At 35.0% G+C, this 126,225-nt stretch overlaps 15 protein-coding genes and 1 pseudogene across 19 annotated transcripts; 8 read left to right on the top strand and 8 right to left on the bottom strand.

The window, feature by feature from the left end:
• Positions 1-6: 6 nt before the first annotated feature.
• Positions 7-1,004, top strand: LOC125217045 (sodium/calcium exchanger NCL-like). Its single transcript, XM_048118872.1, has 3 exons — positions 7-130; positions 216-518; positions 593-1,004. Exons 1-3 carry the CDS (start codon positions 68-70, stop codon positions 833-835), a joined length of 609 nt encoding a protein of 202 aa, XP_047974829.1. The 5' UTR covers positions 7-67; the 3' UTR covers positions 836-1,004.
• A 25-nt stretch (positions 1,005-1,029) lies between these two features.
• LOC125217044 (nudix hydrolase 11-like) lies at positions 1,030-2,873 on the bottom strand. 3 transcript variants are annotated; one of them, XM_048118870.1, is made up of 4 exons: positions 2,542-2,873; positions 2,298-2,440; positions 1,511-1,630; positions 1,030-1,442 (listed from the first exon to the last, which is right to left on the bottom strand). In XM_048118870.1, the coding sequence occupies exons 1-4, from the start codon at positions 2,789-2,791 to the stop codon at positions 1,320-1,322; spliced, it is 636 nt and encodes a 211-aa protein (XP_047974827.1). In that variant the 5' UTR covers positions 2,792-2,873; the 3' UTR covers positions 1,030-1,319. The 3 variants fall into 3 exon arrangements, with proteins under 3 accessions (XP_047974827.1, XP_047974828.1, XP_047974826.1); XM_048118871.1 differs by having other exon boundaries at positions 1,030-1,433; positions 2,542-2,872; XM_048118869.1 differs by having other exon boundaries at positions 1,030-1,413; positions 2,542-2,869.
• Positions 2,874-21,779: 18,906 nt separating this feature from the next.
• On the bottom strand, positions 21,780-23,416 carry LOC125215990 (CBL-interacting serine/threonine-protein kinase 20-like). The gene has a single exon (XM_048117582.1). It carries the CDS (start codon positions 23,289-23,291, stop codon positions 21,972-21,974), a length of 1,320 nt encoding a protein of 439 aa, XP_047973539.1. The 5' UTR covers positions 23,292-23,416; the 3' UTR covers positions 21,780-21,971.
• Positions 23,417-24,341: 925 nt separating this feature from the next.
• Positions 24,342-33,168, bottom strand: LOC125209505 (annotated as a pseudogene).
• A 9,523-nt stretch (positions 33,169-42,691) lies between these two features.
• Positions 42,692-43,666, bottom strand: LOC125215926 (protein DOG1-like 1). The gene has a single exon (XM_048117509.1). The coding sequence runs from the start codon at positions 43,509-43,511 to the stop codon at positions 42,771-42,773; it is 741 nt and encodes a 246-aa protein (XP_047973466.1). The 5' UTR covers positions 43,512-43,666; the 3' UTR covers positions 42,692-42,770.
• An 8,093-nt stretch (positions 43,667-51,759) lies between these two features.
• LOC125208910 (protein DOG1-like 4) lies at positions 51,760-52,483 on the top strand. Its single transcript, XM_048108437.1, has one exon. The coding sequence runs from the start codon at positions 51,783-51,785 to the stop codon at positions 52,425-52,427; it is 645 nt and encodes a 214-aa protein (XP_047964394.1). The 5' UTR covers positions 51,760-51,782; the 3' UTR covers positions 52,428-52,483.
• Positions 52,484-55,419: 2,936 nt separating this feature from the next.
• On the bottom strand, positions 55,420-59,603 carry LOC125215953 (protein MALE DISCOVERER 2-like). The gene is made up of 15 exons (XM_048117541.1): positions 59,545-59,603; positions 59,176-59,269; positions 58,723-58,885; positions 58,489-58,621; positions 58,310-58,381; positions 57,899-58,042; positions 57,713-57,814; positions 57,529-57,624; positions 57,387-57,439; positions 56,908-57,309; positions 56,645-56,838; positions 56,430-56,562; positions 56,184-56,338; positions 55,913-56,104; positions 55,420-55,797 (listed from the first exon to the last, which is right to left on the bottom strand). The coding sequence occupies exons 3-15, from the start codon at positions 58,835-58,837 to the stop codon at positions 55,537-55,539; spliced, it is 2,052 nt and encodes a 683-aa protein (XP_047973498.1). The 5' UTR covers positions 58,838-58,885; positions 59,176-59,269; positions 59,545-59,603; the 3' UTR covers positions 55,420-55,536.
• A 2,570-nt stretch (positions 59,604-62,173) lies between these two features.
• LOC125212688 (abscisic acid receptor PYL12-like) lies at positions 62,174-62,996 on the bottom strand. The gene is made up of 2 exons (XM_048112919.1): positions 62,408-62,996; positions 62,174-62,287 (listed from the first exon to the last, which is right to left on the bottom strand). Exons 1-2 carry the CDS (start codon positions 62,979-62,981, stop codon positions 62,229-62,231), a joined length of 633 nt encoding a protein of 210 aa, XP_047968876.1. The 5' UTR covers positions 62,982-62,996; the 3' UTR covers positions 62,174-62,228.
• Positions 62,997-85,934: 22,938 nt separating this feature from the next.
• Positions 85,935-86,733, top strand: LOC125216938 (dof zinc finger protein DOF1.5-like). Its single transcript, XM_048118729.1, has one exon. It carries the CDS (start codon positions 86,009-86,011, stop codon positions 86,492-86,494), a length of 486 nt encoding a protein of 161 aa, XP_047974686.1. The 5' UTR covers positions 85,935-86,008; the 3' UTR covers positions 86,495-86,733.
• Positions 86,734-92,046: 5,313 nt separating this feature from the next.
• Positions 92,047-93,021, bottom strand: LOC125210697 (major pollen allergen Pla l 1-like). Its single transcript, XM_048110268.1, has 2 exons — positions 92,846-93,021; positions 92,047-92,566 (listed from the first exon to the last, which is right to left on the bottom strand). Exons 1-2 carry the CDS (start codon positions 93,006-93,008, stop codon positions 92,217-92,219), a joined length of 513 nt encoding a protein of 170 aa, XP_047966225.1. The 5' UTR covers positions 93,009-93,021; the 3' UTR covers positions 92,047-92,216.
• Positions 93,022-94,533: 1,512 nt separating this feature from the next.
• On the top strand, positions 94,534-94,944 carry LOC125209503. The gene has a single exon (XM_048109103.1). The coding sequence runs from the start codon at positions 94,534-94,536 to the stop codon at positions 94,942-94,944; it is 411 nt and encodes a 136-aa protein (XP_047965060.1).
• Positions 94,945-96,673: 1,729 nt separating this feature from the next.
• On the top strand, positions 96,674-99,316 carry LOC125216414. 2 transcript variants are annotated; one of them, XM_048118116.1, is made up of 4 exons: positions 96,674-96,856; positions 97,882-98,166; positions 98,242-98,355; positions 98,779-99,316. In XM_048118116.1, the coding sequence occupies exons 2-4, from the start codon at positions 98,164-98,166 to the stop codon at positions 99,160-99,162; spliced, it is 501 nt and encodes a 166-aa protein (XP_047974073.1). In that variant the 5' UTR covers positions 96,674-96,856; positions 97,882-98,163; the 3' UTR covers positions 99,163-99,316. The 2 variants fall into 2 exon arrangements, with proteins under 2 accessions (XP_047974073.1, XP_047974074.1); XM_048118117.1 differs by lacking the exons at positions 96,674-96,856; positions 97,882-98,166 and having other exon boundaries at positions 98,316-98,404.
• Positions 99,317-101,086: 1,770 nt separating this feature from the next.
• On the top strand, positions 101,087-102,505 carry LOC125216240 (senescence-specific cysteine protease SAG39-like). Its single transcript, XM_048117898.1, has 2 exons — positions 101,087-101,525; positions 101,916-102,505. Exons 1-2 carry the CDS (start codon positions 101,087-101,089, stop codon positions 102,503-102,505), a joined length of 1,029 nt encoding a protein of 342 aa, XP_047973855.1.
• A 3,425-nt stretch (positions 102,506-105,930) lies between these two features.
• Positions 105,931-108,413, top strand: LOC125212104 (transcription factor bHLH30-like). Of its 2 annotated transcripts, none has more exons than XM_048112159.1 (2): positions 105,931-106,835; positions 107,755-108,413. In XM_048112159.1, exons 1-2 carry the CDS (start codon positions 106,527-106,529, stop codon positions 108,211-108,213), a joined length of 768 nt encoding a protein of 255 aa, XP_047968116.1. In that variant the 5' UTR covers positions 105,931-106,526; the 3' UTR covers positions 108,214-108,413. The 2 variants fall into 2 exon arrangements, with proteins under 2 accessions (XP_047968116.1, XP_047968117.1); XM_048112160.1 differs by having other exon boundaries at positions 107,758-108,357.
• A 4,889-nt stretch (positions 108,414-113,302) lies between these two features.
• Positions 113,303-115,232, top strand: LOC125216939 (protein trichome birefringence-like 37). Its single transcript, XM_048118730.1, has 4 exons — positions 113,303-113,583; positions 113,707-113,878; positions 114,276-114,613; positions 114,713-115,232. Exons 1-4 carry the CDS (start codon positions 113,303-113,305, stop codon positions 114,969-114,971), a joined length of 1,050 nt encoding a protein of 349 aa, XP_047974687.1. The 3' UTR covers positions 114,972-115,232.
• Positions 115,233-116,152: 920 nt separating this feature from the next.
• Positions 116,153-119,136, bottom strand: LOC125211985 (protein CHUP1, chloroplastic-like). The gene is made up of 6 exons (XM_048111969.1): positions 117,822-119,136; positions 117,379-117,510; positions 117,122-117,303; positions 116,926-117,037; positions 116,429-116,563; positions 116,153-116,351 (listed from the first exon to the last, which is right to left on the bottom strand). The coding sequence occupies exons 1-6, from the start codon at positions 118,950-118,952 to the stop codon at positions 116,238-116,240; spliced, it is 1,806 nt and encodes a 601-aa protein (XP_047967926.1). The 5' UTR covers positions 118,953-119,136; the 3' UTR covers positions 116,153-116,237.
• Between the last annotated feature and the right edge of the window lie 7,089 nt (positions 119,137-126,225).

Below are 126,225 nucleotides of genomic sequence, written 5' to 3'. Positions count from 1 at the left end.
GGAAATCGAAACATATTTTGACACCACCGGTGATGGAGGTATCAGCCAAGAAGAGTTCGTAACGGGCATGACCAAATTGGCTCTAACCCTTTTAGATCAGACTCCGTCACAAATAGCAACATCCGGACAGGTACCCGGATCATCCGAAAGCATGTCGAGGCATCGAAATCTATACATATATATTCATGCAATTATATTGAATTCAAAATTTGCAGATAACCAGTCCAGAGCAGGAAGCGCTGTTAGGTAGAATCACGAGCACGAGCCGAGCAGCCAGCACTTCTTGGTCGATTTACATCAGAGCAACTTTATCCTTGGCATTTGGAATCGCAATCGCGTGCACCCTTTCACAGCCATTGTCGAAGTCAATCTCGGATTTCGCCACAGCAGCAAACGTGTCATCCTTCTGGGTTTCGTATTTGGTTCTTCCTCTCGCTCTGAACTATGGCACTATCCTCCAAACAATTACTTCGGCCTCACAGAAGTCGCAGAGGACCAACTCTTTGATGCTGTCTTCGGTACATATATACATTCTTCTTCTATTGTGCAGCTTTAACGCTAGACGACTGAGATCTCTCTTTTCTTTGAACAGCTATATTCTGGTGTGTTCATGGGAAATATTATCGGTTTGCTTCCATTCCTCGTGCCGGTATACTTCCGCGACTTGTCATCAGATGTCACGGCAGAGCTTCACCTGGTTCTGTTGATATGCCTCATCATGGGCGGATTCACTAGCTTCAACACCACGTTTCCACGCTGGACGGGCTATGTAGCACTAATTCTATACCCGATATCTCTAGGGACTGTCTACGTTATCACCTCTGTTCAGTCTTAAAATCCCAATATGTTATCACTCTATAGCAATTCATTTGATGTGTATTTTCAAGAAAGTATAAGCAATCATCAATCTATAGCAATTCATTTGGTATGTATTTTCAAGAAAGTGTAAGCAATCATCTCTGTAATTTCTTTTGTTTAATAGTACACTATAATCTAAATATTCACTATAGTAAGCACCTATTCTAAGCATTTTGTGGGAGAAGACACTAAATCCTTTCATATAATCCAATAATCCAATACATGAAAGAAAATTGAAGTTAACATAGGTCTTCAATATAGGATATTTATGAGCTGGATAGTCTAGAAATCATAGAGTCACAAATGCTACAAGATACAATACACGATATATAGACACGTACACCATTACCTTCATCGGTTGGGTATACTCCAGAATGGAGGCCGGCACTCTTCAAAAGATGGTGGCCGTTGGTAAACAACAGATGCAACCTTGATTAAAATTCCAGCAGTCAGAGCCCATATTACATACGTCTCATTCTCGATTCGATGATCAAAGAAATGACGCAAATATTTGTGACCCTTCCAGTCTTGCTCCTCTTGTCTCCGGTTCTCATCCTGCAGCATGCCATCAAGCACTTCAATTGCTTCAATTCACAGTTCAAACATGAGTCATGACCGAAAAACACAACCGAGACAAGCTAAACGAGCCAACCTTGAGAAACATTTCCAGCGGAGCATCGAATACAGACTCCACTTCAGCTGCATTCAGGATAGGTTCGAAGGCCCTCTTGTCCCAAATCACCCCTATCACTGGAACTACAGCAATATTTATCTGCAACCAAGAATATTACATCCTCAGGGTATAAATCAAGACCTAATTTTTAGTTCCTAAAAATACTAGAGCTGGTTAATACAGAATACAGAGAAATTCATACAGATATACACCAAACAAACAAGGGTAGTGATAAAATGCAAGCAGCATATTTCCTACAAACTCCAAACTATGATCTGGACTATTTGAATTCAAGATTTGATGTTAACAGATGATAAATAACGTCATCAGGAAATGTCAATACTTGACAATGTTGACGTTGTGTTGTCATTTTCTGTTGATATATTTGTCATGTGATGACATCAAATCTTGAAATCTAACAGTTCAGATCATAGTTTGGAACTTGTACAATATATAGATTTTGTATTCGATTACATCCCAAACAAACAGTTTGTATCAATAGATATATACTCACTCCGTCCTTGAAATTTTGCCACTTATTTGTCACCTTTCACTTTTAACATTTTTGGCAGTGGACCCCACAATCTCCAGACTCATTCTCACTCACATTTTATTACTATAAAATTAATAAATCAAAATAGGACTCACATGCCATTCACTTTTTCAGTTCACTTTTTATTTTTATTTCTTAAAACTCATGTCTAGTCAAATGGTGACAATTTATTAAGGACGAAGGAGTATAAACATTGAGAAAATAAGAAATTACCCTAGTGTGAAAAGGCTCAAGAACAGCTACAATTTCGACCATAGAAGGATCCAATCCAATTTCCTCTTGAGCCTCCCTCAAAGCCGTAGCAACATCATCGCTATCATTTTCATCCCTTTTCCCTCCGGGCAAAGCAACTTCACCTAAACAATAGAATTCCCCCAAAAATTATTATTATTATAAAAAAAAATCATATTTACCGAATTAGTAAATCCCCAATCTACAACAAATGCATCGTCTTTACCGGAATGGGATGATAATTTTGAAGATCTCCTGGTGAGTATCACGCGAAGATCAGAATTTTCATCTTCAAACAAGCAAATCAAAACTGCAGCTCTATTGCGCTGGATCGGTTCAGCTGCAGATTGAGATTCATGAGCTCTTGAATTACTGAGAGTGACGTTGGCATCAGGATTTTGATTGCGATTTTCGTGGCGGATGCGTTTAGCTAAATCGAGAAGCTTTTGTGATCTTCCCGAACCGTCAAGCGGCATCGTAGGAGTCGGTTTGGAAAACGAGAACGGAGATCTAGTGCCACCGGCAAGATATTGAAGAGGAAGAATAGATGAAATAGATAAATTAATTTAGTAGTTAAGTAAGCATTTTTAATTTACGCTAAATTGCGTCATGTCTATAATTTCAATTAAACAAAATTGTTAAATACTTCCTCCGTCTCATAGAAATTACTCCTTCCTTTTCGCCATAGTTGAGGCGAAACTTTTCGGCATAGAGTTTTAGAAAGGAATATTGATGGTGTTAAATAAATAGATAAAAAAGTAGAGATAATAAAGTATAAAGTGAATAAAGTAGAGAGAATAAAGTAAGAGAGTAAAGTAAGAAAGAGAAAAATGTTACCATATATAGAAATGACTCAACTATGAAGAAACTTCTCAAAATAGAAAAATGATTCAACTATAAAGAAACGGAGAGAGTATTACTCATTTCAATCATTGTTCTCCTTCTTTTATTTTATTAATTACCTACTAAAATTTATGTCATCTCCAATAAAAATTATTACTTATTTCAACTTTATGTCATCTCCAATAAAAATTATTATTTATTTCAACCATTTTTCTCCATCTTTTATTTCATTAATTACCTACTAAAATTTATGTCATCTCCGATGAATTTATTTCTATAGGATTGAAGGAGTAATTATTCGTAGTAGTAGTATTATTTGGTTACCGATCAACTTCAGGGCTCTTTAGCTGATAGACTATTCTTGAAATATCAGAAAATTATTGAAAAATCAGAAAATTCAAAACGTTTATTAGTACTCTTTAGTATCAAAACTAATGAAAAAAAAAAAAAAACAAAAGATATTGGTATAAAAATTACTTCCCCGTCTCACTCAAGATATCCATATTCTCAAATAATACGAGATTTTAAAAAAGTTGTTAGGTGGAGGGAGTTGAGAAAAAAAGAAAGTTGAATATTTTTAATGAGTTATAAGAATTTATGAATATAGAAAGTGGACATCATGAGTGAGACAAACTAAAAATGAAAGACGGACATCTTAAGTGGGTAATGAGTATAATAAAAGTAAATAAATCAATTATAAGTCAATTAGATGAAAACCTTGTTTTCATATTGTTGTATTATCCTCAAATATAAAACGACTCACTTCTATCACATAGAAGCACTCTAAACCATTAGCGTCAATGTACTAAACAAGATTCTAATACTCCCTTCATCCGATAAGAATAATGACTATTTCATTTTTAGTCCCTCCCACAAGAATATGCACTTTCTAAATTTGAAAAGTCTTTTCTCTCTAATGAGGTAGAACTCATTCTCCACTAACAATACAAATTAGGAGTACTTTTTTCTCTCTACCGCTCTCTTAGTTTACCAATTTTAAATTAAAATCCGTGTTGAACCCAAAATGCATATTCTTTAGGGACGGAGGGAGTAATTTCTATCGAAAAGCCAAAGACCTTGGCCAGCGAGAGGCCACAAGCCAAGCCATCAATTGCAAAAATTTAAATTAATTTGACAATGAGTTTTGACTTTTGATTTTGAACTCTTAAGGACTCACCCTGTCCCGTAAAAATAGAAATATTTGAAACGATGATACTTTCGGATTTTGCATTATTTTAAGGCCATTATTTGGTTCATTTTTAATGTCAAAGTCACTGTACATGTCCAATAATTGCATATTTTATACATTTTGGTATTTTTACGTGTTTTGTGAGATATGTGCATATTTGAACCAAAAAAAAGGGAGTCAAAACGCAAACTCTGGAAATATGGAGTTCAGACGACGACCGGCGACCGCCGGCGCCCGGCGGTCAGATATCTGTAGCGGCCCGCCTCGGAAATTTACGTCTGGAAACGAGTCTCGCCCGGCGACCGCCGGCGGTCATGCGGTAGTCCGCCGCCGAAGGTACCGAGACTCTGGACTGCAACGCGGCGACCGCCGGTCAAGGTGCAGCGGCCCGCCGGAGAAAGGCGGCGAATCCGAGAGCCCTAGATTCTGCACCAAGATTTACCATATTTTGAAGATCTTTTCCTTCTACAAGGATGAATGACTTTACCCTATAAATAGGACCTCAAGCTTCATCAAAAGAGAGCTTCTTTATGCAACATAAATTCCCAGAGATTAAAAGCTAGAATACGTCATTGTGCAAGGAGTTGAAAAAGGATTTCAAGAACATCAAGAACGACAATGATTCAACCTACGGGTTTTATTTTGTTTAGTTTTATGTTCAAATTGTCTTCCCTTCAATTATGTATTTAACTTATTTCACTATGTATAACTAAACTCATAGGATTCTAGGGATGTGTTTGTAAAGACTTTGGTTATACAATTCCAGTTTTCTATTTAATATCCGTTTTGTTTTTACTTTGTTTCTTCTCTAAGTAATTTTGATGCTACATGGTTGAGTGACACAATTATGTATGATTTAATACAACTTGCTTCATAACTGTGAGAGAATTCTAGCGAGTTAGGTCCACTAAGTAGACGCTACAGTTAGCTTCCCTTAAAACAGCACTGTTAATTGAGCATGAGGACTTTTCAAAGGTCTTAGGAGTTTTTTGGAGTTACGTATTAGGATTGACAACCCTAATATTGTAATCAATGTTTGTATCGTTTGGGCATAAGCTAGGTGACTCGTCCTATCAAAGTAATAACTGTGATAGAGTATTGTAGTTTGGAATTTGTATAACTATAACAATGAACGCACATCCCTGGAATTGCCCTTATCTCTATATTTTATCTTCGTGATTTATTTGCAATCACTTGTTAATTGCTTTCTATTGCTTTCAGTTTTTAAAAGTTTTCAAAATCTTTCGGTTTTCCAAATAGTAATTGAGTTTTAATAGAGGATATAAACTTTGTGTTCATCTTTCCCGTGTTCGATATCCGGTACTGACCTTTTGGCTATACTATTTCTATTCTCTATACTTGCATGTATTAATAGTGCTAAAAAATAGTGCATCAAACGACACGAGTTTTTAAGGCAAAATTAGTAAAGTAAGAGAGATATAAAGAGAAAAATGTGTTAGAGAAAATGAGTCTCACCTCATTAGAGAGAAATAAATTTTCTAAAATGAAAGTTTCTATTTTTAGGGGGATAAAAAAAAAAGAAAGAATTTCTATTTTTAGGGGATGGAGAGAGTATTTGATTCCATTTCCAATTTTTTCTCTTAAAATCTTTCAAGAAAATGTTAGAGATTGGCTCAAAACATGTTGGTGGTTAGTTGGTGTAACTGCTCCTACAACAAAGTACTTCCTCTGTCCGCTACTAGAAGTCTCATTTGTTAGCGGTACGAATTTTAAAAAATGTTAAGTAAAGTGGGTGGAAAAAAAATTAGTGAAATAAGGGTCCCACTTGTATATATTAGTTTTAAATGAAATGTGAATTAAATGAGTTAGTGAAAGATGAGATCCTATTTCCATTTATGGTAAAAGTGAATCGAGACTCCTATTCACGACGAACTAAAATGGGAAAACGAGACTCATATTCGCGGACGGAGGGAGTATCTTATTATGGCAGCTGGGAGTATATGTATACTCTCTCCATCCGCCATTATTTGAGTTTGACACGGGTTTTAAAAAATATGAAGTGAAGTTGGTGGAAAAAGGTTATAGAATGCAGGACAATTATATTAGTTTTATAATAAAATATTAGTAGAATGAGTTAGTAGAATGTGGAATCTACCTATCATTTATAGTTAAAATGAATCAGAATTCCTAATAGCGGACAAACTAAAATAGTATAATAGGTTTCCTAATGACGAACAGAGACAGTATATATATACACTCCATCTGTCCCAAACTACTAGCTATTGTACATATTTCATTTCATTATCACAACTACATTTTTCATTTCTCTTTTAGTAAAACTTTTATCTTCTCTCGTCCTTTATTATTTCTTTCTCTTTAGATTACTCTTTTTTCTTTTACTTTAAACATCAAATTCTTAAATCACATGGTAATTTATTTCTATAGTATTTTTTTATTTATTCTTATGAAATATATTTCCTAGTGTTATTATAATTAGGGCTCTCTATTTTATTTATAAATAGAGGTGCTCACTCATTGTAGAAATCATCATCAAAATTATATAGTGAAATTTCTGGCTTAACATCGCTCCCACACATAAATATATATTGTATCGAATTGGCTAAACAATTTTTTGTATTCATCTCTTTTATATTTGTGATTGTCTATATTTACTTCACAACATTATTATTTAAGACCGTTCTATATTTAAAATCAAGAATCGAAACTTAACTTTTGGAAGGATAGTACCACTCAAAAGACGATACAAACATGTACATGTTGTAATTTTCCCAAAATCTAAAGCATACTGAAAATTGCAACCCCTTTCCCCAAAAAGAATCACTTTATGAATGATCGATCTCTCTCTCAAAATAAAGTAATGTATGTGGAAGCAAACATTTGTACTTGGGAAGAGATGATTAAGATGAGAAAGAGCAGATGTGCAGGAAAGTGAAATATGTGAATTCCCCACCAAAAAAGTCCCCACATTTTCTTCTTCTTTTATTATATCCATACACTCATCTTCACACATTGTCTCTTAACAAACATCATTTACCTCTATGTACTATGTTACTATGTAGTCCATCTTTCTCTCTCAACATGCACTCCTCATTTTAAACTAGTAAATCTCACATTTTAATGTTCTTTTTCGTCTTTGCTTATTTTTTCTCATTATACACATCCAACATATAGAAATGTTTGATTTATACATATCCAACTAGGTCAAACATTCATAAACAAAAAGAGGTTCGATTGTTAGGGGGCTTGTGTTGGCAATTGGTTATGATCAATGTATCTTGCATTCCAAGATTGTATGAGAGTTTAGTTTGCATCTTGTTGTACCTAACAATTTATCAATAGCATTCCATGATGATTACTATTACAAGTTACAACAATGCTTGGTAGTGGTGTTTTCTCAATTCTTGGACCTAGAATGATGGTGTAGATCCTCACCTTGATGTGTCTCTTTCTAATTATACCAATGATTTAGCTATGCTTGCTACTTGTCGCTCGATAATTAGAGTTGTTTGGTTGAGGAATTAAAAGTCTATATTAGTTATTTTCTTTATAATTTTCTTTATAAACTCAAACAATTGTTTTAAACATCAAAACAAGTTTTTTATTTACGGACCGACGGAGGAAGTATTATCCATGAACGTCACTTTTAAATAGAGAGGACGATTTTTGATGCGACACGATAATCCGACATGAATCTGCATGAAATTATTGGGTTTGGGTCAAGTCATATTGGATTCGTGTCCTTATCAGGTCGGCCCGTTAAGAACTCGATAATTTCGGGTTGGGTTCGGGTTGGATACAGGTAACCCAATAACAAATATTATTATTAATATTACTCCCTCCGTCCCATAAAAATATGTGCACTTTCCATTTTTGGAAAGTAATATTAATTTAATAATATAGGTCCCACTATCCACTAACAATACTTTAATTATCATTCCCTCCACTCTCTTACTTTTACCATACAATTCTCCTCATCTCTCTTACTTTACCAATTTTGTCTTAATTCTCGTGCCATCTCATCTGCCCATATTTTGATGGGACGGAGGGAGTACTATTTCTGTTATTTTTAAAAATACTCCTCCGTCTCTACTAAGTTGAGTTACTTCTTTTTGCACTCGTTTTTAAAAAATCGTAATAAATAGTTAAAGTAGATATATAGTAAAGTAAAATGGAGAATAATGTAGATTAGTTGGGACAAAGGGAGTATATGTTTTACTTTAATTTATTAATTTCTTGTAAATCAACTTTGAATAGTATAAAATGGATTTTTATCGTGTAAATTAGGTTGAAAAATGAGGTTTAATCATGTAATATCAGGTTCAGTTCATTATTGTGTTGTGTCAACTCATTTATATCATGTCGTTAACGAGTTCATATCATGTTCAGGTTTGAAGGTAGCAAACTGGGGTTCGTATTCGGATTTACAGCTTCCTTAATAAGCCATGTTCGGATTAAGTCTTATTGGATTGGGTCATTATTAGACGATCCAATCCGCCCCTATTTTAAACACTTATCAATGCACCACGCTATAAAATGTAGAGGCATGATTACACAAACGTACAGATTTAGTGTAAGAAGTATGAATATACAGATATGCATGTTCGGAATTGGAAGCTTTATCGGTTTGTGAGCTCACTTTTCCATCCCCAAAACGACACTAAAATGAAACCAAGCACCTAAAAGCCACACCCCAAAACTCACCACACCATAACCAAAAACAGAAACAAGAAAAAATGTATGCTCCAATCAACCAAATCCAATCACAGGACGATGAAGTAGACGAAGATCACCGACAACCACCATCATTCCTCAATTACTACTCATACAACCACAGTTTCCCATCCTTTGACGGCGCCCCAACGGCACCGTCAAATCCGCCGTCGCCGCCTCGGAAAAGAAAATCCGAGGCGACTGACGGCGCAGGAGGCCGCGTCGTGCGGGCGACGGGCAGGAAAGACCGCCACAGCAAAGTCCGCACGGCGCGGGGGCCGAGGGATCGCCGCGTCCGGCTCTCTCCGGCGACGGCGATCCAGTTCTACGACGTGCAGGACCGCCTCGGCTACGACCGGCCGAGCAAGGCCATCGACTGGCTCATCAAGGAGGCCAAAGCAGCCATCGACGCCCTCGGATGCGACCAGAATTTGACCGAGAGCGGCGGATTTTCTTTTTCCGGTGATTGTGATTTGCAAAAGATGATTAGTGAGAGCTTTTGTTGCAACTCAATGCAGCCGAATTTATTTAGGGAACCCCTTCAGTCCAGCAACGTTTATGATGATTTTGGAGGATTTCATTTTGCTAGTGAATTGTCGAAAATCGCAGCTTCTTCTGCCACCAACAAACAAGATGAGAATTTGAAGGAGCTCATTTGAAGACGCCAATTCATTGTTGGTTTCTTTTCATTGGGTTAGTTGTTATCTATGTTTTGTGATTTTAGAACTCCAGCATATCATGTAATGCTTGATTTTATCTATTATTGTCCAATTTTCTTGTGCTATCATTTACAAGCATTATAATAGTAATAACTTTCTATTGATAGCCTCGAACGGATAAGTTCATGCTTGACCTACAATGGGTTCAATTTGGAGTTTGAAAATTTTCGACGCGACACAAGAATTCATCGTAAAAGAAATTAATGGGGTTGGTCATGTCTTATTGGGTCTTGTTAGGAGCTCGATAATTTTGGACCAGAGTACAGGTTTGGTTGGATTGGGATGGATTTAGGCAGTGTTTTAAAAATCGGTCCGGTTCACCCTTAAAAACCACTAGCATGTCAAACTGTCGTTAACCGGTGATTGGCCGGTCAGACCGGTCCAACCGTGAACCAGAAATCGATTTTTGAATTTTTTAACTTTTCAAAATATTTTTTCAAAATTTGTTGTTGCTAAGATTTGAACACGTGATCTGATCTCATTTCTAAATACCAACTCCTTCACCACTCCACCACATGGTCATTTCAAAGTATTATGAATATTAATTATTGTTATACGTTAAATTTGAATTTTTATTCCACCAAACTATTATTTCATTTTAATTTTATATTTTTTTATATTTTAATTATGCTTTTACATTCACTAATATTTTACAATATAGGAATTTATAATTATACATATAGGTTAATTGATTTTAATATTGTGTAACTAATCATTTATATTGCATTTTATTTATCTACAACAAATAGATGAAATTTTATTATTTATGAAATTTTAATATTTTTACTTACAACTAATTATATATAATTATATATAAGGTTAATGTTTTTTGATATAAAATTAATTGAATGTAAATTTAATATATTTTCTATATTTTATAGTATTTAATTATATGTATTTAAAATAATAAAACGATTCGACCAGTAATTAAACCGGTTGGACCTGTTGAACCGTGAACCAGTAGCTTCTTCGGTTCGTTTACCGATCCGGTTTTTAAAACATTGGGTTTAGGTGACTTAGTAAAATTATTCTATTTGTCCCAACTAAATTGAGTCAGATTCTTTTCTGTGATGTCCAATTGAATTGAGTCATTTCAATTTTTTTAAAAGACCAATATATATAATCATTATTACTTTATTCATTCTACTACTTAATTCTCTCTTGTCTCTCATACTTTATATTTTTTTCTATTTCTTTTATCATCATTTAACCCGTTTAATACAATTTATATATATATATATATAGGGGTGCGTTAGGCTCCTTTGCACCCTAAGTGTCCTATTTCCTTCTTAATCTCAGCCCTTGGATCCTTGAATTGGATGGTTGTGATCAATGCATTATTAGCCGTTGTGCATTATTAAAATGAAAATGTGCATTATTAGTCTATAATGTTGCATTATTAGCCGCTGTGCATTATTATAATGAAAATGTGCATTATTAAATGACACGTGGCATTAATCTAACCGTCAGATGACAAAATCGTGGGGCTAGGATTAAGAAGGAAAAAGGACAAAAGATATGAAAAGGATTTGAATACATCCATATATATATATATATATATATATATATATATGGGTTGTGTTAGTGTGCTAACTAATTAACAGTAATAACTAATAACTTTCAATATTGTGTATTAAAATTATCAACACAAAGATATAATTATATCAATACAACATGTAAATTTAAAATGTCAAGACAAAGACATAAGTTTATCAACACAAGAAAATTAATAAATTTATGTCTTTGTGTTGATGTTTTTAACATAAAAAATTGATATTAGTTATTAGTTATTACCGTAATAGTAGCCTTTTTGATATTTTTCCAAATTAAATCTCGCCTCACCGTTGTATATATTAAAACGCATCATCCGGACCTCCCCTTCCACATCAAAGACCTCTTCATTGGGCTCCAAATCGGCGATGTCGAATCGACATAAGGCATAAAGTTTCTCTTAATTCTTCTTTTTTCTCCAGATCTAATTCTCTTTCAACATTTTGCGTAACCCAACAGTTCCATTTTCATGATTTTTTTCTCCAAATTGAAATTCGACAGCACATCTCAACTTTTGATTTCTTGCTTCTCCTTCAGAAATCACAAAATTGCAGAGCGAGCAATGTAAAACCCCTCCCTCTCTCTTTATTCTCCTAAAAATTTTAGAAAATTGCAAAGTGTGAGACGCAAATGTCACAACAAATTTCTTATTTTCACTAACCCCTTCTTAGTTTTTGCTATGCTCCACCAAAGCTTGAAATCAATCAAAAAATTTTGATGCGGTTGTGATAAAATCCACAGGGATGAAGTTTGGAGAGAAATTTTGGGAGTATTGCATGCTAACAAGGAACAAATTTGACAAGGAAGAACGAAAGATTGAGACGAAGAGAGAAGACCCAGTAAAAAAATCTCCATTTAAAGTGGTCGGCACAACTGGAAAAATAAAGTTTTCCGGCGAATATTGAACAATAATTCCGGCTAGATACAATTAATGATGCAATGGGTACTTGGTAGTAGGTACTTGGTAGAGATGAAGTGCTTCTGCGGTTCTGCCTTCTAGTAGAGAGAGAATATTAAGGATAATTAATTACTAAAAAAATTAATAGAAAATTTTATTATTCCACTGCCACGTAGTGGTCGCCTATCTATCTATCGCTCACATATGGGCGCTCAGGAGATCAAATCTCTCTCTCTCTCTATATATATATATAGAGAGAGAGAGTCTTGTTAGGTTGAGATTTATCAACCTAATTGAGAATTGAGATGCAATCTCAGCCACTCATCCAGAATATTTGTGAAATGTCAACAGCATGTAGTTTATGTCAACAGATGGGCATAATTGTAATTTTATTAATTTTATTTATTTTTTTTTTAAATTTTTTTTAAATTTTTTTTAATTTTTTTAATTTATTTTTTAAATTTTTTTTAAATTTTTTTTAAAATTTTTTTTATTTTTTAAAAAAAAATTTAAATTTTTTTTTTCAACTACATATACAATTCATGTCAACTACACATCAAATGTCAACAACTTTATTCAATAAATACTATTTGACATGAATTGTACATGTAGTTGACATTATATTGTGTAGTTAACATGAATTGTATATGTAGTTGACATGAATTGTACACATAGTTGACATTATATGTGTGTAGTTGACATGAATTGTGTGTGTGGTTGACATGGATTGTACACATAGTTGACATTATATGTGTGTAGTTGACATGAATTGTATATGTAGTTGAAAAATAAAAATTAAAAAAATTTTAAAAAAATAAAAAAATTTTAAAAAAATTAAAAAAAAATTAAATTTTTTTAAAAATAATTAATAAAATATTAATAAAAAAATTAATAAAAAATTAAAATTAAAAATAAAAAAAATATTTATTGAATAAAATTTACCATGATATTACCATTCTGCCCTTTCATAATTAATTAATCTAAAGATATTTTCCATGTGGAAAAATCTGGACCACTCATTTAATAAAAATGAGTGGCTGATATTGCATCTCATTTCTCAATTAGCATAAAAAAATCTCAATTGATCACAATCCTATATATATATATATATATATATATTATTATTATTATTATTATTATTATTATTATTATTATTATCTAAGTTTGTGTAAATAAGGCTTTTACCGTATAAATTAGCGTTAAAAATTACTCCCTCCATTCGCGAATAGGAGTCGCATTTCGTTGTAGCACAGGTCTTAAGAAATATTAAGAAAAATGGGAGGAAAAAAGTTAGTTGTATATGAGTTTCACTTGTATATTAGTATTAGTTTTAAATGAAATGTGAGAGGAATGAGTTAGTGAAATGTGAGACTTATTACCATTTATAGTAAAAGTGAAATGGGACATCTAACCCGCGGACGAGCCCGAATGAATAAACGGGACTCCTCTTCGCTAACAGAGGGAGTAGGTTTTTTCGTATAATATCAAGTTTTAATCGCGTTAACTAGATTTTTATCATGTAAATCAGGTTCAGGTGTTATCATGTTATGTGAACCCATATTATATCGTATCATTAACATGTTCGTGTTATGTATGGGTTGGGTTCAGGTTTGAAGATTACAGATCGATTTGTGTTCGGGTTGAGAATTTCATTAACAAATCTAGTTTTAGCTATGCCTTTCTCCGTTGGACCATTATTTATATCCCTAATTCTTTTTGTAGATTGTATACTCATATTCCCTCAGTTACATTCAAAACTATTACTTTTTGACATATTCCTTCCATTTCACATGAGTATTCACTATTTCACTTTTAGTCTCACAAGAGTATGCATTTTTTTCTAATTTTGAAAACCTTTTTTCTCTCTAATAAGATGAGACCCATTCTCCTCAAACAATACTATAATTATTTTTCTTTCCATCACTCCCTTACTAAACCATGTTGTGCATTAAAAACTTCGTGCCCAACCAAAAGTGCATAATCTTATTTGACGGACTACGAAGGGAGTACGATTTTAGTGAAGTGTTTTTAGGGTATAACTAGGGGTGGTTCGGTACGGTATACCGTACTTTGAGTGTCATACCGTATACCGTACCGAAAGTTACGGTATGACAAAACACCATACCGATACCATACCGAATTTTTTGGTATACCGGAGTTCGGTATACCGGAAATTCGGTATGGTAGTTTTTGATACCGTTACCATACCGTATTTTCGGTATACTGTACTTTTGCGGTATACCGAACTTCAGTACGACATACCATTATACTTGTTATACCGAAAAAACAATGCTATACCTAAAATATTAAAAAACACAATTCTATTGTTTAACTACTTCAAAGTATAAAACAATTAAACTCGATACAATCATTCTAATATTCAAATTTATAAAACTTTGACAACCAAATCAAAAACAAATTATAAAATCATGAGCAACATTATCTTCATTTCTTAAAATCTTGTTGATGAATTTGACAAAAAACATTACTTGTAGATGGAACTGAAAATGGAGGATCCAACCTGCTATATAAGGGTTTTATATATATAATAATAATCCTATAAATATTATATATATAGGCAAATATATATTTATATATTTAATAATCAACGATATACCGAAGTGTCGGTATATACCGAAGATTCGGTATACCGCGGTATAGGAAATCTAATACCGTTACCGTACCGAATCTTTCGGTACGGTATCATACCGTACCGAAAACTACGGTATATTGAAAAATTGGTATTTTCGGTATTTTTTCGGTACGGTAAGTCCGGTATTCCGGTATTTCGGTATAATTCCCCACCCCTAGGTATAACTACTAATAAATATAAGTATAAAAGGGAATAAAATAAATAAAGTAATGTTTCCATTTTCATAAATATATCACTATGAGTGAATATAAAAATATCAAGCAAATCCCCTATCTTTAAAAATATCCATAGACGGGTCTAACGTTCGATATAATACCATTCGAAGTCATTTTTCACTATTCCATAACTTTTTTTTGTCATTTTGGTCTTGTAATACCTAATGGGCATTTTTGTACTTTTGCAATTGTGAGAACAATAAAATTAGTCGCTAAACCATGCAATAATATCAAACATGGCCGATATTCTTTAAAAATATCACCAGACGTCCTTGAAAATTAATATAATACCACCAGGCTATAAGGGTTATTTATGTCTTTTTTCATGAGAGCGAACCGTTACTTTAGTTCATTTATTTCCCCTCAAATATGTGCTATGACGAATAATCATTTGCCACATACTTTGACGATTTATCCTAATGAATACAACATATATAAATGAATGAACCAAGTGTAGTACTACCATTAGTTTCCTCTCATGAAAATGACAAAAATATATACTCTCTCTGTCCACGATTAGGAGTCATGTTTTTTCATTTCAATTCGTCCGTGATAGGAGTCCTGTTTCGCTGTTATTATAAATGGCAATAGGCCCCACTTATACTAACTGATTTTATTCACATTTTATTTAAAATTAATCATATTACATACAAGTGGTACAATATTCCACTAACTTTTTTCCACACATTTTCCTCAATATATCTAAAATCTGTCGTCAAGAAGTGAGACTCCTGTTGGTGAACAGTGAGGATATTTTGGTCTAAAAAAAATTAAAAAATGCAAAAGTTTAATGATAGTACGAAGCGGGAGGAGAAGTGGAGAGAGAATGTATCATATCAATAATTGTGTTTGAAGATAAGAGGAGAGAGCACAGTGATAGCAAAAGTAAGAAATGCCATTTGCGAAAAAATATCCAGAAAGACAAAATGGTCACGAAATAGTGTGAAAATCTTTCCAGCGATACCACATTGAATGTCAGAGCTCTGTGGAGATATACTTACGAATGAGGACCGCGTTTGTTATTACCGTAGGTCATGAATTAAATTTGTAGTGCTCTAAATTGCAAGAGTACAAAAATATCCATTGGATTAAAAAATTACTAAAAGGACAAAAAATTCACAAAACAAAATAACTCCAACAATATTATATTAAAAGTTAGAGCCGTCTAACGATGCTATAAAAAAATAAAATAAAGACTTTCTCTAGTAGGAATGTAATCAAATGCAATATCTAAATATTGTACAAACTCTAAATTATGATTTTGATTGTTAAAAAATATCAACAGGTTGACAAAATTATCACAACCCTCCTCTAATAACCCTGTATAACTCAGAGATTAAATTTGTAGTTCTCTCATAAATGTCAACAGATGACAAAATAGCAACACAGTGTCAACGGGTGATGCTGTGTTCATATTGTGTTGACATTTTCTGTTGCTACTATTTTGTAATCTGTTGATATTTTTTAACCGTCCAGATCATAGTTTGGAGTTTGTACAATATATGAGTTTGCATTTTATCACAACCCTCGTCTAATAACACTGTATAACTCAGAGATTAAATTTGTAGTTCTCTCATAAATTTTACTTTTGAGTGATAGTACTCCTCCGTTCCAAGATATTAGAGCCTTATTCCTTTTTGTGGTGTCCAAACATATTTGAGTCATTTATATTTATGGTAAAAATTTAATTTACTACCAACTTCACTTACAACACTAAACAACATCTCCTAAATTCGTATGCCCAAAAGAAAGAGCTCTAATATCTTGGTACGGAGGGAGTATAAAATATTTTCTGAAGCATATTCTTGAAAAGTGCTCATATCCGTCCATGAAAAATTCTCATTTTATCATTTTGGATGTCCATTAAAAATAGTCTCATTTCTAAAAATCGAAATTTCTCTCTCATATTTTACCTACTTTTTCTCTCATCTCTCTTACTTTTTGACCAACCTTTCTCATTCTCTCTTTTGCTTTACCATTTTTTTTTATTAAAATCTGTGTCATCCATGAATGAGAATGTTTTTTTGGATGGGGGAAGTACCTTTTTCCATATAGTATGGAAATGTTAGCACATGAAACGTAGAAAATGATTAGGGTTTTCCATATTGGGGATCAAGCCATAGAAGAAAATAAAAAATAATTGAAATGTTGGGTGCTCTGATTTGCGCTACATTTCATCAAATCTAGTAAAATGGCAATTGAGCAGCAGAAACTAGGTTTGTATTCATAGTCCAAATTGTCTTTGATAAGAAAATGACAAGTCATTACATCTTCATCACATTGTACAACACATTGTTTGGATGCCATTGTGAACCAAAAAGCTGCTAAGGGTGAAATTAAGTTGATTACTCGATGTTCGAGTTCAAACTCAATTATATTCTACGGTATGGGGACCAGTTGAAATAATCATACGACATTCAGAAAAATAAAAAACACCTTTTAAAAAAGTTGCAAATCTGGGATGGAACAATTTTTAGAGTTTAGAAATATGAGACACTGCCGGAATCCTACACGAATTTTGCCTGTGTATTTAAAATTATAATAGTCCTATATTTTATGGTCTTGACTTTTAGTTAATCCAGTTCCAAAAGCAACCATGCCTCTTATAAATATGGCAAATGATAAAAGTTTTAGTTTCGCAATATAAGTTAGATCTTTCATTTTAAAACGGATATTTTGGTATAAATTTCTATCTTCAAGCTCTAACCTTGCCTACCAACTTTAAAATTGATGTAAAATTGATAAAGTAAGAGAGAGTAGAAAAATAAATAGATAAAGTTAGATAAATGAGTAGAAAAAGTAATAGAATTAGTGTCAGTAGATTGTAGGTTCATTTCTTAAAATAGAGAGTTTTTATTTTTAAATAACAGATAAAAAAAATTCTATTTTTTAGGACACAAAAGGAGTATAATACAATAAGATGTTGTTTCGCTACTTAATACTCCCTCCATCCCAAGGAAGATGACCGCTTTCTTGGGCGGCACGAGATTTTATGTAAATTTATTTTGTATGTTGAGAGCAGAGAGTAAAATAAGAGAGAGGAAATAAAGTAGAGATAAAGGTGTTGTCATTTTAAGTAATGTGTCATTTTAATTGGAACAAACTAAAAAGGAAAATATATCATATTCAATGAGACGAATGGATTACTTAACATAGTTTTAGTTGACATTGGATAGTGCAACTAAGTAAACCATCATGCAAGCTTTATATTAGCATTAATTTTTCGAATGTTGCGAAACAACAAGATCTAATAGTTTAATTATAAAATAAGAACAAATTAATAGTTTAATAATTTATATGCCGAACTTAAAGTTGATATGCAAAATAAAAATTTTAAATGTTCTGGAATTTATTGGCAAATTATCTTTTAAAAAGATACTTCATTTTAAATAATAAACAAGTTCACTTGCAAGCTCAATACATAGACCACCTCCAATCTCATTTTGGGTTTTGAGTAAAATATATTCACTTTTGCGTTTATATTAAAACAAATTCAAACCACTTTGTGAGAGCGTTTATATTAAAACAAATTCAAACCACTTTGTGAACAGAAAAAAATAAGTGAATAGAGAATATTCTTTAAGTGTAAATTTAGTAAAATATATAATTGAGTGAAATCATTTTTTAATGTAACGTTAATATCAAAATAAGTTTAAATTTAGTGAAATTTAGTGAAAATAGTTGTAAATGTTGGATGACAACTTTTACCAGTGAATAAGAATTGAATACACTGTGTGTGATGTTTTCGTACTTCATCCATATCCTAAATAAAGTGTCCTAATTCAAAATAAAATGTATGGTAAAATAAGTACTCCCTTCGTTTTAAGGAAGATGACCCCTTCCTTGGATGACATGAGATTTTATGCAGTTTTATCTTGTGTGTTAATTAAAGAAAATAAAATAAGAGAGATGAAATAAAATAGAGATAAATGAGTTTTTATTTTTAGTAATGATTTATCTTGACGGGACAAACTAATAATGAAATTAAGTCATCCTCGATGGGACATAGGGATTACTGCTTCTCATTTAATCTGCGCCACCAATACAAACTCATATTTCTACACTTGATAATGAGTTAGAAATGTAAAATTGCTCACATTTCTTGGTACGCATTTTTTGTTTCAAGTTACAAAGACATTTTTTTCATAACAATGATTAGGGGTGGGAATACGGATATCGGGTATTAGGTTTACCCGTATCCGATCCGATATCCGCCGGATATTGGATATCCAATATCCAATTTTATGGGATTGGGTATGAGATTGGGTGTTGAAATTTAACATAAACCGGGTATTGGGTAACTCGAATGGGTATTGGATATTACCCGAATATCCAATGTATTATTTAAAGTATTTTTTTAATTAGGTTTAGCCATTTTAAGCTTTAAGAGCTGGACTAATTTATTTACTAATTACAACTTACTAGTCTAACTTTCTCTAGACTTATTTAAATAAGTCAATTTCTCTTACTCTAGGTCATGGGTTCTCCAAACTCTCAAATTTTACGTATTGCATAATCAACTCATGTGATTTTTATATTTTAGTTATTATTTGAACTTTTGAATTATATTATTGGTTGCTTCTACAATTTAATTATATGCGTAACTTTTATTATTTTACTTTCATATTGCATAACCAATCCCTGTAAATATAATTATAAACTTTAAAATAAAACTGACCTATTTTTTTAATAGTTTTATACTACAAAATAAATGCAACATTAAAGATATTAGTCAATTTAAATATTTCTATATTTATAGTAATATATAATTTGAATTTTTTTATTAGTTATTAACACATGTAAAGTGTCGGGTATTTGGGTACCCGATACGTCGGATATGGATACCCATGGCGGGTATTGGAGTACCCAAAAATATATCGGGGCGGATTTTGGATAGATATTTAGATGATTTTCGAGTTTGGATACCCGGTTTTTTCGGATCGGTATCCCCGGATACCCGTATTCCCACCCCTAACAATGATAGTAGTTTATTACAAAAGTAAGAAGTTAATTAGTTGGCATATCCCATATGTGCAGGCCTACAGATGTGATGATTTTGAGTTGTTTTTAAGTTCATTCCCAAATCTTGATGATGCTGTTCATTTCTGCAACACATCATTACCTAAACTGCTTAAAGCCAGTCAAAAGGATGCAGTTTGACATTAATTTTTGTTCATCTTTTTAAACTTATCAATGATTAAATACTGTAAGGTAAGCTTTTTATGCATGTGGCACTTTTAAAGTGAAAAAAGTGGACAGGAAAAAGAAAGCAGCCAAAGAATAACAAATTACAACATTGGCTTTACAAATGATTTATGATTATGTTTTAAATATTATGAATGTGTATTAAAACATCAAGAGGATGAGAGGATTAATTCCACTGACAGCCATATGCCAAGATTCAGACTAGAATGTTTTTATAGGCCTTTATCTTCATGTGTTGTCAGTTGTCACGATGTTTTTCTTATAAAGGTGAGTTAGATAATTAGGGATTTCTATTTATTCTTCAATTTCAAAATTTTTACATAACAACAATATTTAGATTTGAAGTTGAAATCCAATTTCTAATCATTTCATTTTCATAATTTGAATTGATACGGTTGCATCAATTGACTTCGAAAACGCGAATTGTGATAGAATGACTCGAAATGCAAAACAGGTTAACATAGTTTAAGCTCGCATTAAGGAGTTTTTCGATTCTTCATTGAAAGTTTATTAGGCCTGTTTCAAAGAGCTTAATTAGACAGTTTTTGCTCATGTCGAGAAGCTAAATCAGACAATTTTAACTCAATTCAAAGAGGTCTTTCAATTCAAGTATTTTTGTTTGGAACTGCAGTAATGATAAGTTCTCAAGAATTGGGGACTTAGAATGAAACCCAATTCATATATAATTCTCGTAGGCTGAGTTTAATTCACACCCAAATCAAATATATTATGGGCCATTTACAGCCCATAACATGAATTCAAAAGAGTGCCTTTCATTTCAGTTCTCTCCCTTTTAAGCCCAATAACAATAGTCTAACTTAAATTGAATTGCAGAAATCTATCCATCCATCGTGATTAATACTCCCTCCGTTTCGCCATAGTTGAGGCGAAACTTTTCGGCACAAAGTTTTAGAAATGAATATTGGGTGTGTTAAATAAATAGATAAAAAAGTAAGGGAGGGGAAAAGGTAGAGAAAATAAAGTATAAATTGAATAAAGTAAAGAGAATAAAGTAAGAAAGAGAAAAAAGTTACCATATAAGGAAATGACTCAACTATGAAGAAACTTCCCGAAATGGTAAAATGACTCAACTATAGTGAAACGGAGGGAGTATTTAATATTCCCCCTGCTCCATAGTAATGGGTCATTTTACCATTTTGGTACATTCAATAATAATGAAGTCATTTTCCTAGTACAAGTTAATACATTTCTTTTTACTTACTTTACTCTCTCTTACTTTATTCTTAAATTGCGTAGCGAAAGAAAACGTTTCAACCACTATAGAACGGAGGGACGAGGGAGTATGAAACACTTTTATTTTCGGCAAGAGATTTTATGCAAAGTTGTTCTGGGAATTAAAGAAGAGAGAATAAAGTAATGAGGAAAAAAGTTAGAGATGGTGTTGTTTCCATTTTAGGAGACGTTTCATTTCTAATGGAACGGAGAGTAAATAGCAGTAATACTTAAATTAAAGAATGCTGATGAAGTTGACGACTAGAATGTGCTAAATTGCTTCATTTTTTACACTGGTTATTCAAGGAAGGCATTTTGTCTAGATTGATTATGCATAAACTCTAGCATCTAATAAGAAAAGTTGCTAGTTTATACTCTTTGGTAGCTTTGCCATCTTCCAACAAAGCAAAAGTAATGAAGATCCAATCAATCAAATATGTACAAACTAAATATATTGACTAAGAAGGGTTGTTCCCCTCCCAACTCCACACTATATCCTTAAGCGAAGGCTTCAATTCTTGATCACAAAACTTGACATACTCAAGCGTGTCACCGGAGGACTTCTTCACCTCCACCATATGGAACGACGGCGCCACCTCGAAAATCTCCGCATCGATCCCCAGCTGCCCCTTCCTCCCCCCCTTCTTCCCCTGCATCTTCACCACCCCATCCTTCTTCCTAATCCTGAAGCTCTCCGTCGTCGCCAGCTCCTCCAGCCTCGACACCACCGTCTCCGGCGTCTCCCTCGTCGTGAACCACTCATGGTCCCTCCCCTGGCTCCCTCCCCTCTCCCCCTCGAACAATCCCGACAGATCAAACCCCGGCGTCATCGATATCAAGTCGAACGCGTTCATGTTATGCACCCCTGCCCCCTCCCCTGTTTCGCATGATTCCGAATCCGAATCCACACCCTCTTGAATCGGATCGGAATCCGAAATATCGTCCATGATCGGCGATTCGACATGCTTGAACCCTTTAATGAACCAAGAATTTTCCATGATTTTGGTAATAGTGATCCTCGACCCTGGGTTAGGGTCGAGGATCCTGGCGAGGAGCTTCCTCACCTCCGGGGGGAACCAGTGCGGGCACCGGAAATCCCCCCGGCTTATCTTCCTGTACATCTCCATCAAATTGGAGTCATGGAAGGGAAGATATCCGGCTAAGAGGACAAAAAGGATTACCCCACAAGACCAGATGTCGGCTTTTACGCCGTCGTATCCGCGCTTGTTGATGACCTCTGGCGCCACGTACGCCGGGGTCCCACACGTGGTGTGGAGGAGGCCGTCGTGGCGCTTGGAGTCTATGAGGGCGGAGAGGCCGAAGTCGGTGATCTTGAGGCTCCCTTGCTCGTCGAGCAGGAGATTCTCGGGCTTCAGGTCGCGGTGGTAGACCCCGCGGCTGTGGCAGAAGTCCATGGCCGCGACGAGCTGCTGGAAGTAGCGGCGGCCGGCGTCCTCCTTGAGCCGGCCCTTGGCGACCATGTTGAAGAGCTCGCCGCCTCGGACGTACTCCATGATGAAGTAGATCTTGGACTTGCTGGCTAGGACCTCGTAGAGGTGGACGACGTTCGGGTGTTTCACGAGTCGCATCACGGAGATCTCGCGCGTGATCTGGTCGATGAGGCCGACCTTCATGATTTTTTCCTTGTCGATGATCTTGATCGCCACGCTCAAGCCTGTCTTCAGGGATCGAGCGTGGTGGACCTTCGCGAAGGCTCCTTGCCCTAAAACCTTTCCCATCTCGTACTTGCACATTAGAATGTTGCCTTTCTTCTCCATTTCTTGAGCTCTTTTAGGGATTTTATCATCCCATTAAGAAGAAGAAAATGGAAAAATTAATGGGGTGAAAGGCAAGCAAGGTTGGAGGGATTTTGTCTTGGCAAGAAAAATGAATGAAATGGGATAAAAATGGGGATTGGTAGGTTTGTTTATGGGATTATTAGGAAAGGGTAATCCGAGAATAGGGTTGAGTAATTATAGTAAGAATATCAATTTTGGAGTTAGAGTTGGAGTTGGAGTTGGTATAAGTGATGTAGAATGAATGAATGAGATTGATTTAATGTTGTTGTGGATGAGCCTACTTAGGAAGGGCCTAACAAAGAATGTTGCTAGTTATATGCATATATATGTGGATGTGGTGTTGTTTACATTTGTTGCCACTAATCTTGTCAATTATCTCCAACAAAAGGGGGAGATTCGAATTATTTCCGATTTAGTTTGAGACTTTTATTTACATTGTACATGTGTTAATATTGGTGATATGTTAGTGCAAACATTGATATTTGAAACATTGTAGGGAAGCCAAATTACTATCATTACACATATTTTTTTATTCCCATTTGAATACTAGTCAAAGTACTTTTTTCCACGAGTATATATATGTATACTAATGAAATAGGGCTACCTTTCTTCATGTAATAAGCAACATAACGTATACATTATTTTTTCACTTACAATTATCATCTTTTACAATAAAATTACAACTTTTTCAATATTACTACAAAAAGTTGAAGTGGTGACAAAATTTAGCTAAGGAGTATGAAATTGAATTCAAACAAAAAAAATATGTGAAAAAGAAAAGTGGTATCATAGAGTGACGTGTTAATCTTAATTATGTTACTCTCTCTTACATAAATCTGGAACATGATTCTTGGATTGAAAATACACAAATCAATCCAAGTAACCTGCAATCTCTTTATTTAAGGAAGAACATTCACAGTTTATAATCAAGTCTTCACTCCCTTGATCTTAAAAGGTCGAGCTTCTGTAGGACTACATCCTCCACCAATATCGGCACAACTAGAATCGTTAGAGGAAAGGCTTTCTCGATCAGAAGCCTTGGAATTGTTCGCCCTTTAGAGCAGAGTAGCTTCTCCTCACTTTAGCCTTCTCATCGCAATAAGCTTCTTCTTTCAGGATAGCTGTGCAGGTTTTGTTCTTCAGAGACAGATAAAAGATATGAGGATGCCTCTCAAAGGCCCTGTGAACCAAACAAAAGAATGACTTTCTTTCAGCAGCATGTTCGACAAACAAACACAACAGCTCATGTAGCACTCCCACAACCCGTTTCTCTGATGTGTCGCTGTTGGGGTCCAAATGCGAGTAGTCAGCATATGGAGAGACGTACGGGAGTTTTTGAAATTCATTAGACCAATCTTTTATCTTCTGCTTTAACCGCAACCCTTTCGAGGGGAACAATGGAAATGCAATTGCCTCATCAGCACCACCACTGTATATTCCTTTCCTCATTGCAGTCAGCTGCATCATTGACAAGGTTTTGTCACTTTTTCGGTCACCATACTCATCAAGAACAACCAACCCCTTCAATCCGTCTTCTATACTCCATAGGATCCCTGAAAGAGTCATCAGGCAAACCTAGATACCACCGCAAGCCCTTAATAACCCTTAAAGGAAGCATCTGTCGACTGCTGCTCATCAACATAAACTTTTTCAAATTCCCCACAATATCATCTCTAAATTCTTCATATACTAGTCTTTCCTCTTTATCGAGCTCAATGGCTTTATCAGTCAGTCTAAACCAAGGTAAGTTATAGCAAGGACCTTTAAATTCCTCAAAGAAAGACGGGTGGTTCCTCAAGAACCTTATAACTTTGATACTTATATCAAATTCTGAGCCTCTTTTGGAGACAGCTGAGATGGGAATAGAATATTTGTCCTGTGGCGAAGAAGATGCTGAGATAAAGAAATTTTTTACAGCGATTATGGGCTTCAGTTCAAGGGACTTGTGAATTGAATCGATCGAGTCAAAGTAGGGGTCTTTTTTCCATTTCATATACCCCTGCACATAAGTTTGTACCTGAGTGTAGGAGTAAGGAGGCGACGGAGTTCTTGTTATACGAAAAGAGGACTTTCTCAACAAGGGTTGGCCTCATCAGTTCAAAGATTACTACAAAGTGATGGTGACAGCAACAATGGATCCTCAGAAACTTGATATCCTCTTTAAAATCATGTAATCTGGTTACAAATACATACTAGAAAGCTGAAATTATTGTAGTCAATGCATCAAAACTAAGTGCTTGCATACAGTTACAGTTCATATAATATTATTGAACACATCATTAGGTTTCTCATAGAGCAGACAGTAAATAAACTTAAAGAATCAGTCTTAAATAATATCTAGATTTTTATCTATAAAACAAAAATCTAGATATTTCTTATAATTCTTTTAATATCCCAACACTCTCCCAGGCTGAGGCCGCAGCGCTCACCCTCAGAAGTCTTAACGATAACGAACTTCTTCAGTTCATTAAACGCTATTGAATTAGATCATGGTGTGAATGGGAAGTCGAGAACTTGAGGGGGAAACTCCTTTCCATGACCCGCCGGCAAAGTGTTTCTGAGTTTTTATTCCCGGCGTGGTCATGGGTTACGCTTCAGGCTGGACCATGGTGATTGGTCGAATAGGAAGAAAGTGCGATTAACATTTATCCGACCGATCCAGCAAAACAGCGGAGCTTATGGTCCAGGGTGGAGAAGTTGCACCGAGGCATATCGCTGCCATTCGGCACAGGGCTGAATGGCTGTATGCGGAGGCCCTTACATACCCTGATGAGGCACTGGTGATAGAGAGAGATAGAGAATTACCATTTTTACATGGGGTGGATAAAACAGAAGTTACTGGATAAACGTTTCTCATTTTACTTGTATTGTTCTTTCATTTATTCACCACACCACAGTGCACTACATTTTCTATATGCTTGTCTGTTATGATTTCTTCATTATTATAATAAGTACTCCTAAAAGATTACTTTCATTTTTTCACTAATGGAGTACTATATCTTTAACATATACTACTAATATATTAAAATTTGAAACACAAAAAATACAACTGCAAATGTCATTAATACCAAATAATTGATTTATTATATGCATCTTCTCCTAGACAAAATGTTCTGATTAAATTGAAATTTCCCCATCCAATCATCTGTTTTATACTACCAGTGAACATTTTCGTCCTAGCCCACGAAAAATGTTCAAGCCCGAGAGGAACTATACTGGTTTCCTGCCATTTTGGTAGGAAATGTAACAATCCTTATTCAATTAAAGAGTTAATTGAACAAGTAATGTCACTTCAAAACATTTTCTTATTTTAAAAGATAAGATAAGAGCATTTTTATTCAAATTTACCAACATACAATAAAAACACTAGTTAAAAGTATTAATACTTAGATACCCTACCTCATAACGTCCAAAAGCCTTGATTTGCCATTTCCTTCAATCATGCACCATTTTCCTTTCTTCAACTACCATCTCTATATTATCACACACAAATTCCATATCAATTTTATCAACAAAACGGGGTACTACGATAAGTAAAATTCTTTAGAACGTCTAAGGTGTTTATCTTGACTTACAGATATATGTAAATTAGAACATGCCTTTATTTCTAATTTCAACTTTTGGAACTTTTAAAATTCACCACATTACGCTATTTTTAAATAATTGCTCGGAATAACATAGGATTCGAGCCCTATAACACAAGAAACCTCTTGAAGTCTAGTTTAATTTACAAAAAGATAATCTCAAAAACTCCAGGGGTTTAAGGAGGTATGGCCGTTTTATTACAGCTTGCCAATTTGTGACAGATTCTGGCAACTATTTCGCAGGAATATGCACAAGCTTCATATTTATTAATATCCTATAACTTAATAAGTTATAACTTGAGTACATATTTAGTCATATTTTTTACTTCACCACATAATTTTGTAGAATAGTATGCATCAAAATTTGGTGTTCATAATTTTAACTAAACAAATATGTTATTGAGTATGTCTTTGTGCATGTTCAAGTTTTTTTTTTATCTTCGTTACATTTTAATTATTTTTTAATAGTTAAGTTACTATAAAAGACTATATAAATATGTCTACTGGAATTTATTTTCTTATAATTGATGTTGCATCGTTAACATAATCCCATTAATTGTATAAAAATAAGACTGTTATCCTTATATTTGAATCAGTAATTTTAATTTCTTAAAATTGATGTTAAAATATGTAATGATTAAAAAAACGTTGTATAGTTATTCATATAGTTAAATTATTGTGTTCAAAGCTACCAAAATTTTATTAATGTATATATCATGAAAAAAGAAAAAAACAATCCCATCAAATAAATAAATTTAATTTATGTTTATATAAATCAATATAAAATAAAAGCAGTCTCAAAAAAATGGTGGTGGAATATTATAACCATTATTTAGATAAATTAGTGTTCACGATGTATATATATATATATATATGAGAAGTCTATATACATGCCCAAAAATTTGGGATAGTTTCCATAATACAGGAGATTGTCTTTTTCTTTCTAAATTCTTTATGATTCCACCTAGATATAGGGCTCGTGTATATATTTCCACTTGGCATGGTAAGACATACCAAATCATATGACATATGATATACTTGAATCACTGAATTTTTTCTCCTCTTGGGCCCCTCACCCAATCGACTTTTTTCCTATGTATAATATATGTATAAAAGAATTAACAATTGAATTAGTAGCTGAGTTGGTTTGAATTCCTCTTGGGCCCCTCACCCAATCGACTTTTTTCCTATGTATAATATATGTATAAAAGAATTAACAATTGAATTAGTAGCTGAGTTGGTTTGAATTCCGGGTGTTGAAGTGCACCATTTCAATTGTTCCTGGTTTGAATCCCTTTTCTAGCATTTTCACTGTATTAGTTTTTATGCATTTTTGGTAATTTCTCTAGTAATTGTATGCTACTATAATCTTATAGCTAATAATTTTAGTTCGTACTATAAAGAATTTTTCATGTTAATTTTCTCTAGTAATTTTTAATTTTATACGTAGCTATTAATTTTGTATACTTTTTTTGTTAATTAGAATTAAATGATTTTCATTATTTAACCATATAAATTACTCTTTATCTCTTTAATTCTATGAATATATAAATATTTCACATAATATTATTTAAAAATCAATTTTAATCATATCATTTTTATTTTAAAAATCTAGAATAAAAGAAAATTATTCATTAATTCCATAAATACATAGATATATTATTAGTAATATCAATTTGAATAGCACTCTTTATTATAAAAATCTATTCTTTAAATTTTATTTTTTCCGATGTTGTTACTAATTTACTATATTTCTAAATTTTATTACTCGTTATCTAATTCTTTATCTCATTATCCATTTTTCGTACATACTACTCCCTCCGTCCCACAAAGATTGTCCCATTTTTCCATTTCGGTCCGTCCTACAAAGTTTGTCTCATTTCATTTTTTACCATTTCTTACATTTATGGGACGGAGAGAGTATTATTTATGCCGGAGCTATTTCTACGTCGTTAACACAGAAAATACTTAATAAATTTTAGCAGTAATTTGGGACCCCTAGGATTAGAATCCTGGCTCCGCCACTGTACTGATGAACAGTGCGGGCTTTAGGCCATAACTTGGGCTTGGCAGAAATAATTCACGTAAACTGAACAGATGTTTTTGCATAGAATTTACCCCAAAACATAGTATAACTAGGAAGGTGAATGGCTCCTAATTAAAAACAAGGATACTATAAAGGTCCGGGTCCAAGCATGCGTATGTAGAACAATCATTCAAACTAAGTCGTAATTTTTATTTAAATAAATAATAGTAGTAGTATATTTATATATTACTACAACCGGTGGAGCTGATTAATGGCTAACTAATTAGCGATTCAAAACTAAGATCAATTTTTAATCATTAGATTGAGAGATCTAATGATTGATATAATGTCAATCATTATTCGCAACTCTCTTAAATTTTAAATTTAAATAATTATTAAATAAAATTAAAGGTTATTAATGTCAATAATCTCTTATTAAAATTATCCTAAAACTTTAAATTTACGTAACTCTCTCAATTTAAATTTTTTTTTCGCAAAAAATATATCAAATTAAAGATAATTTTATAAGGATTCTAACGAGATGTCAATTGCATATGTTCCGACGATGTTCGGATGATGAAGTTTGATGATTTTTATTTCAGTTTTCGTATATGTTGATAATTTGACGAAATCTCAATATAATGTATATAAAATCTCTGTATAATGAATGTAAAATCTCAATATAATGCATGTGAAATCTCAATAAAATTGGGATGATATTTTCGTGTAATTGTGTTGAAATACTCATGTCATTGTGTTCATATTTGTAATACATTATGTTAATATATAAAAAAAACACGAAAATTATGATAGGATGATGAAATTTGATGATTTTTATTTCAGTTTTCGTATATGTTGATGATTTGACGAAATCTCAATATAATGCATATAAAATCTCAATATAATGCTTGTGAAATCTTAATAAAACTGAGTTGATATTTTCGTGTACTTGTGTTGATATTTGTAATGCACTATGTTAATATAAAAAAAAACACGAAAATTACAATATGATAACAAAATAACGATCTTACCCTTTTGTTGATATATTGTTTACTATTTATTGAGATTCGTAAGATTTAATCTCATTCACTCACTTTAAAATTTAAGGGCGGAGATTTGGTCTTGATTTTGATTATGATGCAAAATTAAAACAATTTTTGTTTAGTAAAACAATGAATTTAATTCAAGAAACAGAGAAACTTTTTATCCATAAATTCTAGTACTCCCTCCGTCCCGCTTAAAATGACACATTTCTTTTTTTGGTAACTTTCTCTCTCCAATTAATACACTCAACCACTTTTTCTCACTCATATTAAAATATTCATCTTTCTTTATCTCTCTACTTTAATACTTATACCCACGTTCTCTCTCTCCAATTAAACATTTTAACCAATAACTCCTAAAATCCCGTGCCGGCTAAGCAATGTATCATCTTAGCCGAGACTAAGGGAGTAGCATTTACTTTTATTCGAGACATAGACTAAGATATACGATACTCTACCTATTAACTACTTCCTAAAGCCGGTGTGAGGGCCCTGAGAACTGGGTTCGTCCTCTTTTATCAAAAATAACAATAACTTTTATTCCACAAGAAAAATAACATTAATTAAACGGCTTCCTAGAGCCGGGGTGTGAGGGCCTTGGAGACCAGGGCTCGTCATATGACTAAAACTGTTACTTTTATTTTAACAATAACTTTTATTTCACAAGAACAGTAACATTAATTAGAGTGAACTATAATTTGGGTACCTAAATTTTATTAAAATAATAAATATGGTCCTATTTTTTAAAAATATAACCACATATCTCTGAATTTTTATATAATATCACTGAAAGCACTTTTATACGCATTCCTACCTTTTTAATCATTTAGTACCATTTTTTACTCAAAAGATATTTTTATAGTTTTATAATTACTATTCTCTCCTCTAATATCTCACCTCATCTTACAATATATAATCATTAAACTAATATTTTCTCTCACTTCCCATTTTCTCTCTTCCTTTTGCAACAATAACTCTCTAATAGTGAAAGATAAATAAAATTTTATAATATAAAATACTCTCACGTGCCTTACATTTTGTCATGTTTTGATTGGGGATAAATTTTTAAAATTATATTCCTATGTTCACTAATAGTTGAAGCGAAACTTTTCAGCATGAAATTTAAGAAATAGGTATGTAGTGTGTTAAGTAACGGAATGGATCACCTACCACAATTCCTCCTCCATCTCCTAATAAAGTAAGAGAAGGAAAAATAGATAGAAAATGTATCCCTAACATAGATAGATAGAAAAAAGTAAGAGAAAGAAAAAAGTAGAAAAAATAGTGTAAAAAGTAAATAAAGTGAGATAATAAAGTAAGAGTGAGAAAATGTGTTAATTATAACTATATATGAATGTGATCAGGGGCGGACGCAGAAAAAATTAGTTGTAAAGGCTGAACTCCACTATATATTTTTTCGCAGTCAAATATAATATATACATGTATATAATTATATAATATAAAAACCGTAATCACAAAATTGTAAAAATGCATATATATTTAATACGAAGTAGTCCAAAATATATTTAATAAAAAAAACATGTCATAATTGTGGTTTTACATCTAAAGCGGTGACAACTGAATTCTACGTGTTCTCATCGATTGAAAGCGTTGCAAGATTTGTTCGTTACCAATCGTTGAAAACAAGTGCTTCTCAATATATACAATTAAACTATCATTCATCCATTTATCTCCCATTCGATTTCGCAAGTCAGTCTTGATAGTCCTCATTGCAAAAAATGCTCTCTCAACAGAAGCAGTAGCAACGGGTAAAACCAATGCAAACACAATAATCCAATAAACCAACGGAAAAGCCAAATGCTTACCACTTTTGACCATTTCTATAGAAACGTCTCCTAAATTGCTTAAGGCAACAAATCGAGGATCACATCGTACATTACCAATAAAATTACTAAGTTGAAGTGGAAGACGTAAACATTCATTTGCAGAGAAGTCCTCGTGAGATAAAGTAGCAAGACGGATTACATGAGCATCATTGAATCGAGAGAAAGAATCTCTTGGATCAAGACATGATATGCATTCGTCGGTGTTAGCTTCAGAAAATCGATTATCCATCTCTTGTATAGTTAAATCAACAACATTGACATTGCAACCACAATAACATAAATTATGATAAAAAAATATATATGTATAGAAGACATAAATAGAAATATTATAGTACCTGATAAAATATCTCTACACGATAATAATGCAAATTCGTGATCAACTCTGCTCCATGCTTCTTATAACCACGGCGTGGTATAATTTCATCCATATCAACTTTGTTGCTTGATCATGCATGTCTTCTCATCCATTCTCTCTAAAATTTTGCAACTGAAGTTTCACACTTCGGATCAATGATATGTCTTGAATAATATTTCATTGATTATTCCCAATAAATGTTTCATCAAATGCAAAGTGAAAACAAACTCATAACTATCCATCCTTTCAATCAATCCTTCAGTGGTACTTCTGTTATCACGGAGAGTAGTATCATCACGTACAACTTCCAACACTTTCTCAACAGAAGACCACATAGAGCATAAACGAAGCAATGTAAAGAAATGTGAACCCCAACGAGTGTCTCCAGGCCTTACCAAACTAGTTTCTTGATTTTGACCTCTTCCATTTATCACTTCTCCATTATTAAGTTGTTCAACTAATCTTTCATGTTGCAACTGTCTAAGTTGGTCTTTTCTCTTACAAAATGCCCCGACCATATTCACAATCATGGAGACATAGCTAAAAACATCCTTCACAACTCTAATACCCTTGGCAGCCGCAATAATAATTAATTGAAGTTGATGAGAGAAACAATGAATATACATGACATATGGATTTTCTTGCAATATTAAGGATTTCAATCCATTAAACTCACCCCGCATATTAGAAGCTCCACCGTATCCTTGTTCTCTAACTTTAGATAGAGATAAATTATGCTTCACCAATAACTCATCAATAGTGCATTTCAATGTATGAGAGGAAGTGTCAGTTACATGCACGATCCCAATAAATCGCTCAATCTCATATCCTTCGTTATTCACATATCTTAAAACAACTTCCATCAACTCCTTCAATGAAACGTCTCGATCCTCATCAACCAAAAGAGTGAAAACTTTATCTCCAATATCATCAACTATGGCAAGTGTGACCTCTGAAGCACAAGCATTTGCTAATTCCTTTTGAATTCGTGGCGAATTCATTTGATTGTTAGCAGGAGCATTTGTAAACAAAAATTTGGATACATCATCGTTAAGTTCACTAAACCATAGAAGCAACTCAAGAAAATTATCTCGATTTGATGAACTACTTGACTCATCATGTCCACGAAAAGATAATCCTTACTTTAAGAGAAACCGAGTTACATTCAATGAGACAGTCAACCGAATACGATATGCAACTTCCATCTCACGGGTATTTGACCGTAATGTACTTGCCACATTGTTCCTTTGATCTTGAAAAGCTTCGAACTGAATTCTAGCATTATTATGACAACTATTCACGCCTCCAACATGATAATTGAATCTTTCTAATGCATTTTTCCAATTGCTATAACCTGTCTTTGTAAAAGCATCATCTGATTGTCGACCTCCTTTATCTGATTTCTTGAAAAGGTAGCACCAAAAGCAAAAAGTTGCCTCCTTTGATACACTATACTCTAACCATGTATACCTTTTAAACCAAATATCTTGAAAAATTCTTTCTTGAATGCCGTATTTCTTTTTTTTCATACTTATGTCCAATTGGTTGACAAGGGCCCTTATTCAAATACTCTCTTCGTACTCTATCACGAATTGAAACATTGAACTCTTCAATTGGCTTACGTTTTCCCAGATCACTAACAATATCATTCAAGTTCAACTCGACTTCTCTCCGGGGCTGATTTTCCATTGCTTCAACAATGGGTTCACTTGGGGAAGAAAATTCATCCCGACGTTTTTTTAAAGAAACGTTCCATCTTCTACAGTCAACCTAAACAATAATTATTGAACTACAATATTAGTTTATATCCATGACTCCACAAGACACTATCAACACTCACTAACAAAATTGTATTCTACGCGACAATCACAAATATTAGCTTGCAACTAACCAATCACCATTGTTATAACTTTTTTAGCTTGCAACTATTCTATCAAAATTTTACAAAAATAAGAGATAGAATATAAAATCAGAATCTGAATATTAATTTCACTAAAGTTTCAAAGACTCAAACCTTTGCACAATTGCAGCACGCCGTTTCTGTATTTTCGTGCCGCTGTGCTCCAAACTTGTAAACCCTTCTGCTTCTGTCTCTCTTTCTTTAGCTTTTAAAAATCCCAAAAACGCGTACTCCTACTTTAAATTTTAAAATCATTTTTAATAACAAGCCAAAATAACGTGTGCCACTTTTTAAAAGTGATAGCACTTTTATTAATTTGAAGAATAAAAAGAGTCAAAGATATTAACTGGGGTCAGGTCAGTTTGAACATAACTTTTATATTAATTAATTCATTGAAATTACTCATCTTCTTCCTTCTTCTTTCTTATTCTCCAACGCCATTGTTCCTTCTGCAAATTCTTACTTTCTCTGTCTATAATTTCAGCCCCTAGAACTATTAATCTCAAGATAATTTGTTCTTCAGTAGCATTATTTGGTAAGGGCTAAACATGATTTTTCAAAATTTTGAAAAATTTGAAAGTAGAAAAAAAAAAAAAAAATTGGGTAAGGGCTTCAGCCTTACCCTCTCTCCATGTGTGTCCGCCCCTGAATGTGATATGTAATGTAGTTAGTGTCAAAGTTGTGCGTTGATTAGTTAGGATTGTGTGTTAGTGTTTTGCTTTATATATTTTTAGATATGGACTGGTTTAAGGAAATAAAGGCAAGATTCCCTTAGTAAAAGTGATTGAAGAGAGGATGCATGTTGATTTGTGAGATTCCCTCCTTTAATAAACCAAAATCTGTTTGGATGACGTAAGGACTATAGAAATGCACTAATCTAATCCCTCTGCAAAGCCCTCTAAAATGTGAGTTAGAAGCCAGAGTAGAACATTTTCTACTGAAATAAAAAAATTAAGAGAGGCTGCCATTGATGCTCAGGGGGAAATGACATAAGCTATTGAGGACTAAAGACATTAGGATAACCAATTGAGCTTAATTCTTTCGAACCAGATAAACCTGCCTCATTGTAAGAGCACCCCTTAGTAACACACTTTGAGCCTGACTTGTAATTATCCATTCTGTTGGAAACCTTTCCCCTTCATGTCATGTGAACAAGGGATAGGTTGGGGTAACTCACCAGTCAGAAGAGGAAATAAGCCGTGAAACAGGGGGGGTACAAAACAGAAAGTTAGGAAGAAAACGGGCAGGAAACATTGTAACCTGACCCAGAAAAAAAAGGAAAGAGAAAACTAAAAAAATGAGTCAGAAAATGGGCAAGAAGAATGTATAACCTGACCCACAAAAGAAAAAGTAATTGAAAATAGGAGGGCATAAAATGATGTAACCTGTCCCTGTGAAAAGGTTAGATAAATAAGGCCAAAATGACCATGGGTATCTTCAAGGTTTGGGAAGTCTCAAATTGCACATAGAGAGGTTGTTCTAGTTTTGTCCCTGAGTTCACATGTCCTTCACACTTCTATATAGCTATGAACTTAGAACCAATAGGACCCTCACATTTATACATTGCAACCTTGCCTCATTACAACCTAAATAAAAGACATTAAGGAGTTAGCTTCTGTCAATAGAACTCTAGCATCAATGATATGGCAAAATGATTGAGAGAATGGTCCTAACAATTCTGGTGAGGATTGAGTGACTGAGTGAATCCAACAGTCGGAAAGACATAAGCTATCTTGACAAACGGACAATCATTAAGAGGTAGAAGAGGGGAAGGAAAGGAATATGAGACTGTAGACAATTGAATTGACCTTAAGCTTGTAGGGACGACTGCCAAATAACATAAACTAGTTCTGTCTTTTCTTTACATGGCAATGTGTTTCTTTACTTATGTGTTTTTCTTTTCCACGCTTAGTTCTGTTTATAATGTTTTGAATAAGAACCATGCTTTGAAATTTGCCTCTTTTCTTTTTCTTTTCTTTCATACTTGAGGACAAGTATGGGTTAAGTGTGAGCAGTTTGATGAGGCTCGTTTCACGCATGTGTTCTACCATAAAACTGCATCAAATTCTGTGACTTAACGTCTAATTTTGAGTCAGGTGTGCGTGAAAATAGCCATATTCAGAAAAGGAACAGAACATAATCAAATGACTGCGGCAGTGAGTTGATCAAGTCATAATCAAATGGAGCTAGCAGGAGTTTCCGCATGGGAGATAGAGCTGAAGACCCCACCACAAAGTGAAGGGCGAGAAAGACATTTTGGAGAGGATGGTACTCTAGGGATCAGAGCCCTACTCCTCTCTATATAAAGAAAGCTCAGCACGAGTAGAGGGGGGTCACACATACATTCTTAGAACATCTTTAGGAATTCAGCTCTCTTCGAGGGCTGAAATCGGAGCTCATTTTACTTCACCTTCCTGATTTCCGTTGCACACACACTTGTTCCTATTTTAGTTTAGTTTAGTGGTGTTTGGTGTTGGTTTTTGTCTTCATATTCTTTAGGTTATGATATTCCGCTTCGAGAGGAGGCGATGAAACAATTTCTGTTTTAGTTTGCTTGTTTTCAATTTACTTTTGATGTCATCGAATCTTGATACTTTTGATTTAGTAAAATTGGAGATATGATTTCGATGTTTGTTGCAATGTTTGTATGATGTCTCTGTTCTACCTTTGATTTCTTGTCTTATGAAGCAGATCTTAGCTAAAATTGTTTCGTTGTGTTTTGATTTGGTCAGATCTGAGTTTTACATCTATGTTATGTCCAGTTGCGAAGGAAATCATAGATGAGTTACCTTAGGATGTCTAGATTTGATAGATGTGTTTCCTTTTGCATGATTATAGGTCAGTTTCTTGTTCACGTAGTTGTAGTTTAGCTCTTAGGAGCATGTTTAATTTTTACTAGTTTGTATGATGCTTTATTGTTCAGATCCATTTTTACTCTGTTTTTCATGTTGATTTGGTAAAGAAGATGAAGTTTGTTAGAAAAGTTTTACTTTATCGTACGTTTGCAGGGGATTGACTGGCGCTACCTTATTCTGTTTGTCTATTTCAGGAAAATTTTAGTTTAAGTTGATCAAGTTGATTTTATTATATTTAGCAAGTTGATCAGTTTAGTTCTTAAGTCAATGTAGTTAACTTAACCCACCATAGTGAAGTGCGGCAACAACCATTCCCCATCGTGTCTCGCAAACAATGTTAAACGCATCATCTTTGTGGGATCGATCCTTACTTCCCTATACTAGTTAATAGTATTGTGGGTTAAGGTCACTTCTGAACTCTTCTATTCAGCTCACTCAAGTCGAATCTAAGTCAAGTTGATCAGTCTGAGCTTTCACTTGATCCACTAACCAGTAATTTTGCAGGTAGAAGGCACACATATGCCAGCTGGATCAATTCGACAATCCAACTTTAGTAGTTCACAACGACAATCCTAAAGAAAAGAATGAGAAGAACTCAGCGAAGACTTTTCAAGGCAGCAGGAGCCCCCGTATAGAAGATTGAGCATAACTTAAAGACCCCAAAAAGCCAAGGGCAGGAAGGACTTTTCTAGAGGATGGTACCCTAGCGATCAGAGCCCTACGCCTATCTATAAATAAGAAGCCAAGCGCGAGTAGGGGGAGAGATACACACTTAGAGATTCAACTCTCTTCTAGGGCTGAAATGGAAGCTCACTATACTCTACATTCTTGGTTTCCGTCACACACACTTTGGTTCTAGGTTTTAGTTGTGGTTTTGAGGTATTTTTACTGATAGTTTCCTGTTATGTAGCACCGTCCTTAGAAGAGGGCGAAGAAACAATCTTTTAAATTGTTGTCTGCTACATTTTCGCTTAAGTTTCCCTATTGTTTGAACTACCTTGTGGCAAGAAGCTCATTTCAAATCTGTGTTTATGATTTATTTGCAATGCTAAGTTTGTTGGTAAACGTTTATGATGTTTTTATGTTGCTGACTATTGAGTATTTAGGAAGAGTTTATGCTATTTAGATCTGAGTTGTTGATTTTGTATTACTGTTTGATTCGGAAGACTTTTGGAATGAAAGATGTTAGGAGGCTTAGATATAATTTAATGAAGTTGTTCTAAGTGTATTGTGAAGAGTAATGGCATGTTTGAGTTCAATTAAGTTTCTCAGTTGTAGATCTGGTATGTTGTTTCTTTTGAATTTCTGCATGATTATGGCTTAGTCGGTACACCCACGTAGTCATAGTCGATTTTAGCATAGATCTGAAGTTACAAGTTCTTTATATTAAGTATGTTCTGTCACAAATGGCTCATTAGCATAGAAATGTTTAGGATCTGGTTATACTTTGTGTTGCGTATCGATTTTATGAAGAAGATGAGTTTGTTGGTAAAGTGCACTTTATCGTACGTTTTGCAAATCTCTGACATTCGTTCACTTTTACTTTTCTGTCTTTTTTAGGAAACGACATTATGAATTCTCCAGTCCAAACAAGTTGATCAATTCAAGTTTTAGTTTAGCTTAGCAAGCGGATCAGTTTAGTTAGTTTAAGTCCCTCAATTTAGTCAGTCAAATAGATTTAACTTAACCCACCTTAATGCGTGGCAGTAGTCATCCCCAACTTGTTTTCAACAAATGTAGAACACATCGTCTCTGTGGGATTCGACCCTTACTTTCCATTACTAAATCATAGTAAAGTGGGTTAAGGTTTTGAAAGCCCTAAGTTCCTCCATCTGCGCATATTAAATGGACACGAGTAGGTCAGAACATGCTCAAATTGATCAATTAGAATTATCACTGGATCAATTTACAGGTACTTTAGGTAGAAAGAGACATCATCCACCTTGATCAATTTGGTATTTTGAGCTGATCAGTTCAAAACAAGAAACGACAGGAACGAACTTATGAAAAACAAGACTTTCAAGAAGAAAGTATTATATTGTCATTAACCAACAACATGACTACTAGAAAATTGGTGTAATATGACACTCAAAAATGTCGACAGAAAAATAATGTCATGCATTTTATCTATAATGGCATTCCATACAAGTGCAGCTGAGAGCCACTGTAATGATAGGTGAAATGCAATAATATAACTATCATAACTACACCAAAAAATTGCCACAAAATAGTATGTTTGTTGACATTTGAAAGTGACAGCAAATGTAATATGTGATTACATTGATTAATACAAATGAAAATTACAAGGGACCACCTATAGATTTTTAAAATTACATTTTTCTTTTGCAAATTTCATAATTTAGATTTTTCATTTGTAAATAGCATAATTTATAGGTTGCTCCTACAAATATATAAAAATTATTTTATTACTATAATTTAATTTTTCTAAATTTGAATATTATACAATTACATTTCCATTTCCCAACGTACTATCAGTTCCACTTTTACATTCACTTTAAATACAAAACATACTTTCATATAAAAAACTTATATAATAATTTCCATGAAATCAAAGTATACAATATCAAAATGAAAATACAAAAAAGGTTCTATATATCACTACACATTATCTAACGCTTAAGGTTTTTCTTAGAAGCTCCTTATCACATGTATCCTCATCCGCATTAGAATACTTAGCTAACTTCATCTTCGCAACAACATCATGTGTTCATGTTAATGTATTAAAAACGTAAAATATTAATCAACATAAACAATACTCCAACAAAATAATAAAAATTGATGATAAAGAGAAATATTAAGCTATCAACACTTAACTTTATTGATGCCTATTTTATGCTAATCAAAAAGTTGCCACATTCCATGATTTGACAATATAAGGTCAAGAAAAAAACTAAGGTAATAAGGTATTAACTGTTCTTGGGGACAAAGAAAACGTATCACACAAAGCTCAAATTATTAACGAATTTACCAACACTCTTTTACTTGTCTGTTCCCCATCAAATTTTCAATCATCAATGCAAGAAGAAACAAACCTTAAAATTATTTATCCATATGCACATATAGAACTTGCATATTGGCTTCAATACCCTTCTTATTCTCCCCCACTCCATAAAGTATTGCACAATATATAAAAAAGATCAAGCTAACAAACGTTAGTACCTACTGCATTTCTCACATAAAGGTTATATATTTAATACCTTTTATTCTTTGAACATCAGATACAGAACATATACTATATCAAAATGCATGACAATATGCAATCTCACTAACTCTTAGAAGAAAATGTAAAGAAACTATTATAAGCACGTGAAATTCAGACTAGGTACATAGCTACTGAGAGTTACCAAGACAATGCATTATCAACTTACAAGCTTAGAATGACTGAAGCAATGCAATGTTGAGTCTCTAAATTTGTGAATGGGATAACAATTTTATAGTCATAGACTTATTATTATTATATAGCTCCAAATATTAATAAACTTATTATTCACATAAACTTATTATTCAAAAATTCACCCATAATCAAGTCTACAAATCAATAAAGTTATAAAACGTAAATGATAATGTGTTATATAATTCCATACTATGACCAAAGCAAAAGAATTAATCTAATAAATGAGTGAAACTTATAAAGTCATGTGTAAACTGGCAATAAGGTGCAATGGTGATTCTCCATATGGCTAATTATATTAATCAACTAATGAATCGACAACCATTAGCATTCAAAACTCTAATTTCCCCAACTTATCCATGTTAACTCCACTTCACAAGAGGAACAAACCATATGCTTCATTTTTGACAGAAGAATCAAAAAATGAAATTCTTATATATCTACTTTATCCACTATTTTACCCAAATCGTTAACCAAATCATAAGCTAGACAATTATCACAAACTATTTCCTACATAAAAACCTAGAATTGAAAAAATTAGGATTCACAAACAAACAACATTTTAAACTATGGAAAAAAACCTCACGTGGAGTAACAAGGGCAGCGACTATTAGCGTGGGCAACGCCGCCGCCGGGGAAGGGTTTTCGGAGGTGAGCAGTGGCGCCGGTCGGTGACTAGTCGCATGGGCAGCAGAGACATGTTTGGGCAGTGGCGCGCTTATGGAGAGTTTTGATGACTTTTTAATATGTTATGTTTAATTGTTGGTTTTAAATTTTCTATATTTTCTGAATGTCACAGTTAAATATTTCTTAATTTAAGTAATTAATATGTCAATTATCCATTTGCTTCGTAAAATATTAGGTGATGAGTTTGCATTTGTGAAAATTTAAATTTTTTATTTTTATTACAATATTAAGAATTATTTTTACTTTGAAACTGTAAGACACTTAAAAGTGCCATTAATGAGTTCCAATTGCGGCATTTGTTTTGAGATGCAGTAATAGTATATGTTGTACGTGCAGTGAAAAGCTAGTGTAGTGACTGAAAATCTGTACTGGCACCTTTTACAAAGTGTGATAAAAAGAAAATGTAGTGAGAAGCTAATTTTCTAGTAGTACAAATACTGTAGGTAGAAAGAGACATCATCCAACTTGATCAATTTGGTATTTCGAGTTAGATCAGTCCAAAACAAGAAACAACAGGAACGAACTTATGAAAAACGAGGCTTTCAAGAAGAAAGTATTATATTGTTATTAGCCAACAACTTGGAGTATATATCAATACTATCATAACACCGGATGACATTAGAATTTTATTGGAGGACATAGAGGTGAACTAAATGGCGAGATTTATGATAGTAACAAACAAAATGATTTCAGAATTAGATTCATTTCTTATCGATTAAGTTTTGTGACGGCGGCGTATTTTTGAAAAATATCATACTTTGGTTTTTACTCGTGTCATATAATGTACTCTATAAAAGATATAAATATGCACAATCTACCCTGACCATTAGCTTAATACAACATAAAAATAATGTTTTTAAAACAGCTCAAGTGTACTTTTTCCGACACTAAATATAGAGCGAGAATTAATTTGTTATTTTGGTGGAGTACTTGAGGTTTATTTGACATATTTTCAAATTGATGACATTTGCAGTTTTGTATTTTCCAGACGCAAATAAAATATATATTCCTGAATCTTTCAATCACATTGGACCAAACATAAGATCTGATCTTCTACTTTAATTTTCTTATAGGGAAGCCAATAACTTGCTATCTCTGTTGATTAAAATTTATTCCACTTTAACTCAGCACAAAAATTTATCAACTTTGACTCAGCATAAATTTTAAAAAATATAATATAAAATAAGTTGAAAAATTAATGAAATATAATATAAAATGAGTTGAAAAATTAATAAATTATAAGTCATACTTTTATAAATTAATTTTATAATATAATATGAGTAAGAATGAGTGAGTATAAATTAATTTTATAATAAAATATGAATAAGAATGAGTTAGTAAAAATATAAGATTTATTAAAAAAATAATAAAAAAAATAAAATAGAACAAATTTTGGGAACAGACTGAAATGAATAAATGGGACAAATTTTCAGAAATGAAGGTATAAATGTTGAATTTTTAAGAATATGATTTATTTGTGTTATTGACTTCCCTTTTAATTTTTTTAGTAAATAGTATTCACAAGTGGAAACTACATTTCATTAATTTTTTTTTTTATAGAGGTACAAATTACGAGTATTACGTTATCGGATAACACATTAATCGGCTTGTTTTCTTTCGATTAAATTCTTTATGAGTTTTAATTTGAAGTAGTGCAATTAAAAAGAAGATAAGCAAAATTAATATGCAGTAGAAGAAGTAGACGAAATATACATAACATAATAATAATAAAGAAAAAGAATGTGATAATTAATTAATAAGTCTACCATGATCAAGGTCTCTCTTCTTCCCCCATTCCCTCATGCAGAGGCGCAGCTTCTTCCCCGCCGCCAGAAACTCCACCGCCTGCCTCGGCGTCAGTATCCTCACAATCTCCTTCACCGTCCCCACTCTCAGCCGATCCGCCTCCTCCATCACCCCCGCCATCTCCCTCCCATGCTTATCCAGCGCCCTCTCCACATCCCCTTCCTCCCCGCCCACAACCATCGCCGCGATCGGATTGTCCAGCAGATCCTCCTGCAGCGTGGCCAGCTTCGTCGACAGGCTCCGCTCCTCGCGGATGGTCCGCTGGTGGAGCCCGTCCACGGAGACTAGCTGGCGCGGCGAGAGCTGCCCCAGGCTGCTCTCGCCGCCCCGGACGCCGGTGAGGAAGTCGGAGAGGTGGGACTCGAGGTCGAGGCCGCAGAGGGCGTAGATGAGGCGGATGTAGGAGGAGGGGCGGCACCCGCCGATCCAGAGGACGGACCGCTCTAGGGAGGTGCACCACGTGGGGGCGTAGTAGGGCGACACGTCGGCCAGGGCCATGACGTGGCGCTGACGCGTGTACTCCTCGAAGTGGCGGATTATTTTCTCGATCAGGCGGCTCAGCTCGGCGTCGTTTGTGGCGCGCGCCGCGGCTGCGTGGGTCAGCTCGGAGAGCTCCTCCTCTTGGAGGTGCATCCACTCTTGGTAGTGGCACCTCTCGTTGCTTTGGTCGCTTGCTGCAGCCATTTTTATTTTTCTTTTCTCTCTCGAGATAATATTGGTGTAGAGTTGGTGGAGTTGGACTGAATATATATAGACCTATAACTGGGGGCTATTAGTTTTATACTCCCTCCTTACCAACATACTAGACTCAATTTTTTTGTCACAAAAATTTAGGAGGTGTTATTTAGCGGTGCAAGTGGAGTTTGTAATAAAATAAATTTTTATCATAAACAGAAATAGCTCAAGTATGTTGGGACACCCTGAAGTGATATACGAGTCTAATATCTTAGAACAGATGAAGTAATAAAATGTGAGTGAGAATGAGTTACTGGAATATTAGATTCACTATAAGAAATAATACTCTCTTCCATAGTAATGGAGGCGTTCCTTTTCGGCACGAAGATTAAGAAAAATTGTGTTAGATGAGTTGAGTAAATGGAGAGTAAAGTGGAAAATTAAAAAGATAGAGAAATGAAGAGGGAATAAAATAAGAGAGAGTAAAGTAGGTGTGGAAAAATGTGTTGACTTTTTTCAAAAAAAGAAATGACTCTTTTACTATGGAACGTACCAAAATGACAAAATGACTCTATTATTATGAAACGAAAGGAGTAAAAAAGAAATGTGATAAATTTTATGAGACTGACAAAAATAAAAAAAAATGGCAAATTTTATGGGACAAAGTATAAATTTGCACTCTTTTTACTGCTGTGTCTCATTTTAATTTAATACTGATTTTTGGAATGGTGAAAGTAAAAATAATACTCCTTAAAAATAAAGTACTTAAAGACGATTAATAAGGAACATCTCGAAATAAATAATTGGGATATGTAATGAGAGACGGAAGGAGTAGAATATGTGTGTGGGGAAAAGGGAGGGCGGTTTTGATGGTTTATGTGAGTTTGTTAATGTATATTTGGTGGTGTGAATTGTAGCGCGGAATAAGACAAAGTTTTCAATCAAATTACTTTTGCAGAGAGGGATATCTTTCTTGCCTTGTTCTCATCCATGCATGATATTTTTGCGCACACTATCCTATAGTTTTGTTTTCATATAATAAATTTTGTTGTTGAGACTGAGAAACTCGTAACTGCTAGCTATTGGATAATAGTGCTTATTTGGATTTATCTTCTAGTTTGTATATCAACAATATAGTAGATATTTATTTGGAAAATCAAATATCATATATACGGATTTATAATTTTTATTATCTTAACAAATAGGTTAAATATCTCGAATTCGAGTTTAATCTCTTTAATTTTTTATTAATTTGTCAATAAAATTGAAAAAGACGACTACGTTGTGTAATACTTTTATATTGTGATATACTCCCTCCGTCCACGAAAATTTGTCCCAGTTTTTCATTTCCGTCCGTCCCCCAAAATTTGTCCCATTTCACTTTTACCATTTTTGGTAGTGGACCCCATATTCCACTAACTCATTCCTATTCACATTTTATTATAAAACTAATACTTTAAAAGTAGGACCCACAATCCACTAACTTTTTCAACTCACTTTCCATTACATTTCTTAAAATCCGTGCCCGGTCAAACCGGGACGAATTTTCGTGGACGGAGGTAGTAAATTGGACGAAATAGATAGTGCATGAAAAATAATATTTAATTAGCTGTTAACTTCATTATAGTCAAATACAGGCTATTTTTATGTGTGAGAAGATATAAAAATGCCCTTAATTTATCGATTAATATCGTCACAACCATTATACTGTCATCATATTGTCATGTTTTAAAAAGTTAAATGCATTAATTTTGGTTTAAGTGCTATAACTAAGGAAGGAAATCACCCACATATCTCATGCACACATGTATCATCTCTCATTCAATATATTTTTATTGTATAGAATACTGAATTAAAGATTATCGTTTCTCTTTCATAAAAAAATAATAGTAACTTTTAAACTTCACATAACTCTCTTCATTTATATTATTTTTCATAAAATGTAGTATATCTAAGAGGTCATTTTATGATGATTGTAAGAAATTTATAAATGCATATGTTCACATGAAGAAATTTATACATTCATTTTGCAATGCAGTCCAGTTAGTTAGATAAGAAATATACTATAATGATAATTTTGTGTGATATAATGATATTTTCAAGCTCATATGTTAACATATTTATCACTATGTTGTTATTTATTTAGAATTTCAAAAATATAATGGATGATATACAATGCAAATATTGAACTGATATGATTATAGTCTAAATATACAATGAACATTGTATTGATATTCATTCCAATTTTAAGGATTAAAATGGATAGTCCAATTTGTCCGAAAGATATATAATTATATACTACTACTAATAATAGTATATGTAAATGTTGCGTCTACTCTATTCCTTCCTCGCATTCTCAACATGCAATATGTACATTGTATTCCTCATATTTAATCATATTTCAATTTATACACGTGACAAATAAAAGTTATACGTATAATATAATAATATTAACAAAAAAGTTACTCTGTGGGCAAGAGGTGGGAATCATTAAAGTGTGTGAAACTGGTATCGATTTGTTTGCATATGAAGCAGCAGTGATGGCAGATTCTACAAGTTCAATGTATCTTACCAACAATTTGTTTTAAATTTTAAACGAGCTTGCGATGGTCTCTGCGTACATAACTATATCACTCTGTTATTTCCTAGGCTAGTGCTTCCTTGATGGTTTGTGCCCATTTATATACTCGTGCCATTATAGTTAAAGTTATATTATGATGATATTAAACAACCTATCACAATTACTAATGATAGCAAAGCCTGATAAACCATAATTAAGGATGGGAATGAATGAGAAGGGATAAAAATGGAGAATGATACATGGATTAATCATACTCCATTATAAAATTCGTCTTTAGGTAATTGAGTCGTATTTCTTTTTGGATTGTCCTAATATAGTTATGACATTTACTTTTTTGACAAAAACTTTATCTTCTGTTATACTTTACACTCTCTTCCTCACTCTTACTTCATCTCTCTACTTTAACTTTTAATACATCAATTTCTTATATCTCGTATCCTAAAATAATACTACTTGAGTATAATAGCTCGATAATAAAGACTCGAGCTAGGGGTTAATGCATAACAACTTGTCAAGCATAAGAGTCTTCAAGAAATAATGAATTAACTTGCTCAAAGCACAACAGAAACAACTGAATGTAGTTCCATATATGAAGACATGAACCTCCGAGAGTACTTCATAAACACAAGTGTAAGCCCATTTGAAACAGCACCCACCATACTTCACAGCTCAACCTCTACATTTAGAAATACATGCAGGGCCGAGTACAAAGATACTCAGTGAACACATTGTGAAAAGATACAATCATACATTTGAAAATACTGTCAAGCCATCGTCACAATAATACTCAGGGTTTTTCTTTAATGTTCAAGCTTACTAAATTCTCTTACATAAAAGATTGTTTGATCAGACTAAATTCATTCTGTAATTCGCCATATCAGAACATTTGTGTCAAGAAAGTGATCACTTTCCACGGTCACTAGACCGGCCAACCCTTTCGATGACACACAATCCAAGTGTAAACTAGTTCGAGTAGGGACCCTTGCAAGCTAGGACCCAAATTTGATGAATAACGTTTAGCATAGCACATTCGATATTACAAAACAAATAGACATCATACATAAAATAAATCATTCATGGTAAGACAACTTTATTACACCGATAAATATAATCTCGAAAATACTTCATATTCTATCCACATTTTTACGTAGAATAGAAAAGTTCACCTCATCCGCTTCCAAACTCCGTAAAACTATATTAACCTTCTTGAAGTTAAATTCCTTACGATAGACCTTCTCCAACAAAAGATAATAATCTATTTAATTTTAAAAAATAATAAAAGTGGATAGTATGCATATATGATATGCATTATATCCTTTCATCCTTTCAAGTGTGAACCCTTTCGCTTTAATTAAATCAGAAAAAATATTCTTGGAAATTAATTATCCAAGATTTTAATTGACTAAATAAATCCGAGAATATTTGAATCAAAATATGCAAGTTTACTTTCTTAAATTAATTAAAGATATTTTTTAAAAAAACATAGTCATTTAATTTATATAATTAATCTTAATCTAAAAATTAATTAAATACTAGAGTTCAAGAAATAATTTAAAGAGTACAAAAATTAAATTAAAAATGGGTTTAGTAAAATCTTGACCCGACATAATCAAAGGAAGATTAGGGCTAATTTTTTCACTGTTTCGGCCCAAGTTGTAACAGTACGAGCCCAAAAAAGAGCTTAAAACGAAAAGGCACAAAGTTGTAGTAGTATTTTTTTATGTTTTAAACTTATACCACCTTATTATTTAAAGTAGAAATTTTTGAAATTACATGAATTTTAATGATTGGTAAAATAGAATATTTAAAAAGTTTCTATTTTTAAGGGACAACAAATATGTAAATAGTTTCTATTTCCAAGAGATATCGGCAGTACTTCAAATACCTTAATCTGCAAAGACACACCTCCGTCTTTTCTCTCTCACACAATCTACGCCTCTTTCTACATAGAAGTTCAATTTAATTTCATATTTTTTTTCATAAAATTTATAAAAATATAGACCCTCTATTTATAATAAAAAAATTTCTATACTTTTACATATATATTAATAAAAATGTTAGAGCATCTCCAATGGTCGGCTAGCGACCGGCTAGCCGATTCGTCGCGCTAGCCGATCGGCTAGCCGAACCATTGCAATCGGCGAGGGCGATTTCGGCGAGCGGATCGGCGTGGGTTGGCCGATCGCTCGTCGCTGGCCGAAGCGCTGGCCGATCGGCTAGCCGCCATTGTGGAGGCCCGATCGGCCAGCGATCGGCCAGCGCTGATTTTCGATTTTTTTTTTAAATCATATATAAACGCGATTTTCGTTTCATTTTCATTTGCACCACTTGTTTTAACGAGTTTTCTCTCTCTCTAACTTTCTGTACAAGAGCATCATCGAGCGATGGATCACAACAACGAGTCCAGTCCAGCGACGAGTGGATCTCAGACTCCCACGGTACCTGTGGGATCCGGATGGGGGCAGATGGGCCCGGGGTTTAACATCCCGTGGAATCAGATGATGGGGATATGGCTGGTGCGCCGGGGGGCAGGGGGGGAACTGTGGGGTATGCCGTGCGGGGATGCCGGGCGGCGGCGCCGCTCGGCGCCGGGTGGGGGTATGCCCCACCGGCAGCAGCAGATGATGGGGATGATGTGGCCGGGGGGATGCCGCACGGTATGCATCCCGGGATGCCGGGGTTGCAGGGGTCACCGGGAGGGGACGCGGTGTATCGGCCCTCGCTTGATTTTTTGACGGCTTCATCTCACACGTCGACCCCGGTGGAGACGCAGCTTCTCGGCGATGACCTTCTGTCATTGCATGATATGGGGATCGATCTCGGGGACGATGATACTCCCGTTCGAGCGACGCCGGCCGCACCGAAGAAGAAGACGAGGGGGAGGGGAAGGGCAAGGCGGTCGGCGAGTCATCGCAGCCCCGCAGCCACCGGCCGGAGGAAGTGGACGGAGGATGAGTACGCCGGGGTGGCCAAGGGGTGGTTGGAGGTGTGCGACGATCCGCCGGTTGCGAACAACCAGCGGGTCGTCAACATGTGGGCGAAGATCAGAGATGCCTATAGGAGGCACTCGCCCGCACGGGAAGGACTTCAAGCAACGAGGAGGTCCGGAAGGGGTGGGAGCGCACCAGGGCCGCGGCGGGCCGTTTTGCGAATTTGTACGCCAACGCCTCCGTCAGCTCGAAGTGGGCAGACCGAGGACGACGCCCGGAGGATAGCCGCGAGTCCGCCTCTTGGAGGGGAAGTATAAGGAGTTCACCTTCTGGGAGTGCTTCTTGTTGTTGAAGGACTCCGAGAAGTTCCGGCGGGGTGCGACGCCGGGTGGCCGAAGAAGCACCGACTGAACTATAGCGGCGACTACAGCGGCAGCAGCGGAGGATCCCACGACCTCCCCCCGGATGCCGAGGAGTTTCCATCCCCTCCTTCATTTACTGGTCGCCCCCGCCCGGTTGGACAAAAGCGGGCGCAGCGGGCTGCGAGGGGCGGATCCCCCCTATCGCCCCGCGAGGTCCAGTCCTCCGCCCTCCCAGCCGCCCCACTCGAGTACACTCTCCATTCGCGTAACCAAACGCGGGCTCAGATGTTACAGGTCTTCCGAGAGTGGAAGAACGCCACTGACCCCACGGAGAAGAGGTTTCTTTACGAGATGCTCGAGAGCATGCGTGCTGATTTAGAGATCGCGAGGTCACGGCTGGGGGGTTCCGACGTGGGCTCAGATACCACGGGTGGCGGCAGCGGCGGCGGCGACGACGAGGACGACGGCGACGGCGATGAGGAGTAGAGAGTGGCGGGGCTCGTGTGTTGAAGCCCTTTTTTTAAAAAAAAAAAAAAAAAAAAATCATGTACTTTTTTATTTAAATCTTTGTAATTTTTTTAATGGAATGGATTATTTTTCCCGTATATGTGTCGTAAATTTAATTCCGTATTTTAATTGCAATTTTAATTCCGTAAATGTAGTATATTTTGAATTATTTTTATTGCGGCTGGCCTATGGCTGGCCTAAGCATCATTGCGGATGCTCTTATACCCATAAAAACCTTACTTAGTGAAAATTTATCTTGAATAAATAATTACTCCCTCCATGTTTCTTGTTAATAAAGACATCTCATTTTTGCATGGAGTTTAAGAATAGTGTGTTAAAAGGATGGTGGAAAAAGTAAGAGAGATGAAGAGAGAATAATATAAAAATGAGAATTACTTATTTGCCAAAACTAGAATGACTCTATTAACTTGGAACTCCCTAAAATAGAAAAATGACTCTATTAACATGGAACAGAGGGAGTATTTTGATATTAAATACTATTAAAATGTTGTTTAATACTCCATTCATCGTAAGGTAATTGAGTTGTGTTCATTTTCATGTTGTCTTATGGAGTACTAAAAGATGATAATTAAGAGATACATTGTAATTGAAACATTTCGTTTTTGCACGTGTTTAGGAAAATGATATTAAATTCTAGCCAGATTTAAATAGATCAGGATTAATGGATGCCTAAAATTTATATAAATATGTATGTTGGGATCATATGAGGAAAATGTTATTATTTTGGATATAAAAAAATTTGATGAATTACTCCTAAAAGTTCCCATTGATGAAAAGAGTAAAGTTAAAAGTGTAAATTGAAAATCATTTAAGGTATTCTTTCAGTTTCAATAAAATGCAATTGGATGAATACTCAACTTATCCAACACTGTTTTTAGCACTCTAGAATTTACTGTATCTATCAAAATATCTGCTGGTTGATCTTCTGAATGGAAAAAAAGGGTAATTCGATGATTGCTCTTTCTATCTTCTCCTTGATGAAGTGTCGTTTAACTTTAACATGTTTTGTTATGTCCGCTGACTTGATGTCGGCGGATCACTGAGATCCTCGGTTGGGTCAGGACTTCAATTTTGACTATTTTCCACTCCCTCCATCCTACTATAAGTGAGGCGTATTCCTTTTTAGTTTATCCCATTAAGTAACACATTTTCTTTTATGGCAAAAAAAATCACTTTATATCTCTCTTACTTTATCATCTCTCTAACTTTTTCTCTCTACTTTTTTGTCACTCATACTTTATTCTTTCTTCGTTTAACAAACCACTACCTAAACCTGTGCCCAAAGAAAATTGTGTCACGTGTAATGGGACGGAGAGAGTACCTTTTTCTAAACCTTTTTTCTATGATAATTTCTCAACAAACACATCAAATTAATAATATGAATAATATATACAATTTAAGAACATAATTTCCATTGATATTAAAAATTACTTTGGCCAAAAAATCCAAATTTAGTAAGGCAAGTAATCATTATGTATAATGTTAATAAGCACTTACATATATCACTTGAAAATAAAAGGTTGAAATGTCAAAAAAAAAGCATCTAGTATTCAGATTAGATATGTAACTTGTACAAGTATGTCTATTCCAATTCCTTTTAGTCCCCGCCAAATTTAAGGTATTCAACTATCTAAGAGGTCAATAGCACGAAATATAAAAATATAAGGACTAAAAATACAATTTACCATCTCTCCTATTTTGAAAAAGAAAATAAAGAAATAGCGTTGGCGCTCATTTTCCATCAAAGGTACACACGCTTTGATGCGGTGTTGACACGTTGGAGCCCAATCTCACCAGGTGGTACAAACCATGCATGCATTTTCAATCTAAATATATTCATCAATTTCGTGATTTCTTCCAATTCATATAGCTAAATAAAATGAAAACCCTAACCGAAGAGAAATTCTCGGATTTCTACCAGAAATGGATGGCGGAGCTCGAAGAACTCCTCCTCTCCGTGGCCAAGGATCCGCCGCAGGGGTCCGGCTGCGCCGCCGCGATCGGGAAACTCACGGCCCACCACAAAGAGTTCTACAGATTCAAATGGGCCTCGGCCCATGAAGACGTGCTGGCCTTCTTCTGCGGCCCAGTCTGGCTGAGCCCATTCGAGACGGCCCATCTCTGGATCACCGGGTGGAAGCCTTCCGCGGCGTTCCGGCTGATTCCGGCGGCCGGATTGGCGGCGGAGCAGGTGAGGAAGATCGAGGTGCTGCGGGGGAGGATGAGGGTGGAGGAGGGGAGGGTGGAGGGGGAGATGGAGCGGCTACAAATGGCGGTGGCGGATAGGAATGCGGTGGAGGTGGTGAGGCGGGGAGGCGCAGAGGAGGCGGCGGTGGGGGGGTTTTTGGAGGGGTTGGAGAGGGTTATGAAGTTGGCTGATTGTGTGAGGCTCAAAACGTTGAAAGGGTTGTTGGAGATTTTGAGCCCCATGCAGAGTGTGGAGTTTTTGGCTACTAATGCCTTGTTTCAAATTAGGGTTAGGAAATTGGGCATGATTCATGAGAGGACTGGTTTGGTTTCTTGATCGATGGAAACTATCTAATTAATGAATATTTCAAGATTTTATGGTTTTTGATGTTATGTTGCATTGGGTTACGGTGTTTTGAGTGGTTTGCGTAGAAATGGTATTATGAATATTTGAGTAATATACCAATCAACATTGTTAACATTAAGATATGAAATGGGATAAGGAAAAGACCTCTTTTAGTCGACTATAGGTTTTGCCATCTTGATATCTCCAATTTATATTGGCGGGGACTTATTGATGTGCAAGTGCAATGGAGCCTCACTTTTTCAATTACGAAATTTAGTTACGGCTCCCTGTGGGAGCTCCCTCTGTCCCACAGGAATATGCACTTTCTAATTGTGGAAACTCTTTTCTCTTAAGTGAGATGAGACTCATTCTCTACTAATAATACTTTTATTATCTTTTATTTCTGCCTCTCTCTTATTTTACCAATTTTGCATTAAAACCTGTGTCGAATCCAAAGTGCATATTCTTTTGGGGCGGAGAGAGTACTACTAATTATAAAATTTACAAGTAGATAAAGGATATTAACAATAGGGGCACAAATTAACATGGACGACATCTAGCCACTGTGTTTTGTTGCGCTATTGCAACGCGCGACTAACAAGGGGGCGACATCGTATCCAACCGCTATAGACGGGTGGCATGGCGGTTATGTAATAGGCTGTAATACACCTAATTACAGTGAAAAAAAAATGTAGTTGGGTGTGTTAATTGGAGGGGAAAAGTTGCTCTATTATTTCTACAAACAGAAATATGTGATTTTATCTGCGACACAAACCAAAAAGAAAAAAAAAATATCATCTTAAGCTGGAACAGATAAAGTAATTTTTTTTCATGAACTTAACTTTGTAAATAATATCCGCGGGTGCTATTTTTCACGGCGACGGACCAACTTGTGAAAACTAAGGTGGAGGTTGAGTTGGCAATTTTATTTAAGTGGTGGAAGTTCGATTCGTAGATGACATGTCACTTTTGCTCTAATCTTACATCGTTTCTTCCCCAATTTAGTAAATTGTCCAAATATTTTTCCCACCGTTTGGTAGTACCAGGATTTGAATGTGACATTGCAAGCATAGTTATTTTGAATGTGAAATGATTATGGAAAAAGAAGAAGAGTTAACTGTGTTATTAGTCCTTACGTTTGGGTTTATGATACACCTAACAAAAAAGACATTAAATGAACCTAACGTTTAAAATATTATTTCATTAATTTGTTACTCTAAGCCAAACTTTAAGACGATTTTTACGGTTGATATTTTATTCAGAATTTTAATTTAACTCAAACAGAAATTTTTAACATCATATAAACATTCAATCTTTAGTTATAAATTTGCATAGTTTCTTGTCATTCATGATAAAATTAAAACATGAGTAATATTTTGAAAAATATTCTAGCATGTGATATTAGCTATTTAGGATTTGGAGAATTTTTTTTATTAATAGAGAAAAGGCCAAAAGTGGTCCCAAACATATGACCGTTTTATCAATTTGGTTCTAAACATTATCTTTTTGATTATTTGGTCCTTCACAAATGAATTTTGACCCGAATCGGTCCCCAATTAACAAATCCGTTAAAAAATAGACGGTGATTGCAAATTTGACAAAATATGGGTAAGGATTCTACTTCCAAAAGCAAAGAGAAAGAAATCGAGAGATGCTTCGGCGAAAACCTACAAAAATTGAAGTGAAAGTGAAAGACAAAGAAGAACTCGAAGAAGCCCCCAAACAACGCGCCGCCTCATCCTCCGCCACCACCACCACCGCCTCCTCCCTTCTCCACCACTTCGATCGCTCCGCCGTTGACCCCACCTCCAAATCCCACCGCAACGGCCTCAAAACCATCCAACAAAATCCCCAATCACGGCTTCCATTTCTCGATTACTGATGGAAGTCGAAGTGAAGCTCCGATTGCCCAACAAATCCGCCCACCAGAAGCTCCTCGCATCCCTCTCCCCATTCCACGCCGCAACCCACCACCAGCACAACACCTTCTACGACGGATCCGCCGCCGAGCTGAGCTCCCAGAGTGCCATCCTCCGCCTCCGCTTCCACGAGGAGCCCGACCGCCCCAAATGCTTCGTCACGCTCAAGGCCAACGCCGTGCTAGCCAACGGCGTCAGCCGCGTGGAGGAGGAAGCTCGTCGGACCGTCTGGTGTACAAAGAACGCTCCATAACTTGTTCACGAACTGCAGTCGTCGCCGGAATAGAGGAGAATGAAGAAAGGAGAACGAAGAACTGTTCTTCGTCATTTTAGAGTTTTTAACAATTTTATTTTTATTTTTCTAAAATAATTTAAAATATTAATTAAAATAGTTAATTTGGCCAAAACTTAATTAAATCACATTGACCATTTATTTTTTATCGGATCTGTTAATTGGGACCGATTCGGGTCAAAATTCATTTGTGAGGACCAAATAATAAAAAAGATAATGTTTAGGACCAAATTGATAAAACGGTCATATGTTTGGGACCACTTTTAACCTTTACTCTTGTTAATAATAGTATTTGAAATTAAGCGAATGTAAATTTATAAATTAATACTGCAAAATTAGGATATTTTCATAATAAATAAAATTGATTCGTAAGTCAAGGTTAAAAAAAATCTCATTTTATTATTTTCATATTAATTAAGACAGATAATGATAAATCTGTATATTATAAAAAAGTAGAAAGTGTAAATAATGACAAAATTTTAATTGCATATGAAGTACCATAAATTATTAGGAAATTACATAAAAAGTTGTTGACAGAAATGTGGCAAAAATCATGTCACCAGTATAATAGAGTGACAAAAATGCCCTTATATGGCATGAGGGTGTTCTAGTCCAAAAAAACAGCATTCGTGATTATATTAAACGTTAGGACTCTCTAGCGCTATAAATTTTGTTAGGGGTCTGTAGCGTCATAATCCAAAACATTAGGGACTAATAAGGCAGTTCACTCAAAGAACGTATAATTCGAATCATAAGAATAGCAATGAATGAGTGAAAAAAAGGAACCAACTTGTGATGCTCAGATCAAGGAAATTAAGCAAAGGTTTATATTTATCGACAGCTTCGTCTAGTAAATGATGATATACAGGTGACTTACACAGAGGCAAAATCAAGTCGCCTCCGCCGATAAAATCTCGAGCTCCGCCCACCACAATGGAGAGAGCCTTGGCGTTGCCAACTCTGGTGATATGTCAATGGCTTGTCTCAACATCTCGATCACTTCCCTCATCGAAGGCCTCTTCCACACGTCTCGCTGAACGCAGCGCTGGATCACCTCACAGATGATTTCGAGTTCGTTTTCCTTGTTAGATTTCAGCGTTGGATCGACCAAGCTGCTGAAGTTCTTCCTGCCGTTCAACAAAGGAGCAGCCTGACAAAAGTTTCAAGATTTAGCTTTGGATATGAGTGTTAAACAACTTATGACTCGAAGCGAACTGTTTCCTAACCAAACGAACGCACACAGTCAAAGGATCTAAAGGACGAACCCAGTTCATGAGAAGCCCTTGCTCTTCCGAATAAGGAAGCTTTCCAGATATAGTTTCCAGCATCAAGATTCCAAAGCCATAGACATTAGTCTCTGCATCAGCAAGTGGGGGCAGCTGAGAGTGCTCCGACTCGTTTTCTGCAGGGTTCTTTGACTTGGCTACGAGGTCTCTCCAAAACCCGACATCTGCTACCTGAAAAGGATGTTTTTTGGTTCACAATTGAATTAAAAATACGTTCTTAATGCTGTTTCGTTGTCAAAATCGAGCTTACTTTAGCAGCGTAGTCTTCTGTTAGAAATATCTCTTTGGAAGTGAGGTTGAAGTGAGAGATTGGTGGATTGAGCTCATGCATGTGTTGAAGGCAATATCCGGTTCCCATGATTATCCGTATCCTTGCACTCCAATCGAGGTGATCAAGCCCTTCAACTGCATGAAAGAGAGCATATTCAGCGAGGTTAAACACAGTAAAGGGCGCTACATACATAAAAATGGAGATCATATCCTCGAAGAGATTTACCATGCAGATGCTCAAAGAGAGAGCCGTTTGGAGCATACTCAGAAACCATCATTCGGGTGAAAGGATCGTCCTCCTCACAGTAACCAAGAAGATTGACGAAATTTTTGTGGTTTATCCGCGACAAGGTATCAATCTGTGTAGAGACATTTAGAAATAAAATTCACCTTTAGGAGACGATGACTTCTACGAAAAATGAAGGCAGATTATCTGCTTACCTTCTTCCTGAATATTCTTTCAGAGTGTTTGGACCAGTCATTGAGAGCAAGTACGGCGGTTGAAATAACAGCGATTTCAACTCCACTCGATAGAGTGCCCTTGTACACCGTGGCTATACCATCTTCGGTTGAGATAATATTGCTGAAATCCTCACACGCAGTTTCCAGCTCGGGTCTGTTCAGCTTAGGAACCCCTAGAGAAGAAGCACGCCATTTCAATACGTATATTGAAGCCTACGCTATGCTGATTGCGTGAAGTATACCTGTGACAAATGCTTTCTGCAGCTGCCCACTCAATCCGGTCTTCCACGGACGAATAGTTTTAACTGCTCTGCTTCTGCAGATGACGAGCATAATTGATGTAACCACGAGCAAAAAAAGTAGGGTCGACAGCCCTATAATAAGTTTCAAGGAGTGCCCAGATTTTCCGCCGGTTGGTTGAGTGATAGAAGGAGGCGATGGAACAGGAGCTGGTGCCCTTTTCTTCGCATTTGGAACAGCAGGAAACGACCCACTACTTCTGCTTGGAATAGCAACATTTCCCAGTTGAACTAGGGGCACGACATTGGAGGGTAGGGCAACAAGATTAGTCGACTGTTCAACTAGTACGCGACGCTGGTTGGTCTGGTCATCCACATTACATCTGACAGCTGACTCCGGTAAATCTGAAAAAATACAATAACAAAGGTAAATATGTAGATTTCATCGGTTTAAGAAAGTAAAGGTGGGATCTCGTGAGTACCAATGCCATAGGCATCTGGCTGATTTTGCAACGATTCACTTCCAAGGTTGAACCTTAATGAAAGACAACATTTTTTAACTGATAGCATTCCACAAAAGAAGATAAAATTGGCTGACATTTACAAAAATGTATGATCACTTACAGTCGGTAGAGATTGAGATAATGAAGTATGGTCCCTCTAGCTGGTGCCTGGAAGGTATTCGATTTCTGTGATCGTTTAAAAATACTTTGCCAAGTGCTGTTCGAAAATTGCATATGAGGAAGAAGAAAAATATGAAAGGGTTTATACGCTTCAATGCACAGTAGAGAAGTGAGGAATATCTCACCAGTGCCCGATTTTTCTATTCATGCACTGTCCGTCACCTAGCAATATAAGTCTCCCAATCTCGAAAGGAATGCGTCCTTCAAAGCCATTGTTACAGAGAAACCTGCACAATGGACACATACAGTCTAGGTGATAAATACTCGTTGGATTGACCTGAAACACGTTAGAGTTTGAAGCATATACATACAAATGTTTTAGGGAATGCAACCGTCCTAATTCACGGGGAACTATTCCACTAAACTTGTTGTTTCTCAAGTCCAAGACTTCCAATGTTGTGAACTGTCCAAACTCGCGTGGAATGGTACCGGAGAGATGGTTCTTCGATAGATTTCTAATGATTGCAACAAAAAGTTTAAATGAGCATCGATTTGATAAAGCAATCCTCAAGACCATACATAGAGGCAGAAATTCTAACATTACTTATTTATAGAAACTCTGTAATTCCTACGCAAACATGAACCCAAATTCAAACAGAATGAATTTTCAAGAATCGACGAAATTGTATATCCTTAATTCTCAAGAATCACCTATATGAGAAACTGCAACGAATATTTTGCAACTTCTAATAGTGTACGTGCATAAACAAGTTGAAACTCACAGAACTCTTAAATGAGAGAGATTTGCAAGCTCCGGCACCAATACCCCTACCAAGTCTCGTCCATTGAGATCCCTACACAAACATAAAGATTCACAATTACATAACACACAAAATTAGAAACACGTCTGTGACATTCAAAGTCCTACTAAAGACAGCCAATCAACACAATAGGAACTTACAACATATGCACTTTACCATCCAAACAATGAACGCCTAACCAAGAGCACGGGCTACAGTCCTCTGGATTCCAATTCGCTAAAGCCCCAGATGGATCAACATCCACCTTAGCTCGAAACTGCAGCAATGCATATCCTGAAACTCCGGTTCATCAAGTCAACACCAAAATTCATCCAAACACAGCTAATCACCAATGCCAGGTAAAGCAATATTAGCACTGAGAAACCACCCCATACCTTCCGGATTAAGGGAAGGGCAACCCTGAATTCTCAATACAAAGACTAAAAATGTGAAACAAAGCAACTGAGCTCCACAAGCAGTCCGTCTAGCGCTCATTGCTTTCTGAACCATTCCTTATGGTGGTGGTGGAGGCAGTTTCCTCTGCCAACAGCCAGGACTCTATGATAAGACAAATACACAAAATCGCAAGCTCTTTTAGTGCATAAGTCGCCCCCGAGCAATAAATCAAAACAAGGATGGGAAATTTGTTCAGCTCTTCAAATCAAGAATCAATACAACTAATACAAGCATGGAACTAGTTCAAAAACACATTTATTTAAATCAAGAATGGAAAATTTGTTAAGCTCTTCAAATCAAGAATCATTACAAATATGCAATCTCCCAACTAGCTCAAAACCATCTAAAGCAACAATTTAAATCATTTATTTTAGCCCCTTTTGACTAAGTACCTCCGTTTCACGAACAACGGCATAACCTGGCTAAATTGGCTTCGGCTGGAAAAATCAAAATGCAGCATACCCAATTGTATTGATTTCTTGAATTCTGCAAACCCTTTTACAATCATATTGACTAGAGGCAAAATGTGTTGTAAAAGAATAGTCTTTGCCACAAGCAATCCATGAAAAAGCAAAAAGGCATGCAGAGCAAAACACACCATCTCAAAATTTGGCGCAACAAATTCTTAACTTGGAAACAAAAACCTTTGCAATAGAATTTAAATGGGATATGTTGCATAATATTATTGCCATGAAAAAATGCAGCTTGGAAACGATTACGCATAGAAAATGAATTACAGAAACAACAATGAAAGGAATTACCTAGTTTGATTGGAAAAGAGGGAGATTTTCTTGACTACCCTATTCAGGATGATCGCAGAGGTTGAAACTCTCTTCGACCATCGTTTCTCTGAAAGAGAAGGGGAAGGGAAGTGGGAAAATCTTTCTCTCTCTTCCTTTCTCTTTAGATCATTCTTTGTTCATTTTATTTATTTGATTGTTTGAAAAAATAATCGCATTTTAGGGTTCAAATGAGGTAGTAGTAGAAACATATTGTTGATTCTATAAAAGAAAAGCCTATTGTATAAGAATAGATTCAAATGAGAGTTCATCTTGTTTTTGAGAATGTGACTATTATTTTATATGTTACGTGCAATGCTTTCATGTTCGCTCAATAAGATAGTGTATTTTTATTTTAACTCATTCATATTGTATATATTATAGGAATGATAAATATTTAAATGCATAACTTAAGTGCTTACAATTAACTGTGTAATACTTCTATTGATAATTTGACGTAACTATGAGTGCGTGCACCCTGAGCTGAGCTCAATGGAGGATCTTAGCAGGCCCTAAAGTCAACGCAACGATTAACAACATAACATCAATAAGAGCATTTACAACGTACTCCCTCTTCCTAAGCTAGGGCTTTCACCACATCATCATTCCCGCTATTTTCATTCCAAACCACTACTCCTACAATGTACGCCCTATCCTAAGGCACCTCCACGTGCCAGATCATTTAGTTTGACTATCATGGTTTTCACTTCAAAAACTGAAATACGAGTACACAATATATATATTCAAACGACTTCATAGACAACAAAAATGGAATTACAACCAACGGGTCGTAGCACAGTCGGCAGCGCGGAGTTGTGGTAACCTTGAGGTCACGCGTTCAAACCCACCATCCACTAGGAGACTTTCGGTCTTAATCCGCAAATCCGGTCGAACATGATTAGTCGGATTCCGCCCAATGCGGGTTTCCGTACACCTGTGATCAAACAAAAAAAATGGAATTACAACTACACAGAGAGTACATAAAAATTAAAGATATTTTTCCACATTCTTCTGGAGTACGCGCTAATTGCGCTTGTGTCCTTGATGCTCTTCTTCTGTTATGTTCGACATATCCTTCTTTTGCGCTATGAACATGTCCTCAGTTGACTGGAAAATCCTCTACACAACTAGGCTAGGTTGATGACTTTGAGCAGTGCTGGTTGTGGTCGTGTGTCTCAGTAGGTGTGCTTGATGTCTGGAGGAACCCAAGACGTGTGCCTGAGTTTTGGAGTACCCCAAGCCATACCTCCTAAGTACTTCATTAGCAACTTCTTGAGCAACGAGGGCATTGCCTGAACGACTCTCAATGACATGATTCATGATAGAATTCTCATCCGGTGGAGCTGTGCACCGCGTCTCCTTGGAGAGGCGTAGCTCCTCTCTCTAAGAGCATTAGCAATGGTTGGGCCCTCTCATAGGACCCTTCTTTTTTTATTATTTCCATTTCATTTCCACATCATCATTATTTTGTTTTAAATTTTTAGCACTTCTATATTTAATATGTTATTAACTTAATTAAATTACAATGTAAAAATGTTATAGTACATGAAATAAATTTCTCTCAAATATGTGAAAACTTATTAATTAATTAAATGAAAATCTAAATTAGGCCATCTCAAATATAGTCCATTAATTTGATAAAATAATTAGCCCACTAATTTTTAGTCCATTTATTTAATAAAATTATGGCCCACGAATTTATAGTTTAAATATAAAATAGGGTTCCATTTTCTTAATCTTCCGCAACAGCTGCCCTTCTTCTTCTTCTTCCAACGTTTCTTCCTCTCTCCTTCCGTTTCAGCAGAAAAAAAAAAAGGAAGATCATAGTGTCAATCGTCGGTCCTCTCACCACAATGGAGGGTCGATCGACGCCCCATTTGGATTGGCCAAGGCCGTTACATCGGCCTTTTTGGGGGAGAGGGGAGGGGGCCGATCGATGGCCTTTCCGCCGCTGTGTTGAGGCGATGGAGGCCGATGGGGAAGGCCACTCCATCGACCCTCCATTGTAAGTGCTCTAAATAACCCAACACAAACATTTATAATAAAATACTAGATATCTTCATCCGCCCGTAGTATTATGTCAAAGAGAGCTAATGCTTGTTGAGTTATTTTGGTTTACCACTGCTTCGCACCCAAAACAAAAAGAAGGAAGTTACGTTTGAGGTAAACTTAAGAGATTTGAGTCTTCTTTCGTTTCTTGACGGTAAAATAAAACCACGCTCTCAGTTCTGAATCGGATGCTGCCAAAGAAAGTGGCAATGCCATAAAAAGGAAGAGAGTCATCATATGGCAGAGGCATATGGAGCTTTTGACTTGAAATTGTCTCTACCTTTTAAATACTCCCTCCGTTCGCGAAATATTGTCCATATTTAACTCGGCACGAGTTTTAAGAAATTTGAAGACAAGTAAATGGAAGGTAGGTCTCATATTTACATATTAGTTTTATAATAGAATGCGAGTGTAACGTGTTAGTGAAAAATGGGGTCCATTTACCAAAAATGAAAACAAGCAAAGGGACAATATTACGTGGACGGACCGAAATGACAAAACTGGACAACACAAGTTTTCACGAACGGAGGAAGTATTAAAACAGTGTAAAACTTCCAAAAAGTGCAAATAAGAGTAGTACAAATTTGATTCTAAGTCCGAAGGCCATTTACATGATGTTACACAACAGCAATGTAAAGCCCAAAAAGACACGATGACAACACTAGGCTCCCTTCACCTAGGAAAAAATGAACATACAAAAGCCGAAAGATTAAAAACCACATAATTAATTCGACAGAAAAGATTAAAAAAATAAAAGACTATTTCTGATAGACGGAGATATCGTCGAAGTTCATACTCTCTGCAACCTTAGCTAACGACTTAAGATTGCAACCAATTATAGTATCCGCGAAAAGACACGTGTCCTCCTCACAGCTATCCGGCGGAATGTCCACAACATACGACTCCGTCACCACCGTCTCTCCATCGCAACCGCCGTGCAACGTGGTCGTGGACCGGTAGTTGACGAGTTTATGGTCGCCGCCGATTATGCTGACCACCATGACATGCGACTCGTCGTCGAGGCGGTCGAGGCGCTCCGTGCTCCGCCGGCCCGGCAGCCCCGACACGACGGTGAGCTCCCGGACGCTGCCGGCGCCGCCGTCGCCGGAGCTGAGGCCGCAGTTCTTGACGAACCGCTTGTAGGCCTGCGGCTCGCCGAACCGGCGGACGACGGACCAGACTAGCGGCAGCGGCGCGTGGATGGTTTGGGAGACGACGGAGCCGCACTGGTTGCCGGAGAGGCGGTGGAGGAGTTTCATGGATTTGGGATCGTGGGTTAGTGAAATTTGATTGCTTTGTTGCATATTTTTGGGGAATGTTTTTGAGGGGTGGGGTTTATATAATGGGGGAGAGTTGAGTGTAGCCGCCATTAGATCTTAGAACAATGGTGGTGGATGCTAAAAATAGTAAACGGATTCATCGAAATTCGGTCTCTCTTTTGGCTGATTCTGATCGTGAAAATGTACACTCAATTTCTTACCTTGTAGCTAAACACAAACTATTTGCTACATGCTTTGATGACTTCTCAGCGAGCATTACGATAGAAATGAATGAACAAGTGTAATTTAAGTGGCAAGCTCATTAAAAAGACATAAATAATACCCGTTCCATATTTAACGTGGATACGAGTTTTAAGAAATGTAAAAAAAATAGAATGAGAATAAGTTAGTGGATTATGGATCTCATTTATATATATATATTAGTTTTATAATAAAATATGAGTAAAATTGGTTGGTAAAATGTGAGATCTACTTACTATTTATGGTAAAAATGAAATATGACTCTTATTATAGGACGGACCGAAATGGAAAAATGTGACAGTTATTATAGGACGGAGGTAGTACATATCTAAGTAATAGCCTGAGAGAATTTTGGTGGTAAAACAGTTTAAAAAAGTGCAAAAGTTCTTCCGCGAAAATACATCAATGTCAAGGATGACTGGTGATACTTTTAATGAATACAGACTACGAATGACATTAGTGCAATGTCTCGAGACAAAATATACTTTACAAAATACTCCCTTTCCATAAAAATAAAACATTTCACGAGTTTTAATACACAATAGGTATAGTAAAATTTTAAAAAGAATGAAAAAATATAGTTGAAATAGCATATTGGCATTCCTTAATCTTTCAACGAAAAACAAAATAGTTCGTACTCATCGTAGACTTTAAAATAACATTCCTGATCTTTTTTCACTTTTTGAATTATAGGATAATGAACGTACTCTATTATCTTATAGTGGACTTGTGGTAATAATAAAAAAAATAATCATCAATAAATTTTAGTTATGCTCCTTCAGTCTTCATTTTTAGTCCACTTTGTGTTGGACACGAATTTAAAAAAAAGTAAAATGAGTTGAAAAAAGTTAGTGAAATAAGAATATTTTATATATTAGCTATATTATAAAATGTGAGTGAAATGAATGAGTGGAATGCAAAATTTATTTGTCTTTTATAGTAAAAAATGAAAATTGAAAACAAATAGAGGTAGAACGAAAATAATAAAAATAGACAAAAATTAAGGGAGGAATGGAGTAACTATGACTTCACAATATTTATGTTACTCGTGTAAAGGATGCGCTAACGACAGTATCTTACCTCATGTGTTGTATTTTGGCTATTTTTATTATTATTATTTTTTTATTTTTTTTGAAAAATCCAATACTTATATTACACTGTATTTGTTTAGTTGCTGGATCAAAAAAATGAAGACTTTGGATAATTGCATTAAAAATTGTCATGTTTTTTTCCTAAAGCCGGCGGAGATTTGGTTGTTGCGTGATATCGATCTAGTTTTAGATATGCTAGTGTGTTTCATTGTGTATCATTATCAATTTTCTTTTCTTGGTAACGTAATTTTCATGTTTTGTTAGGCTACGAAAACTTTTAAATTAGTTCTCATATTCTTTGGAACTTGGATCTTGTCATGTAGCTAGAATTCAATTGCTTAATTGATATTATATGCGCAACAGCACAAGTTTATTTTATTGTAATTACTAGCACGTTGCTGGAATTTTAATGTGAATCAGTGTTTTTGCCGCGTATCCTTTTATTATATGCATAGATGTATTTTATTCTCATATTATATCTCACTAAAATAAATCCATTTTTTTCACATTATATCACTAAAAAACCATTTTATAAGTATAAAGTGATCGCTAAACTGATATAATTAATTAGCTATTTATTGAGCTTCAGAAGTGCTTTGCAAAAACACATGAAAATGTAATAGACTCAATGTTCCAAATTAGATGGAAGAATGACTGGTGCGTGGGGTATATAAAGGCTAAATAAGCTCTCTTTTTCATTAGGTTAGTCTTTTGGATTGGTTCACATGTTTGGTCTCTATCAATTAATTTATCGAATATTGTAGGCAATGAAAAGGAAAACCCACCGAGCACCTATACATTCTTTAGATATACCACTACAAATTATTGCGCACTTAAAGTGCTTCATAAATTTTCTCGACTAAGTGCTCGTGGTGATTGGTAAATGTTTATTTATACATTACCAAACACCTCAGAGTATTTATTACCGAGCACATCTTGTGCTCGATGGATATTTCTTATATTTATCGAACACTTAAGGTGCTCCAAACTTCTTAGAAAATTTTCAAATTTTGTTTTAAAGTCTATTTTATTCATTTTTGTAGGGATTAGATAATCCAAGATTCACTAATTACAGAGACATCTTTTAATTACAAAGCAAAAGATGGTCAATCTCTCAAGTACAGACCGGATACAATCAAAATGAGGAACAAGATACAAGTTACAGATACAAGGTAAAGCCCTCTAGAACTAGTCAAATCCTTCATCGGGTCTGACGCTAAGCCAAGAACCAGATCCTTATAGATGTAAAACAAGAGACAACAAGTAAAAGAGAACGAGAATATTATGATATGGCTCAGGTTGCACATGCAGAGCCATGGACCTCCTCAATCTTCACCAACTAGTCACAAGGTTAGCACCGTGAGACAACCAAACCCCAAACCTAGGGGATACACCGATTACTACGTTGCATCGGACAGCTTCAACACGCGACTGACGAAACACCTCGCAAACACAGCCAGGACCTCAAGAAGTCACAGATCTCTAAGATCACAAGAAATCGCCTGAATATCTTCCTCCAACTGGAACAGATCGAGCATAATCGTTTGATTTCAAACAAAACCGACCAATCAACACAGAGGTTGAAGGATCCTCACTCAGAACTCACAAAACCAAAGAAAGTGACCGGAGAAGGATTTCATAAGAGAGAGAGAGAGAGAGATGAAGAGGGAGAGAAGATTCTAGAGAGAATGTAGATAAAATTCCGAAGAGAGAGAGTGCGTGTATGTACAGTGAAGAATAAGAGATAGAGAGTGAGGTGGTTCATTTTTCTCAGCAAACAAACAGAACCCCACATCCAACAGCTAGGAATCACGATCCTCGTGGAATGCCACGCGGCAGCCATCGGGGCCTCTCAAGTAAGTAACGGGCCACATACAAATTGGCCATTACAAATGATATGAGGCAGCTAATTATTTTAGCCTTTTAGCCCAGCTGGAATAAATCTGAAGCCCAAATACATAATGATCCATTAATCTTATAATCGATTAAAGAAGCGGAAAAGAAATGAAGAAACAAAGAAATAACATATATAAAAATTCTCGAATAAGGGAAACAACTTATTATAATCAGAGTATCATTTGAATGTACGGAAACTCGAGTAATCCATAGTCAATGAAACATAAGTTCAAACGAAAACGTAACAGAAGCGTTCTAGAGAAAGAACGAAGTCATGTATGAAGACATTACACATTCGGTACATCAATAAACAACAGATTCCATAGGCACTATTTAACCTGCACATTTGTAACATATGTAAGGCTGAGTACTATGTTTACTCAGTGGACACATATTAAAATAACATTTCATAAAAAAACATAGATTTGGCAAGCAAACCATTGAGCTACCTCAAAGTTTTTTCTTAAAAAGATTTAAATACACTAAAAGATTTCATTTCCATCAAAGTCGGTCGGTCAACCATTTTCCATTGTCAATACCATATCTGGACCAAGTGAATCAGAAATGTGGTCACATTTTACGACGGTCACTTAAGTCGGCCAACTCGAAAGATAGCGTCCGATCCCCCATAGGTGTACACTAGTCCGAGCAAGGTTTACGGTCTTGTTGGGACCTGAATTCGATTTAAATATATTGGCAAAGCCCAATAGATAGGTGATCCAAAACAATACATGGCGAGACAAATGTGTCAGTGTCAATTCACATCAAAAAAATGTTCAAAGCAATAAGTATGGGAACAAAGCCAAAAATTATAATTGAAATATACTCCCTCCGTCCCACTTAAAATGAAACATTTGAAAATCGGCACGGAATTTTATGCAGTGTTGTTTTGTGAGTTAAAGAAGAGAGAGTAAAGTAAGAGAAATGAAAAAGTAGAGATAGAGTTATTTCCATTTTAGGAAACGTTTCATTTTTAATGAGACAAACAAAAAAGGAAAACGTTTCATTTTTAATGGGACAGAGGGAGTATTTCTTTATTTAAAAAAAAGTTCACCTCGATCGCTTAAGAGTTCCTTAACTCGGATTACCTTACTCTGACTTATGTGTCTTGCGGAGATGTCTCCTTAAGAGATAAAAATAATAACACATTTATCAAATCGAGATAACATCTAATTAGAATACATGAGCCGTAATTAAATTTTTTAATCACTCGTAAAATATTCAATGCCGCACGAGGCATCCATTCAAGGCCATCCGACACTCGCGTCCCCAAAATCTCCTCCTTCGACCCCATTTATTTTCTTGAAAGGATTCGTAACCTATACATATATCCCACTCGCCTGAAAGAATATTTTATAGTTCAGTTCAGGGACGGAACCACCAGTATTGAATCCAAAATATTGACGCTGCGGCGCACAAAATTTTAGGGAAGAAGATGACTTATAATTGGGCTCCAAATCACGTAGTACTATTATTAGTTGTTGGGCCTTAACTTTTATCATATTTGTAGGACTATTTTCTAGTATTAAATTTTAACCTAGCCCAAGTGTAAACAATTACACTGTTGTCAAGCTGAGAAATTCTTTTTCACCAATTTTGCTCTTTTCTTTTTAATTTACTTTTTTCCTTCTCATTTTATTTTCATTTTTTCAACCATGATGGGACACTCAGTCACCAAATTGTCCAAATTTTAATTCCTAAAAGCATATAAAGTTTGCAAGCACAATGATTTCAATCTCCTCACCATATAAACTTAATGTTTCATGTTAAAATATTTAAAGTACATGAAGAGCATGAAGAAGTGTTCGTGTGTTTTGTAAATAATATTAGACTTCTCAAATCCAGAGAATCCACTAAATCACAAGATCTAGGAACTCAGAGGATCGTTGAAACCTTTGGTCGTTGGGCACACAATCTTTTCCTGCTTTTCAAAACCCTCAACCCACTGTACTAAAAGAATTAGTATAAGGAAGTAGGGATCGAATCCCACAGAGATGGAGGCGTAAGTAAACATGCAAGAGGATCTAAACAGTGTTCTGCTGCCACACATTTTTTTTTTTGGGTTGAGACTTAACTACTAGACTGGGGAAATGTAAATAAACTATACTAACAGCTAGACCTAGGCAAATATAACGAAAAAATGCATGCCGAAAAACAAGATGTAAACGAAACAACACTCTGGCGATAACATATTACTAGACCTGATGAACAACTTTTCCTAAAAATGCACAGACAGAGGAAAGACAGATCGTGGGGACCATTTTCCGAATTAGCAAAATACGGATGAAAAGCTGCAAAATACGAATTAAACCATTAAACTACGATTAACATTTAAGATTAAGCAGATCTACTATTGCTAGACGAGGTAAATGAGAAAACAGAAACTAAACATCAAAACCATGCAGAAATGAACAGATCCAAACACGAGACGCTTCATCCGCTCCGGATCCAAGCCATCCATAACATACCACAACAATTTCCAACTCCGATCACACAGATTCAACCAGATTCAAACGATCAACTACGATCTCCACACGATTCAACTGTAAAACTCAGATCAATCGCTAAAAGCATCCAAATTAACAGAAAAACAATAATAACATGAAACGAAACCATAGCAACAACTTGAAGGAACTGGCAGCGGAAGCGGTGTGACGGATTAACATAATTTAACAATTATTAATCGCACAAATAAATCACATAATAATCAGATCTATTTAGTAGATTATTTAGACAAAATCTATTCGCGAAATTCTCACATGTATCATGCTCACAACTTGAATTAATCATGCTTTATTGAAACCTAAAACATGCTTTTCTACGGAGCAGAAACAATACCTAATTAATTCTCCAAAGAATCCCGAACCCAACTAATCGGGTACCCATAAACCCGGAATTATTATATTTTTAGTTTTTTTATTTTATATAAATTAAATTGTGAGAATAGAAATTATTAAAATAACACAATACTTATACTAATTATTGACTATAATTCTACTCCTATATTATATAAAAGAGACATTAGACAAATAGACACTACTTAATTTTAAAATAAAATTTTTTTGGTATAAATTGAAAAATAAAAGAGATTCATTTTTTAAGAAATTAACTGAACATGTAAATAAAATGGAGAAAGCATAACTAATTAACCATATATTTTCAAAAGATAACAAGTAAGAACATAAATTGTAACATCCCGGATTTTCGAACCCTAATTTTAGAGCCCTAGAATTTTATTGATGACGTGGGAGACGAGAATTAATTGATGGATGAATTTATTGCATGAGTTTCTTTGACCGAGTCGAGTCTAGGGTTGCGTTGGAAGTTTGAAAAGTCAAATTTGTTGATTATATGATGTGGCATGTGATTAATTAAATTATGAGGTGAATTATTTGTTTAAGGGTGAGTGAGAATATTATGGAAAATTTCCATAAATACTAGTCACATAATTAAGAGATTTTCGAACCCCTTGATTTTTTATTTTTGGAGAAGGAATTCTATTTTTCCGGATTTAATTTAATTCTTGGGATATTTATCCAAATTAAATCCAAAACCCAAATATTCTCTAATTCTTGATGAGAGAAATCGACACCTATACTTGTTCTAGGTGATTTTCGAAAATTACCTATCTTTGGGAAGGAAGAATTTATTTTATTTTTATTTGATCCCTTATTTGATTTCCTTCCATACCTAGAATTTAAATATTCTACCAAATCTTTCCATACCTCGAGAGATCTTGCCATATCTTATTTTAGTTAATACTAAAAATCCATGCCTTATTTAAAAGGCATAGAACACGCCTATTTTCCTTTCTTCAATAGGAGGATTTTTATTTTTATTTTGCCCCGTGATATTTTATTCTACTCCGTAAAATATACCAAACGAAATCTTGGCTAATTAAAAGTCACAATTTTCGAAAATCCCCATGCTTGAACCCTAGCTCACTTTGTTTTACTACCTCCGTCCCCCAAAATTTGCCACACTTTGACCCGGCACGGGTTTTAAGAAATGTAATGGAAAGTGAGTTGAAAAAGTTGGTGGGATGTGGGTCCTACTTTTAAAGTATTAGTTTTATAATAAAATGTGGGTAGGAATGAGTTAGTGGAATATGGGGTCCACTACCAAAAATGATAAAAGTGAAGTGTATCAAATTTTCAAGGACGGACCGAAATGGTAATATGTATCAAATTTTCAGGGACAGAGGTAGTATTATTTCTTCCTCCTTACTCCACAATATTTGTTTTTAATTAATTATGGAGAATCAAATCTTACCAAATATTCTATATTATTTACCTAAAGATTTATTGAGCACTATAAATAAGAGAAACCCCTAACCCTAGCCATCACAATTTTCGCCCCCCACCCAAAGTACACGCCCCCTCCCTCTCTTCTCACTCTCTCAATTTTCTTCTACTTTTCTCCAATAATCCTCCATCCTTTGAGAAGAAATAGAGTTTGAGCCTCAAGATTTTTGAAGAACCAAGTCTTTACTTCGTTTCTACCGTTCGTTTTTCTCAAAAAGGTATTCTCATATTAATCTTCTTCTTTCTACTCGATTGATCTTCTTTCTAACCGATTAATCGGTATTCTTGAACCCTCATGCATCTTGTTTGAGTGAAAGTGGGATAAAGGGGATATGGAAAATATGTATGTGTGTGTGCGTCGTGCGTGTGTGTGCGCGTTGCGTGTGTGTGCGTGGCGTGTGTGTGTGCGTGTTGCGTGTGTGTGTGTTGTGTGTATGTTGGCAAAATACTCTTATGTGACATATGTTGATGTTAGATCTAGAGTTGAGATGTGAATGGAACTTATGTGATGAACATGACCTTGATTGATTGATGATGTTAAGATAAATCGATGGGAAAAGGGAAAGCGTTGAGACATGCATGATTTAGGAGTTTGTGTTGAATCTGATTTGTGATATATGCCTATGTGATTAAAAGGTGAAACCTCGGTTGCGAAGCAGGATAACAAAGGGAAAGAACATACTTGAAATCTAAGCACTCGAGGTGGGCTTTATTCTTAAACTCTCTCTTATGTTGCAAATTTATGAATGTGGAGAGATAAGGGTGGTTTAACTGTTATGCCATGCCTATGTCTGTTTTGTTGTGATATTGTGCGTCTGATGCCCAGTTTGAGAGTTCGTTCCATTGGGCTATAGGGCTATGGATATGTTTAAACGAATTCGGGTCTGAGTAGGGCCGCAAACCCTACCAGGCTGTGTACACGGTGGGATCGGGAGCCGTCCTTGCTAGTCGGCCGGTCTCGTGGGCGAAAAGTGTGGCCACACTTTCGTCGCACCATGGAAATGTTGAGATTGTGGAAATTGATGAGAAAAGTGGGGAGTTGTTTGACTGGCCAGTCTATGGAAATAATTTTTGTGATACTCGTTGATATTTATTTTGATAATTGTAAAACCTCGAGTTCACTATGGTAAGGGTGGCATAACTTATAAAATGTTTTGGCAACGAGTTCACTGAGTATTTCAAAATACTCAGCCCTGCATGTGTTTTCCTTATGTGCAGGTTGAACGACGACGAGCGGTGGCGGGTGTTGAGCATATTAATTAATTAAGATGGATGTTTTGAACTTCGAGTGTAGTTGTGTCTTCATACATAGCTGCACTTTCTCTTGGTCGTTTCCGCTGAATTTTTGATACACTTTAGTATTATCTGGATATTTTGCACTTATTCCTTTCGGTTTAGAAGCTTTAGACTTCTTGTGGTTTTTCTTGAAAACTATGTCAAACTCTTGAGATTTTTTATCGTAATTTATGGTGCCTTTCTTTTACTTATTAAAGCTTCTAGGTTAAACCGTTGACTTATTGCTCTGATAGTTCCTTTAAATACTTTGGTCAAAACTCTTTAAATGAAACCCTAGCCTATGTTTAATTCTTTTAAGTCCGTTTTGGTAGCAGTCGCCGCATTTATTGTACCCTATAACCGAGTGCAGATTCAACAGATATTTAACAAAATATGGCCAAGGTTCGAACAGCGAAGACTCGGGAAATTCAGAAACGTAAACTTAAAACAGAAGATGTGAATTCTATCTTCGCCTCGCGTAGAGACGGTGTGGCACAAACTGATTTCCAAATTTCAAACCGAACCCCCAAATTCTACCCCCTAGTGTGTGTGTAGAGTGTGAGAAAGATGAGCTAAGAGCTAAAAGATGATGGATGATGATCTTCATGTAAGCCGCGTGCTCTTATTTATAAGGAGTGGAGCTTCTAGATTCTTCATTGTACTTCTCATTCTGCCCTTTTATCTAGGATGCTCCTCCGTCTAGTGAATTTCCTTCTTTCTGCTCACTTCCTCTGCCAAACTCCTTTAATCCTGGATCTGACATTTTCTCTACACACCTGGCTTACAAAACTTTGTCAGACCCAGGAAATCACAGAATTTAATCTCATAACCAATGCATGAAATTAGCCTTATCAGTACAATGTACACAATATTCATCGATTTATTAATCAATTTCATAGATTTCATTATTGTATTTTTTTTCATTATTTTATAATATGTAGAATCAATTAAAAGATAGAATAACTAATTTACAACAACTATATTAGTTTTGAATCTAATACCTCTTTTTATAGATGTATTTTGATTTTAACGAAACAATATATCGAATTATATATATAGTAGTATATTAACTATTTTTTAAATATTATTATTATTTTAAATATTGTAATAATATTACTCCATCCGTCCGCGATAGTTGAGTCATTTCATTTACTGCATCCGTTTTGAAAAAATGATACTTAATAAATAGTTAAAACGAAGATAGAGTAAAATAAGTGACAGAATATAGATAAGAGTCTTAATAACATCATTTTCTCTCTTACTTTACTTTTTCTCCACTTTAACTATTTTTTAACATATTTCTAAAATGGGTGCAGAAAATGAAATGACTCAACTACCGCCAAACGAAGGGAGTATTATTTTATTAAATTTCAGCATCGGCTAATTTGTATTTCTGGTTCCGCCCCTGGTTCAGTTGTTTAACATTTGATTTGTCTTCTCACTATTCTCATTGTGGATCAATGACGGACTAAGATGGAGTCAAAAAGCTTTATAATCTGATGTCAACGGATGATATCTCTGTCTCCAGTCCTATTTTCTAGAATAAACACTATCAAGGCAATATTCCACTTGCCTAGAAGAATATTTTATATTTCAGTTGTTTAACCTTTGATATTTTTCTTCTCTGTATTCTTATTGCAGATCAACGACAGACCAAGGTTGTGTAATATTAGCTTTTAATTGTATAATATCATGTTCATGTCGTTATTGTGTCATGTCAAAATAAATTAAGTCATAAGATACTTATGGTAAATGTAGGGCTGAAAATTTTTGACATGACACGAACACCCACAAAGCTAATGTGTTAGCTTTTGGGTTGGGTTATGGTTTGAGTTTAGTTTTTTTTCCTATGTTTAGAGTTTAGAGTTTAGAGTTATGGTTTAGAGTTTAGGGAGATATAAATGTAATTTTAATTTTATTTTTTAGTTTAAATCATCATAAAGCTTTCATATAATTTTTTTCTATATTTATGCACATTTATCAATAATACTCCCTCCGTCCCAAAAAGATTGTCCCAGTTTATTTTTTGCACTCGTTTTGCAAAAATAATAATAAATAGGTAAAGTTGAAAGAGAGTAAAATAAGAGAAAGAATAATACAGGTAAGACTATTCTCTACGTTATTCTCTCTTTTACTTTACTCTCTCTCTACTTTAACTATGTATTATTATTTTTGCAAAACGAGTGTGAAAAAGGAAATGAGACAATCTTTCTGGGACGGAGGGAGGATCATTTTATGAGTATATTATTCTTATAGTGTCAATTTTTTACCCAACTTATATTAAACTCTGTATTATATAACAACTTTGTTTTAATAAAATTAAAATTAAAACATTTTTATCAAATGTGATATTGTATATGTTTATTAATAAATACATTTACAATTTTAGACTTTTACAATATAATTTTTATTTCAAATAAGTATTTCATAATTTGATATAAATAAATTTGCCATTCATAATTTGATATAAATAAATTTGGCCGTGCTTAGCACGGGTGTGATATTAGTTTAATTAAATCCCGAGATTTGAATATGTGTTTGATCAAATTTCACAAATAAATACTCTATTTAATTATTTCGGGAAAAGAATAATCCGTACCTTAATTATTTATTCGGGAAATACTTAATTCCAAAAATTAATTAATTAAGTAGCCCAATTTTCATTATAAACTTCATTGGGCCCACTAAATCTAATTTCAGCCCAACTATTGAAAAAGAGACAACCCACCCAATTAGTTTTTTAACTGGTCCAATTTCTAGGAATTGTTTTCCCAAAAAGAGTCTGGTAATTAAATCTAGACACCCCATTTCTTTCTCTTCTTCGAAATCCCTAATTCATTGAGTAAGAAGTACTATGCAAGAATTAAATATTACTTTGGGCTCAAGAATATGAATTAGGATTTAATTAAATGGGAGCCCAGCTCATTATCTTTTAAATTTTACTACCCATTTAGACCCAACTGTAATTAAATTGTTTGAATTTAATTAAGCCCAAATATATTTCATTTATTTGGATCCCAATATCAAAATTCTATGCCCGCCACTACCTAAAAAAAACTACACTTTTTTCAGAAGCTGACTAATTTGTTATGAAAAGTGGCTGGATTAATATTTCTAACTTTGTTGACAGATGAAAAAATGAAATGGATAGCAAAATAAATAGTCATGACTGAGATGGCTAAATACTTTTCCCTTTATCTTATTCCACAACAAGATTTGGATCGAAATAATAAAATAGAAGCATAGTGATGAAGAAAGCAAACGATAATTAAAGAGGATATGTTTTTGGGAGAAAATCTATGATCCAATGGTAATTGATTTTGTATTATTATTGGAATATATTACTCTTAAGTAGCTAAAGGGTTAATGATTCCACAGTATGTTGCATGCATATATCTCAATATTTAACTACACTCCACCTTTAATCTGCTCTTTTTATTTTCCCTAAACAATATAGTATTATTAGTAGTACTTTATTTGCCTACGTTCAATATGATTATTTTATTCGCATTATTTTAGTTGCCCCTTATTTGCTTTCACTTTTCCATTTTATGCTAAAGTGAATCTAACAGAAAAAAATCTGCCACTTATAATTATTAAATGTTTTACCAGTCTTTATTTTACCTTATTATACTGTCATATATATTTATGAAGAAAAGTAATTATCAGTTTATACTTCTTATACATTGGGTTTGAATATTAAAGATTGGTTACACATTTATAATAGTACTTGCTTAATTTTTGTGAGATCGATGAGTCTTGAATGCTCGAATTTCCCAGCAGTATGTCCAACTTGGGTAAAGAAAAAGTGATAATCACAGCTATTAAATTTGTTGTTAATTCATAAAAAAAACACTTATATTTAATGTATAATAAACCAATAAATGGAAAGGGGGGAAGACTTTCTCATTTAAGTAAAGCAAAGTTGAATATTTGCCACATAAGCAAGCAACATGCTATTTCAATGTTTCTAACACAGTCAGCTTGCTTTTAAGTTTTAAAAGTCGTATAATTATCATAAAGACGCATAATGCAACTAGATATTTTTGGGGTAGATTTACTGAGGACCCACTTTTTCCTATAGCTACGAGCTAAATATGTTGAGAACTTGAGACTATATTGCCCCTCGAATACGATTAACCATCAATTTTTTCGAGGCTTCCACGGTCAGTAACCGCGAAATACTTCGCGGTTCGGTTCTGGTTCAACAATTTTCAAAATCGGAACCAGTACTTCCGAATCATAACCGCTGGTTCCATAACCGTGGGCATCTCTAACCACAATAGACAAAGGATAAAAAAAATCCTCATCAATGGTAGTCGCCTCACTTCAAGCATATTCTCATTCAATTAGTTCGTAAGATAAGAAAATTATGGACACCAACTTTTAAATTGAGGATAATTATGTAATTACCATGTCATGATGCTCATGGAACACTCAATTAGCAAAACGGAGTTACCGTTTAAATAATTGGATCATGTCCCCTTTTTAAAAATAAGCTATGGCAATTAAAGAATGGTTAAAGAAGTAAAGAAAAAAGGGCGTATCTTTCCAACTAAACCACGAAAATGGTTGTTTGTCAAGTGAGAAAAATATGATTCTGCAAATGGAAATAACTACTTTTCATTTAATCTTAAAAAGGTTACTTTATTAAAGTAAGTAATCTCTCAATGAATTGAAAATGTGCCCGGAGCACTCAACAACATAATTCGTTTATGAATGTATATAAATATTGCACTTTGTTGATACTCTATCAAATAATCTCATTCTTTTATATCTTTATTTATTTGTATATTGTATTATTGATTCACATTCTATAAACTCGTTATATTCATATGTCATTACAAAATTAATATAAGAAAATGAAATTCACATTTTGCAAAAATTTTATAGTATTTCTTGACATATTTCGGTGCCACATTAGACCAAAATGAGATTTTATTATGCGGACTAAGAGATTATTTTACTAGCATGCATAAGCCATTCGTGGTTCACTCAACAAAATTACAAGAAAAATCATGTACTCAAACGACTGTGAAATTTTGTTACAGACCAAACTCCATCGATAAAGTTTGGATTCTTCTCCAATACTTAGCACATATCACTGATGTTTTAAAAATCCTACCGATAATCAAATTAATAAAACTATTGATTTATGGTTCAATAAATGACGTATCTCTAAAACATTGAAAATACGAAGGGCATCTTATTTTATTTTTCCAAATTTAATAATCTCCTTTTTTCTAAAATTAATATTCCTTTGATTTCACGGTAAGTAGAACATTTTTTATTTGGTACAAGATTTTATGAAATTATATTCCCTCTGTCCCACTAGAAATGAAACGTTTTCCTTTTTCGGCTGTCCCATTAAAAATGAAACATTTCTTAAAATAGAAATAACTTTATCTCTACTTTTCCCTCTCTCTTACTTTACTTTCTCTTCTTTAACTCATAAAACAACACTACATAAAATCATGTGCCGAAAAGCAAACGTTTCATATTTATTGGGACGGAGGGAGTATAATTTAGAATAGGACATTAAAAAGGAAAATATGTTATTTGAAGTGAGATAAAGATGTATAGTAGTGTGATTGTTTATATTGGAATTAGCTGATCTAGAAAAGTAAAAGTATAGATATTCAAAAGTATAAAATCAAATAGAGAAAATATGGAGTAATTCTCATGGTAATGATGTGCAAGGAAATTTATTTTATAGTATTGGGTTATGTGCAAGGAATTTTTTGATATAACAAAACAATTTATAAACTGAAAAATTCTTACTAATTAAAAAATTTAAATCTGACTTGGCGAAGTTATCCTATTGGTTCAATAATTGGTCGGACTTATATAAATTAAATATATATTAAAATTCAATAAATTATAAATAAAAATAAATTATAGAATTAATCTCTAAGTGAATCTTTATATTATTAAATTCCATTAACTCTACAAGTTTACTAATAAGTTAAATAAAAAAAAAATAAAATTTTTGTAAGAAATAAAGTATGCTGACAATTAATGTGTTTGCGTCAAGCCTTATTGGGTTTGGATCCTTATCGTGCGACTCAATAATAAACTGATGATTTTGGGTTTGGTTCGGATTGGATCGGGTTGGATTAGTTTTGGGTTATCCAATATGAAACAATATTATTATTTAATTACTTTTATTAAATAAAAAATATGTATATTTTAATTTTATTGTTTAGATTTAAATCATGATTAAGTTTTAATTGTATAATATCATATTTTATACTCCTTCCGTCCCACAAAAGATGTTCCACTTGTGGGATGACACAAGATTTTAGGAGAGAGAAAAAATAATTTTTATATTAATATGAGAGAGAACTTTTTCCAAAAATGGGAATGTGACATCTTTTGTGGGACAAACTAAAAAGGAAAGTGTGACATCTTTTATAGGATGAAAGAAGTAGTAAATATCAAATTTTAATCATGTTACATAAGGTTTGGTCGTTATAGTGTTGGGTCAAGTTATATTGTGTAACTTACTAACTTTAACGAATTGGCTAACAATTTTCGACATGATAAAATTGCTTTCTTACAGCGTGATTTAGATAAACCTATCTAATTGAGACGCTAAAGGTTTTTTGAATCCAAAGTTTCTCAACCACGTGTATTTGCTTAAAAAGCTTTTATATGATTTGAATACTCACCTACATAGTGAAACATTAAGTTTGATTCTTGCATGCAGAAACTTCGCTTTGTTAGAAGTATCTTTGTCGCAGCAAGATCATACAAATTTTGACAATCTAACTAAGTAGTGTTAGTGTAACATCCCGAATTTCCGAACCCTAATTTTAGAGCCCTAGAATTAATTGTTGATGACGTGAAATCGAGAATGCATTTATTTCATGAGATGATATGGTCGATTTGAGTCTAGGGTTTGTGTTGAAAGTTTGAAAAGTCAAACTTATTGATTTAATGATGTGGCATGTGATTTATTAATTTGTGAGATTATGTGGTAAATTAATTATCTAAGGGTGAGTGAGAATATTAGAGAAAATTTTCCATAAATACTTGTCACCCTAATTCTTGTAATTTTCGAACCCTAGACCCCCTTGGGATATTTATCCAAATTAAAATCCGAGAGCCAATTATTTCCTTATTTTGAAGATGGAAAAATCGAGCCTCTTGTTTAATAGTGATTTTCGAAAATCACTATGTTGGGAAGGAAATATTATTTTGCTTATTTACTTGATCCCTTATTTCATTTCCTTCCATACCTAGAATTTAATTATTCTACCAAATCTTTCCATACTTCAAGAGATCTTGCCTTACTTTATTCTAGTCAATATTTAAAAATCCATGCCTTATTTAAAAGGCATAGGAGGCGCCACTTTTCACTCCAAATTGGGAGAATTCTTATTTTTATTTTGCTCCGTGATATTTTATTCTACTCCGTAAAATATACCAAGACAAAATCTTGGCCATCCTAGAAGCCTAATTTTCGAAAATTTGGAGATTTGCCCTAGGATCTATTTTTGTTAATTCTCCTTCCCTACTTCACAATATTTATTTATTTAATTGTGGAGAATGAGATCTTACCAAATATTCTATTCTAATTACCTAAAGATCTTGTTGAACTCTATAAATAAGAACCAAAACCCCAACCCTAGCCCCCATATTTTCGGCCCCCACCATCCCCTCACTCTCTCAAATTTTCTTCTTCTACTCTCCATTATTTTGCTATCTTTTGGAGAAGAATTGAAGTTTAATCCAAGAACTTTGAAGAATCAAGGCTAATACTTGTTTTCTACCGATCGTTTTTCTCTAAAAGGTATTTTTGTTTAAGAGTTATGCTTGTTCTTCTTCTACTTCTTCTTTTTCTTCTTCTAACCGATTAATCGGTCTTCTTGAACCCTCATGCACCTTGGTTGAGTAAAAGAGGGATAAAAAAGGGATGTGGGAACATGTATGTGTGTGTGTGCCGCGTATGTGTGTGTGGCGTGTGTGTGTGTATGCGCGTGTGTGTGTGTGTGTAGTGTTTGTATGGTGTGTGTTTGATGGTTAAATAATCTTGTGTGATAAACATGATCTTGATTAATTAGTAATGATAAGATAAATCATTGGGAAGAGGGAAAAGTAATGAAACATGCATGAGTAAGAGTAGTATTAAACCTAATTTGTGATATGTGCCTATGTGATTAAAAGGTGAAACTTTGGTTGCGAAGCCGGATAACGGAAAAGCGAAACTACTTGAAAACTAAGCAGTCGAGGTGGGCTTTACTCTTAAAACTCTCTTTTATTTTATCAAAAATATTGATTGGTGTTATAAGGGTGGTTTAACTGTTATGCCATGCATATGTTTGTTTTTAATGTGACACTTGATATGCTTATACAAATTCGGGTCTGAGTATGGGCCGCAAGCCGTACCAGGCTGTGTACACGATGGGATCGGGAGCCGTCCTTGCTAGTCGGCCGGTCTCGTGGGCGAAAAGTGTGGCCACACTTTCGTCGCACCATGAAATGATTGTTATTTTGATGAGAAAATGGGGGATTATTTTGACTGGCCAGTCTATGAAAATATATTTTGTGATACTCGTGATATTTCTCTTATAACTGCTTAAAACTCGAGTTCACTTGGTAAGGGTGGCATAACTTATAAAATGTTTTGGCAACGAGCTCACTGAGTATTTCAAAATACTCAGCCCTGCATGTGTTTTCCTTATGTGCAGGTTGAATGATGACGAGCGGTGGCGGGTGTTGAGCAGATTAATTAATTAATATGGATATGTTGAACTTCAAGCGTAGTTGTGTCCTCATACATAGCTATACTTTCTCTTGGTCGCTTTCCGCTGAATTTTGATACACTTTAGAATTTCTTTTGGGAATATTTGCATCTTGCTTTCGGTTGAGGCCTTAGCCTTTTTCTTGTGACTTTGTCTTGGATATTATGTCGTACCCTTAGGGTTTTGATCATCATTTATGATATATGTCTTCCTTTAAACTTCTAGGTTAAGTTGTTGCATTAAATACTCTGATATTTCTTCCCATTCGTTTGGTCAGTACTCTTTAAATGAAACCCTAGCCTATGTTTACTTCTTTTGAGTCGGTTTTGGGTAGCAGCCGCCGCATTTATTGTACCCTAGGAGGGCGGGCTGTTACAGTTAGTGGAGAGTGGCTCCACATCATTATCAAAAGTGTAATGATATAAGGTGTAAAAAATAAAATAATGTGAAGGGGTAATGTGTTGTTTAACTATTCCAAAATTTGAAAACTCATATTACTTTTTAAGGTCATTCTAATAATGTAACAGTTTATGTTTTTTAGAGACGGAGTTAGTCCTATAAAACATACTACTAAATATTTCAAATTTATTTTTTTTATATTTCTTAAAATTTAGACAAGTCAAAGTGAAACACAAGAATATAAGTAGATATTTGTTTGAGGCTTCCGTACATTTATCGTTGATCACCGTGTGATATCAAATTCAGTAAAATACAACTTTTTTTTATGGAAAATAAAACAAAACTTTGAGTTTCTTTTATTCTATCTTGTCTATGTTGGAAAAGTCTAGAGCTTCGTTCCAAAGAATTAGAAGCACACAACAAAGATATGTCCACACAAAACAAAAGAAATATACTTGTCTCCGTCCTATAATAAATATCACATTCTTCTTTTTAATTTGTTCTATAAAATATGTCACATTTTCTTTTTTGAAAAAACTTTCTCAGACATTTATATAAATATAATATTATTATTTTTTTCTACCACACAAAATAACATCACTTAAAATCATATACTAATATTCTCCAAGTATGTTATATTATGGGATAGAGAGAGCAGTATTTCATAAGCAAAACAAGAAAACCGATACACGTTGATTAATTGAAAAACTTTAAAATGAAGATATCTTCAAGTTTTAAATATAATAATATGAAATGATTCTCAATTTACTCTTTGACAGTGTGATGACTTGCACCAACTAAAAGCTTAATGGCTAAGAATTTAAAGCACATGATAAAGAATTTAAAGCACATGACAAAGATATGTCTATCACAATCACAAAGACAAAAGAGAAAAACTTTGATTTGAAAACAAGGAAATTATAAAACTTGATTAAAATGAAAAGCCCTTGTATTTTTTTTAAGAGCAAAAAGGAATAATAATTTTCTATGTTCTATTAGCTTAACAGCTCAAATTAGCACATAGTAATTGTGACTCGAATTCGATATATATTAATTGTAAGAGAAATACTATCTTAAGAAGCAGATTTAGATTATTATTATAAGCTTTATCCTTTTTAATATTTGTAAAAAAAGCTTTATACTTATCTTTATGCTTTACTTTGGACAAAAAGTTCATCGTCAAATTTTTCATTCAAACCGACCATCGTCTCCCTCTACACTGCACTAATTTTTATATTGATCACTTATTTCGTCCCAATATATGATTGATTTCCGTGTATAATAGTATTTACTTTTTATTTTATATTCTCTTTTTCTTATATATTTTATTGTCATTTTATTTAATTTTCTTTTTTTTTAAATAAATTATATAGCAAAAGGGATGAAAGGAGTAGTACTACTTTACTCTTCCCAAGTTCATGCACCCGATTAATATTTAGAGGCTTTTTGGTATGATAGAATGAAATGGTGGAATGGAATGTGATTTCTACTTCTATTTTATTTATTTGCTTGTTTTATTTATTTGCTTGGTGTGATGTAATGAATGAGTGAATGGATGAAAATGCAAAAGAAATCTAAAGAAATTGACATTTCATTCCTATCTTCATTCCATTTCAACATCCATTCCATTTCACCTTCATTCCATTCCATCATAGCATAAGTATTTAATATTTTGTACTACAATCTAGTGAATATAATTTGTACTCCATTCGTTCCTTAATACTTTATTTTCTACTTTGAATGGTCATGGATATTAAGAAATATACTACTCCCTCTGTAGAAAGTTTGTCATATTTTTCTTTTTCGTCTATTCCATAAAAAATTTCACATTTCACTTTTTACCATTTTTAGTAGTGGATCTGATATTCCAGTAACTCATTCTCACTCATATTTTATTATAAAATTTATGTATAAAATTAGGATCCACATTCTACTAACTTTTTCAATTCACTTTCCACTACATTTCTTAAACCCATGTCCGATCAAAGTGTGACAAAATTTATGGGATAGAGGGAGTAAAAAAAATTGGTTGAAAAAATTAGTGGAATGTGAATCCTGCTTTTATATACTATAAATTTTATAATATAATATGCGTGATAATGAGTTAGTTGCTTATGGGATCTTTTACCAAAAGTGGTAAAAATGAAGCAGTACAATTTATACAGGACGGACCAAAATGAAAAACTAAGACACATGATGGGGGAGGAAGGGTGTATAATAATGAGATAATATTGATTGGTGAAGTGCATATTTATGTAATATTGATGAAATCAGGAATTGGGATAACAGTGTTATCGGCGGATTACCTGCGTAATTATCGACAGTGGGCAATTAATATGACCACGGATGCTTGACATCAAGAGTCTCTCCTTCGACGAGAGTCGTGGGTCGATTGGGGTCCGGGAATGAGAGAGAAGGCACGCGAGGATCCAATAAAGGTCGATGACATCCCAAAGATATGTGGAAAAGAGAAGACTCGGATTTGAGAACAAATCATTTCCAAGAAGTGAGGATGATACAACCAAGGAAGCCGTGCATCAAAGATTTCAGTTGCACCTGGTTTCAATCAGTAATTGGCCTACCGAGATGATGTCCAAACGCTCTAAAAGTCCACCAATGTCTTCGTCTTCGAAAGAGTTTCGCATGATTATCTAACAAACACGGATTTTGCATGTTTTTAAGGGCTAGATTTGTCTCATTTTAAATGTCAATCATAGAAATTAGGTTCTTAAATTGCATATTTTATACATTTGGTATTTTTGATGTGTTTGTTGATAAATGATAGAAAAAGATAGAAAAAGGTACAAAAATGGCAAGGTGCAGCAGCCTCTATTCGAGCCCATCTTCCAACGAGTTTGAAGTCCAATCAGTTCTTAATCCATACCATTCTCTTCGTCTTCGAAAGAGCTTCGCGTGGATATCTCGCAAATCTCAATCGTAGTTCTGTGGAGAAGGTTATGTCTATTCTACGAACGTTGCGCAGTGCAGTCAAAGCTGGCAGAAATTAGGTGGAAATTCAAGGAAGGAATATATTATTGCCCAAATCTCTCCTTTTGATTGAAGGATTCGAAAATATCATATTTTCAATTAATTGGAGGATATTATTTACCAATCTAAACCTTTTTCTAGCCTATAAATACCTCCTTAACCTAATTTATAATTGATCTCAGAGCCTCCAATCCTTCTCATTCTACACATTCTTCCATTCCACCTTCCACAAATAATTCATCCATCTTCCATTGGAGTGGAGCTCTGCAGATCCAGGCAAGAGAAAACTGAAGATTGAAGATTCGACCTTGGGTTTTATTGATTTCTTTCATGTCTAGTACTTTTATTGTTTTTACTACTTGTCTATGAGCAGTTAAACATTTTTTGTAGATTTTTTGGGGAAAACTATTATGAACATATTTTTATTTATTGAATTGAATCTTTTTCTAGCTCTTGTGATTGTTTTGCTTGTTCTTGTGCTTTTATTGTTCTTTTATCTGGCCAACTTTAGAACTATGTTCGTTTAACTAGATTAATCGAGAGATAGCTAGTTTTACGTGGTAAAAGGAACGAGTACAACACATAGGTTTATCTGCACTCGAGAGAAGGGACCCTTTGTGAGGACTTGAGTTTTAGGAACTTAAGGAATTAGAATCTAATCTATTAGAAGGAGACTTTGATAGTTACAGTCTAATCTACTAGGTAGTTGCACTCGAGAGAGAGCTTATCCTAGAATCGCGACTTTCCTAATAATCCTAGAGACACGTAAAGGTAAAGGTTCTATGAGATTAATCATCACTAGGTGGTAGTAGTTGGATCCTAAAACTCTACATTCTTTAGCCTGCATGTATTATTTTGTTTTTATACTTTCTTTTATTTGTTTATATTTTATGCCTAGTTTATAAAACCAAAATCTTCGTGTCTCTAAATAGTATATGACGCTTAGTATATAATAGCCAGTTGCAATCTTATTCCTTGTGTTCGATATCCCGGTACTGACCCTTAGCTATACTAGATCTGCCCTATAAACTTGCAGGTATTTTTAGTGCTAATAAATAGTGCATCAAGTTTTTGGCGCCGTTGCCGGAGAATATTATTGCTTTAAGCTAATATTGTAGAACGGTTTATAATACTAATTTAGAGTGTAATTTTTTGTATAGTTTATTTTGATTTTTTTTTTTGTTTTGCGAGTGCTGCAATCTAAGGAGAGCACTGAGGACAGGACGGAGCACAACAATGGATTATTCTACGCTCCAATAAGCTCTATCGAGCTCGGATGAGGTACAAATACACATGTTTTTTTAGATTATGGATCTGCTAGTTTTTTATTATTTTTTCTTTCTTTCTTTTAGTACGTCTTTTCTAATAGTTTCTTTTCATGATTTTTTCTAGGGTTTTTCCTTTGTTTTAGTTAAGGTCCTATATTACTAATCCTAACCCTAGTTATTCATCACATAAACATTCTTCCTTTTTCTATTCCTCCATCCAATTCAATTTAGGATCTAGCTTTTGGCGCTAGATTCATTTTATCTTTGTGTGTCTTTGGATTATTTGGATGATCAACACTGGGGCATAATTCTCGGGTGAATCACATGGATTTAAATCACATTGATCCTTACCAACAATCTCTCCATAATTAATAACGGTAAACAATGTTACCAATAGAATAATCGTAATTACTCACTATAATGCTGACATATAAATGATAAAATTTTAGCAAGTTTTTCAAAATGTATAATCATGAGTACAAAATATTTTCAAATTTATCGGTTTGAACTTACGCAATTAGGAGAAATTTTTCGTTAAGAAAAAATTAAATCAAGATTTATTTAAATTAATTATTAGTCTTGAGTTATTTTTACGATATAGAAAATGGTTAGCTTTAACTAAGTAAAACCTATATATCCCATCTTCCTAGTGATATTGACGACGGTAAATCTAGACCATCAATTCTACGATCCAATAGTGAATTTTGTTTGTACACCAAAATCCACTCCATCAAGATCAACCATGCACTTTTTTCTTCACTTATAAAGACTCTCCCCACCCGCTCTTTCCGGTTCACTTTTTCGCTTTTTTGAAACATATATTCACATAATTTTCTTCACAACAAAATAGACTCTCTACTTAGAACCTTTTTTTCTCCATTCTCTCTCACATCACAAATTCACATATACATGCCTCAAGTCCAAGAAAACAACACCCCATCAGGGATCAAATTATTCGGAGCCACAATCTCCCCTAGAGAAAAATCACACCCGAAACCCGACCCTGAACACGAGAAACCCGACCCGGCCTTGGAAAAGCGGCCGGACAAGATCATCCCGTGCCCGAGGTGCAAGAGCACGGAGACCAAATTCTGCTACTTCAACAACTACAACGTCAACCAGCCGCGCCACTTTTGCAAGGGCTGCCAGCGCTACTGGACCGCCGGCGGCGCCCTCCGCAATGTTCCCGTCGGCGCCGGCCGCCGCAAGGCCAAGCCGCCCTGCCTGCAGCCTGACTTCTCTCATGGTAATTGCATGTTCGACCCCTCCTCCGGTGGGCCCCACCAGCTTGATTTTGATGCCGTCGTCGAGTGGCGCGCGGCAGAGCACGGCGGATTCCGGCATCTATTCCCCGGGAAGAGGCGGAGATGCGCCACCAATAGTCAAAGTTGTTGATCGCATCTCTTTCGATTTGTTTAGTAGAAGTAGTAGTATGAAATAATTAAATAAATAAATTAGAGAAAAAGCCTAAGCTTTAAGTAATTGCTGTATTAAACAGTTTGTCGTAGATGGTGAATTTTCTCGATAACGAAGCGCAGCTCAGTTGGTAAGACTCTTCCTCTTCAATCAATAGCTTGGGGATTCAAGTTATTATAGAAGTAGATGGGGAACCAGTGGTGTTGTTCTTTTAAAAAAAAAGATAAAAGAAGAAAAATATAAAGTAGATGATGAATTTTCTCGAAAATTTAATTTATACCGAGCGATATGTATGCCAAATGATGCACTATTCCAATTTATTTTCTAAACTTGGGGAGGTTTCTAAAGAGAAAACTCATGTAACGTGTACTTTTCTTAAAAATGTTTAAAATACACCATTAATATTTGATTGATCCTTATTTTGATAATAGTTTTTGTGTATAGTAAAATATGATTTAAAAATTTTTGGGAAGAAAATGTAGTGTGACGAAGATAAATTAAAACTAGGGTAGGGATAAGCCGTCTATATATGATGAATCACTCTTAATGAGAGCCTTATCTACTGACATGGGTCATTGCCATTACGTTTTTTTTATTAAAAGTAATTATGATAATTAAGGGCTTAAAGTTGTGGAATTCAATAAGTTTGTCCATTTTATTTTTATTTTATTCGGGAGAGGCAACACATAGTTGTATATAATTAGTATGAAAATAAAAAGTAATATAATTGTACAATTTAAAACATTTTTTAGGGTTGATACACGAAAATTCGATACGAACACGCAGGAAGTTAATGAGTTTAGGTTAAGCTTTCTTAGGTTTAGATCCTTATTAGGATGACCATAAAATCCCGATGATTTCGGGTTGCATCGGGTCAGGTTCGAATTACTCGTTAAGAAATAAAATTATTAATTTCATTATTTTTATTATTTAAAAATACTACTATTATTCCTTGATTTGATTATTTATATTTGAAATAATGATAAAGTTTTAATCATATTATAGCAGGTTTTAATGGTGTAAATAACAATTTTTATCGTGTAATATCATGTTTAGGTCGTTATAGTGTTGCGTCAAATTAAATTGTACCGCAACATATTAACGCTAACAGTAGGACCAACTATTTTTAATATGACACAAAAACTAAACACGAACATACACGAAGTTAATAGGTTGGACCAAATGAAAACCCGATAATTTTAACTAGGATTTGACCTTATTAAGTTTGATTGATATGGAGTTGATTCGATAACAAACCAACCTGCACGACTTGTCAACCCTAACATTTGCTTGTGATGCAACATTGCTACTAATGTCTTTGTGCGATATATTTGTTAATTCAAACTAAGATATCTTTGAAAAGTCTCATATATTCATTAATTAATTATAATTAAAGCTAACGTAGTGATTTTTCGAATTGATTGAGCGCTTCCCACAAAAAGATTTTACGCCAGAAAGTAGGATCAGATCCCACAGTAAAAGGAATTCTAGAAGAAGAATCAAATTCCAAAAGGTTTACATAAGACTTATTTATGCTTCATCAATACACTGTACGAATAGCGGTATGATTTTATATTATGCTTCCTCCGCTCCATAGTATTAGAGGTGTTTCATTTCGGCACGCAATTTAAGAAAAATTGTGTTAAATTAGTTATATACAAGAAGAATAAAGTAAGAAATGAAAAATGTTGAAAAATGAAGAGAGAATAACTTAAGAGAAAAGTACAAAAGAATAAATGTGTTGCCTTTTGCTAAAATAGGAAATACTTCACTGTTGCGGAACGTACTAAAATGATAAAAATAACTCCACTATTGCGGAACGGAGGGAGTACAGAAATATCATACATTTTTCTTCATTTTTTAATATGGAAATTTGCTTTAAGTTTGTTGATCCTAATGGTAATGGCATGTTATAAACAAAATATGAGGAGATTAATATTTTACGAACAATAATAAATTGTTTAATCTTTAAGATAATTAGAAGACACCTAGATGTGCCATTAAGAATATGAAGTAAAGCTACTTTGATATCCACCTATGGAATAAAAGAATTTTGGGAATATTAATAGCATGTGATAATATGTTGGTTTGTTCCCAAAGATTTGGATTGCTCCAATAATTCAGTTAATCAAGGTTGGATTTGGGTTGGGAGTTGATCCATCACCACTACTTGAGTGGAATTGCACTAAACAAGTAAAAGAGGATTTAATGAAAAACAAAGAAAGGAATTCCTAAGTACATAAAATAGCAAGAACTAGCAAGTTACAATTATTTACACGAAGAATCATGCCATTAATGATACCAAACATATTTGTTAAAATTTTTGGGTTTCATCCTAAAATCAATTAGTAACAGTGGTTCTAGTTTTCTCTTTGCAAAAATGTAGAATATGGTTATAGTTATAGTTATTTTTGTTTCACTTGCCAATAACATTGATATGATTAATATCAAAACGAAGGCTTCAAGTGTCTTCTAACTCGAGAATACGAGATGATGATAAGGAAACAAGGGTTAGAGATAGATAAGAGGGGGAAGGAGACGAAAGAAGTACCGGCAGAAGGATAGAGTAGTTTGTGATCATTTTATTTGAATCAAATTAACTAATGGCTTTACCAATATTTAAAGTTATACATAGACTGGTTTGATTCTTTATAATATGATCTGGGAAAAAACCAGTGGCGGAGCCAGGATTTTAGTCCTTGGGGCCCAAATTAATATATTAAAATTTTTGTAGTGTTTCTTTGTCAACGACGCGGAAATGACCCTGACATAAGTAGTAGAGTATTGCGCGCTAGAGATAGACAATGAGATAAATAATTAGAGGATTAGTAATAGAAAATTTAGAGATACTGTAAAAACGTCGACCATCGAAAAAAGTTAAAGAATAATATTTTTATAATAAAGATCATAGTACTATTTTGAAACTGGTTTTACCAATAATATATAGTAGTATAGTACTTATATATTTACAAAATTATAGAATTACTTTCTTCTATTCTATATTGTATATAATTATAAATAAAATTATTTATACAAAATTAATAGCTAATAAGTTTATACAAGATAAATTATTATGAAAAATTGTTTACAGCATAAAATAAATTTATAAGATTATACTCCCTCCGTCCCAAGATAAGTGACTTGTATTCCTTTTTGGAGTGTCCCACTATAAGTGACCTATTTCCATTTTTAGCAAAAAGTCATCTCTCTTACTTTATTCTCCACCTACTTTATTCTCTCTTCTCTCCTCTACTTTTCCTCTCTCATACTTTACTCTCTCCACTTTAACTTATTTAAATATCATTCCTTAAATCCCGTGCCCAAAAAAAGTAGGTCACTTATCTTGGGACGGAGGGAGTATAAAATTGGTAGAGAAATTAAAGTCCAAAAGCGGCATAAAAAAATAAGATTATATTAAATTGGTAGGGAAATTAAAGTCCAAAAAGAGGCATAAAAAATACTCAAAATCATATTGCTAGAAGGAAGGATCGAACCCTGCCCATTTCAATTAGTGACAGGTTTTCAAGCCAACTGCACCAATTCGTCATTTTTAATTTTTGCGTACATATAGCATATATAGCGATAACTGAAATGGCTGGGGGCCCAAGGGCCCCCCTGGCCCCACCGTGGCTCCGCCAGTGGAAAAAACTATTAAAAAAATTTCAGAACAAAGCTTATAGATATGTTCGACTCAATAAATTATCATAACATGTAATTATTTAAAACTATAAACTATTATAGACATGCCCGACTCAATAAATTATCATAACATGTAATTATTTAAAACTATGAACTAATATAGACATGCTCAACTCAATAAATTATCATAACATGTAATTATTTAAAACTATGAACTATTATAGACATGCTCGACTCAATAAATTATCATATCATGTAATTATTTAAATATGAACTAATTGAACTTTATAATTGGCCTGCCAAGTAGGGATGTGTCTCGCCCTATTGTTTCACTGCACCTCGCTTGTGGTCTCTCCTCTTGATCGGTCCAGCCTCTCTTCTTGATCCAACACGTCTCTAATAGTGATCATTTCATGCCTAACTTCAAACCTATCTCGGTGCACGTTTGTGCCTTGACTCATCTCGACTCTAACTCGGCTATCTTCGTGACTCTTGTCTCTTGTCCTCTCTAGATCATTGATTGGATATGTAGCTTCATCCCAGTTTGTAACACACATCATTGCAATCTCTAGCAAAACTCGCTGAGTTAGGAGCCGAGCTATTAGCAGACTTGTATAATTCTATAAAAAATTTAAATTGATAGTCCATTGTATTTAAATAATTATACTATTAACCTATTTTATTTTACAATAAATATCTTAAAATTACTCCCTTCGTCAGCCATTAAAAGTTTCAGTTTTGTTTTTTCATCCATTTGCCAAAATATGTGATTTCATTTTTAATATTTTTAGCAAGTGAACCTTATATTTCAATAACTCATTTTTACTCATGTTGTGTTATGAAATTAATATATATAAGTCGAATCCAAATTTTCCACCCACTATTTTTTATAAACCAAACAATTTTATTATAAGTACAGCCTGTAAAAATGAACCATTTATAGTGAAAATGAAGGAGTGATATATGTGAGAAATATCATCTCAATCTCTGCATTTAGAGGATGAACATACATTAATTACATTACACATCTGTCATTCTTGCAACTCTACCTTCCAGAACCAACTACGCTGCTCATGCGCTCTATTACACGTCTTTCATAGTAAACAATAGTTTAAAGTACTATATTGTGCATCATGTAACTTGTAAATTTGTACTAATAGTCTAAGAGCACTCACAATGGGGGCCGAGCGACCCCCCCCCCCTCGCTCCCACCGGTTCCCATTGTGGAGAGGGAGCCGATGACAGTCCCCATTATACCGAAAATTCGATATTTTTTGATATTTTTCAATACGATACGATCGATATACCTTTTTTTCGGTATATTTACCCAGCCCTAATTGGCTCTCCATCGGCCCTGCCATCAGCTCCCATTGCGAGGCACCGAAGCCGATTTCATTTTTTATTTATTTAATTTATTAAATTTCTTCCCCTATTATAAATACCTCGTAATCCCATTCATTTCACATACTCACATCCTTCTCTACTTACATTTTTCTCTCACTAAAAATGTCTTTCAATTCCTCTTCCGATTTCGACGCCGGCAAGAACAACCCAATCATTTTATTGTAATTTTATTTAAATTTACTTCTCGTTGTATTTTTTTTCAATATCGTAAAGTGTCGAAGAATTAATCTATATATTATGTATTTTAACTTAATTAAATTATTTAGACATTGATATAAAAATAAAAAAATAGTTCTGATGTGGAAATGAGATGTGCTCTGAGATAAGCTCTAGGATGGGCTCTCATTGCAGTGAGATAGGCTCTGAGATGGGTTTGCTGACGTGGCAGGAGAAAATGGAGATAGACTCTGAAATGAACTCCGGACATAAGACACCATTGTGGATGCCCTAACAATAAATCTTTAAATTCATTCATCAACCACATATCATCCCGGAATTCATTAGACTTTTTATTATCTCCCAACGGAAACAAGAGAACGATTTAAACAAGTACGTACACCATTCTACACAAATATCTTGCTCAATATATTGAATCATACTCCAAATAATTAGAAACCTATTTCTAAAATCAAATAAATTAAATAAAACATTTAAGCAATCAAACACTCATTTCATCCGGGTTAATCTCGAGCTCTTTGAAGAGCGCGGCGCAGCCAGCGTCCCGCTCCTTCTTGGTGAACCCTAGTGGGTTCGCATGGCGCACTTTGTCATGGAAGCCACTATTTTTGGTCAGCGTGATCTTTGACGTTGGCTCGATGGCCCAACCTTCGTTAGGCAGGATGTCACAGTCGGTCTGACTGCTCTTCACTAGTGTCACACCGCACTCCTCTGTGCCATGGTCCCCGACCACATTTAGCTGGTAGTGCCCGCCTGAGTCGGTCGTGTTCTCAAGTTTGTATGTTATGTTTGTGATTTCTTCACCTCGGCACTCTAGGCGCACGGTCGCACCTGCATGGCGCGCGGAAGATGACTAGTTAAAATAAAACATTATTTTTGGTGATTTTAAAAGCACTTAATATATTCACACAACAAACTTGTCTTATAAGAATACAAAATTAAAGACGCAATTACCCGCGCTGAAATTTTTTCAAAAATAACCAAAATTGAGAGCGCAAAGAAAAGCGTCCATCTCAACATAATTTCCATTTCAGGAATATGAAATCAATATGACATCACTTATTTTTAATAACTTCTATGAAAAACATGACAAGAGAAGATGTAATGTACCTGCCATAGGTACACTAAGCTTGTTGATGAAATTGATGCGGCAAACTTCACAATAGACCTCGCCCTCGACCACGAACAGCGCGTCTTGGGCTTTGGCAACGTCAGCCAGCGATAGAAGTAGGGCGCCGGCTAACAGAACTGCGAATTTTATAGAACTTGCCATTTTAGGGTGTGTTTTTCTTCTCAATGAAGGGATTGATTGAGTTTCGGTGTTTGCATATATACATAGCTTGGTAGTTATTTTCTTGAGGTAGAAATGTTTTGTTTGTGCCAATATTAGCTCTCTCCCACACATTTAGATCGCTTGTTAATTTTGTTTTAGGAAATGGATATTGACCACAAGCATGACATATACTAAACTTTGAGGCAATATTTTCGGACCATATTATTTCATAGAACACAATTATTTGGGGCCGGCTTGTATATTTCAATTTCTTGGTCACGTGATTTATAGAATTTTGTTTTATAACATTTTGTTAATTAGAGTTTTTGGACCGTCGGATGGCTCTGCCTATACCCAGACGATGATGTCAATACTTCGTATTGATCGAATTAATATGCTAACTAATTTTCAATCCAGAATCTCAATTTTATATGTTTATTAATACACTGTTAATATACTTATGTTTTTGTGTATATTTTCTTCGTTCCCAAAGAATATGCACTTTGAGTTTGGCACGAGTTTTAATGTAAAATTGGTAAAGTAAAAGAAATGTGGAGAGAAAAAGTAATCAAAGTATTTTTAGTCCCACCTTATTAGAGTGAAAATACTTTCCAAAACTAGAAAATAAATATTCTTCTGGGATGGAGTGAGTATTAAAATTTACATGTTATATTTATAAAGTTATGTCTTTGGGTTGATAATATTAATACACTATGTTGAAGTTCGTAGTTTTGAATTCAGAATTATTTAGCATTTGATTATAACCCTACTCCGTATAGATACAAAGGCTTATTTATATTTATATTTTATATGGACAAATGCCCAAGGTTTAACTAATAATTTTATAATTATATTTATTAAATTAAAAATGTTAGTTTATGTTTCTAATATACTACATGCGTTTAAAAAGCATTTTAGCAAGTTTTTTAGAAAAATTGATCACAAGTAATGATGTCTCTAATTTATATACTTAAACAGTTAAAATTCAAGTTATATAAAATGAGACCTTTATTGTTGGACAAAAATAATACCTACTCAATTTATAAACTTTAGTTATAGATACCAAATACAGGAATAAAATGAAAAGAAATAGGGAATGACAATTCCATTCTACTTAATTTGTAGTCTACAAAACATAGGAATCAGTTTACATTTTTGTCATTCCTTATCCTCTTCCATTCCTAATCTACTTCATTGTACCTTCATTTCAATAGAATGAAGAGGTAATTCCTTATCCTCTTCCATTCCTAATCTACTTCATTGTACCTTCATTTCAATAGAATGAAGAGGTAGTTGTTTGTGGCCACTATTTCTATAGTTTCAACTATATGCCTCGATTCCAAATAAGCAGGCATCGTCAAAACCCACCCTAATTAATCCAAAGGCTCAAAACAAGGACTACAATAATCAATAATTAAAAATGTTTCACAACCTTGTTTTCTCCCACAAACAATTTGTTTCTTACCTAACACTCATCACTATAAACAATCTCCCATCAACCAAGAAAATTAAACCTCATCCATCAATGGCAGAGAGAGAAGGAGCATCCGTGAAGCAAGGCCACGACGAGGGGCTGAAGATGGCGGTAGCACTCCTTGAGGAGTTCGAGCTGCCATGCGGGCTTCTACCATTGGCCGATGTGGTGGAGGTCGGGTTCGTGAGGACCACCGGGTACATGTGGATTCAGCAGAAGAAGAAGGTCGAGCACAATTTCAAGGTGATCAGCAAGCTAGTGAGCTACGACACGAGCATAACGGGCTATATAGAGAAGAAGCGGATTAAGAAGCTCAAGGGAGTCAAGGCCAAGGAGCTCATGCTGTGGCCGCCTGTCAGTGAGATCGTCCTCGTCGATCCGCCAACGGGGAAGATCAACTTCAAGAGCCTTGCTGGCATCACCAAGACCTTCCCTGTCGAGGCCTTTGCTGCAGGCCAGTGATGTATTGTGTTTTTTCTTTTGGTTTAGAGAAATAATAATGTATTAGTAATATTTTGTGGCTTACATTTTTGTTACCCAAAGAGATTTTGTGTAATGATAGTGCATGTGAGCAACAGTTTTCTTTAACAAGGGTTTCACTCGTTTAATACCATTTCCACTTTCAATTAGCCCCTCAGCCAGAGGTGGCCACGGTTCGAAAACCGGCGGTTCCGATTCGTCGAAAGCTTGAACCGTAACCGGCCCGGATACCGGTTATCCGGTTCCGGTTCTGGTTAATAACCGCCGGTTTTTCACCGGTTCCGGCGGTTCCGGTTCTTTTTTTTTTTTTTAAATCTTAGAGTTATTTAAATCTTAGAGTTATATAACTTTTATTGCAATTCTATAGTAAAATCCAAAGAGAATGGATAACGATAACGATAAAGAATTGCAATTTTATTGATTTGAAACTTTGAATGTAAATTTTATTTTTGGAACCATAACCGAACCGTTATAACCGTGAAACCGGATTTCGAACCGATCCGGTTCCGACCCGCCGGTTGGGAACCGGCGGTTAACCGGTGGTCCGGTTTGGTTTGGCCACCTCTACCCTCAGCATAACCACTACTAGTAGACATTTCCACGGTACTTGCGAATCGAGCTTAGAAATTTGCACAATGAATATTGACCATCTGACATCGTTTTAGGGGTGAAAGAGATAATTTACTATTTTTTGAGGTTTATTTTTAATTTTCTAGATTTCGTTTTATTTCCTATATATTTGTTTTGACTAAACTTTTGATTTTATAATATGGATTTCGTTTCAAGGAATTAAGGTTTGTTTGATAAACCCCTTTGTTCAATCATTCTTCCACGACTCTTGCATCATTATTTGAAATCATGTTTTCTCTACTTGGAGAATGTTTCCCCGTCAGTCTAATTTCTCAGTTTCAAAATTGATCCAAATGTAGACTACATAAGCATTTATATCACGAAGCAAAGATGCCACTTTGGAAAAGACTGCAAAGATGTATTTGATGCCACTTTGGTTAAAATTGAAGAGAAAAGACTTCGACGGTTGATCTAAAACATTTAGCATCACTAAGTCTGCACACAATTTCTGCCAAAAGAATCCACACAAGAGAACTTTCCCGAAGAATTCATAAATTCTCATCGAGACGGATTGTTTAATCTAATGAATGAGGCACACTACAGAAAAAACGCCTGTTTCCAAGCACTTTTTTCCTAGCACTGACGGTGCTCGCTAATATCAGCCCCATTCCGTGCACTTTCCGAGCTAAATGCAAAACCTCCGAGCAGCTTTGAAACAATTCGAGCGGTTTTCGAGCACCAACAAAATGCTCGCAAAATCTGAGGATTTTTCATTTTCCGACTACCAATTTGCGAGTGAATTAAATGTCCTCGGGTATTGTTCGGTGTTTATCGCAACATTTCCTAGCACAAATTCAGGTGCTCGGAATCTTCAAACTCATGGGAAAAGTAATACTACTATGAAATGGGCAGACGTGATGGTAAATTCAAACTTATAGAGTTATCATTGTTTTTTGGTAATTGTAGTACGTATCATTTTTTTAATAAGCTGTTTACTTATTTTGTATCTCTAGAAATAAATGAATTACTAATAACAATACCTATACTGTTTCCCACGCACAATTTCCTAGCACAATTCTTGGAAAAATAAGGACTTTCAATAATACAAATTTCCCACTAAAAATTCATTCTATCTAAAATTCTCAAGTTTGAAACTCTCACCGCCTAAAATCCTCAAATCTCTCCATCTCTCTTGCTCCTCCGGTCTCCTCAAATCTCTCCGTCGCTCTCTCAAATTGAAAAACATCAGATTTCGTTGAAGATTCCCCTGCTGCAATCCACTCGTAGAGGCGCTGCAGTTTTCTCTCTCACTTCGCAGCAACAGGTAGAAAATGATTGCTAGTTTTCGATTCTTCTGTTTATGCATCGGTATTTCCGCCTCGAGCTCTTAATTTTAGTAAACAATTATGTTAGTTTGTGTTTTTTGGATAGATCGGGGCTGGATCTTCGAAGTCTGTGAGGTTTCATTGTTGTTATTTGGTATTGAGGATTTGTGCTTATTTTGTTGTTTACTTTATATTAGGTTGGCGACTGCATGTTTGATATTATGTTTGACCTTCAATGCTTATGTTTCGCATCTGTATGTGTATGAATTTTATGGTTGATTGTGTATGGATTTTGGTTGTTCTTTTTATTTCAATCCAAAATCAAATGCCTCAATTTATATTAAATCTATTTTGAGATGGATCCATAGCTATTGATAAGCTGTAAACTCCAGTACTGCATAGTTCATACGAGCATGAAATGGAGAAAGGAAGTGTGCTCACTCTGTTATCCTAGCCAATAAAGTAAACTCCAGTGTGCAAATGTTTTGTTTTGTTTGGTTATTTTCCTCTCTGAGTGAAGTGAAGTGAAGTGAAGGAAGTGTGCTCACTTCACTCACGTTATGTTGTGTATAACTCTGAGGAAACAATGAGTATAAAAAAGTGTATGATAAAAAAGTGGGATGATGGTGTTTTACAGTTCTGTTGAGATAATAGCCATGTCAGGCAACACATCCTTTCTACTTTCTACTTAACCCGTCTCTATCAACTGCTAATGCTTCTTCAACTCCCCAAGAAATTACATATCATTTTCCTCTCAATTACTTAATTAATTAAACATAGCTTCTCATAATGGGGTGGGAGTCTTCTATACTTGTGACACCAGCTGTGATTGAAGATTGATTTTTCAATCTTCTTATTTTACTCAGCGTGCCATCACATTTACTCATAGGCATAAATATACTTTTCACTTTTCTCTATCAAGTTTATGGCCTCTGTTTTAAATATACAATAAATATATAGAGTCCAACCTTTTGTTTACTATATTTAAACAATCCTTAACCAGCATTTGCTATTTATTTTTCAGAAACATGCAAACACAGAGAGCTTTGATGAAAACCTCTATAGGATTGCCTTTGGTGATAAATGTAAAGAGAGATATGGGGATTATATATATAATTTGAAACAGAAGAAGAAAAAACCAGCGTACTTTACCCAGGCTTTGTGGAATGACTACTGCAATGAGTGGAAGACACGTGCTCATGTTGAGGCATCCAAGCGATCATCTGAAAATCGCAAGCAAGGCCGGGAGACTGCCCTGGGCACACATAGCAATGGCTGTGTTTCATTTGCTGAGACAGTAGAAAAGATGGTTAAAACTGAATTTTCTGGTTTATCTTGAGTACATCTTTTTATAATGCTAACTCATTTTCGATAATATTTGCAGACTAGAGAGAATAACGGGAGGCGCCCTACATTTTGGGAACTCTTCAACAAGACTCATAGGCTAACCCGAAAAGACTCACATGGGATGTGCTCACAGCGCGCCGCGGAAATTGAAGTAATTTCGTTTTAAATTGCTTACTAATATGTTTCTTACACTGAGCATGGTAATTTAGAACAATTAATTACTTTATATGTGTTTGTTTGTTTAAGGAGCAAGTTTAGGTGATTTAGAACAGTTAATTTAGTTCTGATCAGTTGCAAGTAAACTGAAAAAAATAGCTTGAATGGATTAATTTGATGATCAGTGATTAAAGTGATGAAAACCAGCATGGATTACTTTGAAGATCAGTGATTATGTGATGAAAAGTAGCATGAATGAATCATTTGATGGATCATTGATTAATTGATAAAGTGTGAAAGGAGAAATCTGATCTTATTTCACTTAATTTAGGGTGTGCTGCTCATAAACTCAAAATTTTGGCTGTTTGTTGAAACCAGACATATGCTAAATTACTATATATGTGTTTGTTTTTTGAAGGAGCAAGTTTATGCAAAGGCTGATGCATTACTGGCACAAGGGGTTGAAAATATTGATTACGATGCAATCTTTGCCGATCTTTTTGGGAAGGTGAAGAAGAGGAAACAGGTCCCTGGTGCTGGACACGCAACGAGCATATATTTCCCGTTTGCTACTAGCTCGTCCACCTCTGCAGCTGCCCGCTCAGCTGAGGTCGAGCAACGAGTCCAGGAGTTACGCGAACAAGTCAGGGTTGAGGTTACAAATGAGGTTCAAGAGAGAATGCAGCTTGTGATGCAGGACGAAATTGCCAAAGTGCGTGAGGAGTCGGACAAGAAAACAGCGTCGTTGCAAGACCAGCTGAAGATCCTCAGTGAACAGTTCAATCAATTGACAAGAGGCTAGAGTCCATTTGAAGTGAAACAATTATTTTGAGCTCCTTAACTATCTTTTTCCGAAGTGAACCAATTTAGTTTGAATAGCCTAATCAGCAAACTTCCTTTGAAGTGTAAAACTATGATATTTTGTTTTATGCAATTTTTTGGATCTTGCTATATACTCCCTCCGTCTTACTTTAGAAGTCCCGGTTGAGTTCGGCACGGGTATTAAGAAATATAAAGGAAAGTTGGTGAAAAAAGATAGTGGAATGCGAGTCCTACTTTTATATATTAGTTTTATAATAAAATGTGAGTGGGAAAAGGTGAGTGGAATGTGGGGCCTATTACCAATAATGGAATATTCCAACCGGGACTCCTAAAGTGGGACGGAGGGAGTATTATTATTCCATTACATAATGGTTTATTATTTTAATTTAGTAAATAATAATAATAATAATAATAATAATAATAATAATAATAATAATAACCACTGTATATTGAATTTTCGCAAATCACCGAGCACAAATAAATAGCCGTTACATTGAGGAGAATTCCGAGTACATTAGTGCTAGCAAATTTCCTAGCACATATACAATTAGGATAATTCCGAGCACTAATAAGTGCTAGAAAAATCCTAGCATACAAACTATGCTCGGAAACTTTCAGGCTGAGTCTTTTTCCTAGCACATCCATGGTGCTCGGAAACTTTTCGGGGTCGCGCTCAGAGTTTCCTCGGAAATGTTTCCGACGAGAGAAATGCAGAGCACATCTTGTGCTCGATGTATGCTCGGTATATGGTTATTTCCGAGCACTTTTTGACATTTCCTAGCAATTCGGGTTCTTGGAAACAAGCGCTTTTTTTGTAGTGAAAGAAAAATCGGCGTGTTTGTAACGTTTCTAAGTTAATCTCAAAATTTTTCTCTTCACTAATGCAAGATACTTTTCAGATCTATTTCTTTTGTTCCTCAAGTATTAGCATGAATTTCCGAAGATCCGTGCAGTTTTCAAGTTTCTTATTGTGTTGGATGTAAAACCCATCTTCAAACACACTCTTCAATTTCACCTTATAGCCAAACTCCCAAATATAAAGAAATTTGGCATATGTGGCCAACTAGAATACTCCCCATCCCATGATAAAGGAAAATGTGTTGCAAAAGTTAATAGAATATGAGTATCACTTTTATATATTAATTGTATACTCCCTCCGTCTCCTATTAATTATTCACTTTTGTCATTTTCATCTGTCCCCCATTAATTGTCCAGTTTCACTTTTTTACCACAAATGATAAGTAAGTTTCACATTTTATTATAAAACTAACATATAAAAGTTGGATTCATATTCCACTAACTTTTTCAACGCATATTCCTTTACATTTCTTAAAATTCAGGCCGGAACCAAAATGGACAATTAATGAGTGACCGATGGACTAATAAAATGTGAATGAAAGAAGTTAGTGGAATGTTGGGCCTACATATCATTTATAAAGTGAAATGGACAATTAATGAGGGAAGGAAAAAATTTATTTTTATAATATTATTAAACAATTAATTAAGTGGTGCGATATGATAAATGGGATACTAATACTATAATACTACTAAATCTAACTACAGCCAATAAACGGTTCATGCTTGATGTAAATGAAAATTGGATATATCTGAGGTTGAGAATTCAGACGCTACGCCATCAAATTTGATTGAAAAAGAATTTTGACAGAGATCTTGGATTTTACCAAACTTTTGAAAGTAAGGAAAGAGCTAACCAAGAAACTATCAATATAAAAACTGATATACCATCAAATGAAGTAGAAGAGCTTCCACGAATCATAGCTTTAAAGTCATTTTACAACTTCACCATTTTTTTTTAATCTATAAATAGACTCACCCTTTTCAATTCAATCAAAAATATTAACACTTAATTCCCTTTACCAAATATAGCCAACAAATTTCAAGAAATGGCTGTGGCACCTTCTTGGAAGCTTCTTATTGCTGCAATCGTGCTGTTACAGCTCTGCGATTCTCTAGCATCAGCTCGAACGGTGCCTGATGCATCCATGGTAGAGATGCACGAGAAATGGATGTTGGAGAACGGCCGTGTGTACAAAGATGAAGCGGAGAAGGCCAAAAGATTCAATATATTCAAGGAGAATGTTGAGTATATTGATTCGTTTAACGAGGAAGGTGGTCGGACTTACAAACTTGCCATCAACAAATTTGCTGATCTAACGAATGATGAATTCAAGAACTCTAGAAACGGATTCATGATGCCTTCTCATTCAAAATCGCCTAAGGTTTCTTCGTCGTTTAGGTATGCAAATGTGAGTGCAGCTCCCGCTAGCATGGATTGGAGAAAGAAAGGAGCCGTTACCGCTATAAAGGATCAAGGCCAATGTGGTATGCAACTAACATGACATAATATATGAAATTCTTTCGTACCGATATAAAAAAAAAAAAAAAAAAAAAAAAAAAACAATTCAGTATTCAAATTATACTCCCTCCGTCCTAAAAAAGTTGAGTCGTATACCTTTTTAGTCCATTCCAACAAAGTTGAGTCATTTCCTTTTTTAACAAAAGACAAAACATCTAATCATTCTTTTTTTATTCCATCATTTACTTTACTCTCTCTAATCTTTTACTTTTTTCATCTCTCCTATTTATTTAATATAAATTCTTAACCTCTGTGCCCAAAAATTTTGTCTCAACATTTATGGGACGGAGGGAGTACTTTAAATTATATATTTAAGAGAAATTGTTATTTTGATTCTGTGTGAAACAAAAATGCAGGATGTTGTTGGGCATTTTCAGCGGTTGCAGCTACAGAAGGAATCAACCAGATAAAGACAGGGAATCTAATCTCGCTATCCGAACAACAACTTGTTGACTGTGACACAAGCGAGGACGAGGGCTGCAACGGTGGACTAATGGATGACGCGTTTCAGTATATCATTAACAACAAAGGCCTCACAACCGAAAAAAACTACCCATACCAAGGAGTGGATGGCACGTGCAACTCGAAGAAGGAATCATCTGATGCAGCCAGGATCACAGGGTACGAGGATGTGCCTGCCAACAGTGAATCGTCTCTGCTCAAAGCAGTGGCGAATCAGCCAGTATCGGTGGCTATTGATGCGAGTGGTTCGGACTTCCAGTTCTATTCGAGTGGAGTCTTCACTGGCGAGTGTGGGACGGATCTAGACCATGGAGTGACTGCAGTTGGATATGGGGCGACCAGCGATGGGACCAAGTATTGGATCGTGAAGAACTCGTGGGGAACGAGCTGGGGCGAAAATGGATACATCTTGATGCAGAGGGATATTGGAGCTGCACAAGGGATCTGTGGCATTGCCATGCAAGCTTCATATCCAACTGCTTGAGATATATCCATTTATGGCATTCCCAAGCTTCTAAATACTCTGCTTATCAAATGTCACATGTGTATATGTCAATATATGTAACTTCATTTGCAAAAATTACTTGTGATCCATATCCAAGAATTTAGTAATGGAATTTATACTTTGTACATTGATTTTATAGAAAAATGCACTACACTAGCGTAGTATTACTAATGAGTAGTAAGACCAGGCTTCGTCTATCGAAGGGGGTTATGTTACAGACGTTACTACCGTCACTTGAGGACAACGGGACTGTTTTATTTGGTCCATTTTATTAGTCCAATAAGATTAAGTCTTCCTTGGATAAAGCCAATGCCCCGAGCCCAACATCCAGTGCCAAAGACCAAAGAACAATTATCAAGATTTTAAGTCCAAGGCCTGGCAAAATCAATTTGGGATTAATTAACAAGCATATTTATTAATCACATATCTCTATTATTGTGAACAATTTTAATTCATTATTTCTCACTCACCAAAATTCAGTTTGGAAAAAATGAATAGACTACGATCATCTACTCCGGACGTAAATAGATTCAATATCATTTAATTTTATAAATTAAATATTTAGTCACTTGTACTACGATCTGGTCAAAATGCTTTGATCGGGCTTTTGATTCCAACACCTATTGAATCAAATGATCAAGCGGTATGTTGTAGACTAGAAAGAAAAGTAGTCTATTAGACTGAATAAATAAGACGATGGTCTGTTGTAGACTAGAAAAAACAAAGTAGTATATTAGATTGAATACATAAGATGATGGATGAATAAGACCGAAAGGTTTGAGACTAACTAGTGAGGACATGAGAGATTTTTAAAAAAATTCGGAATACACATGATCTTTTAATCGATCCGTAATTATAAATAGGGGTGTCGAAACGGGTACTCACAAAACTAAAAAATATGATAACCCAATTCCGTCCCGTTATCCGTTTCCGTCGGGCAGCTGGTACCCGATACCCGACGGATATCGAGTCGGGTATGCAAGTACGCCTAATACCCGCTACCCGTTTCGAGACCCCTAAGCCCTAAGGTGATCAACAGTTTAAATAGTAAAGAGGTTACATATTATTGTTGTTTATTCACAAATTGCAAAACTAAAACATGAGGAGGAAATCTGTATTTTATTTACAATATCAGAATATTGTTTAGATGATTGATGTGATTAAACCATAGATAAACTGTTACTAGAGTCGACAATCCAAATAAGAACTCAAAATGGTTGATGAGAAAGAGACCCCCAAACCAATAGTTCATTAGTCAACTATAAAATAATTGAATGCGGTCTTCATTTATATGAATTATTAAAATTCAGATTGTGTATGTCAAAGTAATAGTTTAGCGGCAGTTAACCGAATATTGTATACTAATATAAAATAATTTCTCTCGATCAACCATTATTTTATGTAAAAAAAAATTAACAAATGATTAAACAGAAGGAAGAGAAAAGGAATGCTACCAATTCAAAAACAAAGAATTCAAAATAAATAATTCAAATTAAACTTAAACAATATTGATGATTATTTTAAAAAAAATATGATGCTTAAACATCGACACATCGGCCATTATTGACGCATCATAATTATAAAACAAAACACAGTTCAATCATAACGTGTGTCTTGTATCTTCTATCTTATTACAAAGAGTCTATAGCATGACGCGAAAGGATTATGAAATTTCAAATATTAAATGTGCAATCACATATAAAAAATTAAGAATAAGCGATAACAAAATGTGAGTTGTTAATTGTATATATATTATACTCCACCTATCAACTACTTGATTGAATTCGGATCTACTACTACTTTATGCCGTGTCAATACCTTAAGCCGCCGTTAAAGAGCCAATAAATGTATACCACTAACTAATTAGTCTTTGACATATATACACCACAATGATATAATACTAATTTGGTCTTAAGCTAATCACTCTTGACTAATACTTCCTCATTGACATATATAAACCTCAATATTAATACTCCTCCGTTCCATATTACTCACATTTTATTATACTCATTTGTTTCATATTACTCGCATTTTTCCTTTTTAGTTATAAATTTAGAATTAATTTTTTAATATAATTAAATTAGTATTTTAAGTGTAATGAAAACATATAATAGAAGAATACTTAATTAATTATAATATATTAATTAACTCACACTTCTCTTTTTAGATCATAAATTTAGGATTGATTTTTTAGTATAATTTAATTAGTATTTTAAACGTGATTTTTAATAAGAGAACACTTAATTAAACACTTAATTAATTAATACTTTAAGTACTTCCTCCGTTCCAAAACAATATGCACTTCTTCCTTTTTAGTTCGTCCTACGAGAATATGCACTTTCTATTTTTTTGGATACTATTTTCTCTATAATGAGGTGGTATCGATTCTCCACTAACAATATTTTAATTACTTTTTCTTTCTATGTCTTTCTTACTTTATCAATTATTTATTAAAATTCATGTCAAATCCAAAATACATATTCTTTTGAAACGGATGAATTTTGAAACGGATGAAGTATAAAATACCTAGCCTTTGCTATGGGCAATATTAGAGCTCGATGCTCGAGAGCATGCGGGTTGATTTGGATACCGCGAGGGCACGGATGGGGGGTTTCGACGTGGGGTCGAGATACCGGGTTGCGGCGGCGCGGCGAGGACGGCGACGAGGAGTAGAGAGTGGCGGGGCTCGTGTGTGGAAGCCTTTTTTTTTAAAAAAAAAATCATGTATTTTTTTTTAAATCTTTGTACTTTTTTTGAACGAAATGAATTAATTTTTCCGTATCTGTGTCGTAAATTTAATCCGTAATTTAATCGTAATTTTAATTTCGTAAATATAGTATATTTTGAATTATTTTTATTGCGGCTGACCTAAATCTGATGTGGCAGGTGGATTTTTAGTGCATTGTTGACGTGGCAGGGAGAGAGACTGGCTGGCCTATGACTGGCTTATGGCTGACCTATTTGCATTGGAGATGCTCTTATCTAGCCAGGCAGAGATATTCGGAGTCAGCTGAGAGTTGCACAATACACTTGCATCAAACATGATTGAATTTTTGTTACATTGGAATAAATATATAACCCCTTTCATATGAAGATGACTCATTTTTATTTTTAATTTGACCTGTCTTTATTCTCTCTATCTAACAAATAAAATATCTCCATATAAAATCTTGTACCACTCAAAAAGGGGAGTATAGTACATGCAAAGAGTACATTCAACTGCTCTTTGCATAACTAAATAAATGTCTTTTTTAACAAACACATATACATACTGACTTTAAATTTAGATTCATTTCTTAATAAAAGATGTCAACTAACGGTCCAAAATTTTGTTTACGGCCACTTAAATCAGTTAACTTTTAAATTTCATTTTCGTATTTATACATCCAAATGCAATCCCAATCTTCACCACTTAAGTCTGTGTTTCAGTTGGGCTATTTGCTTGCAAAGACGCAGTCACTAACAAAACCTGAGCTATTTTATCCCTCTTCCTCCCATCCATTCAAAATTCTCGTAGAAGATTGAAAAAGATTCTGAAATGCAGGAATTCGACCCCTTCATAATGATAAAGAAGCTAATTGTTCACTAGATTTCTGCAATATTTTCATCTCATTCTTGATTTATTCAAATCTCCTTCATGAAAACAATGTCCATGCCAGTATCCCTGATAATCACAATCCCTTCTGTTGCAGCCCTCAAAACTCAATCAAAGATGCTTGCTTTCTGGTTTGCCCTCGCCACACGCCCTCCTGGCCTTGACCCATAAATTTCTTCCCTTTAATTTCACTTCATTTCCCTCTTTCTGTGAAAAAGTTTCGATTTTGTGCCGAGGCCTATTTCAAGATTCAATTTTTCTTGAAGTTCAGCCAAAAAAAATATTTCAAGATTCAATTTTTCAAGATTGTTGAAGCATGTGTTATTTGTGGCATGTCTTGAAACGAATATCTTAAGAATATTGTATCTTGTGAAATAGATTAAAATTTTGAATTTAACTTGTAATATGATGCAGTGTGATAATAATCAGTATGGTATTAGCTTCGACTCTGATGGTGGACAGTTTGTGAATCAATTGCTGCATAGTTCTGAAAATAGGGGGTGTTTGTCTTTGCCTGTTAAGCAGTCTCTGGTGTTAGATGGCGAAAAGGGGGAGTTAGTGAAGGCTTGTGGAAAAGTGGGGAGAAAAAGAGGGGTTTCAGAGACGAAGACAGCAGAGGCTTTGAGGAGCCATAGTGAGGCAGAGAGGAGGAGAAGGGAAAGAATCAATGCACATTTGGAGAGCCTCCGAGGGCTTGTACCGAGCAATGAAAAGGTCCGCTGTTCGAATGAATATAATGCTTGTTTTTGAAGTTTGTTTACAATTTCTATCATTACTGTGGATTGATTGTTTGATTTGTATTGTTGATTACTTGTGTGCTTAAGAAGTAGGATTTGAGTTTGTTTAGATTTTCCATCGTTGTTTAGGATTATAGTTTCGTATAGGCGAAGCATTGCTTGTTTAGTCCTTTAATTTGATGATAGGTGATACGATGAAAATAGTAAGAATTGTCTGCGTTTTGATGAACTAGGCATCGATTTTCTTCATGGAGTGTAGACTGTGTGTGTTCTATTACAATACTCGATTAAAGTATTAGACGTGTGTGGGATGTTGGCCTTTGAATTTAGGAAGTGAGAGAGGTATTCTACTCTTGAAATGTCAACTTCTGCAGTATTAGATTAGTTAGTCAAGTATTGCTTCTGTATTTTTTAATGTCAGCTGGTTTTCAAAGCTATCCCCCCGGCTATACTTTGATGTGATCGAACGATGATTTTGGTTGGATGGAAGGCTAACTGCCTGCTGATGAATATCATGCTTAGGTTTACAAGTCAATTTCTAGTAGATGACTGTATTAGTATATTTTAACTTGACAGCAAATCTTTGTCTTTGTGTTGATATAATAGTATGATATATACAGTTTTCGTCTCGATCACGAAAGAGTTAGATGGAAAGTTGAGCTGCGATTGCGACTCTCGGGGAAAGGGAAGCTATAGATTAAGTAGTTATTCATTGCAAATTTTGACTTGGTATTAAATAGTAGTTTTCTTTTATACTTGTTTTATGTGAAAATTGCTTCCACATTTGTCTTCTTCCACATAAGTTGATGTGTTGCTTAATGCTTTGATTTTAATTTGGATCATAATATACTTTTGTCTATTTCTTGAAGTTTAATGGAAATTATTTCTGTGATTAGCAGATGGACAAGGCAACTTTACTAGCCGAAGTCGTCAGCCAAATAAAACAGCTGAGGGCGACTGCGTCACAAGCCAGTGAAGGCCTGCAGATCCCGATGGACACAGATGAAGTGAAAGTCGAAACGATTGAGAATCATAGTGGCGATGGCTCGTTCTTGCTTAGGGCTTCAATCTGCTGCGAACACTGGCCTGATCTGCTGTCTGATGTGAGGCAGGTGATCAGAAGCCTTCCGGTTCGGGTGCTGAAGACAGAGATATCCACATTAGGAAGCAGGGTGAAGGTCGCGTTCTTGATCACGTCGGTTGAAGGGGATATTGTGGTTGGCTCGGTTCGTGCAGCTTTGAGCGATGTTCTTGAGAAAGTGTCGGTGTTGGTGGAGTCGGCTGAGCAACTGTTTATTCCTCGTAAGAGGCAGCGGGTTTCGTGCCTTGATTCTTCATCGTGCTTGTTGCAGTGAGAGTTCGTATTTGTTGCTATCATGTCGTGTAATCGGAGATGTGGTTTTGGGATTGTGTTGAATGCACCAATGTAATTTTGTGTAATCGGAGATGTGGTTTTGGGATTGTGTTGAATGCACCAATGTAATTTTTGTTTTTGTTAATTTCTCCTATTGTATTTCTTCTTAAATGAATTATAACTTGTAAGTCATTTTCTCCACCATTAAATTTAAATTCATTTATCAATTAAAAAAAAAGTACTCTCACTGGTAATTTAGTCACCAGATAAAGGACCATCAAATTCAATTACACAGTCTGCAATTGTTGAAGTTGTGGACAACGTGTTCAGGACACTATGAGGCAACAGGTATATCTACTTGAGTCTTGATGCCACGGCCTTGTCGGAGCTCCGGAGGGACTCTCGTCCATCAATATACGTCAGCAACGGCCTCAATTGAAACCATTGATGCATATCTAGATTGAAACCATCCATAACCATGTTTTTAAACAATTCATATTACCGTAGCTATGGGCTCTACAACACTTTCTACAACATTCTTTATTTAAGAAACAACTCTATCAATCACCCTCTTTTCACTTAACTATTCATCGATCTAACCTTCTTATTTCCTTTTAATTTTTTAATGTAAATTTATCCATTGATATCCAATTAAAACACACAGTTAATTAATAGGAGTATTACATAGTTAAACTATTCAATTAGTTAAAAATTATATAAATAAAATCCTTAAACACCCAACATAATTAAATTAAGGATCCAACTCCCAGCAATTATTCTCTAGTGTGATTCTAATTGGGCCCATGGACGCCCGGCCACCGTACGTAGAGCAAAATTTATACTACTAGATAAAATAAGTGTGAGAGGTCTTTGAGTATCAAATACTGTAATTATGTTAGAGTTTATATACGGGAAATCATGTTTCGAATGATTGAATACTGTAAAACTCTTATTTTATTTTTCAAGGAATAAAACAGATTATTTTTGTCATAATGTTGTTATGTTTTACATTTAATGGATGTTATTGCATGTTTAAATGTACTCCCTCCGTCCCATAAAAGTTGAGACAAAACTTTTGGGTACGGAGATTAAGAATTTATATTAAATAAATAGGAGAGATGAAAAAAGTAGGAAAGATAAGAGAGGGTAAAGTAAATGATGGAATAAAATAAGAGTGATTAGATGTTTTGTCTTTAGTTAAAAAAGGAAATGACTCAACTTTATTGGGACGGACTAAAAAGGAATACGACTTAACTTTTATGGGACGGAGGGAGTATAAGTTAACTTAACAAAGTCTAAGTCTTTGTTTTAGTAGACCGGTTGTGGGCGGCGTCCACTTAAAGGTAATACGGTCAGTTCTAAATAAAGAAAAAGAAGAATTTCACGACCTAGATGGAATTAGACTATCCATCGAGAAAGGTTGCAATGTCAGTCCGCATATTTCTAAGCCTTACTGAAATAAGATGACATTGGTGTGGTAAAGCACTGAACGGATCTAACAGCAAGACTTGTCTTTGTGCTATCTACTGAAATGCGAGGTCTTGATAAATATTTGTTTCTTAATCAATGTAGGTTAACATTGAGCATACGGTATTGATTATGCATTACTTTGACTTATCAAATGGTGCAGGTTTTTGTAACCCAATAATCCTGATATATTGGGTAGTGGTGATTAATATCTAGCGATGCTAGAAATGCTATTATATTGAATCGTGCGCGAGGTGAGTCTCGTTTGATAATGTCCTCAAGATGAGCGCAAAACAAGGTTTTATTATTCGGAACCAAGCTAGTTGGAGTTTGATCACTCTATGAATAATAAATAAGCGTTTCATGCTAAGTCCACTCTTGGAATTAATAAGAAATTAATTAATTAAGTCCATAACAGACATTAATTAATTAATGGACTTTTTATCTTAAGCACGGGAAATAAAAGTTAAAACGAAAACTCGGATTACTTATAATTTCGGATTTGGATGGGGAGAGTTCAATATTACGAGCAATATTACTTCTGTAGTGGCTGCTCGTAATATTTAAAGCTTATATTAAATTGTGGGTTCAATTTAATTAGTAAAAACTAAATTGAATGGGTCCATATCCAAAACCTTCCATAGATCCCTGTCTGTGCCCAAAAGGAACTTAATATTAATAGGAGAATAAAAGAGACAGAAATCATAATTTTTTTTACTACTAAAATTTTCGTCCCCCTCTCGTAAGAAGAGTTCGAAATTTTTCTCTAATTGGAAAATGATTTCTTCTGTCTTCTTTATTTAAGTCCTAGTATTCCGATGAGATCAGCTCACCTGATATTGGAATACAGTTCGGGAACCAAAGAGAAAATGTGGTCTAGTGTTCAAAGCGTCACGTGGAGAAGTAACTAGCCATCATCAATTCTTTGGAGAATTAATAAGGTATTATTTCTGCTCCGTAGAAAAGCATGTTTTAGGTTTCAATATACTTGAAGCATGATTAATTCAAGTTATGAGCATGATACATATGAGAATTACGCGAATAGATTTTTTCTAAATAATCTGCTAAATAGATCTGATTATTATGTGATTTATTTGTTCGATTAATTATTAAATTATGAAAATCGAAACGCGCTTCCGCTGCCAGTTCCTTCAGAATAAGGTACCTACTTCCTCAGTTTTGTGGTAGCGGAGATGTGTCTTATTACACGTGATTTAAGAAAAATTGTGTTAAGTGAATTAAGTAAAGAAAAATAAAGTAGGAGATGAAAAACGTAGAGAGATGAAGAGAGTAAAATAAGAGACAGTAAAGTAAATGAAAAGAAATGTGTTAATTTTTTACTTTAAAAAAATGATTCTACTACTATTGAACGTACCATAATAACACAGTAAGAGCACTCCCAATGGCGACGGCGAAAATCCGGTGATTTTTCGCCGGATATCGCCGACTTATCGCCGGCCATTGGGAGGAGTTCGGCGATTTTTCGGCGAAATTCCTACCGATTTTACGCCAAGCGGCGTTTTAACGCCGGGCTATCGCCGGATCATCGCCGGCCACTGTGGGGAGCTGTTCGGCGATTTTTCGGTGATGATCAATTTTTTTTTTTTTTTCCTCAACGGTCATATTCTAATTTCCACCCCTATAAATATTTCATCATCTTCCTCCATTCATCACCCACAAACTTCATTCACACAAATTTTCAATCTTTTTTCTCTCCATCTTTATTAAATGAGTTCTGATTCATCGTCTCGTGCTCAGTCCGACGAGGAAATATCACATTCTTCTTCCGAAGAAGAGGTACCTCCCGCTCCCACCGGATGGGATGTAGCGGGTTTCGCCAACAACCCAATCAACAATCATATCTCCCGCTACATACAAAGCGAGATCGCTAATTTTTTTCAATTCAAAAAATAATTTAATATTTAGAAAAGAAGCCCACTTATATGCCTTCTGAGTGGACTTCACGCATTGAAATAAAAAAATAATTTAATACTCCCTCTATTCCTTGTTGATTTTTTTTGCCACGGAGTTTAAGAATAATGTCTTAAATGGAGATGAATAAAGTAAGAGGGAATAAAGTAAGAAAGATGAAGAGATAATAAAGTAAAATAGAGAGTTACTTTTTTGTTACCAAAAATAGACTTGACTCAATTAATTTAGAACTTTCTAAAATACACTAAGGACTCAATTAACATGGACCGGAGATAGTATGTGACACCAAAAAGTAATTGTACTCAGAACTATTTATACGGAACTTAAATTTTACACTATTATAGAGTTTATGTCCCATAAAAGTTTTGCAGTAGTTGTGGTATACACCCATATTTATTGTTGTTCCATAGAAAATTTTAAAAATGAAAAATTTTCTACACCAAAAATGATATTTGGTGTATGACTAGAGCTGGTTGATTCAGATTTTTAGTTTGAACAAATTACATTCAACAAAATATATCATTTTGTCTATGCTAATTTGTTTCAATTGAATATCATAATGTATCAATAAAATTTAGATTTCCATATATATGTATATGTATCAGATTCTATAAATTACTAATTTTGATCAATCAAAATTTCAAAAAATGAAACCAATATTGAATTAAAATTTTCGTAGTCTACCATCGATGATCTCTATATCATAACAAATTTTATATGTGATTCAAACGTTTGAGGCAAAAAAATCAAGTGACTTTATTAATTAGTTCAATATATAGTTTTCACGATTGTTAGCCATAATTACTATTTTAACCAATTGTTTGCATTAACTTAAACTTCCTGTTCATATTTTTATTTTTTGGTAACCCCTCAGAACCAACATCAGCAACTCCACAATTGTTACTACAGACTTAGACCCCCCATCGGCAAAATCATGGCTTCGCCATCTTTTATGAGTATAGGCATTTAATAATTGAGTATGCGCAAACTTAGTATTCCCTCCATCCCACAAGAATATGCATTCTTTCCTTTTTAATCCGTCCAACAAGAATATGCATTATTTTCTTTTAATCTGTCCAACAAGAATATGCATTTTTCAATTATGGAAACTCTTTTCTCTCTAATGAGGTGAGATTCATTCCCCGCTAACAATACTTTAATTACTTTTTTTCTCTACCTCTCTCTTACTTTATCAATTTTGCATTAAAATTCATGTCAAACTCAAAGTGTATATTTTTTGAAGGAAGGGGGGAGTATATAGTACTACATTAATTTTTTATCTTTTTTTTTAACTATCGTCTATCTTTATTTTTACAATAACGTGTAAAATTAGTATATTGAAATATTTAAATTTATTTTTTCCCCTCAAAACATTCTATACATATAAATATATAATAATAGTATAACTCAATTAAGACAATTTTAAGTTAGTTGGATTGCGTACCTCATTCGTCTTCTCATCTAAAAATTAAACAACTCTTAATTACTTGAAAAGAATAATATAACGGCTTCATAATTTCAAATTCAATACTCATGCAACAAATTAAATTAAATATCCAGATATAGTATTTTAAATTCCATAAAACTTTCCTCTCCATTCGTGCATAATGAAGCAATAATTAATACTACTAACATTCCCCATTGTATATAAATGGTGCTACGTTTTCAAGATTTTAGTGTGCAAAGCTAGGATGGGAATATTCAAGTGTCATTCTTTGTTAGCAATTTTTGTGTTACATCTCATATATGCAAAATCAGAATTATTTGCAAACACAAGTAATTATTTTGGAGAGTTAGCAAATGGGTGCAACTTGTTTAGTGGTGCATGGGTGTATGATTCTTCTTCACCTCATCTATACGATTCTTCGAGCTGTCCCTTCATTGATTCTCAATTTGATTGCCTCAAACATGGTCGCCCAGACAAAGATTACATCAATTACTCATGGAAACCAAGCTCTTGCAACTTGCCTAGGTAAGATCAAATTTTTTTTATGGGTAAATAAACATAAATTTAAAAACTGTGTCAAACGATGTATGTCAATCTGTATCAATTTACTTAAATTAATTAAGCTATATATGATTTATTTGCCTACAGATTTGATGGTGTTGATTTTTTGAGGAGATGGAAAGGGAAGAAGATAATGTTTGTGGGCGACTCGCTGAGCCTAAATCAATGGAACTCGTTGGTGTGCATGCTACATGCTGTTCATCCGAATGCTAAGACCACCTTCGTTAAACAAACCCCAATTTCTCATGTTACATTTGAGGTTAATTTATTCCGAACACCCTACAGTTCTAACGAAAATCAAGTCTTAACAAGATAAAATAATGTTGTAAGTGAAAATCCCTGTTATTATAACCGAACGGTTAAAAATAACAACAATTTCACAAATAGTGTAAGAAAGTATATACTTGCTCTAAGTTAATGTATCCCTCTTTCCGCAAGATAAAATAGGCTAGTACTCACGGATTGGCGTGTTGTGTTAAAAGAATAAACAATTTCACCCTATCAGAAAAAGAATCCCAAACTTATAGGTACTAACAAACTTAACGTTGGTTCGAGAATCGAGAAACACTTTGCTCTTAAAATGCAAGCTAATTAAGTTGGTAGAGAGCAAATGCAACATAATAAACAATTTTTTGCTTTAATTTTTGAAAATGCAGGAGTTTGGTGTGACAATATTCCTCCACACAACCCATTATTTGGTGGACCTAGTGAAAGAAGCAAAAGGTTTTGTCTTAAAACTAGACTCCATTGAAGAAGGCAAAGCATGGCTAGGAATGGACATGCTTATATTCAACACATGGCACTGGTGGCTCCACACTGGTCCCAAAGCACAAGGTTGGGACTTCATTCAATATGGTTCCACCATAGCCAAGGACATGGACCGCCTCCAAGCCTTCTCTCATGCCCTCACCACGTGGGCCCATTGGGTCAACCAAAATGTCAACCCTTCCAAGACTAAGGTCTTCTTTCAAGGGATTTCTCCCTCTCATTCTAGGTAAAGTTCATTATTTACATAATTTTATAAATTCTTAGCATCATCTGTGTCACTTTGTGATAATATATAGTAGTGTATGTGGTGTGTGTGCACTGATAGGGACTGCGATGGAGCACGTGCACCTGATAAAGGGACCACGGATTCGATAAGGCCAGAGTCGGCTACTATAGTTTTGAAGAAGGTGTTGAGTACGTTAACGAAACCGGTCTATTTGCTAGATGTTGCGGCCTTGTCGGGGCTCCGGAGAGACGCTCATCCGTCGAGATACGGTGGTGGCGCGGGTCTTGATTGCAGCCATTGGTGCTTACCTGGATTGCCGGATACTTGGAACCAGCTTCTTTATGCAGCGCTCATTTGAGGAATTAATCAACTTGTTAAGAAAAGATGAAACTATACTTCTAAATTAATAACTACTATTTAAAAACTAAAATATTGATGTTAAAAAAAACTGGAATATTGCAAAATTATCATATTAAATGGAGTCCTAATATATCATTGAGAATGTATTGTTACACAGTTTACAAGCTCAATTGTTATGTTCCATGTTAATGTACCATCTTATGTTGCACTAGTATTAAGTGCTAGTTTATAAAATTATGGGATATTGATTTGGATAAAACACGAACTTTGCATAAAATCTGGTATTTTTCTTAAACTTTGAAAGTGGTAAAAGAATATCATGGTTACATTTTTCTAAGGATAGTAGGCCGCGACTAGTGCCGGGGATGGAAAGGGAAAATGATTCAAGGAGCAAAAATACACTTCAAATCTAGCAATTATAAATTTTTATAACAAAATACTATTGGGTATGGAGCGTTGAGCAAGATGCTCAGACGTAGTAGTAATTAATCAATTCATCAGGGTTTTTAAAAGAAACATAGAATGGTTAAAGTTAAACGTTATATATGCATAAGCAATTTGAAAACATGATTTCTAGTATGCAATTCCACTTATCTTAAAGAGAGAAAGCTAAGGTTGAAAAATCCAAGGAGCGATGCCTCATATTATGAAAATTGACATCAATTTTATAATTATTAGATTTGGCCCTCCTAAGTTTATGGTTATTTTGTCCATTAAATGTTACTCCTATTGTTTTCACACCACATAATATGAAACAAATGGTTAAAGATTAAAACATACGATGCCAACTTTCTTCATAAAAATGTTAACCAGGTTAAATGGGACATCATGTTAACATCATATCTATAAATCTAATGGCCTAAAAATGATAGTACTATTTCCAAAGATGTAGTAACCATTTGATTGCATCTCTATGGTCATGTCAATTTTATCATTGCAAGGACGGCCCGTCGAGGAAATTTTGCAGTAAAGTTGGTGATTTTTTTATCACTTTTAAAATTTGTAAGAAATATCAAATTTTACACAAAATTTGTGATTTATAATTTAAATGTTTTCGATGTATTTTATGTACAACAATGTTATTTAAGTTATTGAAATAGATGGAATGATTTCCATGATCGCAAAATATTGATTTGAACAAATATATTTTGGATCGCAAGATGACTGCGGCAATCTGTATTCACAAATCTTCAATTTCCATTTCTTTAATTCTTTATACAACAAAAAAATGAAGCCATTTTCCGAAGCTGAGTTTGCTGCAGAATCAGCAAGGAGACTTGCAAACGAATTTCTGTTGGTGTTGATTTTGGCACAACTGAAACTTCTCCCTCAGTTCTTGAAACGCCTTCATCGTCTCCACATCGAACCCGCCCGCAAACTGATAAACAACCCGCGTCTTGTTACACTAACCACGTACATCGATGGGGTTAAACATCACGTAAAACAATTTATTACCTGATGAACTCGAAAGGCAAACTTGACGCCTTGGACTATAAGCTCCTCTTCCTCGGGTCCACCTGCCACCATTCCGAGTTCTGCCGAAGCTCTCTTCATGTACTTCATTGCCAATTTCACAGATGCCAGCTTGATCTACAATGGCAAAGGTAATTACGCACATTCAGTTTTTGTCATTTCACAATCATAGACGAAAACAAATGGTACAGACAAATGATGCAAAACCTTAGGTCAAGTCAATGTCATTACAATTGTATTATTGCAGCAATTTTGTACAATTTTAAATAAAAATGATACGAGCATGTGAGAGTTCAATTTCATAAATTTGACAGATTTCTCTTGTTGAAAGTGTGGCAACATTTGTTAAGCCTAAATAAATCATAGTTTTTCTCAATGATCTAATTGTGCACACTGATATTTTATTAGATCATACTATCAAATAACATATGAATCTTGCACACAAGCTGCAAACACAAAGAATAGGTGTGAGGCTTCACCTGACTCACAAAGCCGGTGTCGAGCATCCAGTCCATTGGAATATGATGAACTTTGTACCGGTTCGCAGCCAATTCTCTCATCCTCGACAAATTATAAGCACTGTGCTCCACTCTGATCAACAAAGCATAGAATTTGAATTTAAACCTCTGTGATTATCAAACCACAACCATCAAAATTAGGTGACATTTAACATACTTCTCAAAGAGGGACTGCATTTTCTTGAGAGCAGGACCACAATGCTGTCTGGGATCATCGCGAAACGACAAAACTTCAGACTCCAGCTTCTTTAAATCAGAGTAGCCAAATGCAGCTTCTCTCAGTGCATCAGCCTTCTGCTCCGGCCAGTCAAAGTGCTTGAGCACAGCCCTCTCATCAACCTTCACATTTTTGCATATAAATTGAGAAAATATTGGCAATTTATTCAGTTTTTTGCATCCAAAATAAGGTACTACCAGATATGAGAGCTCATCATCAAGCCATTTAACAAATGGGAGAACATCTTCAATGTCAACGAAAGCAGCATTGTGAACTTCTTTGATCAAGAATCTGATGAAATCTCCTTGGGTCTCCACATCTGTCTTGATCTGCAATAAATTATGGATAACATTTATACACAGTAAATGGACTTAAATTAGGCGGCCTACAACGGTTTAATCAAATGGTTGAAATTAATAGATTGTCATAAAAGGCCACATGGTTTCATTCAATTTTACAGCTTTCTGGATTTTCCCAATATGGATTTTGAATTTAAACCCTGTTTTTATCTTCAAATTGGTATTGCACAAATTCCAGAGAGGACAACCTAAAGTAACCACCGTGTTTTTGTGAATGCGACATTTTGGCATATGCAAATGCAGTAAAAATAAAGTAAATAAAATTAATTAAAAAAATTTACCGCGAGTAAATGTGAAGAACGGTTCTCAATTTCCCCAATCATATCCTTCGCCGCAGCTCCGGCCAACGAGCCGACGCCGGAATCGCGTCTACAGCTCGAATCTCTCCGCATCAGCGAGTGGTAAAACTCAACCACCTCTGGAACTCTCCTGACCTTCGCCGGCGCCGCCTTCGATTTCACTCCCTTCGGCGGAGGTGGGGGAGGAGGCGGAGCAGCGGCCTTCGACGGTGCTGGCGGAGGCGGAGGCGGAGGAGGAGGTGGTGGCGGCGCGGCGGATTTCACCGGAATGTTGGATATCTCCGCCAATGTGCGGTCGGCTGAATCGGAAAGGGAACCGTCGCTGTGATTGACCGATGAAGAAGACTGAGACGACGACGACGACGGCCGCGGCGGTGGTTTCGGAACCCGCGGCGCTCGGGATCGAATCGAGATTGAAGTTTCGTGAATCTCCTCGGAATCGCAGCGAGAAAGCGGAGGCGCATCGGCGCTGAACTCGTCCTTGTTGACGCTCTCACAGAAATTGGAGGCGATGTTACTCTGCGTTACGCATTTGCGCAAAACCTTCACTGAGAAATTCGATTTGTTGAAATTGTTGGTGAAATTCGCCATAGAAGATGAAGAAGAAGACGACGTCGTTTCATCGTGCTCGGCGACGGCGCGTTTAATATCGCACAATTCCGCCTGCATGTATTTGATCTTGTCTTCGTATTTACGATTCTGCTTCGTCAATTCGATGTGCAGGAACTCGTTCTCATTCCTCAGCTGCTCATTCTCCACCTCCAAGCAATCGATCTTCTTCCTAAACCGCTCAATTTCACAATCCTTGCTGGAAACCTCCCTCTCCAGCACCGGAAGGATCGCGACGGACTCCTTCAGCAGCTTGTGCTGGAGAAGCTCCGTCTTGAGGCGCGACTCCCGATCGCGCAGCTCCTCGACTAACCGGATCAGCTCGGAGACGTCCGGCGGGCGCGGCTGGACCTGCGCGGAGGAGCGCGGGAAGAAGGACCGGGAGAAGCCAGCGGCGGAGCTTTTTTTACCTTTAGCGGAATCTGGAGTTGGCATCGGCGGCGGCTTCGATCGAGCTGGGGAATTGTGCATTCCCATTGCCGTTTTGACTTTTCCGGCGACCATTCCAGAAATTGGGGATAAATCGGTGTTTAATTGAGTGAAAAAATGAAATTATTGAAAAATTGTGAATCGGTTTGGAATGTTGATAGAGAAGGACGAGTGTAGATGCGTCGTTTTCGACATGACTGTAAACAGAGTGTGTTTTGGAGTGTGAGTTTAGATGAACGATTATCGAGGAACGGTCTCTTCCTTCACAGATTAGAATACCATACAAATTTGGGAATTCAAATTTAGCTCTTCCACGCGCTCATTCGACTGTATTAAAGAATCATTAATTAATAATATAATAATTATTATATTATTGATATTGTTTATCTATTATATCATAATAATAAATATGGGAATTTAAATATTGTTTATCTATCATAATAATAAATATAATAATATAATTATTAATATTTTAATCATACATGATTTAATTATAATTATTTATTTATATTATTATTAAATAAAATTTGTAATTTTAATATTTTATCAAGACATTGTTGATTAATTATTAATTTATTAAATAATTATTATTATTACATATTATTCATAGTTTAAATAATTACAATTATTTAATAAATTATTAATTATTATTATGATCATAACAATTAAGTACTATTATTCATGATTTTAAATTATTTTTAATTTTGTTTAATAATAATAAAAATTAATAATTGTATAAAATTATACTTAACTCCGTTAAAATCTAAATGGAGTATGTAAGAGCATCCTCATCCGTGCTCTTCATCTCATCAGGAGTATACGGGGTGCGGGTGCCACGAGTAGGAGGAGTAGGAGTAGGAATAGAAGTAGGAGTAGAAGTAGAGCTGTTGCTCAGTCCCGATCCGGGTTCGGGTGCCCACCCGAACCTGGAGGCATTTTGGTCGTCCATCGGGTAAGGCCGATAGCCACCCGCAACTTGCGAACATTGGGTTTGAGGAGGGGCCGTAAATTGCGTTTCCGCACTAGGGAATGAGTCGGAGTTGAACCAATCGTGGTTCCAATCGCGATTGCCGGAGGGGTGATCGCCGGAGCCGGATATTGTGTATTGTAGTGTGGTGGAAATTTAGATGAGATGTTTGGTAGATTCAATATACTGAACAGAAACAGAACAGATAATCTGAAAGTCGTGATGAAATCACTTTCAGTTCAAATCAATTTCGGCGGTTCTACCAAAATATTTGATCGGATACAATTTAGAGAAAAACAGAACTATCTTATGTTGATATCTGAGAAAAAGAATATACGAACCAAAACAAGAATCAATCAGATTTAACAAGACGAACCAGCGCCTTTTATCAAGATGAAACAGCGCGTCTGTTAATTTCATAACTGAAATTAACTGATTTTCAAAGGTTTCCGAAATTGCAAACAAGTCCTTTGACTTTCAGAAATTACATTTTCGGATGAATTTCTTACACAGCAACTTCGTTGGACCCCGCTACCTGGGGGCGCTGCCTCCGGACCCCCGTCATCTATTAGGGGCTTCGCCGCTAATATCATAATGAATTCAAATAAGCGCGCACTCCGCACCTCCAGGACTTATATGATGTCTCATTATGATAATACTGATCAATCAAGTTAATCCAATTACACTAAAATATCCAACAATCCTCCCCTATTTTAGTGCAATCCTTGATTAACTAAAACAAGTCATCTCAAACATTCAAACTTTTGCATAAATGAAATATCGTAACGATTGAATTCCACCTTAGTACATTACACATTCCAAATATTCGAATACCCCGGGTGTCTCTAAGGATTGAAGCCTGGGAACTCACATTGAATACACGAAGATAACGTACATAAAAGTTTACATACGAATATGTTCTATCTTGACACTATATTTTACTACCATATGTCCTTATCCTTCATAAACATGTCGAAACCAAGTCCCAACTTCTTGAAGCGGCTAAACTTCATGCTTATATAGGTAGCTCATTTATTTTTGCACCTACATTTGCAATTTTTCAAAAGAACTATTAAGAATATATACATTCAACCTCCTTAACTTGTAGGTCCGAACACATACCTTGGGATGATTTTCAAATGTGTTCCAATCTTCAAATATTAAGTCTTCCACATTGAATTCTGCATCTAGTGTCATACTAAATGGAAATTGGGTATCTTAATATCAGAGATTTGTAGTGGACTTTAATCTTATCCCTATAGCCGATTTGTGCACAAGATCTTTACTTAACCCTCTGGTTAAATGATCGGCTAAGTTGTCATGAGTTCTCACAAACTCCACAGATATCACACCATCCATAATAAGTTCACGAATCATGCTATGTCTAACACCTAAGTGTCTTGACTTTCCATTATACACTTGACTATATGCCTTAGCCAAGGTAGCTGCACTATCACATCTGATAGATATAGGTGATATCGGTTTAGGCCACAATGGAATTTCATATATTAGATTTCTTAGCCATTCAGCCTCTTTACCAGCTGCTGCTAATGCCACAAACTTCGATTCCATTGTTGAATTCGTGATACAAGTTTGTTTCTTTGATGCCCAACATATAGCACCACCTCCAAGACGGAATACCCAACCACTTGTGGAAGAATGATCTTCCATATTGGTGATCCAACTTGCATCCGAATAACCTTCAAGAACAGAAGGAAATCCAGAATAAGACAACCTATAATCCATGGTTCCTTTTAAGTATTTAAATACTCGATTCATTGCTTGCCAATGGATTAAACTTGGATTATGAGTATATCGACTCAATTTTCCAACTGCAAAAGCTATATCGGGTCTAATACTAATCATAGCATACATTAGTGATCCAATAGCCTTTGAATATTCAAGCTGATTCACAGCAACTCCTTTATTAGGCACGAGTTTTGCACTAGGATCAAAAGGAGTCTTAACTGAAGAACAATCTTTGAAGTTAAACTTTTCCAACACCTTCTCAATATAATGTGATTGAGAAATGGAAATTCCTTGTTCTCCATGTGTGATCTTAATTCCAAGAATCACATCAGCTTTCCCCATGTCTTTCATCTCAAACTTAGATGACAAAAATTCCTTTGTTTTATCAACTTGATCTTGGTCAGTACCAAAGATCAACATGTCATCCACATATAGGCAAATGATAATCCCTTTACCGGTAGCATCAAATTTTCTATATACACACTTGTCTGCTTGGTTTAATACAAAACCATTAGACAACACCACGTCATCAAACTTCTGATGCCATTGCTTGGGGGCTTGCTTTAGTCCATAAAGAGATTTTACCAATTTACAAACCTTATGTTCATTACCAGGCATGACAAAGCCTTCTGGTTGTTTTATATAAATCTCTTCATCTAATTCACCATTCAAGAAGGCAGTCTTAACATCCATTTGGTGAATTACAAGATTATGTATAGCAGCAAGTGCTAACAATAATCTAATTGTGGAAATCCTAGCAACAGGAGCATAGGTGTCAAAATAATCAATTCCTTCCTTTTGTCTAAAGCCTTGAATAACCAATCTGGCTTTATATTTGTCTATGCTTCCATCTACCTTCATCTTCGTTTTGAAGATCCATTTACTATTCAAAGCTTCACATCCAGGTGGTAAATCAGTCAGTTTCCAAGTACCATTTTGGATTATAGAATCCATCTCCTCTTGGATTGCCTCTTTCCAAAATGCAGAATCCCTTGAAGCCATAGCTTCTTTGTAAGTCCTTGGATCATCACCAATAGTAAAACAATATTGATATTGAAAATTAATTTCATTTCTTGATCCTTCTAGTAAGTACAATTGGAAATCATTTCCAAAAGACTTAGCTTTTCTTGCTCTACCACTTCTCCTAACATTAGGAGGTGTATCAATCACTTTTCCAGTTACACCAGAGTTACTAGACCTTGCAATCATGTCTCCAGGTTTAGATATAGACGTGAATCTATCCTCATTGCCAAAATCAGCATCCCTTGACTCAATAATAGAGTGCACAGATACATAGTCATTGGGTTCTATGACATAGAACCTATAACAAACAGAATTTTCAGAATAGCCAAGAAACACACAATCTATACCTCTTTGACCTATGGTTTTCATTTTAGGGTCAGTTAGTCTTACCACTGCTCGACAACCCCAAACTCTGAGATAACTCAGTTTTGGTGGTTTCTTATGCCAAAGTTCATAAGGGGTTATCTTGTTCCTTTTATTAGGAACTCTATTCAACAAATAACAGGCTGTTAACATAGCCTCACCCCAAAATCCTTCACTTAGGCCAGAATAACACAACATTGAATTAATCATTTCTTTCAACGTTCTATTCTTTCTTTCAGCTACACCATTTTGTTGTGGTGTATATGGAGCAGTCGTCTGATGTATTATACCAGTAGATTCAAAATATGTTGGATCATAATACTCACCTCCCCTATCAGTGCGAAGAACTTTAATCTTCACACCATGATGAAGCTCTACACTTTCTTTAAAGATTTTAAATTTATCAAGAGCTTCATCTTTTGAATGACATAGATAGACATGGCAAAATCTAGTAGCATCATCAATAAAAGTAACTACATACTTTTTATTACCAAGTGATGGAGTCGAATGAAAATCACACAAATCACTATGTATAAGTTCTAATACCTTAGTAACTTTATTGACATTCTTATTGAAAGGTTGTCTAGTTATTTTAGTTAACATGCAAGTTTTACACTTTTCAATGTTCAACTCAAATGCTGGTATTAAACTCATTTTCGACATATCTTTCAATCTCTTGTAATGTACATGTCCAAGTCTAGCATGCCACAATTCTGATTTACTAACATGATTACTAAAACTAGTAGAAGTCATGCAAACAGAATTATTAACAAAAGAAACATCTAGATTCAACTTAAACATACCACATAGATAACCGAATCCAATAAAAGTACCATGCCTTGACAGAATGTATTTGTTACTTTCTAACACTTGTTTATAACCACAATTATTCAACACAATACCAGAAACTAAATTCTTACGAATACCAGGTACATATACAACATTATCTAACACTAAGGAATTTCCAGAAGTAAATACTAGGCTAACAGATCATATTCCTTTGATTGGTTCAGTTGCAACGTTGTCCATCTTCAAAGAAGATCCATCTTCAATTGGTTTAAAATCCTTGAACCATTGACGATCCTTGCATACATAACATGTTGCACCCGAATCAATCCACCATGAAAGATCATCATCCTGCACATAAAATGCTTCAGAGATTATTGATGCATAATAATTCTCAACAGAATGATCATTAGGTACAGAAAACGAACCTGATTGCTTTTCAGGATCCTTGGATCCACTTGAACCTGCCTCGTATTTTTCTTTTCCTCCACCCTTTCCAGACTTACAATCCTTCTTGAAGTGCCCGGATTTGCCACACTTCCAGCAAGTCAGTTTAGGCTTCTTATTCCCAGCCTTACTGTTATTCCCTTGAAACTTCCGTTTCCCTTGAAACACACGTTTCTCTTTACCAGCCTTTGAGGATTCACCCTCTTCCACCATGTTCACAGAAGAACCAACCATGTTTCTAGCATTACCAACAGAGCCCTTTTCCATTTCACGTATGGACTGTTCAATTTGGAAGTCACTTCCAAGTTCGACCAAATTCAACTCCTCCTTCTTATGTTTCAGATTATTTTTAAAATCCTTCCAAGATGGTGGCAGTTTATCAATAATACTAGAGACAGAAATGGATTCATCCATTTTCATATCATATTGGGAAAACTGTCCCAATATCCTCAACAATTCATTGTATTGTTCCATGACAGGCCTCGTATCAACCATTTTATAGTTAATAAAGTTACCAACAAGAAATTTCTTGCTAGAGGCATCTTCTGCCATATATTTGGCTTTGAGAGAATCCCACAATTCCTTAGCAGACTCAACATATTGATACACATCAAATAGAGAATCAGACATACCGTTTAAGATGTGACCACGACATATGTAGTCGTCATTCTCCCACTTCATCCGCCTCCTCATCTGTTCCAGAGTTTCATTTTCACCAGGAGTACTCAGAATGTACACGACCTTGAGATTCGTTAGCATGAAATGCATCTTCTTTTCCCAGCGTCTGAAATCCTGGCCAGCAAATTTATCCAACTTCGTGAAACCTTTCGTTCCTTCCTTTACCGTTTCCTTGTTCGACATTAATTTGATTTGATCTTTGTTAGGGTGATTCAATATACTGAACAGAAACAGAACGGATAATCTGAAAGTCGTGATGAAATCACTTTCAGTTCAAATCAATTTCGCCGGTTCTACCAAAATATTTGATCGAATACAATTCAGAGAAAAAACAAAACTATCTTATGTTGATATCTGAGAAAAAGAATATACGAACAAAAACAAGAATCGATCAGATTTAACAAGACGAACCAGCGCGTTTTATCAAGATGAAACAACGCGTCTGTTAATTTCATAACTGAAATTAACTGATTTTCAAAGGTTTCCGAAATTGCGAACAAGTCCTTTGACTTTCAGAAATTACATTTTCAGATGAATTTCTTACACAGCAACTTCGTTGGACCCCGCTACCTGGGGGGCGCTGCCCCCGTACCCCCGTTCATCTGTTAGGGGCTTCGCCCCTAACCTCATAATGAATTCAAATAAGCGCGCACTCTGATACGCCCGGATTTTGCACTGTTTTTTAAGGCCATTATTTGGTCCGTTTTTGTCATCAAAATCACTCTACATGTCCATTATTTGCATATTCTATACATTTTGGTATTTTGACGTGTTTTGTGAGAAATGTGCATATTTGAGCCGAAAAGAAAGAGGGGGTAAAAACGCATAGTGCTGGAAATACTGGAGTCAGGGCTGGCGACCCGCCGGCCGCCCAGCTGAAGTTATGCAGCGACCCAGCTGACGCCCTCGTGATCGGAAGAAAGCTATATGTAAGCAGCCCTTCTCGGAAAATTTACGCCAGGAGTAAGAAGCCTCGCCCGGCGACCGCCGGAGGACATGTGGCGATCCGCCAGAGGAAGAGATCAAGTCTCGGGACTCCAACGCGGCGACAGCCGGTCAAGGTGCGGCGGCCCGCCGGGAGAAAGGCGGCGAAATCCGATCAGGCCCTAGATTTGCTCCAAGATTTACCAAATTTTGAAGCTCTTTTCCTTCTATGATGAGGAATAATCTTCCCCTATAGTTAGGACCTCAAGCTTCATAAAAAAAGAGTTTTTTTTCCGACACATAACAAGAACACATTCATAGAGATCAAAAGCTTGAGTATTTGAATTGTCTGCAAGGAGTTGAAGAAGGACGTCAAGAACATCAAGAACGATAAGGATTCAACCTACGGGT

The sequence above is a fragment of the Salvia hispanica genome, chromosome 3 (assembly GCF_023119035.1).
Source record: "Salvia hispanica cultivar TCC Black 2014 chromosome 3, UniMelb_Shisp_WGS_1.0, whole genome shotgun sequence".
In the NCBI taxonomy this organism is placed as follows: domain Eukaryota; kingdom Viridiplantae; phylum Streptophyta; class Magnoliopsida; order Lamiales; family Lamiaceae; genus Salvia; species Salvia hispanica.
This window is presented reverse-complemented; position numbering and strand designations above follow the sequence as displayed.

Excerpts from the sequence above, each read along its gene's own strand:
- LOC125217045 (XM_048118872.1), top strand. The coding sequence starts at position 68 with ATGACCAAATTGGCTCTAACCCTTTTAGATCAGACTCCGTCACAAATA. Across the intron at positions 131-215 it reads AAATAGCAACATCCGGACAG|ATAACCAGTCCAGAGCAGGA; the intron begins GTACCCGGATCA and ends CAAAATTTGCAG. Across the intron at positions 519-592 it reads ACTCTTTGATGCTGTCTTCG|CTATATTCTGGTGTGTTCAT; the intron begins GTACATATATAC and ends TTCTTTGAACAG.
- LOC125217044 (XM_048118869.1), bottom strand. The coding sequence starts at position 2,791 with ATGCCGCTTGACGGTTCGGGAAGATCACAAAAGCTTCTCGATTTAGCT. Across the intron at positions 1,631-2,297 it reads TTGAGCCTTTTCACACTAGG|ATAAATATTGCTGTAGTTCC; the intron begins GTAATTTCTTAT and ends TCTTGGTTGCAG. Across the intron at positions 1,414-1,510 it reads CGCTGGAAATGTTTCTCAAG|GATGAGAACCGGAGACAAGA; the intron begins GTTGGCTCGTTT and ends GGCATGCTGCAG.
- LOC125215990 (XM_048117582.1), bottom strand. The coding sequence starts at position 23,291 with ATGGAGAAGAAAGGCAACATTCTAATGTGCAAGTACGAGATGGGAAAG.
- LOC125215926 (XM_048117509.1), bottom strand. The coding sequence starts at position 43,511 with ATGGCTGCAGCAAGCGACCAAAGCAACGAGAGGTGCCACTACCAAGAG.
- LOC125208910 (XM_048108437.1), top strand. The coding sequence starts at position 51,783 with ATGAAAACCCTAACCGAAGAGAAATTCTCGGATTTCTACCAGAAATGG.
- LOC125215953 (XM_048117541.1), bottom strand. The coding sequence starts at position 58,837 with ATGGTTCAGAAAGCAATGAGCGCTAGACGGACTGCTTGTGGAGCTCAG. Across the intron at positions 58,622-58,722 it reads CCCTTCCCTTAATCCGGAAG|GATATGCATTGCTGCAGTTT; the intron begins GTATGGGGTGGT and ends CCGGAGTTTCAG. Across the intron at positions 56,339-56,429 it reads TCTCTTTGAGCATCTGCATG|TTGAAGGGCTTGATCACCTC; the intron begins GTAAATCTCTTC and ends TCTTTCATGCAG.
- LOC125212688 (XM_048112919.1), bottom strand. The coding sequence starts at position 62,981 with ATGGCGGCTACACTCAACTCTCCCCCATTATATAAACCCCACCCCTCA. Across the intron at positions 62,288-62,407 it reads GTTAGCTAAGGTTGCAGAGA|GTGAAGGGAGCCTAGTGTTG; the intron begins GTATGAACTTCG and ends ATTTTTTCCTAG.
- LOC125216938 (XM_048118729.1), top strand. The coding sequence starts at position 86,009 with ATGCCTCAAGTCCAAGAAAACAACACCCCATCAGGGATCAAATTATTC.
- LOC125210697 (XM_048110268.1), bottom strand. The coding sequence starts at position 93,008 with ATGGCAAGTTCTATAAAATTCGCAGTTCTGTTAGCCGGCGCCCTACTT. Across the intron at positions 92,567-92,845 it reads GCTTAGTGTACCTATGGCAG|GTGCGACCGTGCGCCTAGAG; the intron begins GTACATTACATC and ends CGCGCCATGCAG.
- LOC125209503 (XM_048109103.1), top strand. The coding sequence starts at position 94,534 with ATGGCAGAGAGAGAAGGAGCATCCGTGAAGCAAGGCCACGACGAGGGG.
- LOC125216414 (XM_048118116.1), top strand. Across the intron at positions 98,356-98,778 it reads AGCGCGCCGCGGAAATTGAA|GAGCAAGTTTATGCAAAGGC; the intron begins GTAATTTCGTTT and ends TGTTTTTTGAAG.
- LOC125216240 (XM_048117898.1), top strand. The coding sequence starts at position 101,087 with ATGGCTGTGGCACCTTCTTGGAAGCTTCTTATTGCTGCAATCGTGCTG. Across the intron at positions 101,526-101,915 it reads AAAGGATCAAGGCCAATGTG|GATGTTGTTGGGCATTTTCA; the intron begins GTATGCAACTAA and ends ACAAAAATGCAG.
- LOC125212104 (XM_048112159.1), top strand. The coding sequence starts at position 106,527 with ATGATGCAGTGTGATAATAATCAGTATGGTATTAGCTTCGACTCTGAT. Across the intron at positions 106,836-107,754 it reads TTGTACCGAGCAATGAAAAG|CAGATGGACAAGGCAACTTT; the intron begins GTCCGCTGTTCG and ends TTCTGTGATTAG.
- LOC125216939 (XM_048118730.1), top strand. The coding sequence starts at position 113,303 with ATGGGAATATTCAAGTGTCATTCTTTGTTAGCAATTTTTGTGTTACAT. Across the intron at positions 113,584-113,706 it reads AGCTCTTGCAACTTGCCTAG|ATTTGATGGTGTTGATTTTT; the intron begins GTAAGATCAAAT and ends ATTTGCCTACAG. Across the intron at positions 113,879-114,275 it reads TTTCTCATGTTACATTTGAG|GAGTTTGGTGTGACAATATT; the intron begins GTTAATTTATTC and ends TTGAAAATGCAG.
- LOC125211985 (XM_048111969.1), bottom strand. The coding sequence starts at position 118,952 with ATGGTCGCCGGAAAAGTCAAAACGGCAATGGGAATGCACAATTCCCCA. Across the intron at positions 117,038-117,121 it reads ATGCAGTCCCTCTTTGAGAA|AGTGGAGCACAGTGCTTATA; the intron begins GTATGTTAAATG and ends TTTGTTGATCAG. Across the intron at positions 116,564-116,925 it reads ACACCGGCTTTGTGAGTCAG|ATCAAGCTGGCATCTGTGAA; the intron begins GTGAAGCCTCAC and ends TTGCCATTGTAG.